The sequence below is a fragment of the Haliotis cracherodii genome, unplaced genomic scaffold (genome assembly GCF_022045235.1).
Source record: "Haliotis cracherodii isolate W230 unplaced genomic scaffold, xgHalCrac1.p SCAF_2, whole genome shotgun sequence".
Lineage (NCBI taxonomy): Eukaryota > Metazoa > Mollusca > Gastropoda > Lepetellida > Haliotidae > Haliotis > Haliotis cracherodii.
Genome location: NW_027266275.1, coordinates 68,905,872 through 69,050,050, shown reverse-complemented (window position 1 = coordinate 69,050,050; position 144,179 = coordinate 68,905,872). Strand labels below are relative to the sequence as shown.

The window sequence follows — 144,179 nt, the reverse complement described above, 5'->3', positions numbered from 1 at the left end:
TCCGGCAACGTCTTATAGTCTGCGTACACCGTCAACTACGACATGTCTGATTCTCTGGCGACCGCGTCAATTACAACGTGTTGGATTGTCTAGCGACGCCGTCAAAAACAACATGTCTGTTTCTCTGGCGACCGCGTCAACTACAATATGTCGGATTGTCTAGCGACGCCGTCAAAAACGACATGTCTGATTCCCTGGCAACGCCGTCAACTACGACACGTCTGATTATTTGGGGACGCCCTCAATTACGACATGTCTGATTCTCTGGCAACGTCCTCAGCTACAACATGCCTGATTATTTGGGAACGCTGTCTGCTACGACATGCCTGATTTTCTAACGAAGTCATCAACTACGACATTTTTTAATTGTCTTACGACGCTGTGAACTACGACATGCCTGATGTTCTGACGACGCCTTCAACTACGACATGTCGGATTTTTTAGAACGCCGTCATCTACGATATCTCAGATTGTCTGCCGACGCTGTTAAATCCAACATGTCTGGATATCTGGCGACTCCGCCCACCACGACATGTCAAAATTGTCTGGTGACGCCGTCAAATTCGACCTGTCTAAATTGTCTGCCGACGCCGTCAACTAAGACACGTCTGATTTTCTGGCGACGCCGTCAACTACGTCACGTCTGATTCTCTGGCGACGCCGTCAATATCATTATATCTGATTGTCTGACGATGCCGTCAACCAAGACATGTATGATTATCTGGCGATGCCGTTAACTACAACATGTCTGATTGTCTGGCGATGCCGTTAATTACGAGATGTCTGATTATCTGGCGACGCCGTCAACTACATGTCTGAATCTCTGGCGACGCCGTCAACTACTACATGCCTGATTGTTTGGGAACGCTATCTGTGTAATCATGTGTCATGTGTAATCATCTGGCGACGCCGTTATCTAATTATCTGCTGACGCCGTCAACTTAGACATAGCTAATTGTCAGCCGACGCCGTCAACTTCGATATGTCTGAATATCTGGCGACGCCGTCAACTACAAGTCTGAATATCTGGCGACGTCGTCACCTACAATATGTTTGATTATCTTGCGACGCCGTCAACTACAACATGTCTGATTGTCTGGCGACGCCGTCAACTACATGTCTGAATATCTGGCGACGTCGTCATCTACAATGTGTTTGATTATCTTGCGACGCCGTCAACTACAACGTGTTTGATTATCTGCGACGCCTAAAACTACGTTATATCTGATTATATGGCGATGCCGTCAACTACGACATGTCTAATTAATTGTCTGCCGACGCCGTCAACTACAACGCGTCTGAATATCTGGCGACGCCGTCATCTACGAAATGTCTTAATATCTGGTGACGCCGTCAACTACAACATGTCTGATTATTTGACGTCATGGAACTATGTTGGATTGTTTACAATGGCATCCTTAGCAGTTACCGACACTCGTTCATTGTATGTATGTCATGTCAGCATGTATTAACTATTTGTCTATTTCAATATTTATGGCTTTCTCAATTCTGATTGGAAGTGAGTAAGCACCAGACCGCCCTCGTGTTGGCGTACGGATAGAGCATCTGCCCGGAGAGCGGAAGGTCGGCGGTTCGATCCCCTGACAGCGTCATACCAAAAGACGTTGAAGGATGGTACCAATGCCGGACTTACGTCGGTATGATTATTAATAGCTCACTGACATACCATACCGCAGTTTAATACACAGAACAGTGTAGTCCGAGCCGAGCAGTACTTATTTGATCACCTTAACGCCGATTGCCAGGCGGGGAAACAACAAGTACCATCTTTTAACGTCTTTTAGTTTGACGCAGCCGGGGATCAAACCACGGACCACTCTGCATGCCGACTGTATCCACTACACCATGGCGGGTGTCCGAACTGCACGCATGCAGTTTTACACAGGTCACTCTATACAGGGAAGGTGGAATGAGGTTTAACGTCTCTTTCAAGATTATGCATTTCTATAACGGCACGCATGCAGGAAAACAAAAAGTACCATATTTTAGCGTCCTTTGGTCACTAATTATAACTTCTTTATGAAATAACGGGCAACAGGTCGTGGCGAATGATCCCTTTAATTGCTTGTTGTTAATGTCGCCATTTAAAAGGATACGTTGAGGTGAAATGGGGTTTAATATCGCGTCCAAAATTATTGCACATATATAGCGACGTGCATGCACGTGTGTGTGTGTGTGTGGCTACTTGTACTAGTCCGGACTGGTGCCGATTTAAAGTGCTAACTCACTGAGATACCATGCCGCAGTTTAACATGAATACCCCAGTATACTGACTCTGAGCCGACCAGTCCTTGTTAGCCCCTTAATGCCGAGCGCCAGACAGGGTAACAACAAGTACCATCTTTTAACGTCTTTTGGTATGACGCGGCCGGGGATCGAACCCCGGACCTTTCGCTCTCCGGGCAGACGCTTTACCACTAGACCACGGAGGCGGTCTAAAGGGATACGACTCAGGCGACTGGCAATCCCAACAAACTGTGGACATTTTGTGGCATCAGATTTATCACAGACGTTTGCCATTGCATATTTCTTTTCACCTGAGAGTTGGACATATCTCATCCAAAAAGTCGCATTGTCATTAAATAATATATTTTTTTAAATATTTATGTTTAAGCTCCCTAAAAGGACATTATCGGACCGCTATACGTTATAGATGATATTACGAACACAAGATGTCGGCCTGGGGATGTTAAACCAGCTACCCCCCCTCCCGATATACTTAATCCCCCCTCCCGATATACTCATACATACTGTCATCAAAGTGTGCACGTGCTTAATGCACATCACGCACGTGCAAATTTCAGCACTTCCGCACTCGGTGCTGGGAAATCATTCTGCACAAAACCTGCATCCTGATGGAAGGTATATTTTTTCTTCTTCTTTCAAGAGCATCATCCATCTGCAGGCTTAAGAAAACATTCATGCAACTTATTACCGGTGCAAGTCCGTGCACAGAGCAGTCTACTCTGCCGGCGTGAATTACACGTGCACGTGGAATGTGCGGTTTTATTACCCCCGGCTTTTGAATGGATTGTTCCACCAGTTAGTGCCATTGACAGTATGGCGGTTTTGTACATGCATGTATGATGAGTGAGTGAGTATTGTTTTACGCCGCTTTTAGCAATATTCCAGCAATATCACGGCAGGGGACACCAGAAATGGGCTTCACACATTGTATCCATGCCGGGAATCGAAGCCGGGTCTTCGGCGTGACGAGCGAACGCTTCAACCACTAGGCTACCCGAAGGCCCGGATGCATGTATGATATTGTGTGAGAAATGTATGATATTGTGTGGTAACGTTTACATATGTGTGGGCCGGATGACGTATTTAGATAACTAAAATACTTTAATTGGTGTCTCAAACGTTATGAAACTGCTCTCGAGTTGTCGACATTTCCTGGGAGAATCTTTATGGTGACATTAAAACTGCTGTGCACTGTCTCAACTGGTTTTAGTAGAGGAGCATGCTTATCGAAGGGTCTAAGTTAGCGATTGCGTGTCTCGCTGGCGTTTACAACTGTATTTGGAATAAGTGAAGAACTATTTAATGGTTACATAGCCTCCGAAGTTCATCCTGACACTGACATCCTCGTTCAGGCTGTAATCTATTGAATTCTCTCCATGGCTTTTATAAACTTTATATATACTGCTTGGACACAAGTATTATATCTGCTGACTAGCAAATACACTACAAACACACGAGAGATCCATATTTATTATGATATAAGCGATCTGTAAACACACAAGCGGCAACCATGTTCATTACCAACATAAGAGCGGTATATATGCTAACTACCAACACAAGAGCGGTATATATGCTAACTACCAACACAAGAGCAGCATATATGCTAACTACCAACACAAGAGCGGTATATATGATAACCACCAACACAAGAGCGGTATATATGCTAACGACCAACACAAGAGCAGTATATATGCTAACTACCAACACAAGAGCGGTATATATGCTAACTACCAACACACGAGCAGTATATATGCTAACTACCAACACAAGAGCGGTATATATGCTAACTACCCACACACGAGCAGTATATATGCTAACTGCCTACACACAAGCGGTATATATGCTAACTACCAACACACGAGCAGTATATATGCTTACTACCAACACACAAGCAGTATATATGCTCACTACCCACACACGAGCAGTATATATGCTAACTACCAACACAAGAGCGGTATATATGCTAACTACCAACACAAGAGCGGTATATATGCTAACTGCCTACACACGAGCAGTATATATGCTAACTGCCTACACACAAGCGGTATATATGCTAACTACCAACACAAGAGCGGTATATATGCTAACTACCCACACACGAGCAGTATATATGCTAACTACCAACACACGAGCAGTATATATGCTAACTACCAACACAAGAGCGGTATATATGCTAACTACCAACACACGAGCGGTATATATGCTCACTACCAACACAAGAGCGGTGTATATGCTAACTACCAACACACGAGCGGTATATATGCTCACTACCAACACAAGAGCGGTATATATGCTCACTACCCACACACGAGCAGTATATATGCTAACTGCCTACACACAAGCGGTATATAAGCTCATAACCAACAGACTTGCGGTATAAATGCTAACTACCAACACAAGAGCGGTATATATGCTAACTACCAACACAAGAGCGGTATATATGCTAACTACCCACACACGAGCAGTATATATGCTAACTGCCTACACACAAGCGATATATATGCTAACTACCAACACAAGAGCGGTATATATGCTAACTACCCACACACGAGCAGTATATATGCTAACTGCCTACACACAAGCGGTATATAAGCTCATAACCAACAGACTTGCGGTATAAATGCTAACTACGAACACACGTGCTAGACATGATCACCACCCAAGTACACACGTATACGTATATACGTTCAGTATCGGGCCATCTTAATTTCGACCGCCTCCGTGGTAGTGGTAGAGCGTTCGCCCGGACAGCGGAAGGTCCGAGGTTCGATCCCTGGCCGCGTTATACCCATAGACTCAAGAGTCAGTATACTGTGTCTGAGTGGCGTATTCATGTTAAACTGCGGCGTGGTATCTCAGTCAGCTAGCACTATAAATCGGCACCATCCCGGACTAGTACAGGCAGCCACACACACACACACACGTACATGCACGTTGCTATATATGTGCAATAATCTTGGACGCGATGTTAAACCCCATTTCACCTCACCTCGCCATCCAGTTTTGCCCTGTCCTGTAATTCGTTACCACTTCCGCAGGTGACGGAAAGGAGCGAATGGTTACGAATGGAAAACAAGACGGTCTCGCCTTTTCCCGTCAGTCTCCGTGTCGTGACATTAGGACAACAGCTTGAATAACCTTTGATGAAACTCGACACAATTAACTGAACATAGGAATAAATGTCCGAGCCTTTATGCGAAATCGGAACAATATCCAAATTCAAAAAGATTCCGACATTAAATTAAAGAGAATAAACACCAAGAAAACACATCAATACCTCCCGCTGATAAATCATTTCTAGAAAACCGAGGGATACACTATCATTATTTCGCTTTTCTAGCATATACAAACAGAACATGATTCACACATGAATACCATATAACGGATGAGCAATTTCCTATTATTATATCCGAGATAATAAGCCGCCATTTCTCAGACACAGAGTGCAGCGAGTGTCTTCAACGCCTCATTCCATAGGAGGTGAACAATATCATACCGCCTCTCCCACGGATACCGAGTGCGGTCAGTGTCTTACCCCAGCCGCCTATAGAGTTTACCAGAAACTAGACGTTTTTCGGTGCAATGGAGCTATTAACAACAAATTGCCATTGTCAACAGTACGGACAAACTGTGAACCAGTAAGCCTTTATTGTGAAAGTTACGTCCATATTTCTCTAATGAACTGTCTAAGGGTTAGGGGCAACATTAAACAAGGCCGAACTCCCAAAACGAGTCGTTTATCTAATCAATAAGTACATATCGTGACCTGTGTTCAAAATTCTCCCCACGTCTCACGCGATATAATCGTTTGTTATTACGCTGTGCCGCAAGGCTCTTCGTGCAATGCATAGGGATTGCTAAGTTGCGTGATTTGAAAATACATTTATGCCTGAACAAGCCAGTGGCAGAAATCCACTAAATTATCCGTTGATAAGATGATTTACCTTAAGTCGCTGATCATTAGTAAATCTACATTGAATGTGGTCTGCCTACGTGACGACATCGAGCTGTGCGCGGTTCTTCACTTCTGTGTTGATGTTACGATTTTGGTTTGTTTGTGTGTTGTTTAACGCCGCACTCACCAATATTCCAGCTATATGACAGCGGTCTGTAAATAATCGAGTCTGGACCAGACAATCCAGTGATTAATATCATGAGCATCGATCCACGCAATTGGGATCGATGACATTTATCAACCAAGTCAGCGAGCATGACCACCCGATCCCGTTAGTTCGCCTTTAGCGACAAGCATAGTCGCCTTTTACGGCAAGCATGGGTTGCTGAAGACCTGTTCTTCCCCGGAATCTTCACGGGTCGTTGATGTTACGAACACTCCAGAAATAGTTTGTATGACCCTTGGTGTAACATAACATAGAAGAAGTGCCGTGGAAGTTATCGCAACAGGGCACTGTACATAAAGTTCGTAGTAAAATCTACAAAATAGCACTGGGCACTGTTCGTGTAGTCATCGCTAAAATGTCCGTGATCAACAATCGTGTCCAGTTTCCATGGACGTATCTGAAACGAGACAGAAAATACGCTACAGCGTCCATGAAAACACATGTTTGTTTGTGTGTTGTTTAACGCCAAACTCAGCAATATTCCAGCTATATGACAGCGGTCTGTAAATAATCGAGTCTGGACCAGACAATCCAGTGATTGACATCACGAGTATCGATCGACGCAATTGGGATACGATGACATGCATCAACCAAGTCAGCGAGCCTGACCACCCGATCCCGTTAGTCGCCTCTTATGTGTATCCGCATCATATTATTGGAGGATCAAATGAACCAACATTAACCACCAAAATAAGAAAAATACAGAAAACAGAACAAAACCACATTTGTCATATGGTTAATGCATCGTTAGCGTGATGTTTATCATGCATAAGTAATATGTTTGTTTGCTGTTTAATGTCGCGTTCAGCAATAAGATAAGACAAAACAAGAGTCGATTCATATTGCACAGTTGTTTACGATATAATATGAAAACAAAAATATGATATTAAAACATGTACAAAAGAAAATATAACTTTCACTAATATAAACCACGGGTAAAAACATGTAGAGAATTGAACGTTATCACAGTGACGTCAAGGAATGACCTTTTAATCCATATAGTATTAAACAGATAGTCATTTAAAAGACTAATTCTGACTGGTATGAATGATTTCCGGCCCCTTTTTGTTTTCAGCAAGCTATTTGACGGCGGCCTGTAAATAATTTGGTCTGGACGAGACAAACTAATGATTGATATTATGAGCCACGTTGTACGCCGTTACAACGGTACGATGACACACCTAGAACCAACTCATCGAGCCTGACCTCCCGATCTATTCAGTCGCCTTTTACCACCTGCGGAGGGTCATGGGGACCAATTCTTACCCACAATCCCCACAGTGCGCATGTGCCATGATGCCCGCTTCCGGCAAAATAATAACCTTGAAGATCCGGGTCAGTAAAGGTCTACAGCAACCCATGTAAGAGGCATGTCGTAAGAGGCGACTAACGGGATCGGGTGGTCAGGCTCGGTGACTTGGTTGATGAATGTCATCGTATTCCAAATGCTCATGATGTCAGTCACGAGATTGTCTGGTCCAGACTCATTTATTTACAGACAGCCGTGATATAGCTGGAATATTGCTGCGTGGGGCGTTAAACAACACACAAAACAAGGGAAATCTGGCAAGATTCGAAATATTACTGTATCACAAACAAGCCAATAAACGCCAACAAATAAACCATGTGTTAATCCAAACAACTGTATTTATCCAACTAACTACACTACAAGCAAACAAACGACATAGCAATCCAACCACCAATATCAATCCATCCACCAATATCAATCCAACCACCAATATCAATCCAACAATCCACCCACACGACTACAAAACGCTATAACAAAGCATGAGTCTGTAATACTCAAACCAACCAACCACACCTCAACAAACGATCCACCAATCCAACCAACAGTCTTAATCAAGCCACTCATCCGCGCAAACTTACAAAATAACATTCCAACCAACTACGCCAAGCCAGTCCAAGCCAACATCCCATCCAACAAACAAACACAACCAACGAGGTGAGGTAAGGTGAACTGCGTTTTTTCGTAGCGTTCAAGATTATTGCAGTTACATAGAGACGTGCATGCACATGTGTATGTGCGCTGTTTATGTTTGCCCGGGCTAACGCCGGTGATACTGAGATACCATGCCGCAGTTCTCGTTGTCACCCACTCGTTGTTTCAGCCCCTTAATGCCGAACGCCAAGCAGTTTCACAACAAGTACCATTTTAACGCCTTTTGGTATGACGCGGCCAGGGAATCGAACCTCTGGCCTTCCGCTCTCCGGGACGGTCTAGCCACTAAACAGAGGTGGTCTCCAAACCAAGTTAAGGTAAATGGATTTCTAACGTATTCTCTTTATCGACGTTCATGTTTTCTGCTGTTGCAACCTTGCTAGCTACATCCGTCAATGTTGTGGCATTGTGATGAACGAAGTAATTTATTATGATGATACCACTGGAAAAATGACAATGTTTTGATTTATAGCGTGAATATTAATTATTTTATTGGAATATTCGGGGAAACGTTCCATTCAGTCTAAATTACAGGGTATGCTTGATTCTCGACGCGCAAACTCAATAATCGTGACGTTATCTCTGTGTGTAAGTTGCGGGTTAACGGTTCCTAAAACTATTGGTCCAAGTACCATGGGCTCCGTGCGGCCCCAGTTGCATCCAGTCATACATCTTGCTGTCGTGCAGTCATGTGTCATGCACGCACACATAGTGCAGTCATGCAAAAATTTCAATTGCAGTCATGGAGGCATTAAAGGTGCAGTCCTGCACGCATTCAAAATGCAGTCATACATACAATCAAATCACATGCATGCGTTACATGCATGCAAGCATTCAAATGTGCGTGCAGTCAGCCTTGAACTCACATTGTATCCGTTCAAGGATATCTTATTTTCAATATGTTTGCTACTATTTTAAATACTCAGTATCCTCGTCAAGAATCAACAACCTAGCGTATATTGGAATAGCATTATTGTTGTGTTTTCCCTATTTGATTGACACTGAAACACAAACGTGAAGATCATTGGTGTCTGCGTGAAAAGGCTGGAAAAGCTTAGATACCGATATGCTAAGAAAACATGTCTATTTCACCTCGATCACACGGTCAGAGCCCTTCTTATCATAATCTCTCGACATTTCCGTGACGACAGTCGATCTTAAAGAGCAGTACCCGGTTTATTAAAATATCAACGCTGTATTCCAGATTAAGCTCTCTTAATAAGATTTGAAACCCCGATACCTTGTCCGTATGCATCCTCACGCCCGCGTAAGCAATACAAACCCTGCTATCGACAAATGTTGTCAATTTCATTTTTTCCGCTATTAACAACCACACGTGTAAGTGCTTGCAACGGTGTTGGCAGCTGTTCTGGTAGGGCCTATTGAAATTCGATGTATTTTGTTTCGCTTGGATCCATGTATACAGCTGTTGTAGAGACATACTCCGCAGAGACGGGCCTAAATAGGTCAAGGCAAGATTCAGAAGCGTGCAGAAAGTAGTTTTAAAAAGACGATTTCTCATCCAGTGCCCGAGATCAACATGTTATATACACGATTTATCGGCTGAATAAATCTCCATTACAAGCATGATCTGACATAAATCGTTGAACTAATCCCGTTCGTTCAAATCCCCCGGTCCAACAACGTACCGTATAACACAACGTCTACACGTGACGACTCCAGCTTATGACACGCAGCTCTGTCTGATAATTGATCAGCGAGATGGGAATTTAACAATCGAAGATCGGGTTCCGCACGACCTCCGTGGTCTGTAAGATAAGCTTTATGGTGAATAACTATGCTTTATCTAATAATCTTAAAACAAATAATATTCCATCGAAAGTACACACAATTTCTATTCAAAACAAACACTGGATTTCGACCACCTATCCTCATTCCTCTACTGAATCACGTATCATAGAGGACATTATTTACCTACTTGTGAACGACTATCCACACCAGACTGAGGTGATATGTGTCTCGTCCTCCGGATCGACGTATTGCCTATAACATTCGTTCTTGTTAGCATCTTTGATCTTTAAATGGATATCCTTTCATTAACATATTGTGAAATGATTTATGTTGTATTCCATACCTCATATTCTGAAATTAATGAAGCTGGTGTTATTGCGTGGAAAGGAGTATTCAAACTGTTTTCAGATCAATGAATTCTTCTCGAGTTGTCTCCTTCGATCTGTACCACATATACATTAATACACGCGGTGCACATCAGACAAGGTCAGAACTGTTGACGTCATCAATGTCCATTTCAGCCCTTTTCCAGATCGAACCAGTACAGCGCGATCCATTCCGGTACTCCAAAATTGGTTGAACTCAGCTGATGTCGGACTGTTCTGGTTTTACCCTGTCTTTTACAGTAAAACAATGTTGGCTGAAGTTACGACCATGTGGTGTTTACGGTCCCGCAGTATTGTGGTTCTACTTGAATATCTACGAATATCTACATTCTACGAACTATTCCCGTGCACGACAAGCGCGGACCTTGGAAGCTTTAGATTATCAAGCTTGACAAAGCGTATAGAGCAGACCGGAGAAAGGGTAGTGACTTCTTTGTATGTCTTCACAGCCACTTTAAATTTGCTTTGTGCATGACATGGTGGAATATCGGGATATTTCGCAAGTTGCTTTACGTACAGACATGTTTATACAACGTCTCGCTGTTTACATATCCGAACTAATTTATAGAAAATATCACTGTAATTTATATGGCCCATCTAACTATGCCTGTATGGCACAGATCTCTCGGAGACTCAAGGTAAATAGAACTCCACGGGTAAAGCATTCATATCAATGTTTATCGCTAGGATGTCAATTACACACTCGCGCATCTGTACACAGACGTGACTGTAGTAACGCGGCCAAGGTGGAAACTAACTAGCGAGATATTGGATAATTCTATTAGCCAAAGCCGTCACGAACACGCTGCGTCTATGGCATTGCCTAAGCTAAAATTATACAATATTGTCACGCAAGGAGTGTTGGAAGAATTCGTTTGATTTCGCCACAATTTCCGCTTGGCTCTGCGGTAAGTTCGCAGTAGGCGGATTAAGCGTAGAGGTCTTGTCGAAGGTGGCCGAAAGGTCCTCTGACTCAAATCCGACTACCACCGAACAACGGGGCAATATTTGGGCGTTGTCGCACCACTCGTATCTCGTTATATAAAACGAGGGGAGGGTTGGTTAATGCACAAATACTGTAGTGGCGTACAGGCACGGAGCTTGAGAGCATTACACAGCGGGACATACACATTGATACGCTGTTGTTTCATGGAGACGTGATAATGAGGGAGCTGAAGTTTAATTTCGCTTTGAACAGTATTTCAGCCATAGCACGGCGTATCAGTTTAATGTGGGAGGACAATCCTAAGTTGTTCAGACCTTGGGCGTTTGCCACCTTGTTGAAACCCAGGAGCAAGGGTATGGTGCTGGCGAAGAAGTATCAAGATCAAGGCGAATGTAGAATTTCAAACCAACGAATCGGGCCAAGGGACGCAACTATACACAACATTGCCTCTCCGTAGACGATAGGGCCACCCTTGCTCTCGCATATGAAAATGAGTATAACGCAATGACGTGGGTCCACTAACACAAAACGATTTTAGTTCTACGTCTTTCACAGGTCAGCCTTTTGGGTTGATTTAAGGGAAGACTGTGACCCCCCCCTTTGATCCGAGGGGGGGGAGTCAAGGGTGGCCCACCGCAGAGTTGCGTCCCTTGGCCATGCCAGAAACCTATGATTGTGGATTCGGATCCCGGTTCGACCCGATTATGTTTCTAGGTTTGTCAGCACCATACCTGTGCTCGTGGGTTTCACCGAAGTGGTAAAATGTTTGAGACCAGCATCACTTCGGGCTTTCTTCACACATTAAGCTGACACGCCGTGATATAACTGGAATGCTGTTAAAAGCGGCGACGTGGTTGTAGTAGTAGTAGTGATGATGGTAGTGGCAATCGTGGTGTGGTAGTAGTAGCAATTGTAGCAGAAGATACAACCTCACACCACCACGTTGTTGTTGATACCAATGTTTCAGACGGCTATAATTACGACATCGCTCACCAGAGACAAGACTTACAGAAACGCGCAGCCCAGCGGCCTAATGCTATCTAAATAAGCATGGCTGAAGGCATCATTAATACTGGGACATCGAGACATATACACGCCGGCAAAATCGTTACAACCGAAAGAACTAGCAGTCGGATGTAATCGGGCATGGGTGCAAGTCATTATACATATCCCTCAACCTGTATAACCATCAATTTCTGATTAGCGCATCAGGCACGGGTAATCAACCCGACATCTCCCTTATATTCAGCAACCCTTTGATGTATACTATTCTGGGGATATGATGCTTAAAACACACCCATAGCGAATACATTTTCGATAACTGCGTCTTTAACGGGGAAAAACGTGTTTATGACGCCGATGGCACTTTCAGGGTGAAATGCACAACGGTTTTAACCTGGTTTTTTAAAGAGATCGACACCGTTAACAGGCTAAAATCAGCTCCGACGCTGGGGCTTTTAAAACTTAATTCTTCTACAAGACTACAAATCAATAGAAATGGCCGAGGCGACGGAATGGTCATCACACAGGCCGCACGGCTTGAAATCGACACTGAAATCTACACGTGTCAATAAACTCCGACATGTCAGCCAGTAACTCGGTACCGTGGCTACGTCATAATGTCAAACGGTTCCATACACAAGTGTAGTATAGGTCTTCAGGATATAGGCCCCGTTGTGTGACGACAACATTCCTATCGATTTCAACACAACAGCGTCACAGACAAAAAGCGTTTCCCTCCTGTCAACCGACAAGCCAGCTGTCTGCGAGGGTATGTTGTCTATTTCAGGAGATGTCGCGCGCGCACATGTGCAGTTGTGTCAGTTGAGTGTCTAAAGCGCTGTACTAACGACGCTCTGATGTCATACCTGGGTCTATATATACCTATCTGATACTAATTTAACCTCGTGTTCCTGAAATAACCATGATTTCCGCTGGTCAGTGAGCTTACGTCAGTGACATCACCGTGTTGTATTTCTTTTCTCAGATCGATCAATTTTATATATGAGAGACACAATCTGAAAGATTTTCTTTCGTAATAACCTATTTCGAAATGTATGTCCGTGCCATAGTGTTATGTGGCTCTGCGGTCACAGATCAAATCTCATATGACTTCTGTTGAAAGGATTCATTTTTTCATTATATGACATTCATCGTTAGTGGGGGCGGTCGGGTAGCCGAAGACGCCGAAGACGCCGAAGACCCGGGTTCGATTCCCGACATGGGTACAATGTGTGAAGCCCATTTCTGGTGTCCCCCGCCGTGATATTGCTGGAATATTGCTAAAAGCGGCGTAAAACCTCACTCACTCACTCACTCATCGTTAGTGGGTGACATACAACGCATATCGAACAATAACAAATATGGCATCAATTATACATGCACACCTGTATGATACCTGTTCTGTGTTAGATGGGTTTACGGATGAAGATAATGATGAGATCGGTTGTTGCAACTGGATGAAATCACTGCCGCTCTCTACATCGTCGCACTGGAACAACTTTGGAGGAATGAGATGTCGTTGCGTCAACGTGTCTGCAGCTGCGATGATATTCTGTGATTCAGAACTACCTTAAATAAAATTCCGCCACTGGATTCGAACCTATGCATCACTCTTTATTGACAGAGCATTTGTATGTTAGATTAGATTAGGTAGATCAGGTAGATTCTTTGTCCCGACGTATATTAGCAGAGGTTTGTCAGGTTTCAAAACGACAATCGGGCCAAGAATATTTTTTTTAGAAATATTCCACCAATATAACGTCGGAGGACACAAGAAATAGGCTTCCCATGTGGCTAACACAGTTCCCATGTGGGGAGGGACGAGCGCACGTTTTAAGCACCATGCTACCCCGCCGCCCTGTTTGTTTAGGGAAATGGACAATAATATTAACAGCTGATGACACATGCCTATATCTCAAACAACACCGTCTTACCCGTGAAGATCCGGGGTAGAATAGGTCTGCAGCAACCCATGCTTGCCGCAAGAAGCAACTAACGGGATCGGGTGGTCAGGCTCGCTGACTTTGTAGATACATGTCATCGTATCCCAATTGCGTGGATCGATGCTCATGATGTCTGTCACTGAATTGTCTGGTCCAGACTCGATAACTTACAGACCGGTGTCATATAGCTGGAATATTGCCGAGTGCGGCGTTAAACAATAAACAAACAAACAAACACAACACCGTCTGTGATGTCATAGTTGGCGAACAGTGTGTTAACACATGGCAGAGCATAGTGATGAAGGTGAATGTTTGGATAACAATGCTGGCGATGTGAACACCGACGACGATGTCGCCGTCACTAAATCCCGACAACTACAACTACGATGGTGACGATCAGCACATGGAGATTGAGATGCTGATGACGATGTCAATATTGATGATGAAATTACCCTGAAGCAAAAAACCTATCTTCGTCCTGACTACAACAATTTAATTCAGACTCAAATCATGATCTTTACTCGTCCACAATGCGGAAATGGTTTCACCCAACAGACAGGAATAGCGCCGCCGCCATTGTTTGGACAAGGAATTTATTTCATAGATTGCATTATATCCGTTTCAATATTGAAACAAGAATTCGGTCAAATTATCCACAAATGTGTCATCACCTTTAAGTGAAAACGCCCTTAACAGCGCATCACAGTTTCACATTGTTCCAGTCATATTGTTTGTCTAAAGGAAATTGAGTCTTAAACTATTTCAACAGCTTTGGATTCCATGGTAGGCTAAGTGTATTGTGCATTTACGTTTGTAAATGTGTAAGAGAAAGCCTATGATTAAATGGTCAGTAACACACATTGATTAATGCTTTATATCACCTTCAGATCTCTTGTTTCCTTCGGTTTAAGTTGAATGTTGAGATGAAGTAGTGGAATGGCGACACTAACTTAACAGTGCAAGATCAAATTTGCATTTTTATCTTTTTCTCTGCGTCGCGTTTACTCTGTGAAATAAAAGTCTATAAATTCACGTCTTTGTTATTGACCGCAAAGTATTTAGAATAAAGCAATAAAGACAGTAACATCGTTCATTGACGTGCGCCATTGTCGTCATGTCGATGTTCTGTCCAGATAAATGTCGCCAACTCCGCGCACTGACATATTGTTTAACTCCTGAGCACGAAACAAATATATCAGGCGCTGTAATGGAGCTTTTCATATAGACAGGACGTCTTCGGTTTGCGTCATCAATATAGTATCATCTATTTCGGTCCGATACCTTTGTACGGATAGAGTGGAGTGATAAATTCCATATTTAGGAATTTCTTTTCCCAAATGAAAAAGCACTCGGGTAAGGATTTGTTTTTAATATTACAAACAGGTATCTGATTTTATAGCGCTATTGAGTGCATTTGTTTACGCGCTGCGTGCACGTTTATATAATCAAACTTTAAAATGTTGATTTAAAGGACCATGTTATATTTGTACAGCCGCTGGGATACCAAGCCTGTTCATGTCTGTGCTGAATGCGAAAGCCGACGGGTCACAATACTAAACTGGTTTAATTGTTGGTACACGTATCTGGCCACACGCCTTTAGTAGACATCTTGCAGACGGGAACTCAGTCAATACCAATAAAATCGCTAGTAAAAGGTAAGAGGAATCGCCTAGATGTTAACGGGTGTTATTTTATTTAGGAACAATGCATAATATAACAGCAACATGTGTGTTTGCATTCCGTTGCCATAGTAACGACATAACTATCGTAATCTAACTAAAATGTGCCGTGCTGCTGACTCTCAACATTTTATGCATAATGTTAACACAGGCAAATGTGTGTGTGTGTGTGTGTGTGTGTGTGTGTGTGTGTGAGAGAAAGAGAGAGAGAGAGAGATACTGTGTGTGTGTGACTGTGACTGTGTGTGTGTGTGTGTGTGTGTGTGTGTGTGTGTGTGTGTGTGTGTGTGGAGGGGGTGGGGGGTGTAAATTAGATACCATTGCTTCAGGCGGTTGAAAACAATTAAATTGCACGCTGTATTTCATAATAAATAAGACCCGTGAAGATTCCGGGTTAGAATAGGTCTGCAGCAACCCATACTTGCCATAAAAGGCGACTAACGGGATCGGGTGGTCAAGTTCGTTGATGCATGTCATCGTATCCCATTTGCGTGGATCGATGCTCATGATGTCTGTCACTGAATTGTCTGGTCCAGACTCGATAACTTACAGACCGGCGTTATATAGCTGGAATATTGCCGAGTGCGGCGTTAAACAATAAACAAACAAACAAACACAACACCGTCTGTGATGTCATAGTTGGCGAACAGTGTGTTAACACATGGCAGAGCATAGTGATGAAGGTGAATGTTTTCATAACAATGCTGGCGATGTGGACACCGACGACGATGTCGCCGTCACTAAATCCCGACAACTACAACTACGATGGTGACGATGGTGACTGGGTTGATGCATGTCATTGTATCCAACTTTCGTGGATCGATGCTCATGATGTCAATCACTGGATTATCTGGTCCAGACTCGATTATTTTACAGACCGCCGTCATAAAGATGGAATATTGCTGAGTGCGGCGTTAAACAAACAATCAAACTTAACAAATAACATACAGGCTCATAGTTTAAATTTGGTTTTTAAAATATCTGGTTTTGTAGCTGTGGTTAAAAAAAAATACCCCCCACCCCCAACCACCCCTCCCACTCCCCGGAATATCAGATGGTTGGTGCCTAAGTCTCATACTCAACTTACGGTAGACCGAGCTCTACGACGCCGTTGCTGACGTCACGGTATGTAACGTGCGTCGTGACATGACTACACTAAGATCGCTTTGTCTAAAGGGAGCCGTGGCCCCGTTACTCTTCTATTCTTAGTCTTCATAATTTCATCCATGACCAGGGGCGGTCGGGTAGCCTAGTGGTTGAAGCGTTCGCTCGTCACGCCGAAGACCCGGGTTCGATTCCGACATGGGTACAATGTGTGAAGCCCATATCTGGTGTCCTCGCCGTGATATTGCTGGAATATTGCTAAAAGCGGCGTAAAACCAAACTCACTCACTCACTCATCCATGACCGTGGGCGGTGGGGTAGTCTAGTGGTTAAAGCGTTCGCTCGTCACGCAGAAGTCGATTCCCCATATGGTAACAATGTGTGAAGCCCATTTCTGGTGTCCCCTGCCCTGATATTGCTGGAATATTGCTAAAAGTGGCGTAAAACCATACTCACTCATCCATGACCGACCGCAGACTAATACATCGCACATAAATACCAAAAGCCCAGACTAGACCGGTTTAGTCTCCCCTGTATGGCCATTCTGTTGAGCTTCCTATTAATATACGTTGAAAAGGAAATGGTCCTGATTTCTAAATTAATCCGTTGATCGTGCGCAAGATAAATAGCCTGCCTATAGGCTGCGGGTTCTTTCTCTGTGTAGTCGAGAAATGATCGTTATTGTAATGATTATCAATAAAATCTATTGACTAATTCATATTTACGTTTGTTCATATTGTCCTGTAATAAATAGGTAATTCTCTGTTCCGCGGTCTGCACCAACCAACACTTATACGATCTAATCTAACGCCTTTAACAACACGTCCACACGGTTCAAACCGTCATCGATTTCACCGGAGTGTACGTTCGATTGGATGAACCGGTCTAAATATATACGGGCCCTGATCATGTCGTGTTAAGGACTAATGGGAAATCAGGCATCGACCGTATGAATAAGTATGTCAACAGATAGTTCTTACGCAGTCTTTAGCTAAGGACAGGTCAATTCAGATACCTTTAGGAGTCTCTAAGGCCCGGAAGCGAGATGTTGATTTCAAAGGTTGAAAGACTACAGGCATGTTTGAAAGTGGTTGATGAATTAGATCAGGTTGTGTAGATCGTCGTCCACGTATTATAGCTTTATAATCCGATTCAAAGTCCTTTGTGGTTCATTTGCTATTTTGGGGTTCTCATTCCCAGCGCGGACGTGGTAATAATCCAATAGATCCTCGCGTCATTCGGATGGACGAAAGTGTGACAAAAGGTCTATTTTTGTAAGCGTCTATTTCCTTCAAACAGTAATTGAACGCTTAGAATTGTGATGTTCAAAACACTACAGCTTGGCCAGTGTTATCGTGGTGGTATTGAATTCGATATGATTGAAGCTTTCTAAATAGACAGATGCTTTCAGTTACTGTTTCCTCGCAATGGAAAGTTTTACGAGTTTGAAAATGTGTTTAAATGAATACCCGGAAAGTACTTTTATCAGTGACTCATATTTATATTTGACAAAATGACTAATATAGAGGCTAACAGCATACTGTGTCAGGAGTACGAAAGGTTTCACTATCTCATGCCCTGTTGTCGAGGAAGTCTCCCTGCGTAAGTTTAGTCTGTGACGCTACTGTCGTGCAGACAAGTTCAACGTAGCTCCAAAACAAATGTCGTCTTGCGGGGAGAATTGTCACGGTATTTGGGACGGACCTGTCTGTATACGACGTCGTTATATTGCTGTACGTCACACTTATGAGATTAGATACGTAATTTGGGAGGGACCTGTCTGTATACGGCGTCGTAATATTGATGGACTATCTGTATACGACGTCGTAATATTGACGGACTATCTGTATACGACGTCGTAATATTGCCGGACCTATCCCTGTACGATGTTGTAAAATTGCCGGACCTATCTGTATACGACGTTGTAAAATTGCCGGACCTATCTACATACGGCGTCGTAAAATTGACGGACTATCTGTATACGACGTTGTAAAATTGCCGGACCTATCTACATACGGCGCCGTAAAATTGACGGACTATCTGTATACGGCTTCGTAATATTGCCCGACCATCTGTATACGACGTCGTAATATTGCCTGACCTATCTGTATACGACGTCGTAATATTGCCTGACCTATCTTAATACAGCGTCGTAATATTGACGGACCTATTTGTATACGGGCGTCGTAATATTGACGGACCTTTCAACATACGGCGTCGTAATATGACGGACTATTTGTATACGGCGTCGTAATATTGCCGGACCTATCTGTATACGACGTCGTAATATTGACGGACTATCTGTATACGACGTCGTAATATTGCCGGACCTATCTGTATACGACGTTGTAATATTGCCGAACCTATCTGTATACGACGTTGTAAAATTGCCGGACCTATCTACATACGGCGTCGTAAAATTGACGGACTATCTGTATACGACGTTGTAAAATTGACGGACCTATCTACATACGGCGTCGTAAAATTGACGGACTATCTGTATACGGCGTCGTAATATTGCCTGACCATCTGTATACGACGTCGTAATATTGCCGGACCTATCTGTATACGACGTCGTAATATTGCCGGACCTATATTAATACAGCGTCGTAATATTGACGGGCTTATTTGTATACGGCGTCGTAATATTGACGGAGTATCTGTATACGGTGTCGTAATATTGACGGACCATTCTACATACGGCGTCGAAATATGACGGACTATCTGTATACGGCGTCGTAATATTGCCGGACCTATCTGTATACGGCGTCGTAATATTGCCGGACCTATCTTGATACGGCGTCGTAATATTGACGGACCTATTTGTATACGGCGTCGTAATATTGACGGACTATCTGTATACGGCGTCGTAATATTGACGACCTATCTACATACGGCGTCGTAATATGACGGACTATCTGTATACGGCGTCGTAATGTTGCCGGACCTATCTGTATACGACGTCGTAATATTGCCGTCCTTACCCCTACCGGTACCTCTACCGATACCCAACCACGCCTCAACACCATCCCAACAATAACCGTCTTCCTCCAGGTAAACCAGGCGCAATGACAATGTTTCTCTGAAAATGTTTGGAATATAGCTAAACCGACGTAAAACCCATACTCTCGTCAACTACATCAACTTCATCAACCTCTACAACGTTCACGTTATCACGTAAACATTATCGTTCGTCTTCGTGACGTAGTGGATAGAGCGTCTGTCCGGATCACCGACTGCGTCGTACCAAAAGACCTTAATAAATTGTACATAATGTTACCCTGCCTAGCGCTCGGCATTTATGGGACAAAACAAGGACTGGCCGGTTCGTAGTCAGCATACTGTTTCTGAATGGGATATCCATGTTAAACTGCAGCCTCAACTCACACGTGCATGCACGTCGCTGTGAGCAATAATTTTGAACGCGACGTTAAACACTATTTCATCTAACCCCACGCCAAAAGCGTTATACTGCACTGGATTTTATTAATTCTGCTCACAAACAGTAATAAAACATTCTGCATGCAGATCGAATCCCAAACCGAAGTAATGTCGCCATAATATCCTATTCTTAAAACACAAATTGCATCCAATATCCTAATAAAACCAGCGGCCATTTTGTATGTGGTCTCGCATACGTGTCCGCCGTTCGTGAACTGTGACACTATTTAAAGTCGGGTCAGTTTCTGTCTAAAACCTGTTGCGCCTGCTCTAATTATACCTTCTGTGGATACATTACAGCCCGGGGGTTATACACGGGGTCAGAAAGTACATGTTTCCTCCAACAAAGGGGTTGCTTTCAGCTTAAATTTAAAACGGCATATTATGGGATTTAAAGGCTGCGAGTAAATCACTTTCGTAATATTTTCGAACACGCCATGCTAAACTTAAGGTAGAATTTGACACCCGAACAAAGCCATATGTCGCCGAAAAGCAAAACGAGAATGAGCATTACTTTAGCATTGCATCCTATCGTCCCTGCATCAGCAGCTTAACCGAGAGATGGCGTTTGTTCACGTAAGCCCATGGTAATTCAGCAGACTTTTCCACCGTTACTTTGATTTGAAATAGCCCGAAACAAAGAATTACTTCTGTGACTCTGAGCGTTTCAGACTGATAACAAATTACTTGATTGTAACTCTTTTTCAAAATCGTTAAAATTATTACGCCATGTATTGCACTTCACGGCCCTTTTATGTTCATGGACAGGAAATAATTTGTTATAATTTCCTCTTTTATTTGATATCATAAAAATCACGATAGGGAAATAATATCTGTTTTTTAATTGGATGTTTTTTATTAGAAACCTGCAACCAAACCGTATGAGAGATTTATACAATTAATATTTATATTTTAGTTTTTAGAAATATGCGGTTAAACCTTTTATAACGGTGGTGTGTTATATATTTTTTATTCTTGTGTATCCATTATAGTCGCCCTTTAGTATATTTTATCATCACTGCAAAAATGACAAAATTGATTCAACTAATCAATAAAATATAATTAAAAACCAAAACTTTATAGCTCAGCTATTGAGACAAATATTAGTTTTGGATTAGCCAATATATAGTGTAGAACTAATACACTATCCAAACGGCCTTTTTATCGACGTTAACGTGGATGGGTGTTAAAACGTATGTGTTCAAGCCTTGTTATTTCTGGTATGTTATAAATAATCAGAAATAGTTCTCGCCACTGTCACTGTCGATGTAGTTATTCTTGCCAACAAAGCGGACGCGTTATCCCGCGCAGTCTGATGCTAATTCGTTATAAATACGGGGCCGTATGCTCTGCACGGGCTGACCCAGTGAATACAACCGTATTGTGCCGTTTAAATTTACGGGGGACAAAGGAATTCTTTTTAGCTAGCGGTCCCGCTCAGCTATCGCGTGTCGCGCGAATAGACCCAACTTCTTCAGTAAATCGATCCTCTTTCCTTGACAAAAACTGCTCCGCGGGGCTTTAAAACCCAATAAGAAATATTGACGAATAGGCCCGAGCACACTACTTTCTCATTTAAGTTCTGCGTTTCCGCTGCTACCCAGCTCTTTCATGAGACTGCCACACGGCACTATAAAGATGACCTCCATTTTGTGATAGCGTAGCTTGATTTATGTACGTGTGTATGTTGAGCTGGCGATATTATGCTGTGTGTTACGGCGCCGTAACTGGGTCAAATCTCGGGCCCGTAGATGAACGAGGAAATCAAGCCGTTTAGAGTTACCTCCCTTTGCCCATTCTATGGCGCACAGACGCGACCACCGTTGCAACGAGGTTAACTTGAGTTTATTCAAGTGATTGCTGTGGAAACGATCGACATTATTTATTTTGGGACAGTTCCTGACTAATTCACAATGAAGTAGTTTTAACTTAAAACAGTGATGGGTGATTCAGAAAATATATGCAATTAAACATCAGTTGTTGACGTGTTCGTATACGATAGCAAGCTAAACCACGGTTCAAAGAATAAAGCTAATACCACACTAATAGTACTTAACAGAGTAAACACCAATAATTAAGTTCATGGTTCGTGGTCCTTCAACAAGGACAAATTAAACAAAGCTTACAATTTATTCTTAATATTCTGACAGTATAATAGAGTATAATATATATTCGCTGTTGAAATAGAAACTTAATTTTACTTGAATTTAAAACTTAATTCAAACGGACGAATGGATATGCACTTTGTGAACTACGAGACGGCAAGATAATTCTATTACATATGCAACAGTATAGTGTTTACATTGTTGTTTTTGTGTAGCAATGGTGGGCGGAGGTGGTGCATCCCAGTCGTCTACGGCGCCGCAAACGCTGCAGAATTACGTGCCTTTGGGCTACCAGGATCCTATGACTGAAACGCTGAACAAAGACACTCACTCACTGAATTTCAAATGCGTTTATCTCTTTTGCTTCAGCACAACCGGTCCCTTATCTAAGATCTACTAAGACCGCCAAAGACTTCACATTAGCGGGTGATTTCAGTATTATCGCTCACCTTTACCGCGTTTTCAACTTGCGATTGACGTCAATCTGAAGCTGTCTTCCAAATGACGCACCGCCTCGGGAACGGAAATATTTCCCCGTTCTAAAGAGGGTTAGATAACTGCGTTACCTGTCACACTATCGTCTTTAAGCGTCGGTAGCACGTTTGATTGACACGCTGAGTGACAAACGAGACAAAACACTGATATGAATTTCAAGCAACGTGTTCGCGTTCGTCTGGGTTCGGTAACGTGATCGCTGCACGTGTGTCATGAACGTGACCTACAGCACACACGTTAGGGAAGGTTATTCGACATGAAAATACATTTGTTTCACGGCTGACAAAAAAAAGAGAATATACGATATTGTAGTTGGAATTTCTTGATTTTACAAATACGAATACATTTCCTGAATATTGTCATATTGGATAAGATTTTACCGGCGCATCTTAATTGCGCGGCGGCGTATGTCGCCTTCAGTCAGTAGACGTGTTCGGCACCTGGTGTGCTCTGTATGGGGTTTTGTATGTGGAAGATTTTAAAAATTTCAGCGAATGCTATAATTAATTTATGTGCATATATATCCTAATATTTATGTATTTGTTTCAGGTGTTTTAGTCTGTTTCGTGAAATCTTTTTGTCAGAATTTTCCAGAGGGCAAAAATAAATTTAAATTCCGTTCTTAGGACCAACATTTGGACCCCATTATGGCTGCCAACAGCTGCTGATAAAAATCCTCTCAACCGTCCAGCGAGTCAATCCCATCCGAATTCGCTAAGAGGAAGTCCCAGCACGTGCGTATCGATCTCGTCGCGTGCACGAAACAATTTCGTCACGTACCATCATCAGGAATTGATGAAGATTGACTGCAATCGAAAACACTCCCTGGAAATCGTATCACAAGAACTCAGAGGCACGACTTTGAACTAAGAGATGGCCCACACCACATTACTGTGATGTAATCGATAAATTAAGAGAAAACTACCTGATTACGGAATCTGTTTCCGAGGACGACGTCGGCCCGACTTGGCACCGTCTTCGTCTATAACTCGATTTAGCGCTCATTTGGGACACGCGCTGTGAAGGCACAGAATTTCTAATTCAACCCTATCAGAGTGGACTGGGATACGATATGGCGTAGTGATGTTTTTGATTGCATTATTTGATAGGTTTAGTGTAATTACAGATATGATCTAAATTACGTTGACTCACACACGAACAGGAAGACGTTATGTAACGGTTGTAATTATCAAAACGGTAGACGGAGGACTGGAGGTCGGACTTGCCAAGATTTACTGTTATACGGACGTGAGGGTTCTCGGGGTCAAATGACTAATGGATTGGGTCAGGTTTATGAATTGGGAGCTGTCGGGGACCATAACGTTTAAGCCGTAATCGTTTAAGATATGCATCCCTTGCATGCGTTGAGGATGCACGTTTTGAAGATTTTATATTTTCAGGGATGATTACTCTATATTGGAATATTTAAATTATTGTACCGGGCTTGGTGGGTGACCTCGGTTAATTGTATGATTTATAGACGCCTGGTGTCTGCGTGGTTGGGTATAATTTCAAATGAGTGCCTAGGAATATTGGAACATCCATTTTATTTGTTAAATGGGTACGCCAAAGTTGTTTCAATAATTTTGAAGAGACAAGTTTTTCGGTGCATTTCTGAATATCCCAGTGAATTCATGAAGGTGGATTCTGAGAATGAGCTTCATGTTTTGTACAGATGTGCAGAATCGAACCGGCTCTTCTGTAGGACGAACCAATGCTTGAGCCACAAGGCCACCGCATCTCCCTTAACAATGAGTGAGTGAGTTTGGTTTTACGCCGCTTTTAGCAATTTTCCAGCAATATCACGGCGGGGGACACCACAAATGGGCTTCACACATTGTACCCATGTCTGGAATCGAACCCGGGTCTTCGGCGTGACGAGCGAACGCTTTAACCACTAGGCTACCCGACCGCCCCCTTAACAATGAGAAATATGATTGATCTCTTAAATGTGTCGAAATGTATAGGTCTGCGTAAAAGAGTATAGCCATCTATGCTAAGAAAACCATCTATCTGAGCCAGACAAACCAGTGACTGATAGCATGAGGGCACAATGACCTTTGCCAGGTCCCCATATAGGGACCTACTAAATCTCACTTTGATCGGTCCGTACGACAGCTGTGAGGTACTGGGGGCGGATTTTATTTCGTGGTCCCCAAGACATCCTCTTCAAAAACAGACTATATTAACTTCAGAAACACGGTTATTGTGTTAAAGGCAGACACTTAAGTCTTCATCACTATAATTATGTTTTGGCTGCAAAGACGCCAAGATTATTTCTGATTCATCAAATTTCAATTGATCAGACGCTATTTGCATATATTACATCTCTTTCCGAATATTTATGTTTGGTGGAAAAAAATCGCTCTCTTTCAAATTTTATCGACTTCTCTCCGGATGTGTGGGAGCACCAATACATTCCTATTTATACTGCCTTCAAACTAAAGTTAGGTCGCCATTAGCTGGTGATATATCTCTGGCTAAAGTATAAATCAATCTACTGCCGTCAATAATAAGTAAATAGAAGCATTTTATTGTATGACCTGTCGCACAATCCGCAAAGATTTCATAATATTAAGTGCGTTTGCTTCAGGGGAGCAACGACTGTATCAATGAAATACTGGCAGATTCGAGAGTACCTTCAAATGATTAATCACGCAAGCGTGATACAATTGCCGAAGCGATTCGAATATCGCAATGAAATTATTTTATGTATTTCTATCGAATCTGTATAGTTTCCTTTTTATTCAAAATGCAGAAAGTTTAGCTGTTTAGTTATTCAGCTTTTGGATGATGATGTAAGACGAATCTGCTGTCATATATTAAATGAGTTTCAGTGTATTTGACCAAATCAGTGTAGTTGTATACAGCCTTTGAATAACGAACCCGGTGCTGGCTTGTTTTTCGAAAAACGAATAACGAACCCGCTACCCCTACTTCATGCCCCTACAGTGGGTTCGAATCACGGTTCGCCCCGATTATGTTTCTAGGTTTGTCAGCACCATACCCGTGCTCGTGGGTTTCACGGAAGTGGTTAACGTCTGAGACCTGCATCACTTCGGGCTTTCCTCCCACATTAAGCTGACACGCCGTAATATAACTGGAATACTGTTAAAAGCGGCGCTAAACCCAACTCACTCACTCACTCATGCCACTACAGATTCATGGGAAGATGGGTGTTCGTGGTTGTGTTTACAGCGGAAGTAACCGACTAGGGGGTCTAGGATTATTTTAAATAAAACTAATTTGTACCAGAAAATACAAGAAAAAATCATGTTTTGTCCTTCCTTGGGGTCGAAAAGAATTGTTTCGCTCCTCCTCTCAGAGAAATTAAGTGTATTCCTTCAAGTAGAGGACGGAATGATATACCGTTTCCAACAAAACTAGCTGGGACTGGGTTTATCCGGGCCAGGTTGTGGGTTCGAATCCCAAACTATTAGGTTCAACTGTATTCACTGTATTCATAAACATATTAACCTCTTCTCACCCCCCACCCCCACCCCCCGATACAATCATGAGACTGTTTATTTTGTATATAGTTGGATATGACCTGTGAAGGTCCGGGTTAGAATTGATGCCCAGCAAACCATGCTTGTCGTGAGAGGCGACCGAGTCAGACTCGCTCACTCGGTTGATGCAAATTATCATATCCCAATTGCGTAGATCGATGCTCATGTCAAGCACTAGATTGTCTAATCCAAACAACAAACAAACAAACAAACAAATAAATGTCAAGCACCAGAATTAGATGGTATTCGGGATTCATGCAAGGGGATGGCGCCCTTATTAAAAGGACAGGCCTTCATATAACCGACATACGTTTAAAGCCCAACTCACTCACTCACTCACTCACTCACTCAGTATCTTCACATTAACGGTTGCAAGTTGTACATCTATAGTATATTTTAATCCCAGCCTAACTGTAACCAACAACAGTTCAGTAGTATACATGTACATTACATATAACATATCACGAAGCAATTATCAAATATATTAGACGACAAAATCTTTATCAAAGAGTTTGTTTTTTGTCTGTGTTATCTACACTTGTTTCTATGATGGCCTGTTGCAGGAAAATAATACACTTGTTTGCAAGAAAAATCACAGGTCGAGAACACAGCATTGTCTACGTAAGGCAAATGGCCTCCATTATATTGTCTTGGGCGTGGTCCATTCCTACGCACATGCTTACAGGGAGATGTAAAGATAATAAAATCACTATAAGCTTTTGCTATGGGACTAATAAACCTGGGTAATTAGTGTTACCGATTTTATACCGAGGAAACGATCGGAGACGAATAGCACTGGCAAGCCATCTCATAACGTGATGCAGCATCGTAAATGTAGATTAAAGGATTAGGCTTATTTTCAAAGATAATACTGAGGATGATTTACGTATTATTAAGCTTTAATATTCGAACTGGCCACATCTTGAATCTGGAACAATTACTGTCGGTTATTTCCCCTCGCAGATGGCATAACACACGCTATCAAAGACTACACTTCGGCGGAATTCTCAAGCAACTCGATAAGCGCCAAATTAACCCGTATGGCTGGCGAGCACAATACAGCCCAAGTGAAATAATCACTTAAAATCACAGCCATCTCCGTTAAGCCTTTCTGCCGCTGTTTATTTAGCATACCCTCCCATAAAATCGACCCTCTATCACAGCACGTGAAAACATGGCCGTTTTGCCCTTCAAGCCTCATTCTGAGAGTTGATAGCACACGCACAGCACGTTCAAGCACAGCTGAACAGGGTCGCGTTTCAAAACGAGTTTCCTCTGCGGGTCTGGTAAACGTGTCTTTTTCTACCGGCTGGTATTTGCCTGGGGTCTTTGTCAGCTTTCTATAAGCTGGGAGATGTTCGCACATTTACCATTCTCTCCTCTTTAATCAATAAAGCCCGTGCTTTGGAAAATAAATACGTATTTTGCTGATCCCAATGGGCAATCAAGGGGTTGGGCTGGTGTCCCTGTGTCCCCCGCAATTACACGCACTCGGGTTGAACTGTCGGTCTGTTTGAAGTTGGTGTGTTAGATAAAAAGAACGTAATGGTGTTTTACCAAGGTGATAAAACATCTGAAGGTCAAGATGATTAACCTGCCTCAAACCGCCGCGTCTGACCGCACCGTTTGTAGACAATGACGTGTTGATAATCTCATCAAGCCTCGGTCTGGAATAGTTAATGCCCTACAACACTGTTACACTTTACATGGACCTACGAACACATGTACACACATAAAGCCACATGCCATGTTTGTTTTCTGGGCAAGATAACTACATGTTGTTCACTCTTTTATCGGGTTTCTGTTTCGAAAGGGGCGAGGCAACACGATTTATTTCGAAAACGTTTATATATATGTTCTTTACAGACCTCATAAACTGGTGGTTTCTTAGTTATGAATTAAATATTTTAGATGCCAAGTATAGTCATATTTTGACCCGGTAATATTTATTTTTAAAATGCTTAACAACGTTAAATGTTATGTTTTTTTATGAACAAAACAAGGACTTGTCGGCTCGGAGTCAGGATACTGTTTCTGAGTGGGGTATTCATGTTAAACTGCGGCATGGTATCTCAGTGGGCTAGCACTATAAATCGGCATCAGTCCGGACTAGTACATTCAGCCACACACACATACACACGCATAGACACACACACGTGCATGGACGTCGCTATATAAGTGCAATAATCTTGGACGCGGCGTCAAACCCCATTTCACATCACCTTATGAACAAAATGTCTTGGAAGTTTATGAAATGGTCTTAATGTGAAGCATGGCAGACACAGAGGCTGAACACACCGCATAATCAGCATTGTCCTCCACAGCAGTGCAACATCTTCATTAAACGAGTGTTTCTCAATACCCTGTGACATTTTCTTCGCGGGAGTTGTAAAATAAACATCTTTAGTTTCATTGAAAAAATCCGTCTTCTACGTGTATTTATCAATCTTTGGAAATGGACGTATGTAACTGTAATATGAAGAGCTTGTGTGTGGTCACTTTTTTATCCACCCGTCACCGTGTTAGTGTCACTGTTATATCCCCGTCACCGGGTTAGTGTCATTGTTATATCCACCAGTCACTGTTAGTGTCACTGATATATCGCCAGTCACGGTATTAGTGTGTGGTGACTCTTATATGCACCAGTCACCGTGGTAGTGTGTGGAAATTGTTGTTACGCAGTACAGATATACATGAATACAAGTAGAACCCTCAGTAGTAGTGATACCAGCTTCGATGTGTGTAGCTGAAACGCTGCTTCATCCTAAATTTATGTTTGTTTGCTGTTTAACGCTGCACTCGGCAATATTACAGCCATATGACGGGTTTCCGTAATTAATCGACTCTGCACCAGACAATCCAGTGATTGACATCGCAATCGGAATACAACGACATGCATCAACCAAGTCAGCGAGCCTGCCCAACGATCCCGTTACTCTCTTCTTACAATAATCATGGGTATCTGAAGACCAAATCTAACCCGGACCTTCACGGTCGCGTAGATATATGAATGTCCGCATGCCATGCAAGCCTTGAGAAGACGTGATCATTCCAGACATGTCCGCTCAAAGGATACTTTTCTTGTTATTTCCTCATTTATAAATATTCATATTATCAAGTACTGCAAATCATAAATGCCTTTGGGAATTAATGCGAGTACCAAGTCGAACCCTATCTAAACCTGTTTCATGACATTAAAGCGATTAGTGCTACATAAGGTTCCTTTTTTTAATGTCACGAATCTGCAAAAAACACAAAGACTGTAGACTCAGTTGTTGCATCAACTTCATGATATATACAACAGCTGTTCGTCTTGTGTGCACGTTTCCGCCACTCGAGTCTGTTATGGAGGAAGGGAGGCAACTCCAGCTTACTTTGGTCTCCATACAAGCCTCAATGAAGTTCACGTCGTGGACTTTTGTTTCAACAAATTCACACATGAAATCAATTAATAGCTATAAGCTTACCTTTGATAGCAGGAAAGACATAAACGATACAGATCCCTGATTAACGTACATTTGTCATCCGTCAACTTCAAAGGCGCGCCGTCCCGTGAAGATTCCGGGTTAGAATTGGTCTTCAGCAACCCATGCTTGTCGTAAGAGGCGACTAACGGTGTCGGGTGGTCAGGCTCGCTGACTTGGTTGGTGCATGTCATCGAATCCCAATTGTGTAAATCGATGCGCATGATGTCAATCACCTGAGTACGCTCTACAGTAGGTACTAAATATGTACATGTAACGCCAAAAACAAGTGTTCAGGAATTGAAAGAAAACACAAAAGAAAGATCACGTTCACATTGGAATCAGCACAATTTAGCTAAATGTGAAATTGTGAAATACATAGACTGCGTGGGGGGGATATGAGAGAAGGCGTCCCCGGAGGTTGCTTTAAAGCCTTAAATCAACACTTCTTAGGTATTAAGTCCCACAGCTGACAAGTTGGTCTTGACAACGACAGGCGAATTGAAATTGTTGAAGCGGTAGTAAAATATACACTTGCACCCAATGTGCGGGTTTAAAACATCAGTGGGATAGTGTTTTGATGGGTGGCGCTTGGGAAGTGACACTTTAACACGTAACCTCGTCAGTTGTGGGGGCGGTCGGGTAGCCTAATGGTTAAAGCGTTCGCTCGTCACGCCGAGGACCCGGGTTCGATTCCCGACATGGGTACAATGTGTGAAGCCCATTTCTGGTGTCCCCCGCCGTGATATTGCTTGAATATTGCTAAAAGCGGCGTAAAACCATACTCACTCACTCACTCACTCGTCAGTTGTGTATTCCATAAGTGTTCTCACTATTCACTATTGGTTTGCGTGTCACAGGCTCAACTATTCGACGAGCCATCTTGGAATCGTCATATTGCCGGCTGGGGAATCGTGTTGCAAGTAAAGAGGTACATAATATGAACAGTATGTATGTGTGTCATCCGTGCGGTGACATTACGCGAAGTGTGGTCATATTCGTACATTCTGAAATAGAGTCCATGCTTTTGACACAGCCTCTTTTACATCTTTACGTCTGGTCTCCGAAATAATAATGTTAAGTATATGGTTAGATACAATAAGTGTATATAAGGATCCCTCGAGTATTAAGGAACCTTCAAGTCTCTTGAGCTGACAAGGGGACAGACACAGACTGCTAGAGCTGAGAAGGGGACAGACACAGACTGCTAGAGCTGAGAGGGGGACGGACACAGGCTGCTAGAGCTGAGCAGGGGACGGACACAGGCTGCTAGAGCTGAGAAGGGGACGGACACAGGCTGCTAGAGCTGAGAAGGGGACGGACACAGGCTGCTAGAGCTGAGAAGGGGACGGACACAGGCTGCTAGAGCTGAGAAGGGGACGGACACAGACTGCTAGAGCTGAGCAGGGGACGGACACAGACTGCTAGAGCTGAGAAGACGGCGGACACAGGCTGCTAGAGCTGAGAAGGGGACGGACACAGGCTGCTAGAGCTGAGAAGGGGGCGGACACAGGCTGCTAGAGCTGAGAAGGGGACGGACACAGGCTGCTAGAGCTGAGAAGGGGACGGATACAGGCTGCTAGAGCTGAGAAGGGGCGGACACAGGCTATTAGAGCTGAGAAGGGGACGGACACAGACTGCTAGAGCTGAGAAGGGGACGGACACAGACTGCTAGAGCTGAGAAGGGGACGGACACAGACTGCTAGAGCTGAGAAGGGGACGGACACAGACTGCTAGAGCTGAGAAGGGGACGGACACAGGCTGCTAGAGCTGAGAAGGGGACGGACACAGACTGCTAGAGTTGAGAAGACGGCGGACACAGGCTGCTAGAGCTGAGAAGGGGACGGACACAGACTGCTAGAGTTGAGAAGACGGCGGACACAGGCTGCTAGAGCTGAGAAGGGGACGGACACAGACTGCTAGAGTTGAGAAGACGGCGGACACAGGCTGCTAGAGCTGAGAAGGGGACGGACACAGACTGCTAGAGCCGAGAAGGGGCGGACACAGACTGCTAGAGCTGAGAAGGGGACGGACACAGACTGCTAGAGTTGAGAAGACGGCGGACACAGACTGCTAGAGCTGAGCAGGGGACGGACACAGACTGCTAGAGCTGAGAAGACGGCGGACACAGGCTGCTAGAGCTGAGAAGGGGACGGACACAGGCTGCTAGAGCTGAGAAGGGGACGGACACAGACTGCTAGAGTTGAGAAGACGGCGGACACAGGCTGCTAGAGCTGAGAAGGGGACGGACACAGACTGCTAGAGTTGAGAAGACGGCGGACACAGGCTGCTAGAGCTGAGAAGGGGACGGACACAGACTGCTAGAGCTGAGAAGGGGGCGGACACAGACTGCTAGAGCTGAGAAGACGGCGGACACAGACTGCTAGAGCTGAGAAGGGGACGGACACAGACTGCTAGAGTTGAGAAGACGGCGGACACAGACTGCTAGAGCTGAGAAGGGGACGGACACAGACTGCTAGAGTTGAGAAGACGGCGGACACAGGCTGCTAGAGCTGAGAAGGGGACGGACACAGACTGCTAGAGCTGAGAAGGGGACGGACACAGACTGCTAGAGCTGAGAAGGGGACGGACACAGACTGCTAGAGCTGAGAAGGGGACGGACACAGGCTGCTAGAGCTGAGAAGGGGGCGGACACAGACTGCTAGAGCTGAGAAGGGGACGGACACAGACTGCTAGAGCTGAGAAGGGGACGGACACAGACTGCTAGAGCTGAGAAGGGGACGGACACAGACTGCTAGAGCTGAGAAGGGGACGGACACAGACTGCTAGAGCTGAGAAGGGGACGGACACAGACTGCTAGAGCTGAGAAGGGGACGGACACAGACTGCTAGAGCTGAGAAGGGGACGGACACAGACTGCTAGAGCTGAGAAGGGGACGGACACAGGCTGCTAGAGCTGAGAAGGGGACGGACACAGACTGCTAGAGCTGAGAAGGGGACGGACACAGACTGCTAGAGCTGAGAAGGGGGCGGACACAGACTGCTAGAGCTGAGAAGACGGCGGACACAGGCTGCTAGAGCTGAGCAGGGGACGGACACAGGCTGCTAGAGCTGAGAAGGGGACGGACACAGGCTGCTAGAGCTGAGAAGGGGACGGACACAGACTGCTAGAGCTGAGAAGGGGCGGACACAGACTGCTAGAGCTGAGAAGGGGATGGACACAGACTGCTAGAGCTGAGAAGGGGCGGACACAGGCTGCTAGAGCTGAGAAGGGGATGGACACAGACTGCTAGAGCTGAGAAGGGGACGGACACAGGCTGCTAGAGCTGAGAAGGGGGACGGACACAGACTGCTAGAGCTGAGAAGGGGCGGACACAGGCTATTAGAGCTGAGAAGGGGCGGACACAGACTGCTAGAGCTGAGAAGGGGCGGACACAGGCTGCTAGAGCTGAGAAGGGGACGGACACAGGCTGCTAGAGCTGAGAAGGGGCGGACACAGGCTATTAGAGCTGAGAAGGGGCGGACACAGGCTGCTAGAGCTGAGAAGGGGACGGACACAGACTGCTAGAGCTGAGAAGGGGACGGACACAGACTGCTAGAGCTGAGAAGGGGACGGACACAGACTGCTAGAGCTGAGAAGGGGACGGACACAGGCTGCTAGAGCTGAGAAGGGGGCGGACACAGACTGCTAGAGCTGAGAAGGGGACGGACACAGACTGCTAGAGCTGAGAAGGGGACGGACACAGGCTGCTAGAGCTGAGTAGGGGACGGACACAGACTGCTAGAGCTGAGTAGGGGACGGACACAGACTGCTAGAGCTGAGTAGGGGACGGACACAGACTGCTAGAGCTGAGTAGGGGACGGACACAGACTGCTAGAGCTGAGAAGGGGGCGGACACGGGCTGCTAGAGCTGAGAAGGGGACGGACACAGACTGCTAGAGCTGAGAAGGGGACGGACACAGGCTGCTAGAGCTGAGAAGGGGATGGACACAGGCTGCTAGAGCTGAGTAGGGGACGGACACAGACTGCTAGAGCTGAGAAGGGGACGGACACAGGCTGCTAGAGCTGAGTAGGGGACGGACACAGACTGCTAGAGCTGAGTAGGGGACGGACACAGACTGCTAGAGCTGAGTAGGGGACGGACACAGACTGCTAGAGCTGAGTAGGGGACGGACACAGACTGCTAGAGCTGAGTAGGGGACGGACACAGACTGCTAGAGCTGAGTAGGGGACGGACACAGACTGCTAGAGCTGAGTAGGGGACGGACACAGACTGCTAGAGCTGAGTAGGGGACGGACACAGACTGCTAGAGCTGAGTAGGGGACGGACACAGACTGCTAGAGCTGAGAAGGGGGCGGACACAGGCTGCTAGAGCTGAGAAGGGGATGGACACAGACTGCTAGAGCTGAGAAGGGGACGGACACAGGCTGCTAGAGCTGAGAAGGGGACGGACAGAGACTGCTAGAGCTGAGAAGGGGGCGGACACAGACTGCTAGAGCTGAGAAGGGGACGGACAGAGGCTGCTAGAGCTGAGAAGGGGACGGACACAGACTGCAAGAGCTGAGAAGGGGACGGACACAGACTGCTAGAGCTGAGAAGGGGACGGACACAGACTGCAAGAGCTGAGAAGGGGGCGGACACGGGCTGCTAAAGTTGAGAAGACGGCGGACACAGACTGCTAGAGCTGAGAAGACGGCGGACACAGGCTGCTAGAGCTGAGAAGGGGACGGACACAGACTGCTAGAGCTGAGAAGGGGGCGGACACGGGCTGCTAAAGTTGAGAAGACGGCGGACACAGGCTGCTAGAGCTGAGAAGACGGCGGACACAGGCTGCTAGAGCTGAGAAGGGGACGGACACAGACTGCTAGAGCTGAGAAGGGGACGGACACAGACTGCAAGAGCTGAGAAGGGGACGGACACAGACTGCAAGAGCTGAGAAGGGGATGGACACAGACTGCTAGAGCTGAGAAGGGGACGGACACAGACTGCTAGAGCTGAGAAGGGGACGGACACAGGCTGCTAGAGCTGAGAAGGGGGCGGACACAGACTGCAAGAGCTGAGAAGGGGGCGGACACAGACTGCTAGAGCTGAGAAGACGGCGGACACAGGCTGCTAGAGCTGAGAAGGGGACGGACACAGACTGCTAGAGCTGAGAAGGGGACGGACACAGACTGCTAGAGCTGAGAAGGGGACGGACACAGACTGCTAGAGCTGAGAAGGGGACGGACACAGACTGCTAGAGCTGAGAAGGGGACGGACACAGGCTGCTAGAGCTGAGAAGGGGGCGGACACAGACTGCTAGAGCTGAGAAGGGGACGGACACAGACTGCTAGAGCTGAGAAGGGGACGGACACAGGCTGCTAGAGCTGAGTAGGGGACGGACACAGACTGCTAGAGCTGAGTAGGGGACGGACACAGACTGCTAGAGCTGAGTAGGGGACGGACACAGACTGCTAGAGCTGAGTAGGGGACGGACACAGACTGCTAGAGCTGAGAAGGGGGCGGACACGGGCTGCTAGAGCTGAGAAGGGGACGGACACAGACTGCTAGAGCTGAGAAGGGGACGGACACAGGCTGCTAGAGCTGAGAAGGGGATGGACACAGGCTGCTAGAGCTGAGAAGGGGGCGGACACAGACTGCTAGAGCTGAGAAGGGGACGGACACAGGCTGCTAGAGCTGAGTAGGGGACGGACACAGACTGCTAGAGCTGAGTAGGGGACGGACACAGACTGCTAGAGCTGAGTAGGGGACGGACACAGACTGCTAGAGCTGAGTAGGGGACGGACACAGACTGCTAGAGCTGAGTAGGGGACGGACACAGACTGCTAGAGCTGAGTAGGGGACGGACACAGACTGCTAGAGCTGAGTAGGGGACGGACACAGACTGCTAGAGCTGAGTAGGGGACGGACACAGACTGCTAGAGCTGAGTAGGGGACGGACACAGACTGCTAGAGCTGAGAAGGGGGCGGACACAGGCTGCTAGAGCTGAGAAGGGGACGGACACAGACTGCTAGAGCTGAGAAGGGGATGGACACAGACTGCTAGAGCTGAGAAGGGGACGGACACAGGCTGCTAGAGCTGAGAAGGGGACGGACAGAGACTGCTAGAGCTGAGAAGGGGGCGGACACAGACTGCTAGAGCTGAGAAGGGGACGGACAGAGGCTGCTAGAGCTGAGAAGGGGACGGACACAGACTGCAAGAGCTGAGAAGGGGACGGACACAGACTGCTAGAGCTGAGAAGGGGACGGACACAGACTGCAAGAGCTGAGAAGGGGGCGGACACGGGCTGCTAAAGTTGAGAAGACGGCGGACACAGACTGCTAGAGCTGAGAAGACGGCGGACACAGGCTGCTAGAGCTGAGAAGGGGACGGACACAGACTGCTAGAGCTGAGAAGGGGGCGGACACGGGCTGCTAAAGTTGAGAAGACGGCGGACACAGGCTGCTAGAGCTGAGAAGACGGCGGACACAGGCTGCTAGAGCTGAGAAGGGGACGGACACAGACTGCTAGAGCTGAGAAGGGGACGGACACAGACTGCAAGAGCTGAGAAGGGGACGGACACAGACTGCAAGAGCTGAGAAGGGGATGGACACAGACTGCTAGAGCTGAGAAGGGGACGGACACAGACTGCTAGAGCTGAGAAGGGGACGGACACAGGCTGCTAGAGCTGAGAAGGGGGCGGACACAGACTGCAAGAGCTGAGAAGGGGGCGGACACAGACTGCTAGAGCTGAGAAGACGGCGGACACAGGCTGCTAGAGCTGAGAAGGGGACGGACACAGACTGCTAGAGCTGAGAAGGGGACGGACACAGACTGCAAGAGCTGAGAAGGGGACGGACAGAGACTGCTAGAGCTGAGAAGGGGGCGGACACAGGCTGCTAGAGCTGAGAAGGGGACGGACACAGGCTGCTAGAGCTGAGAAGGGGACGGACACAGGCTGCTAGAGCTGAGAAGGGGACGGACACAGACTGCTAGAGCTGAGAAGGGGGCGGACACAGACTGCTAGAGCTGAGAAGGGGACGGACACAGGCTGCTAGAGCTGAGAAGGGGACGGACACAGGCTGCTAGAGCTGAGAAGGGGACGGACACAGACTGCTAGAGCTGAGAAGGGGACGGACACAGACTGCTAGAGCTGAGAAGGGGACGGACACAGGCTGCTAGAGCTGAGAAGGGGACGGACACAGGCTGCTAGAGCTGAGAAGGGGACGGACACAGACTGCTAGAGCTGAGAAGGGGGCGGACACAGGCTGCTAGAGCTGAGAAGGGGACGGACACAGACTGCTAGAGCTGAGAAGGGGATGGACACAGGCTGCTAGAGCTGAGAAGGGGGCGGACACGGGCTGCTAAAGTTGAGAAGACGGCGGACACAGGCTGCTAGAGCTGAGAAGGGGACGGACACAGACTGCTAGAGCTGAGAAGGGGACGGACACAGACTGCTAGAGCTGAGAAGGGGACGGACACAGGCTGCTAGAGCTGAGAAGGGGACGGACACAGACTGCTAGAGCTGAGAAGGGGACGGACACAGGCTGCAAGAGCTGAGAAGGGGGCGGACACGGGCTGCTAAAGTTGAGAAGACGGCGGACACAGGCTGCTAGAGCTGAGAAGACGGCGGACACAGGCTGCTAGAGCTGAGAAGGGGACGGACACAGACTGCTAGAGCTGAGAAGGGGACGGACACAGACTGCTAGAGCTGAGAAGGGGACGGACACAGACTGCTAGAGCTGAGAAGGGGACGGACACAGACTGCTAGAGCTGAGAAGGGGACGGACACAGGCTGATAGAGCTGAGAAGGGGATGCGTTTATGCCGCTAGAGGCAGAATTATTGCAGAAACATTTCAAAGAACGCTTGAAACACGGACTCTTTTCGAGACAAGCTTCTATTCAAAACGTTTCGACTAATCGGGTAATTACGGTACATGTTATGACATGTTATGACATGTTTTCAGTACTAGCTACAGTCACAGATGTATAACAATGAACAGAGGAGGGAAAATATCATTTATCAGATATGAGGCCCTATTATCATCGATTTGTTATGCCCTTTCAAACAACCAAATCAATTGTCAAGTAATTTTGAACAAATTCTTTCTCTGCGAATTCGAAGATACACCTATTCCAACTTCTTCAATATGTCACGCCATTGCATCACGACGAAGGGTAAATCGTTTTCTCGTCAAATCGAAGATTGAGTTGGGTTTTAACGCCGCTTTTAGCATTATTCCAGTCATATCACGGCGTGTCAGCTTAATATGGGAGAAAAGCCCGAAGTAATGCATGTCTCAGACGTTTACCACTTTGGTGGAACCAACGAGCACGGGTATGGTGCTGACAAACCTAGAAACATAATCGGGGCGAACCGGGATTCGAACCAACAATCATAGGTTTCTGGCATGCCAAGGGACGCAACTGTGCACAGCAAATCGCGGCGCCTCAGACGACCTGGCCACCCGTGCCCCCTCAGATCGATGACCCAGGAACGGTTCCTCATATGGGTAAAACATGTGGAGACAACCTTTGTTGTCCCCTGACGTTATATCGCTGGAGTATTGCTAAAAGCGGCGTCGGGTAGCCTAGAGGTAAAAACGTTCGCTCGTCACGCCGAAGACCCGGGTTCGATTCTGGTGTCCCACGCCGTGATATTGCTGGAATATTGCTAAAATACGCGTAAAACCATACTCACTCACTCAATAGAAGGTTAGAAGCGCCTTTGAAGATGTTGCAAACGTTTCTCGTCGTGTGTTACACTCGATTATCTGAACAAAGCATAATACATAATGATGCTGTGTTCGGGACAACGAGTTTATTTCACAATGTGGCTACCCAGTCGAATTGGACACAATAGCAAGCGATTGAAAAAAAGTTTCTGTTAAAGTTCATGTGTTTCGAAAACAGGGCAAAACTGCACCAACTAAAGAAAAAGCACGTCCTGCCAATTGAATCCGCGTATCTGCATGATCCGTGCAGTCTATTATGGCAGCAGGGGTGGAAGGTTCTCACGTCGGCCGGGAGGTAACATGAACTCCACGTGCATCACGGGACACTCCACAACCGACCCGTGTTGAGTGAAAATTGATTCTCGCCCACTGTCCCAAAACGCGGTGTTCACATTTGTTTGGCAGTGTAATAATTAGGGGTTATTAAATGGCATGTTTTATATCATACGCCACATCAAAGGCCACCGAGCGTATGTCCGTAAAACATGTTCACCTTATTTGGAAGACAGTGTGACGGGGAAGCTAGCCGAGCAGACGACGCACCAAGGGACGTAACTCTAATTTCTTACCACCCAGGCCGATGTCGATCGCTCATTCAAAATCCATCGACTAGACATATCAGCCCGACAGAAGGTATAATACGGGTCTGGTTATTACACCCCTGTGATATGACCGTCTCCATGTTGGCTTTATCGCACATGATGGGTATATGATAATTTGCAATATATCCTTAGACCACATGGGCGATAAGCAATTCTAACAAGGATAAACACACTGAATGATTTTCAACAGGCGTAAACGGAATTACGAAAATTTCAAAAAAAGCTGTCCAACGATTCATATGTAAGGTACGTTAAACTTCGTGGTACCGTTATATTCAAGAAAACATTAAATTCGACATGTATTTAGATACCAGGAGTGAGTGAGTGAGTTTAGTTTAACGCCGCTTTTAACAGTATTCCAGTTATATCGCGGCGTGTCAGCTTAATGTGGGAGGAAAGCCCGAAGTGATGCATGTCTCAGACGTTTAGCACTTCTGTGAAACCCACGAACACGTGTATGGTGCTGACAAACCTAGAAACATAATCGGGATGAACCGGGATTCGAACCCACAATCATAGGTTTCTGGCGTGCCCAAGGGACGCAACTCTGCACAGCAAATCGCGGCGCCTTAGACGACTGGGCCACCCGTGCCCCCATACCAGGAGTGAAAATAACACCGTGCAATAACAACACTGACAACAACTGGAATGAGCTACTTCATCAACAGAACTATATTATTTCTTCTCAGCATCGGTTTTATTAACTGTCAAATTTAGTTCACTTTCAAATATACATCGTCATTCGCTAAACCAGAATATAACCAAATCCTCAAACTATGACAATTAAAATCTGAAAGAAACTCAGAGTGACCTTTGATAACACATCTGTCATGATCTTAACATTTGATGTCTCGGATCTTTATTTGGTTGCCTTTCAATAAACACGTTGCTGAACAGGTGCGGCCCTTGTATACCATCTTATAATGCTTGGTCTCCCCGTCCTTGACCGTCAAACATTCGTTGTCCTTGGTCTTGCACACTGAAACATGTATGACAGATCACTGCAGTTGATACTCAGTCTGGATGATATATACTCAAGTCAAAAGAAACTAGTGTCATCACAGATTGAATAAGTGTAAGTTGGTCTCAACGCCGCCTTGTATAGCATTTCAGTTATATCACAGCGTGTCAGCTTCTAGTCTCAGTCCCAGACCTGAGAGAATACAACTCAAGCCTGGAATGATTTGGCAAATCGAGTAAGGATTGTCCTGGGCTCCATTTGGATTTCTTTTTAATTTTGTAGATATATATTTTTAAATAAAATACAGTAAACAACGGTTATAACGAACACGCATATAACGAACTGACCGATATAAGAAACTTATTTTTTAGTCCCGGCCATTTATTGTATATATGCTGTATATATGCTTACAACGAACTACGGCTATAACGAACCAAAATTAGTGGTCCCTTTTAGTTCGTTATAACCGTAGCTTACTGTAAGTTTGTTTCTGGGACTAAATGTCAGTCAAGTCAGCTTGATGTGGACGTGATAAAGTCTCCACGTTTACCGCTTTGGTGAAACCCACGAGCATGGGTATGGTGCTGACAAACCTAGAAATATAATCGGGGCGAGCCGGGATTCGAACATATAGTCATAGGTTTCTGGCATGCCCAAAATGAACGTGATCAACGTGAGAACATATGAGAAGAAAGCCAACTCACGAATGCCCACACGGTCGTATATCTTCCCGTAGTGACACATAGACTTGTAGCAGTAGTAGGGACTGGCGGTCTTGTCCCAACTCCCTTCTCCCTGGCCAATGCACTTCCCGTCCTTCTCGCAGCCTGCCCCCAGAAACCAACAGAGGTACCGCTTTGAATATCATTTCAGTTTATCATATGTGTCAGATCGAAGTGACGTTTAACCCTTGGATAAAAAGAGTGTTCTTAAGTAGTTTGTTGACAGACCAAGGTTCATAATCGAGGCGAATTGTTATTTTCGAAACCACGACCAGCGGATCCCGGAACAAATAAGGGACGTAAGTCTATGCTCAATTCAAAATATTTTAGATGGGATTTTTTCTCTCCCAAATACGCATTTAATCAATCCTACATGGCAAATGGTTTCTTATGTTAGAAAATTGGTAAATTAGACAAGCCATGCATATCGTTCCGTTTTTGTCTAAATCAATCTGAACACAGTCACTTTTCTTTGAGTACATAAATATTCGATGACGCGGATTTGACCTTTAGATGTACTGATGACCAGTCCAGACGAAGGGTCATCCTTCTTCTTGTATTGGCACGTCGCAGTGCCACAGTTGTCGGTGGACATAGGCTTGCCTAACTTGTAGCACTTGTTGTTATAATTGCAATCTAAAAAAACACATTCATTAATGTTAGTATCCAACATAAAAAAAAGTGTCGAACGGTTTCATGTCAGTAAGGTTGCGCCATGTTGACATACTATGTGATGTACGGCTATCTTTAAGCTGAGACAGCCTCCGTGGTCTAGTGGTAAAACCTCCGCCCGGAGAGCGGAAGGTCCGGGGTTCGATCATACCAAAAGACGTTGAAAAGATTTACTTGTTGTTACCCTGTCTGGCGCTCGGGAGGGTCATGTGGTTCCAGATTAATTTCTTACCCAAGTCTTCATTAAACCAGTTTGGTTTTACACAAATTTACCCAGCCACAGATAACCTTTTTTCAAACTGTTGCAGGAGTGATGACTAAATTGACAAAAGCAAATTTAACAAAAGTTACATAAAAAACAAACTTGGCATTCTTTCTTTTGACCCTCATTTTACAAACGTAATTGCTCAACCTACTTCTAAGGTGTTATTTGCCTCAAAATGTATTTCTTTTATAACCAAAAGTCCCATATTCCCCTGACGGCGTGATGACAATGAACCATTAATTCGTACATTAATATCGCCAATTCCAAATATTATATACTCAGATTGCTTTGACTGTCATTTAAACAGTCATTTTTATGCTTGATTACCATATCTTGTGAGATATGTTTAATCTTAATACAGTAAAATACGTTTATAACGAACACGCTTATAACGAGCTGACGGATATTGCGAACTTAATTTTTGGTCCCGGCCATTTGCTGTATAGATGTTGTATATATGGTTATAACGAACTACGGTTATAACGAACTAAAATTAGTGGTCCATTGAGTTCGTTATAACCGTAGTTTACTGTATAGAGTTTCCTACCCCCAGATTTGAACTTGAAGGGGTTGTTTTTCCCGTTGGGTTGACATACAAAGTCTGAGCAGCCGTGTCGCATGATATCCCCCTTCTCCAAACACTTCCCCGTATCTTTGTCTTTGCAGCCTGTAAACAAACAATCATTGAGTGAGTGAGAACGTGAGGGAGGGAGGGCGTGAGGGAGGGAGGGAGGGAGGGAGGGAGGAAAGCCAAGCGTGACGTTGGGTCAAACTCACGTGCATCGAAAGGATGCTGACTGACAAAGGATGAAAGTCGGAGCCACTTCGAGCCAAGGATCCAAATAAGAAGAAAGTGTATTTATTCAATAATGGGACATCATTTGAGAATAGACATGTTGGTTACAGTTTCACGTAAATCAAGACGCACAAAATCGGTTACAAACTTAATGTCCGGGAGATATAGGAGTGAGCGAGTGAATGTTGTTTAACGCCACTCACCGAGATTCAAGATTGAAAATCACTCTAAACTGTCTTTGCCTGACAAGCCAGTGATTGATAGTATAAGCAATGATTCGCGCCATCCAGATACGATCAGATTGGTCACACCCGATTCCTATTTCTATTTATAGCCAGGGGTGCCATGTTTTGATGACAAACATCAATGTTTATACTAATGTTGAAAAATAAGGTAACAAGTAGCATTGGGACCGAAAGAAGTTCACTTTTGTGAGAATTCAATCTTTGGGGTCGCGCGTCGTGATTTGACTGATATTGCAAAGAGCGGCGTAAAAGTCTACTCACTCACTTTGTATTCAATGTATATCTTACATATTGTTTATTAATTGCCTTGGTGAAAAATGCCTGTTATCACGAGGAAGTCTCGTGATATAGCTTGCTTTTCTTTAATTGATAATAGGGGCGGTCGGGTAGCCTAGTGGTTAAAGCGTTCGCTCGTCACACCGAAGGCCCGGGTTTGATTCCCCACATGGGTACACTGTTTGAAACCCATTTCTTGTGTCCCCTGACATGATATTGCTGGAATATTGCTGAAAGCGGCGTAAAACCATAATCAATCATTCATAATATATGATCCCTTAGTTTATTCCATGAGTATATTAAAACTTCAAAGAATTAGTATACAATATCTAACACACAGTATGGACATATCTTCCTAAAATTTTGAAAAAAACGAACATCCAAGAGGATCTCTGAAACGGGGTCGGTGAGAAAGTATAATGGTGAAAGTGTTCGCCCGTGACGCTGAAGACTTCGATTCACCATTAGGCGTTATCAAATCAAAGGTAGTCTTGTCGCTATATGTCACAGTGCAACCCAGAGAAGTACGTTCTACCTACCAACTTCTATAAGGTAGGAGTTGCAAGACGTCTTGTCCTCGCTGCACTTGTAGGTGTTGCAGTTGCGCTTGTACACGACGCCAGGGTCGATACATTTATCGTCCACCTTGCAGGCTGGCAACGTAAGACGTAATGTTGTACACAGTGAAACCACGTGAACTTAAAAGAACTTAAACTCTATATGGCATTTAAATGGACAATCATCATTAACGTCATCACAATCACCATCATCATCATCATTTTAGCATCATCATCATCGTCGTCGTCGTTATTATAATTATCACCATCATCATATCGCCATTATGCATTTATTATTATGATTATTATTATTCAATATCGTTACCTTGAACGCTTACAATGAGATACCAGATGAACGAAACAAATATCCCTAAAACATCATCTCACAAACTGGATTGCCGGAATGACGTCGTTCGGCTTAACGTATTCCCCAGCACTGACAATCTGCCACACTCTGGTCGACCTACCTAGCTGGACGTGTTGAATCACTCGATGGGTTGCGTTCACACTGCACCTGTATGTGTTGCAGCCATCTTTAAACTCCTTGTTTGGTGGATAGCATTTCTTCTGCCATGGACATTCTGAAGTGCAATAAAACATTGAAGTCAGTGGAATGCATAAGCCTTCTTCTATCAATATACATTATGGGTATGTTAATTTGCCTTTTTAGAGGGGAGACCGAATGTTGATATAAATTGTCAATGCAAGAAAATAACCATCCTAGATTTTCTGCCGGAACAGATTCCATTTAAAGGGCAAATTAGTGTGGAAATTATATGAATGGACCTCTAAAAATCAGTGATGACACCAGGTGTTCGCGAAAAGGGGAAACATGTCCTGCCATGGGGTAGCACCCACCACTCATACAATTTGCATTAAAAAGTAAGTCATGTCTTTTCAGAGGGGGGACCGGGGTCATGCTTGTCACGAGGGGCTACTAGTGCTCTCTTGGTCCGTGTTTCATAGGGGTGACCGGGAGTATGTTATGTTTTCCGTGTACAGAGTTTTTTATGTACTCACCCAGCGATCTGCTCAGCTTCCCACCCAGAGTACAGGTGTACGTTATACACTGCTTGGCATCAGTGATGTTAGACCCGACGTCGTAACACTTCTCTTTGTATGTGCAGCCTGAACAGACAGACATGAATTGCATTGGCTCATATAGAAACAAAGGACACGAACGATCCTGAATACAATCATCAGATGTACTGCAGGAAATAGATTTGTTAATAAACTGCTTGACAATTGCGTGTTCCACAAATCATTCGTTGCTTCGACAATCGGAAGTCTACTTCAAAGCAGGGGAGACATGTAGCTCTACGAGCGCGTGGATCTAAGGAAATGTCAACAGCTTTCTATCATGATGTTAACAACTCACGTCACCATTAAGTGAGTGAATGTGGTTTTACGCCGCTTTTAGCAATATTCCAGCAATATCATGGCGGGGGACACCAGAAATGGGCTTCACTCATTGTAGCCATGTCGGGAATCGAACCCGGGTCTTCGGCGTGACGAGCGAACGCTTTAACCACTAGGCTACCCGACCGCCCCCTTACACCATTAAAGATGAGCTTTTGTGAACAAAATATGTTTGAAACAAACAATAAACTATCTGTTTTAAAGAAGGTCATGGGAAAAACCGAGCCATTTATGATAAATAATATTTGTTATATTTATAAGATATTTTTATATATTTGTGAGGACCACTTAAAATGAGTTGTATGGAACGTTCCATGCAGATGTATAGGGACGTTCGACAGATGTACTCATGTCAGATCGAGAAGCACAATCTTTTATAGGTAGAGAGCCTTATGGTCTTCGAGTACCTTTGCTTTCCAGGAACAGTTTCCGTGTGCCATTTTCAAACTGGGTGCAGTTGTAAGTAGAACAGCCATGCTTCAGTTTCTCGTTGGGTGGAACACAGCCCAGGTTGGTGTTGCATCCTGACAATATGGATCATGGATATGAATACAGAACATTAGCATCCGCCATGAAATGGGAGAGTGAGTGTGTTACGTTTAATGCTGCTTTGAACAGTATTTCAGATATATCACAAGGTGTCAGCTTGATGTGGGGTGAAACCCACGAGCACGAGTCTGGTGCAGACAAACCTAGAAACAATCAAAATCAGGGCGAATCTGGGATTCGAACCATCGTAATAGGTTTCTGGCACGTCTTCAGGACGTAACTCTGCACAGTGAACTGGGGCGTCTTATATGACATAGCCAGGTGGAAGAATATCTTGGATGTGTGGATGTGGGTGTGAGTGCTGGTGTGGATGTGCATGTGGATGTGGATTTTGTTGTGAGTGTGGGTGTTGATGTGGATATTGGTGAGTATATGGGTGTGGGGTGGGTTCTGGAGTGGGTGTGAGTGTCGGTGTTGGGGTGGGGAGGTGAGAGTGGATGGGTGTTGTGGTTGTTCAGTGAGTGGTGTTGGTGATCAAACAGGGTTTATAATAAATCTATTATTCGCAGACATCTATAAGGAACAACTCTCTAGTCGTTGGTAACGTACCCGCCCACACTGGGTAGAAGCCAGGCCGGTCACCGAAGATGCACTCGTACGTACAACAGCTGGCGTTAATCCTGTCTCCCGCGTTGTAGCATTTACGCTTACTGTCAATACACCCTGAAATAGAAACAAAACAATATTATTTCTCCTACCGCATACGTCGTCACCATATTCATAACGGATGTGATGCTGGGGTAGAATTAATCCCCAGTTATGCTCTACGTGAGTCTCAATGCGGCTTAAAGGACCGGGCATAGCTTTATCATTTATCATATAATATTAACTTGTATATCGTAATAATTAACATATCAGCTGAAAGTAATATACTCAATAAAGTGTTCATACATTATACACGGGTCCATAGCTTTATTAAGAAAAACGACCGCTCAAATATATACACTCTTATAACACAACAATCAGCACACAGACATAGGTATCATGTTAAGCTCTTGTTCTTGCATGATGATTGGAACACACGAATACTCGTAACACATCTGAAAGCCTGACCTGCTTGAGTGACTTCTAGCTTCCACTTGATGGACTTCGAGGTCCTGTACTCTTTGCAGGAGTAGTGCATACAGTTCTGTGTGATGTTCGCACCCACATCGAAACACTTGCCACCTCGCGCAGAGCACCCTGCATCACGGAGAGGGATTGAGTGAGTGAGTGAGTGAGTGCGGTGTTTGTTTTGTCCTTCGTGACAAGCTTCTAACAAGTGTGGGCATCAAGAATTGGATTCTCACATTGGATACACATGGGGATCTAATAAGGGTCTTGTGTCGGCTTTGGGATGTAGGATTAAACCACAAGGCTGCCTAGACAAGCGACACTATATACAGGGTTGTAGAGACTTCTTGTGAAACACAATATCCCTTTTTTTATGAAGAACACAACGTTTCGGAGTATATACTTATTCCTTCACCTGCTGAAGGAGTAAGTATATCCTCCGAAATGTTGTTTTCCTCATAATAAAAAAGTTGACATCCATAAATTCTCTTCCTTATTTCTAAATGCTTTTTAAAGACTTGACAACATCCCTATCTGTACGAGTTTCAAAAAACAATTTGCTTTGATATCAGTCGGACCATCCTGAATGTCCAGGTGAGCCGAAATCAGATTTCGACCTTTGGTTAACAGACGTGTGTATTTTGGGGGGAGTTTAAAAACAAAATGGTATATCCCAGATAATACTGGAAAAAGATAATTGGGCTTCTGGTTTGAAAATTACACACAAAAAACAATTGTTCGGCTGTTTTTTCCGAGCAAAGTAGTTTAGTGTTGAAGAATGAATTTGCCTATAAAGCTAACAAAATTCACAGGGACGGTCCCTCAAACAATATTTGAGTTTAGCTGGAGTGTGCGTGCCAATACGAATATAATGCAGTGCCTATATACATGTAACGTACAGCAGTTCATGTCGTTATTTGTCAATAACAAAAGCATTGTCTACGATGAATCCTACTCACCTCCTTTGACGACACTGAGTCCGCAGGCAGACCTGGTTCTGTCGCAGTTGAGAGTGATGCACCCCTGGGTGACGTTCTGGCCCTGGGGGATGCAGTGCCCGTGACCATCGGAACACCCTGGAACAAACACAACCAGTCTCAGCAACAGTTTACAACAGCATGTTACAAATTGAGAGAATGTGTGAATGAGTATTGTTTTAGGCCGCTGTTATCAATATCAAAATCACTGTCGAGGGACACCAGAAACGGGCTTCACTCATTATTCCCATGTTGGGAATCGAACCCGCCTCTTCGGCGAGACGAATGAACGCTTTAACCACTAGGCTACCCCACCGCCCCTGTGTACAATGTCTGGATATAACAGGTTCTGTAGAATAGCAACTGCAACAGTTCCATAAGCAAGGTAATAGGACAAGTACAAAGACATGCATGACATTCAAAACGAGGACATGACATATCATGACAAGGACACAAAATTTTAACATAAAGGACATGGGGACCGTCTGAACAAACTGTAACAATGTTGACATCAGGGAGCGTTTCAATACAAATATCAGCAGAGCCATAAGGGGCCATCAAAACAAAGGGTAACAGTGGCGGGGATTTCAGTGACCTGGACAAATAAAAAACAAGTGACCGTCTGGTCAACAGACATAACTACATGGGGAGTTCCCCGTAACGGAACCATACCATACGACAGACGGGACTGAATTATACGTTAACACAGACCCTGACAATCTGAATCATACATACCAACAGTTTTATATAATGTCTGCTGTAGGAGTGAGTGAGTGAGTATGGCTTTACGCCGCTTTTAGCAATATTCCAGCAACATCACTGCGGGGGATACCAGAAATTTGCTTCGCCCTTGTATTCATGGAATCGAACCCGGGCTTTCGGCGTGACGAGCTAACGCTTTAACCACGAGGCTCCCCCAACGACCCTCTGCTATAGGAAACAGGGCGTCCAGTATACTAGAACCACTTTATACTAGGGCCTGAAAGATAATTGGGACCTTCTTCTCCCAAACCTTGTTGCAGCGTTGTGTACAGGCGCACTTAAACAGTCAATATTTCCATGAAATTGACATTCCGGCGTAGTGTAGGTGGTTTTCGTGACAATAACTCTAAGGCGACCAACCATGACAGTACAAGCTTGAATAATAATTTGAGCAATAAAAACTGTGGGATGTTCTCCCCAATATCGAAAAACGCCGCAATACCGAGGTCACAGCGAGAAACACATTGACTATTCTATACATGGCAGCTTGAACAATATAACACAGCGTCACCACGTATCATGCACAGGAACAATATATCACTATTTCCACCACACATTGGTTTTTTTAAAACTGAAGAGGGAGCGTCATCGAGTATCATGTTTAGAATTCCGACCAATAAAACCAGTATTGTGTATTTTTACCTGCTTTTATAACCTCAAAGCCGGCAAGTCCTGTGACCTTGTCCTCCTGGCATTGGGATTGATAACACCCTTTCACCTTGGTGTAGTTCAAGGGCACGCACTGATCCTTGTCTCGACAACCTTAAAATAAATAGAAACAACGCCGGCTTTTATGTTTGTGAAGTCAATAACAGTCAATTCTATAGCGTCCATGTTTGTTTTCTTCATTAAGCTTGTACGTCGTCATGGCCTTCTGACAAATTAACTGAGAGCGATACCGGAAAATGTACACGACATGCTAAGTGGTACATAAGAACTACGTTTTTACGAACACTCTTGTAACGAACTTAAAGGATATAACGAACTATGGGGTTTTTTTTATGTCTAAGCCATTTGCTGTGTATATGGTGTATGTATGCTTATAAGGAACGGTTATAACGAACTAAAATTAGTGGTCCCTTTGAGTTCGTTATAACCGTAGTTTACTGTATCGTTTTACAAATAAAGCAATAAGTCGTCAATTTTCAGACAGAAAAACCTTGGGAAGTATAAATGTTAATCAATTCCCGTATTGCGAGAGTGAGTGAGTGAGAGAGTATGGTTTTACGCCGCTTTTAACAATATTGCAGCAATATTGCAGCAATATCACGGCGAGGGACACCAGTAATGGGCTTCACACATTGTACCCATGTCGGGAATCGAACTCGGGTCTTCGGCGTGTCGAGCGAACACTTTAACCACTAGGCTACCCGACCGCCCCTGTACAGCGAGAGAATCAGATCAGAGTGACCATGATTATGATTCTTGATCATAAGGTTAGATTTTGGTAAACGACATTTCGAGTTCAAGATAACGTGGTTTCTTTAAAACATTCAACATCAAAAGAAACAGCTTGGGATAATTCACAGACACGCCTTTGAAACATGGGCCAGTAACACAGATACTTCATACCCAAACCCATGTCGGCGATCTCGAAGAAGGCAGTTTGCGTTTTGTTGTCGTATTTCCTGACACACAACTTCATCTTGCACGTCTCCCCGACCATGTCCGTCCACGACTCGTTCTCAAGCCGACACTTCAGGCTCACGTCGTCCATACAGCCTGCAACCACAACGACGGGGAGATATTGAACGATAGAATTTGGTATTTAGTCGAGTAGGAAATAGTTTATAGTTTGATGGCAACCGGTGATAACCTAGGTTAAATGATTTCCGTATAAGATTAACTGTCAGAATGTTAAATATCATAATGTGCTGACTGGGAGATCTACTGTGTGGCCATGTCAAGGACAAAACAGGTTTCAAGGGAAGTAAGTATGTTTGAAAAGAACATACTGTTTTATGGGAGTGCTGCCATACGGCGCTAACGGTGCGTTCTTGGTATTCACCCCTAACCATCCTAACAACCTCGCCCTCCTGGATCCTTACGTCATCCTAACACCCTCTCCATCCTCAAATTGCATCCATCCTAACACCCATAGCAATCATACACTCTCTCTCCATCCTACCCTCCTACCATCCTAACACCCATAGTAATCATACACCCTCTCCATCCTACTCTCCTACCACCCTAACACTCATAGCAATCATACACCCTCCCAATCCTACCCTCTTACCATCCTAACACCCATAGCAAGCATACACCCTCTCCATCCTACCCTCCTACCATCCTAACATCCATAGCAATCATACACCCTCTCCATCCTACTCTCCTACCACCCTAACACTCATAGCAATCATACACCCTCTCCATCCTACCCTCCTACCATCCTAACACCCATAGCAATCATACACCCTCTCCATCCTACTCTCCTACCATCCTAACATCCATAGCAATCATACACCCCCTCCATCCTACCCTTCTACCATCCTAACACCCATAGCAATCATACATCCTCTCCATCCTACACTCCCACCATCCTAACACCCATAGCAATCATACACCCTCTCCATCCTACCCTCCTACCATCCTAACACCCATGGTAATCATACACCCTCTCCATCCTACACTCCCACCATCCTAACACCCATAGCAATCATACACCCTCTCCATCCTACACTCCCACCATCCTAACATCCATAGCAATCATACACCCTCTCCATCCTACCCTTCTACCATCCTAACACCCATGGTAATCATACACCCTCTCCATCCTACCCTCCCACCATCCTAACACCCATAGCAATCATACACCCCCTCCATCCTACCCTCCTACCATCCTAACACCCATAGCAATCATACACCCTATCCATCCTACACTCCCACCATCCTAACACCCATAGCAATCATACACCCTCTCCATCCTACCCTCCTACCACCCTAACACCCATAGCAATCATACACCCTCTCCATCCTACCCTCCCACCATCCTAACACTCATAGCAATCATACACCCCCTCCATCCTACCCTCCTACCATCCTAACACCCATAGCAATCATACACCCCCTCCATCCTACCCTCCCACCATCCTAACATCAATAGCAATCATACACCCTCTCCATCCTACACTCCCACCATCCTAACATCCATAGCAATCATACACCTCTCCATCCTACACTCCCACCATCCTAACATCCATAGCAATCATACACCTCTCCATCCTACCCTCCCACCATCCTAACACCCATAGCAATCATACACCCCCTCCATCCTACCCTCCCACCATCCTAACATCCATAGCAATCATACACCCTCTCCATCCTACACTCCCACCATCCTAACATCCATAGCAATCATACACCCTCTCCATCCTACACTCCCACCATCCTAACACCCATAGCAATCATACACCCTCTCCATCCTACCCTTCTACCATCCTAACACCCATGGTAATCATACACCCTCTCCATCCTACACTCCCACCATCCTAACACCCATAGCAATCATACACCCTCTCCATCCTACCCTCCTACCATCCTAACACCCATAGCAATTATACACCATCTCCATCCTACCCTCCTACCATCCTAACACCCATAGTAATCATACACCCTCTCCATCCTACCCTCCTACCACCCTAACACCCATAGCAATCATACACCCTCTCCATCCTACCCCCCTACCACCCTAACACCCATAGCAACCATACACCCTCTCCATCCTACCCTCCCACCCATCCTAACACCCACAACAATCATACACTCTCTCGATCCTACTCTCCTACCATCCTACCCCTTCCCATTTTTCGTTTCGAGCGTTCATATATGTATAAATAATAGCATTGCTTTTGAATGTATCTATTCATTGCACGTTCGCTAAACCTCAACAAGATAATATTTGACGGAATGGCGTCCGTTTGTAAAACGATATGGGTGCTTCAAGATTCTCTTTTTTGACATTTTATGGTGGTCAGGGTACTGAAGGGAACATATTAATATATGTGAAGCAGTGATGGGAAGTTTTGTCTGACAACGTGATGGATATAAAAACCTTCTAGCGCCCTTAGGCAGCATGGTTTGTATACTCCCCAGGGAGTTGAGAATGATAACTGGCATGCGAACGGATCCACTGGTCGGGGAACAAATAAAACCGCATTTGAGAAAAAACTAGTTCCTGGATACCTGCGATATATAAATGTATGATATAATAATAATCTTAATATAAGAACATAGATTCCTTGTGACATAATCTGTGGCTATATTTCTGTGCTGTCTGACATGACAAGCCAGCCCTCACCTCCCTCCACCACCACCAGGATGTTGTGGTTGAAGACGTCCCGACACTCCTTCGTCACACACTTCTTAGTGACCCTCTCGCCGACTGCAACAACCTCCTCATCTACATCGGTGCAGCCTGGAACACACATGAACATCGATGAACATCCGTACCATAGACAGCCTCTAACTGTCATGTATCCAATATCAAACGGCCACTCGTCCTAAGTACAATGAGGGAATAGAATCTACATTTGATTGAGTATGGTTTTACGCCGCTTTTAGCAATATTCAAGCAATATCACGGCGTGGGACATCATAAATGGGCTTCACACATTGCACCCATGTCGGGAATCGAACCTAGATCTTCGGTGTGACGAGCGAACGCTTTAACCACAAGGCTACCCGACCGGCCCATCTATATTTGATTAAGAATCAAATTGTGGATGGCCGTATACATGTGTATGTGCATACAATTTGCATACCTGCCACATAATACCGCTGTTTCATTCCTTCGGATACTGTGGAACCAATATCATCTATTCTTTAAGGAAGGCCCGACGACCACAATTCTCTCAGCATTTTAATATAGGATTCATTTTGTTTGTCAGCATCAAAGGGGTGTTTTTGCCAGATTGGTAAATGTCACTGTGGTCGTGTCACCTACCGCAGCCGATGGGGCTGTAGAAGCAGGAGTTGATGAGGGTGTTGTTGTCCCCGGTCTTGATGAAGGGTAAAGATCCATTCATCTCCCGGAGGACGCCATCATTAACGTCACAGAAGCTCCAAAACTGGATCTTGTGGTTCATTCCTGAAAACAATACATGAACACAGCCTTTACCTTCCTAATAGGGGCATGGATTTTGTCCAGCTCGATGTGCACAGTTGCGTCCCTTTGAAGTGACAGGAACAAAAGGTCTGGATTCAATATCCTAATTTCCCCCTGAATTATGCTTCTTTTTTTGTCACCACCATGGTCGTTATCATGCTTTTTACCAAAGTTGTAAACTCCTACGATATACGTCGATGTAAAGTTTCCTCCCACATTAAGCTGATACGCCTATATGAAACTTACTTTTCAAAGCAGCGCTTTTCATCACTCACTGTTTAAAAGATGAACAATGTAACCTTTCCCTTTATGTCGAGCAATACTACAGCAGCTCCTGACTTTGGTGTCTACATTTATGTACAATAGAGCATGCCCTTTCTGCAATCATTTCAAGACTCATACGACTCTTGCTCAAAAGTTGTTTGATCAGGTCTTCAACATTCAAAGCTTTAGTGAAACTTTCAAAACATTTTATAGTAGACATGTGGAGGACATTTCCAAATTTGACGCATCATCTACCAAAATTCCCTATTTTCATTTGTTCGTTAAGGTTTCCATGTTTTTTTCCAAGCGAACAATTGACTTGCCTTTGCATGGATTTTTGACGGGTGCCATCGGTAAGGCAGGTTCCGCTCACCTTTTCGCCAACCCCTCTTAGCTTCACCATATGATAGTGATTCACAAAGACATGCTCATGATATAGTCGGCGGATCTTTACAATGGACTTTCAGAAGTGATTCCTTGTGAATATGGAAATGTTTATTGTCTCTATTGAATAACCATGCCAAGGTCAACCAAGGGAATGGGTTGTATATGTGAGTTTTCTGCTCATTTAACATTGCCTGTATATTTCAACTTGTCTACATTGATTTGTTATTAAAATAGCTAACATGCCTCTAGGGATATGTATGTTCAGTACACAACATTAGTAGGTTTACACGTGTCACTATCAAGAGAAGTAAAACAGACTTTACATAACTACAGCTTCAAATCACTATAAAGAAGGTATATCTACAAGAAGGTCCTAAAATAATCAAGTGACCTTTACCTCTGACTTGTTGACATTCCGACTCATTGTTAGCCATGAACAACACAAACTGGTGTTTGGCCGGCAGCACGATGGGGCGTTCGATTTCACCATCGTATCTGCAGCAGAACTCCATGCGGGTGGTAGTGCAGGTGTAGTTACCGTCGGGGAGGACCCCCACTGTGACGTTGGTGGCGTTGCATTCGTGGTTGTTCATCTCCACGAACCCCTCTTCGAAGCCTGGAATATCAGGAAACAGATCTCATCACCATTAAATTTATTCTGTACATTCTCTTTGATTTCAAAATTTTACGGCTTTCATGCTATTGCTTTTTCGTGCTGGACATCAACAACGAGTCAAACGTCGCTGGAAAGAGTGATGTCCCTTATGTGTGTCAGGCACCTATGCTCGTGAGTTCGAATACAAGATTCGCGCTCATTATGTTTGTTGGTTTATCAGCATCGTACCGTCACCAGGGTTGACTTACATCACTTTAAACTTTCTTTAAACATCAAGATGCTGATGGACCGATGCTGCTGGACAATGTGTATTCGGTTCTTGTGAGCTGCTAGTTTGTTGTTTAACGCCGAACTCAGCAATATTCCAGCTGTATGACGGCGGTCTGTAAATAATCGACTCTGGACCAGAGTCAGTGAATGATATCATGAGCATCGATCCACGCAATTGGGATCGATGACATGCATCAACCAAGTCAGCGAGTCTGACCGCCCGATCCCGTTAGTCGCCTTTTACAACAAGCATAGTCACCTTTTACGGCAAGCATGGGTTGCTGAAGACCTATTCTACCCCAGATCTTCACGGGTCTGTGAGCTACTAACTGTTATATGGCAGTGTAATGTATTGTTAAACAATGAGTGTAACTGTATTACATTGTTACTGTAAAGATTCGGTTGACAGCGATTAGTTGTCAGGAATGTAGTACGTGTTTAATGTAAGCAGTTTTGAGGAAGTTTGAATATTTAGATGCCAGTGTGATGTGTTAATTTCCGGAATAACGTGGTCTGTGATAGTGTTATAGAAACATGTAGAATGTTCTATGTTGTGACGGCACCATGTGGAAATTTCTCGTAGCTAGTTAGACTGTATTTTAGGGTCAAGATTGTGCCTCTCGTATCTCTCACACATTTCATTACATCAAGCCCAGCTTTTTTGTGAAGATCACTCATCACCCCAGATTCCCTACCCAGGCCCGTCTCGGAAGCTTGAACACCGTCGCCTCTGGGTGAATATTATGTATCACTGTATTTAACTGTCACCACTCTATCAGATACTGACCACTGCCATCATAGCATATTTTGTCATTAAATAGTTTACTATTATTCTATTGTGTACTGCCATTGTAATTGATGTAATTTGTATTGATTTGTAAACCTAGAGAATTGTTGTAAAACATTTGTTGATTGTATACCATTTGTTGTTTGTTAGTTGGTTTCACACTAAATTAATTTACGTACAGATTTCTCGGTTAACATACCGTATGAATTTAGGAATCGACACGTAACATTAAAAAATATCCCAAATACATAGCTACAAACATTGAAGTTCGTGTTTCATCTCACAAACGAACAACTCATTTGTGACTACTCCGACGTATGTGAAAGACTACCTACCATCCGGACACGTCCCGTTGAACCTGAGGATGCAGTATCGGCCAGCTTCCCAATACGTCTGGTACAGTGGGATGATGGACGGGTCGTCGACGTCGTGGTGCACGCAGAAGTGGTGGTCCAACTCGAGGGCGGTGTAGTTGCCTTTCAGGAAGAACTCCTGGGACTTGTAGTTGCAGCCGTCCCCGCACTGCTTGTACCAACTCTCACGCCAGAAGTTCTCCCCATAGTTGGGGCATCCTCCCACAGGCTCGGGCAGGGCGTAGTGACCTCGAGGCCACATCATCACATCTGAAGCATCAAGTTTAAGGTGAGATGTCAAGGGCGGATCAAACATTTATAAAACATTTTTAAGTGGTCCAAAATATCAAAATCCTCTCCTCTCAGACAATTTTACTGACTACAACATAGTATATTTGGTTTTTAAAAGGGGGGTGGGGGTCCGGATCCCCTGGACCCTGTGAGTTGGGTTTAACGCCGCTTTTAACAGTATTCCAGTTATATCACGGCGTGTCAGCTTAATGTGGGAGGAAAGCCCGACGTGATACAGGTCTTAGACGTTTACCATTTCGGTGAAACCCATGAGCACGGGTATGGTGCTGACAAACCTAGAAACATAATTGGGTTGAACCTGGACTCGAACCCACAATCATAGGTTTCTGGCGTGCCCAAGGGACGCAACTCTGCACGGCGATTTGCGGCGCCTTAGACGACGTGGCCACCCGTGTCCCCCTTCATTAAAGATCGTAATATGTTAATAATGGACAATGTTGACCTTTAATATTGTTCCCATTCCTTCACCAGCGCAATTACATCCCCTCATCTCACCCATGTCCACCCCATGGTGTATATATCATGACCAACACTACTCTCATACCTATCCCCTATACCCCATTTTCGAAAAACCTCTAAGTATGTTTTTATAATGTGTTCAACACAAAACACTCTGTTCTGATCTTTAGAAGGCTTTTTTTTTATAAACAAAACACACATTATTTGCTCGTTTTAGGTTTGAGCTATTACCATTGACATACAATCTTGTATCAGCATTGAAACATGCATGTGTATTTCACATTCGTGACCAACTCGTGTTATTCCGAGACCAACCGAATAGCGACTCGTGCGCCTCTCATCGCCATTTTAGCGACCGGGTTCCATCTTAGCGCAAACGGGCATACCTAAAACAATTGTCAACTCGTTGCGCTATGGTTCACATATATTTTCCCATATATTTTCTTTATTTCAGATGCAATTTAAAGCACATCGGGACATGCGGAATTATACAGTATGATTGAACATATTTAACTGTGTCTTGGGTATATTGTTAGATGTGGGACATATGTAAAATCAAAAATTATTTCTGAGGGATTCTTTGACGAAGAATTTTGATTCATACGCGCATTCTGATTGGTTTGTCGTATTTACGCACGTAACATTCATCGATAGGGGGACGAATCTTCTTGCAGGTTACGGAAAGGGCCGAGTGGTGACGAATGGTATAATTCACTGCACGTGTCTCTGTCAGAACGCACCATGGGAATGTGTGAGGATCCTGGCCCGCAGCTTGTCCTGCCTTTCACCGGTACACTGGTAGACTGCACACTCGTCCTGCCAGAAGCTCAGCATCGGCTTGCACGGCTTCTCCACGTCATGGGTCAGGCAGCCTGGGGGTAGAAGACAAGTCGCAAGGGGGGCATACTGGATTATACCTTCACGCATCGTCTTCTTGGTTGATAACAATTATATTCGTTTTCGAGTTTTATATATTTATAATTTTTAATATGTTCCTCTGTGTAAGAATATCCATAAAACAAATATCTTGTTTTGCGGATAGTAGTATTATGAGAGCTATATGATAGCGACCTGTAAATAATCGAATCCGGATCAGATAAGACAATTGTGAGCAATAATGCACGCAAGGGTACGTTGGCAAAAAAATCAACCAAATCTCCGAGCATGACTGTCCGATCCATTTAGTCGCATCGTACGACAAAGAGACCTCTTTCGTTTGTCTGTTTGTTTGTTTGTTTGTTTGTTTGTTGTTTAACGCCGCACTCACCAATATCCCAGCTGAGAATAATAGAGTCTGGACCAGACAATCCAGTTATTGACATCACGAGCATGGATACACGCAACTGGGATACGATGACATGCATCAACCAAGTCAGCGAGCCTGAACCCCCGATAACGTTAGCCGCCTCTTACGGCAAGCATGGGTTGCTGAAGACCTATTCCATACCTGATCTTCACGGGTCGAGACCTTGATCGACCCGGAACCTCCACGCATATGTATATAGAATGGAAGAAACAATATGTGTATTTTCATGGTCACTGCTGCTTGTGGTACTTATTGTAGTCAGAACTACATGGACAAGAATGAAAATGGACGTACCTGTCTTGATTTTCTTCATCACATAACAGCCATCATCTATCTGGCATTCAAAGGTGTCACAGTGTTCCACTGCCTTTTGTCCTACCTTGTAGCAGTTGCCGTCCTTCCACACACAGGCTGGGGGACACAACAGAACATTGCAATACATGTAGACGCTTTCATTGTTAAATTGCATTTGATACCTAACTGATGAAATTGCATCCTAATGTACCGATGTCAAAGTGACACCGAAATAGGTTTTGTTTGTTTTGCTTATTTTATTGTTTCTTCTTTAACGTGTAACTCAGCAATATTCCAGCTATATACGGCGGTCTGTAAATAATCCAGTCTTGACCAGACAATCCAGTGATTGACATCATGAGCATCGATCCAGGCAATTGGGATACGATGACATGCATCAACCAAGTCGGCGAGCCTGACCACCCAATCCCGTTAGTCGCCTCTTACGACAAGCATGGGTTGCGGAAGACATTCCAACCCAGATCTTCATGGGTCCCGAAATAGGTAGGGGACATATATGTCCAGTTTATTCACATCACGACAAACCATCAACTATTGGAAACAATTAAGGGGTATTTCCAAGAAGTTTATTTATACGAGTCAGTGGGTTTGATATAAAGCCGCTTTGAACAGTACTTCAGTTATATCGCGGCGTGTCAGCTTAATGTGGGGGAAAAGCCCGAAGTAATGTAGGTGTCTGACGTTTACCACTTTTGGTGAAACCCATGAACACGGATCTGGTGCTGACAAACCAAGAAACATGGGTCTCTGACGTGCCCAAGGGAAGCAACTCTAGAAAGCGAACTGCGGTGCCTTATTCGATTGGGCCGCCCGTGCCTCTATCCCCATACTAGTGAGATGACAGCATGATTAACCTGCGTTCGACGTTAGTTGTCATTGTTGCGTCTATTCAATTCAGATCAACTCAGATCAATTCAAAGCCTGTGACGCACATACAATGATACAAATGAATGAATTTCCAATAGAAGGTTAATGTGTTAAATGTGTTAAAGATTCTCAGCAGAACACGATTTTTATATATGAATGAGTGAGTGAGTGAGTGATTATGGCTTTACGCATCTTTATCACCCAAAACTGGTTCTCACAGGAAATATCCCTTGGGTGAGATCAAGCGATATCTACACTGATTAACATTATGCCACCGGATAGTAATGTAGACATAGTGTCAAGCACATCATCAGTTTCCTCTTTCTTCGTGTTTAGGGCTTGAGTGAGTGAGTTGGGTTTAACGCCGCTTTTTAACATTATTTCAGTTATATCACGGCGTGTCAGCTTAATGTGGGAGGAAAGCCCGAAGTGATGCAGGTCTTAGAGGTTTACCACTTCGGTGAAACCCACGAGCACGGGTATGGTGCTGACAAACCTAGAAACATAATTGGGGTGAACCGGGATTCGAACCCACAATCATAGGTTTCTGGCGTGCCCAAGGGACGCAACTCTGCACAGCGAATCGCGGCGCCTTAGACGACTGGGCCACCCGTGCCCCCTTTTAAGGGCTTGAACAGGGTGACGCTCTTTTACCTGCTTCTTCTAGCTCATATGTAGAGAAGTCGTTTTCCACGTTACATCGGTACCGGAAACACCCCTCGGTCCACGTGCTGTTCCTTTCCCGACACTCACCCTTGAAGGAACAACCTGGAAGTACAAATCAGATGTAAAATACAAGAATCTTATAAGTATGAGTGAGTGACTTGGGTTTTACACCGCTTAATTATCACATCAGCAAGAGGCTACACACATTATATCCATATCGGGAATCCAACACGGGCCTTCAGAGTGACGAGCGAACGTTTTAACCACTACGCTTCCCCATCGCCCTTCAAAGTATGAAGAAATCGAGGAAAGAAATGTATTCTTAAAATATGTATTGAACAAAATTAATGAAATACATTCATGGAATACTTCAAATGTAGCTTACAACCATTTCAAATTTAATGTGGATTTGTTTGCTTTGGAGTATTTCAGACATACTTAAGTGAGTGAGTATGGTTTTACGCCGCTTTTAGCAATATTCCAGCAATATCACGACGGGGGACGCCAGCAATGTCTTCACACATTGTGCCCATGTTGGGAATCGAACCCAGGTCTCCAGCGTTGCGGGCGAACGCTTTAACCACTAGGCTACCCACCGCCTCAAGACATACGTTAAGAAACGAGATCCGCATGTTGGCTTTCATATTTGTGACAGCCATATTTGAAAACCGTTAGCTGAGTTCACTCACCAGCCTTTATAGGGAGGAAGACGCCATTGTCAACACACTGGTACTTGGTGCAGGGGTCACTCTGTGACTCCCACACGTCGCCTTTGTCGTAGTAGACGCCGTAGTAAAAGCAGGAGCAGATCCACGGCACACACCTGTCATCTGTGGGATAACCATAGCAACCGATGAGTGGTCAGTGTAGCATGTAAAAATTGAGAACGAGCTATTGAGTGAGTGGTTTGAATATTAACATATCCTTATTAGTGTGAACAAAACCAGCATCTTCCCGAGGCAAGGGAGTGAACGGACGGTAAAAGTCCAGTTAAAACTGTGGCATGGTATCTCAGTGGGCTAGCACAAGAAATCGACATAAGTCCGGACAAGTGCAAGCAGCCACACCGCACACACACACGCACGCACGCACGCACGCACGCACGCACGCACGCACGCACGCACCGCGCACGTGCAATAACCTTGGACCGCGACGTTTAACCCGATTTGACCTCACCTCAAAAGCATGTGTGTGTTTGTTGGGGGATTGTGGCCCCATTGCCTTCTTGGATACCCACGTCCGCTAGAATTCCTCGGTGAGAGTGAACTATTCCTTGCTCCTCAAACTAAAATGTTTCACAGTTGTGCTTATGTTTCCCAGTAGTGCGACCACCCCTTAATGGTAAAAAATACGTTCGCGGGTTAAAGAAACGAATAAAGAAACTACGAATAAAACGATAATTTCTAGAACGAAATCTCAAGAAAATCTAAAAGAATAAACTGCTAGTCCCTTTGGTAAGCTTATATTAGTAATGTGTACGTGACTTGTGTGTGTGACTATGTAGGTGTAGGAACTATATGGCAATGCGTCACGTGGTGCGTACCGTCACAGGACATTATTTGTAAATCATATCAACTGTTTGTTTGTTGTTTAACGCCGCACTCAGATATATTCCAACTATGTGACGGTGGTCTGTAAATACTCGAGTCTGGACCAGACAACCCAGTGATTGACATCATGAGCACCTATCTACCTGATTGGGATCGAAGACAAGCATTAAACAAGTCAGCGAGCCTGACCACCCGATCCCTCTAGTCTCCTCTTACGACAAGCATAGTCGCCTTCTTACGGCAAGCATGGGTTGCTAAAGACCTATTATACCCCGGATCTTCACGGGTACATACGAACTGAACAAAATCTACATTACACATACTATGCATAACTGTCCTCAGACAACACGTTGAGTTATATAAATCCCTCGTCAACGAGAAAGAAAACGTTCAATGAAATCATTTCGTCAACGCTGCACTCGTTCTTATCATTTCGGACACTTATTAAACCACAAACACATGCCTATTTCCATTTCAATACAACATTTGACAGCACGTCATTCAACAGCAAACAGAAATACATTAAATCAAGACACTTTGATCTGCAGTTTGTATTTATTAAACCTGAGACCCTTTATCCCCTGAGAATATGCAAACACGGCCTTGTGTATACTGTATAGTATATTAGCATGTTCTTTCTCCAGCTAACCGGTCGAATATGTATTTATTTGTATCCAGTAAACGTGCTGTATTTATATTCAATATTTACGCCATTAAGGTCGGTTAGGTACTTAATCAGCTTACATATCAACATGTTGGCGCCAGATGGCGCGTGCACAAGGTCATTGTATGACAGACACCGGTTAAACAAAATTAAGTCAAGTTTTGCCTCTACAAACTCAGAGGTCTCTAAAAATAAAAATCTTTGTCGGGCAGATATCTACAGATATGAGTTCAGCGGAAGCGATAATTAAGTAATAGTCATTGATGAAAACTATCATTTAAGGTAATGAAGAGAAGAGGTGTTACCATTGCTTCATGGGGATGATATCCTCACTTTACAAAAATCATTATTCTGTATATTAAAGACACTATGAGTGTTAACAGATTCAGTAAGGTACTGTCAATGGGGCTATCACAGGACATATATTATCCTGCTAAAGACATGACCATCACCGCTCTATAAGTGTAATTTGAGTGAAAGAACGGCTTACGCCGCTTTTAGCAGGACACCAGACGTGGACTTCACACATTGTACCCATGTGAGGAATCGAACCCGGAATTTATGACCAGCGAATGTTTTCACCATTAGGGTATCCCACCGTCCCCGCACTGCACAGATATTCGTCGGGAAATCTACTGTTTCAAATTGAGGAGGTTTTCAACGTATATTTGAAACCTGAGAATTTCATTTGTAACCGAACTCGTCATGGTGCGGTAGTTAAAATTGCAAAAGGTACAATTTTCTGTAAAATACGTTAGTTTATGCTCCGACAGGATTGTTGTCAGACTGAAACAATCATTCAGGAAGCTAACACGCTCAGGCGAAAACAATTCGGAGATGCTATTTAACATTAAAAAAACTACTGTGTTTTGAAATTTTTGGTAGTCTAACTGTAGATTGGATAACTGATTTTCATTTTATTTTGGCCAATCAGAAACATGCATTCTTCAGTGCCATACCAGGTGTATGTACTCAATGCGCAAACTAAACTTTGTACTGATATCTGATGCTTCGATACTAACACGAAGGGCATGGGTTGGCTAGCTGTCTATGGCGCCACAATGTCCTGTGCGGAGTTGTGGCCCTTAGGCGTACCGGAAACCGTTAATCGTGGGTTCGAATCCCAGATTCGCCCTGATGATTCTAGGTGTTTCAACATCGTATCCTTGCTCGTTGTAAACATCTAAGAGCTGCATCAATTAAGTCTTTCCTCGATCAAGCTGACACGCCGTGATATAGCTGATTTTTATTTTCAAATCGGCCTTAATCCAAACACACTCACTCATTACTAGCATGGTGACAAATCATATTTCTTAAGCACTCTTCAGAAAACTGTGTCAATTTTTAAACAGATAATATAACCAAAAAAAGAAAACGAATTCTAAATTTATTATATTTTAGAATAAGTCTGTGTGTAATGCAAGCGGCACTACAATAATAATGTGGAGCGATGTGTCGGTAACGTCCCTCACTAACAATGACCTCAAATACATTTCGGAGCTGTCGGGTAGCCCAGCAGTAAACGTCTATACTGCATGACGGTGCCACGTCACACCGGGTTTTAATCCTCAAGTTCATGTGCACAATGTGTGAAGTTAAAAAAAAAGTGTCCTTAGTCGTGACATTGCAGGAATAACAGTGGTATGGCTCACAGATAATTGTGACACCTTGACACCTGTAACTGGAATTATGACGGTGTTATTACTAGTAGAGATCACAGGGTTTTGTGACGTGAGTAATTCTTTAAAAAACATTTGACTGATGCTGACTCAAGGTCAAGGTTCTTGTCATGTCCACAACTTCAGAGCATTATTTATTCCCTGTATTGGCAGAGGACCAATCTATTTATTAATTCAAAATACAAACGCAAACAGTCAATACGGCCCAAAGGCCATTCCCAACATGCATTCCAAGCTGTTGATATATATATTTCTGCTATCGGTTTCCGTTATATAATGCAGTCCAGTATTTCATAAATATAAATAGTTTATTTCTCGTAAAATTGCTTAAGTTGTATATTGTTTGGTATTAACATAATATTTTTTATGCCTTACTGATGCTTTATTTTAAGATTGTAGTTTTGTATGTGTTGTTCTTTTTGTCTGTAGTGTATATCTTCATTCATATTTCTTCTCTCAATCATCATCCACAGGACCCCCGTGAAGATCCGTGTCAGAATTGGTCTTCCGCAACACGTGATTGTCGTAAGAGGCTACTAAAGGGACAGGGTGATCAGACGCGTGGACGTTGTTGATGCATGCCATCGTTTCCCAGCTGCGTAGACGATGCTCATGATGTCAATCACTGGATTGTCAGGACCAGACTCGATTATTTACAGACCGCCGTCATATAGCTGGAATATTGCTGAGAGCGGCGTTAAATAACAAACAAACTGTCCATAAGACTAATAATCATTAATCCTTTCGCCTTTAACTCTCTACCTGTTTCCTGTCAGTTAATGCCATTACTCACTGTTAGGCAAGGGCATTAGTGCTTGTATTTCAAGAAGGATGTCATCACAATAAAATATATACACTATACGACAAACATAAGTGAACCTTACCAGTATTTGGGTTTCCGCCATGCGCAGTGACCGTAGTCACATGCGCTGTCACCATGAGGCCCACCAACAGGGGGAGCCACCCCGTCAGACCCCCTCCCCTCGGGGTACGGCTGTCAGCCATAACGGTTCGTCTGACTACTCTCGTTCTGAAACATAAAGGGAAGGATTCAACACATTTCTCTGATCGGTCCCCGTACATGGATCTACGGGGACGTAGGTGGTACCTTCCTGCATTCCCTTACAGAATGGATAGTAGTACATTTTTGTATCCTAATATCAGTCAGCGTGTTCAACTCTGTACCAATATGGAGGCGGTGGGTACGCCTAGCGGTTAAAGTGTTTTTAGTCTCCAACGTGATATTGGAAGAATATTGCTAAAAGTTGTGTAAAAGAATACCAACTCACTATATCAATATAATAAAGCACTAACTGATTTCCTCATATTAAAACACATTCCACAATAGTCAGAGATTCGCTGTACAAAGCAAAATCGTCATTTCGCCAATTTCACCAACATCGTACTCACTGGAATAATCCATTCAGAGGTTCAGGTTTACTGTCTTTTGTGTTTAGTAGCAATCATGGCATGGCACTTATTTTTAGCCTTTCGTAAAAGAAACATCAGTATAAAGCTTTGTATATTGTCTCATTTCTATTGACCATGTGAAAGAGATACGACTTTAACCCAGCGCCACTGTTACTATTGTTTGTTTGTTGTTTTACGCCGCACTCAGCACAATTCCAGTTGGTGGGTAAAAGTAATTAGTAATTAGTGTGGGTTTATAAAGCTTATAATTATGTCCTTCTACACTTTGAGTAAACGAAAACACAATTCGTATGTTTCCTACCCAAACCAGACCCTGAATTATCATGAAAACACTGGATATGCAACAGTGGAAGCATATGCTGGATCAAGTCTTTGAAAGGCATTTAGAAGTGATACACACAAGGATGAGAATTTATGGATATCAACTTCTTCGGAGTATATGCTTACTCCTTCATCCCCTGAAATAGGCATATACTCTGAAACGCTCTGTTCGTCATAATACAGAAGTTGACATCTATAAATTCTCTTCCGCATGTATAGGATGGTCAATTAATGTTTTAACAATGCTACACTATACGGACATTTGTTTCTATTATTTCTGTACTATGTTCGTCGTGTTGGTAAATAATACAATAATTTTAAATCATTTGATTTTCTTTGATTGTTTTACTTACTAAACCTTACTACTGTTCGTTATCCGCATTGTCAGATGACAACTGCAAATGTCCGAATTACTTTCATCGCCCTCGATTCCCCTTGCTGTCACTGAAAGAAGACTTGATGTACAACACCCTCTCTGACATCCCGCACACAGTCCGGACAGCTTTACCTGTATATTTACCTGTACAGTTTATCTGACTGCCTGTTACATGATTTATTTATATCATATAAATATATATATATAGTTAACAAATAACAATTTATATATTGTTTTCTATATTAACCAGTGCCTTGAATAAAGTCTTTAACATGTCGTTGTGTTAGTCGTTAAGGAGTAGCAAGGTGTGGACAGGCTGTAATTACTCAACCATTGTCTGTACCGCTTTATAGACAAACTTTATGAACATTTGTCTACATAGCGGCCCATAACTAAAGTGTAATCATGTGTGCAGGGAAACGTGACAGTCACTGCACAAAAACAAAATACTCTGCAGCTCGTATTCCCCATACGTTTTTATCACTGCAGGCATTTTGTCACTATAGGCATTTATCACTGTAGACCTTAGTCACTGTAGGCATTAGTCACTGTAGGCATTTATCACTGTAGACATTAGTCACTGTAGGCATTAGTCACTGTAGGCATTAGTCACTATAGGCATTTATCACTGTAGACCTTAGTCACTGTAGGCATTTATCACTGTAGACATTAGTCATTGTAGGCATTAGTCACTATAGGCATTTATCACTGTAGATCTTAGTCACTGTAGGCATTAGTCACTGTAGGCATTTATCATTGTAGACATTAGTCACTGTAGGTATTTATCACTGTAGGCATTAGTCACTGTAGGTATTTATCAGGCATTAGTCACTGTAGGCATTTATCACTGTAGGCATTTATCACTGTAGGCATTAGTCACTGTAGACATTAGTCACTGTAGGTATATATCACTGTAGACATTAGTCCCTGTAGGCATTAGCCACTGTAGGCATTTATCACTGTAGGCATAAGCCACTGTAGGCATTTAGTCACTGCAGGCATTTAGCACAGTAGGCATTAGTCACTGTAGGTATTTATCACTGTAGGCATTAGTCACTGTAGGTATTTAGCACTGTGGGCATTTAGCACTGTGAGCATTTAGCACTGAAGATATTAGTCACTGTAGGCATTAGCCACTTTTAGGCATTTAGCACTGTAAGCATTTAGCACTGTTGGCATTAGTCACTGTAGGCATTAGCCACTGTAGGCATTAGTCACTGCAGGCATTAGTCACTGCAGGCATAAGTCACTGTAGGCATTAGCCACTGTGGGCATTTAGCACTGTAAGCATTTAGCACTGTAGGCATTAGCCACTGTAGGAATTTAGCACAGCTTATCTTAAGTTTGGTTACATCTTCTCAACTATTACTCATCCCCATTTAACTTTTTCCAACCAAAACAAATAAAGCATGGCGCCTGGCGCTGTGCAATAACACCGATGTCTGATATCGGAAATAATATCCTATGTAAGCATGTACAGTCGTCACATGTCGAGAGGAACTGATGCATACCGCTCCATCAATCATTTCGAACTCACTGCACAAATCAATAATTGTCTACAATATATTGCTTAGAGATGCAGAGTTGTGCCCTTTGAAGTTATTTTTTACCAAATTTTATTTTCTATTCATCCATGGTTTTGTTATATTCTGCTCAACATGAAATTTATATTTTATGCTTTACTTCATGGTGAGATTGATCAGGTGTTTGAAGGGCGTATTAGAGTACATCTGCTCGTGGGTTTCATCAAAATGGTAAGCGTCCAGGATCAGCATACATTCTGGACTTAAAAAACTAAAACTGAAATATTGTTGAAAGTGGCGTTAAACTCAACTCACTCACTCACGCCGGAGGAAGGCCCACGGTGTAGCAGGTGCGGCTTCTACGGTCGAGGCTGGTACAAGCTGACCCTACCGCAAGTTATGTATTTATTAGTTAGTAGTTATTCTCAGAATGTATCCAGTAACTGACATATCATTTTCCTGAGGAGGGGCGGCCGGGTAGCCTGGTGACTAAACCGTTCGTTCGTCACGCCGAAGACTCGGGTTCGATTCCCGACAATGTGTGAAGCCCATTTCTGGTGTCCCCCGCTGTGATATTTCTGGAATATTGCTAAAAGCGGCGTAAAACCATACTCACTCACTCACTCACCCACTCACTCTTCCTGAGGCAAGCGTGTCCACTAGTCAAGATCAAAGCCACGTTTCTACTTGAAACTAGATTTTGATGGAAAAAGAGTAGTGGACGCTCTTGCCTCCGGAGGATGCTGACTTATAGAATACACCGGGGATACTTTACAGTTGTACACACACTAAATGTTCCATAATAACATTAGAATAACCATGTATACCTATTGTTATAAGTGCGTCAGTACGGTGGCCCAAAAGGGACATGGAGCCTGTTTTTTCCATATTTTGATATTTCACTTACTTTTATCGTAACCTTTTGCAAATTAACACGATGTGTCATACAAATATGTGTTAAATCATATGTAAAGAAAGATATTGAATCTCTGAAAAGAGAAACGAAAATGTCAAGAACAAAAACGAAAATGTCAAAAACTAAAATGAAAATACAGAAAACTATTTCCACCGCGGTAAAAACTACTTACACCGCGGTGGAAATATTATCACCGCGGTGGGAATATTATCACCGCGGTGGAAATAGTTTTCTATGGTTTCAATTTAGTTTTTTACCTTTAATTTCGTTTTGTTTTTTGACATTTCCATTTTAGTTTTTGACATTTTTGCTTCACATTTCAGCGACTCAATAGCTACTTGAAAGTACATTTTCCACGTTTCGGTTGTTTTTGTACATGATTTATAACATATTTGTATGAAAAATTGTGTTAATTTGCTGAAGGTTACGATGAAAGTAAGTGAAACATCAAAATATTGAAAAACAGACTCCGTGTCCCTTATGGGCCACCGTACGTCAGTATGTATAGTTCTTTCAAACACCCGTTGGAATAGAACCCTACAACACTACTGCTTATCATACCAGGCTGTATTGGACCAACAATCACACACTCAGTAGCTCAGCAGCTGTCTTGTCCTAACTTGATGATGTACTCCAGCAGATAAAGTTGCCAACAACGTATGAAACAACCTTTTTTGTTTTCATGTTGTATGTAATTAAACGGCGGTGATGTGGTCACATCGGTTTGTCATCTTTCCCTGAGTGAATCTGCATCACAACACGTCTACCATCTTCATATAAAGGAGACATGTCCAGAGATCGCGTGTGGGAGACATGTCCAGAGATCGCGTGTGGGAGCGTTTAAGTGTGAGAGGACTAAAGACGATTGGACAGATCTCGAAATGACTAAATGCTGTCTTATTTTCATGTTTTAAGTTATATGACAGCCTCCCGTATATGATCGAGCATGGACCAAGCAAACCAGTGGTTGACAGTATGAGCACACTGTCGGGGTTCGATGACACACAATCAGGCAGGGCATACGCTGCGACCACACAATCCTTATGCCAGTCTACTCTAATGACAGTCATGGAGTACTACGGGGCCTATTCCGCCTAGGAAGTGATGTAAACTACCGGGCAGAAGAAAGCATACACTTGAAAATTTGATTTTACCAACACATGACAAACGTTTTCAACCGCCGTCATATAGCGTTAAACAACAAACAAACAAACAAACAAACGTTTTCAAGACGTTACTTGGCTCGAAACAGTCACCGAAACACAGTAAACTTAAGGCCCAAAACTCAACGATGCTCCCCGTATCAAATACATCTTCACTGAAAAAAAATTTCTTGTTTGTTTTTTTTTAGCCACCATCAAAGATGATTGTATACTTTCCTTTCCCCGGCAGTTTAGATAAAATGACAATTTACAGTCCACAACAATATCAATGTTCCGCTGTCATATACGAAGTATTATGGTATATATCCAAAGACGAATTTTATCATACACGCATATTGATAACTGAACTTTTTCCAAATAATTATGATGACGATGTGGTTTTACAGATCGATCAATAATTTAACTGTGTACTCTACAAAGCACTTGTCAAGACGGTCAAGGCTATAGCGGTGCCGTTTACATACGTATTGGTGTCCAAATAATGGCACGTGTCTTCATCGCCAAAGCTGAATGAAAAAAGCATGTCACGATAACATGTCTAAGGCAGCTCTTTTATTTGAAATTTGAATTTGTTTTAATTCAATATTTGAAAAAATTTTTTGTTTAAAACCCAAAGAGTCCATTCCGCCCAGTTGAAGACCAGAGTCTTAGTTTACTTTAGTATATAAATACATTATTAGGGTTAATTTCCGCTTTGAGTATATTTTGATAATTTAATATTATGTCCCACCACAAAGATGTTTAATTAAATTCAGTAGCTTACTTAAATATTTCTTTAAAAAAATAATGATTCATCCTTCTTCGTACAAATTACACTTGAATGACGAGAGCTGTTTTACGAATATACAATATAATATATTTAACACAATCCTGTCACACCACCAGAAAACTGTACGTCGCTGACATTTTGACCGCCGCCATGTTAGTAGTACATATACATATCTACTTGTCACCTACTTGTGATATATACAACCAATGTGATAATCAATGACATTACCTTAATCTGTAACGGAAATATTCTCAAATATCACACAATATAAAGTCAACCTACCTGCTGAGGTGTATAGTTTAGCAGCTCAAAACATTCATTTTAGAGCCTGTTCTCCCGTACACCGAAACCTCAGAATTGAGCCAAAGCCTTTCCGACAAAGTTTGCCGTCTTTTATTTCGCTTCGATCGCTGGAGTATTGTTCGACTCCTGAAGTCGTCACTAGGGCTGGTGACAGCTTGTCTTGTTAATAGATGGCAATGAAGTTGAGATAAATATTAACTGCAGCCAAATCGATGATGTCAGGGCACACCTGAAAACCAGCTCGGCTGTTATTCGACGTGTTGTTCCATAATCGACGGCCCAGGTGGCAATGAATACATTGAACAATTATAGGCTTTAAGATATATGAGAAGTTTTTCTGAGATTTACTGAGGATATGTGTTAGTTTGTGTACGTGAATGTGGAATCTAAACATTTTAAAGTAAATAGGTACGCCAAACAATAATTAAGTAAGAAAGAATTTATGGATGAACAACTTCTTTATTACAATTTGGAGCGACTTTTCGGTGTAGATTCTAACCGTTATCAATCAAGTGATGACAATAATTAGATAAATGATTAAATAACGAATGTAAGGGATAGTGGTTGAATTTGTAATGAAAGCGGACAAAATAACTTAGGGGCAAAAGAAAGTATACCGAGTTTGATGTTTATTTAATTGAAAATTGAAAGAACTGTTGATTATATCTATTTTACCATACAAGTAATCCGATTATATCTATTTTACCATACAAGTAATCTGTAGCTGGGTAATTTTGTGTAAAAATGAATTGCTGCAAAGAAGACTGGGGTGTGAATTTGCAACCATAATACCCCAACCATGTATGAAATGCAAACTGTTGCCAAAATCTTTCAAAGATAAGTGAATGAGTGAGTGAGTGAGTATGGTTTTACACCGCTTTTAGCAATATTCCAGCAATATCACGGAGGTGGACACCAGAAATGGGCTTCACACATTGTACCCATGTCGGGAATCGAACCCGGGTCTTAGGCGTGACGAGCGAACGCTTTAACCACTAGGCTCCCCGACCGCTCCAAATTTCGATTAAAGCAAATGCAAGTGATATGAGTGGTGGAATCTGATTGGTCTGAGGGACATAGAAGGGACATAACTCGTAATAGACACTTGTGGCGCTACGATCGAGCCTAAAGAATTCCAGCCTATTTAGGCACGGGTGAAAACGGGACTTTCACAGACAGTTAACTCCCTTGCCTCGGGAAGATATCTTCGTGCGATCTCGAGGACGTCTCGTGGAAATATTTATTCGATGGGGATGTATTTGATACGGGTGTTGTGTTTTTTCCTTAAGTTTGCAATGTTTCGGCAACTGTTTTCAGCCTAGTAATGTTTTGATTGTTCTTAATTGTTTGATCAAATCCAATTTTCAAGTATATACTTTTTTAGCCTAGCAGTGTATTTGACCCCAGTTGCATTGAGTGGAATGATAGGACCTAGTACCTCATGCTTGTCGTTAGAACACTTTTATGTGGATCACGTGGTCACAGTGTGTGACCTGGCTGGTTGTCATTTTAAACCACGGTTTGATCTGCCGGGCCCAGATTTGATCTCTCCAGGCCGCCGCGATGCAGTGGCGTTGTATGGACCGTATAACCACTTTCACCGTATAATCACTCAGACTGCAGAAACGTAATCGAAATGTTAAACATCTATGTCTCCAGCCATCACGAGCTTTAAAAAAAGAGGAGTTGCCAACGTGGATCATAATGAGATATAGTTCGAGTGGCGAAAACCAAACTCACTAACTCTGCAAGATAGCCAAAATTCATATTACGGCTATAAGTTGATTGTGAGCTCACCTTGGTAAGTATAGGAGAGCAGAGCTCCATTGCTGACCTTGACATACTGGTATATGAGGGATGTCATGTGTATTGCCACACTAGTAAAATGTACCAAACATAGGGACGGGCATCAAGGCCAGTGTATTATACCATGTGTATAGTCAGGAGGACTTCGAGGTATATGGATTATACCATGTGTATAGACAGAAGGACATTAAGGTCTATGAATTATACCATGTGTATAGTCAGGAGGACATTAAGGTCTATGTATTATACCATGTGTATAGTCAGGAGGACAGCACTACTGTCTATGGATAATACCATGTGTATAGTCAAGAGGACATTAATGTCTATGGATTATACCATGCGTATAGTCAGAAGGACATTAAGCTCTATGGATTATACCATGTGTATAGTCTGGAGGACATTAAGGTCTATGAATTATACCATGTGTATAGTCAAGAGGACATTAAGGTCTATGAATTATACCATGTGTATAGTCAGGAGGACAGCACTACTGTCTATGGATAATACCATGTGTATAGTCAAGAGGACATAAATGTCTATGGATTATACCATGCGTATAGTCAGGAGGACATTAAGGTGTATGGATTATACCATGTGTATAGCCAGGAGGACATTAATATCTATGGATTATACCATGTGTATAGTCAGGAGGACATTAAAGTCTATGAATTATACCATGTGTATAGTCAGGAGGACATTAAGGTCTATGGATTATACCATGTGTATAGTCAGGAGGACAGCACTACTGTCTATGGACAATACCATGTGTATAGTCAAGAGGACATTAATGTCTATGGATTATACCATGCGTATAGTCAGGAGGACATTAAGGTCTATGAATTATACCATGTGTATAGTCAGGAGGACATTAAGCTCTATGGATTATACCATGTGTATAGTCAGGAGGACATTAAGGTCTATGAATTATACCATGTGTATAGTCAGGAGGACATTAAGCTCTATGTATTATACCATGTGTATAGTCAAGAGGACATTAAGGTCTATGGATTATACCATGTGTATAGTCAGGAGGACAGCACTACTGTCTATGGATAATACCATGTGTATAGTCAAGAGGACATTAATGTCTATGGATTATACCATGCGTATAGTCAGGAGGACATTAAGGTGTATGGATTATACCATGTATATAGTCAGGAGGACATCAAGGTCTATGTATTATACCATGCGTATAGTCAGGAGGACATTAAGGTGTATGGATTATACCCTGTATATAGTCAGGAGGACATTAAGGTGTATGGATTATACCATGTACATAGTCAGGAGGATATTAAGGTCTATGGATTATACCATATGTATAGTCAGGAGGACATTAAGGTCTATGAATTATACCACGTGTATAGTCAAGAGGACATCAATGTCAAATAATGTTATCATGTGTAAAGCCAAGAGGACATCACTGCGGATTGGCCGAAACTCTGAATACACATTAGATAATATTCCAACAGAACGTCGCTTGTTTAACTAACAAAAGCCGCGAACGTTCCGTAGCAGGCTGTATCCAAGTGCTCAATGTTTGTTGTGAACGAATCACGAGAACTGGGTGTTGACAATTTGTGACCTATCTGATGGTGTGCCATCATGTCTCGGACCCGTGAAGATCCTGCTCAAAATGGGTCTTCAGCAACCCATGCTTGTCGTAAAAGGCGACTGTGCTTGTCTAAAGAGCTAGTTGGTTCGCTCCTATGCATGTTACCTGTGAAGATCCGGGTTATAATAGGTCTTCGGCAACTTGGTTGATGCATGTCATCGTATCCAAATTGCGTAGATTGATGCTCATGATGTCAGTCACAAGATAGTCTGGTCCAAACTTGATTATTTACAGACCGCCGTCATGTAGCTGGAATATTACTGAGTGCGGCGTTAAACAATAAAACAAACATCATTGCTTACGATATCACCCACAGATCTGTCTCCGACCCAGACGCGATTATCAAGAAACCGACGTGATAAGTTTTAACTGTAGTTTTACCCCGCCGTGCGGAATGAAACCCGTGGACTCGGCGTGACGAGCGAACACTTTAACCACGAGGCCCCTCACTATGATACCACCTATCAAAGCATTATACCGTCTCAAATATGTCCCAGCTTGCTATTGACATGAGTGTATATGTCTTCATATTTACAAGCAAATGTCACCAAAACCTGACACCGCGCCAGGCGCTAACTATCGACATGTTTGTTCATATCAGTTTCATGTGTTGCAGGGACAGCTGGGTGATGCTCTCATTACATATGATTAACACTCCACACAGTCACTTTTTTCTATTCTTAACTGATTGTAATAACCTACACCACGTATGTGCGATCTCAGCCGAACACTTGACACGTCTCTACTTCACATGAGAGTACGTGAAGCAATATTGTCTTTACTTCACGAGAGTGAGTGAGGCAATATTGTTTTTACTTCACGTGAGAGTGAGTGAGGCAATATAGTTTTTACTACACGACATGAGAGTGAGTGAGGCAATATTGCTTGTTCTTCACGACATGAGAGTGAGTCAATATTGTTTTTACTTCACGACATGAGAGTGAGTGAGTCTATATTGTTTTTATTTTCCGACATAAGAGTGAGTGAGTCAATATTGTTTTTACTTCACATGAGAGTGAGTGAGCCAATATTGTTTTTACTTCACATGAGAGTGAGTGAGCCAATATTGTTTTTACTTCACATGAGAGTGACTGAGTGAGGCAACATTGTTTAACGCTAAAATCCTCAATACGCCTGCTACATCACTACAGCCTGTCTAGGACATATTTTGGGATGAAAAAGGGAAGAGAAAGGATCTTCCTTTGACTGTTTCTAAAATACACTGTCAATGCACGGTAGCCCACCTAATTATGTGGTCAACGGTTTAAAATGATAAAGACAACAAAGACAGCCCTTAAATAAAGATTGCAGTCAGCATGGGCCTTTTCCGGCATATATACTGGGGACTGCATAAATACTGAAGAACCCACTAAAACCCTAATGATTTGAAGAAAATAGTAGGTCAGCCAAAAATGAAACAAGGTCGAAATATATAATATTGTTAAAAGGCGGAGAGAGAGAATATATGATGAGTCCCATTGATTCCTGTCATTCAACTTTCACAGTATAAATTATTTTAATGTGTCTTGGAAATTTTGGGTTTCTTTCTAGTTGCTACTGAAAAGTGTGAATCGCCAACAGCTGACATATGTGAAAGTCATACATACTATAAACAAATGTTCTTCATTGATTCTAGCTGTATTATGTGCACTTATAATGTAAGTCATGTAAAGGAGTGACATTCAATTTACCTCTGTCGGTACAAATGGGACGAACTCAATTTTAAGTTCATTAAGGATATATCATACATTCTGCATCCTATCCTTTCAGAACAAGGCAGTCATTTTTTAATGCGAGTCTGTGAGTGAGTGAGTGAGTGAGTGAGTGAGTGAGTGAGTGAGTGAACATTTAACATCGACGTTGTCTCAGCCATACAGCGACTATTATATACTATTCAAAAAAAGAAACGCATAACCCGTATTTGCTGAGAAAATATTGTATATTCAAACATGAATAACTTGGTAGGAAATTAAATGGACTTGTGTACATGAATTTTTACATTCGTTTAGGAGAGATCAATGTCTATACAATGATGTCCATAACTTGAGGTAAGGCGTCCCACAGGTGCTCTGTTGGGTTAAGATCCGGGGAGCCGGACGGCCAGAGGAGCACGTTGACATTGTTAGCAGCGAGAAAGGTCATTGTGACGCGTGCCGTGTGGGGCCGGGCGTTGTCCTGCTGGAAAATCTCACGTTGGACGTCAATGGCTGGCAGGAGGTGTGGCAGCAGGATGGTGTCTCTGTAGCGTACAGCCGTCAGGTTTACCTGGACGTGGACAAGATCGGTACGATCAGTTTAGGATATTGCCGCCCACATCATCACCCTCCCTCCACCAAATCTGTCCACTTGACGCACGCAGTTAGGGGCATAACGTTCATGAACACGTCTGTAGACCCGGTTCCTACCATCACGTCTCTGCAACATGAATCTGGACTCATCGCTAAACCAAATGCGTCGCCAGTTGCGAAGGTTCCAGGCAGTCACGTTGTTACACCAACGGAGACGATGAGCACGAAGGTGACGACGTAGCACGTTCCCGACGTAGGGTCTCCTGTCTCTCAGTCCATGTTCTCTCAGCCTGTTCCGTACAGTCTGGCCTGATATCCTCCTAAGTCCTGGCACCCTGGCTGCAGTGCTGTCACCCGTAGCAGTACGGTCACGCAAATGGAGGACCCGGATGTAGCGATCCTGGGCTGGTGTGGTGACTCTAGGTCTTCCTGTACGGGGACGGTCATTTGTTGTGCCTGTTTGGTTGTAGCGAGCTGCAAGCCGAGATATTGTGCTTTGGCTAACATTCAGACGTCGGGCAACAGAAGATTGGGACTCTCCAGCCTGCAGTCTTCCAATGGCGATGTTCCTTGTGGCAGCATCAAGACGTGGCATGTTCATTTGGCTTGGAAACACCTTCTGAACGAATGCCTATTTCCGAAAGCAAGCTTGCTTTTTATTGCCAAACACTGCATGCTTTTCCTGCCCAATTTCAACGTGCAAGATGCCACTTGTTGCGTTGTGGCGATGCATTTCTTATTCATTCTAAAAGAATCACATCAAAGTCAACATTTTCAAGCAAAATCGATTTGTTGCAAACGGAAGTATGTCAATTGATGCTCTTACCAATATTGATACATATTTTGACGATAATATGAATACAATAGGTATTATTTTCGTTTTTACATATCAGTAACACCTATGCGTTTCTTTTTTTGGATAGTATACAAGAAAAATAACTCTTAGGTTTGATCAGAAGTGGCAGCTTTTTATGGGACGGCTAACCCAGTACTATTACGTGCCTTGGCAGTGCCAGATTACAGTTCAAAACCCAGTTTTCCATCCACATGAAGAAGCCACGCCGGAAAAAAACCGGACATATTGCTTAAGGCGGTGTTAAATACTCACTCACGAACCCTTTGAGGCAATGGAGCCACGCGTCACATTCTCACAATAAATACGCCTAAAAACATATGAGTCTTTTCTCATCTACTCCCTCATCCCGACTACACATCTCGCAGTTGCTTCTAAACATCGGACGGATTCCACACAGCTGCAAAGTTCAAGACACCTTCTGACATATAAGAAGAACACGACTGCAATCTAAGATTCCTGGAGGCCGCTTCACGTAGCTCTTGTAGCAGACCATATTTGGAAGCACCATGCCTCTGGTAACGATCGGAGGCAGTGTTCTTAGTTGCCCAAACCGCACTGACATAGGGTTCTTCGTCCAAAGAATAAAACTTGACATAGTGTAGGTCCCGGCATTTCTTCATCTGTCTCTGCTGCTCTACGAGAAACTCCTCAGCTGTTATCTGGAGCCAAGAGACTGTGTCTTGACCTGTGTTTTGTAATATGGACGATACGTAGATATCACCATTTAGGACAGATGCTGACTGGCATGTCACTCTCATACCGTGTGCTTGTTTTTCAGATATCATTTTGAGGTACACCTTCGCAGGCACTATAGGCGATATGATTCGCCCTTGGTTATGGCCTGTACTTTCATGAAATAATATACTATGGAGGATTTTGTCATTTGTCGTATACGATTCTATAAGAACGGGTTGACGGTTTCTATGTTCCTCCTTTTCAAGAATTACAGAAAAACCATCATGTTCAACATCAAAATACACCGACCGACGGGTGATGGATTGTCGAAAAATTAAATTAAAATACACATTCGTGTCAATATTGCATGCATTAATCCACGTTAGCATAAAACCAGCTGACTCAGCATCTGCAATCAGTGCCTTGACGTCTGGAAGAGGAACAAGCAGCAGCACCTTCTCCTGCACATCCTGAGAAATGATCTCATGGATGTTCTTGTCCTTATCTGCTTCATAATAAAGCGGATATCCCTTGGCGGTACTGAGGGCGTATTTAACAAGTCCGTCTAAGTCCATATCTCTTGACCAAGCATTCATCAACATGACCCAGCTGAACCCTGATTTGTGATGCATCATTGTCCCACAAGAACCCTCCATAGCTCCAGTGTGTCCAAAAGAGGTGCCACAATCCTGGACATCTAGTCCAAGACCATACCACTGTTTACCATTGTCACAACCGGGTCCCGCCAACATTTCAGAGACTGTGAGAGGTTTAAGTACACACTCGTGTTGGCTATTATCTGCGGATGTTTTTTCTTTATAGTCTTTCTTTATATTTCCAGCAGTTTCATCACTCATCCAGGTGTTTCTGTGACACTCAAATTCACAAGGATTATTTCGGTGAGAATATTCGTCTTGTATTGGAACTCCGAATGATGTGAATGTGTTACATTCCAGACAGCAGTGTGACACCCCATCTTCATCCCGAGACGTACCCACTTCATCCCACGTGCAAATCTCTACTTCGACATAACCAATTAAAGGATGATGTGGTGTGGAAGGTTCCTGTGTGAAACAGCTTTCTTTGACATATTTGTGACAATATTTCATTCTCTTAACATCAGTCTCGTCAAGCATCCCACCAACATCTCTCTTTGCCCCAATCTGTTCACCGAGAGCCTTCTCTCCAGCCTTAGATGTGGGTTGAGGCCCAGTCTGAAACCTCTCCATACACCCTGGGTGGATCTGGTCGCTCTTTGGGCCTCGGTCTCGGGCCTCTTGGATGCTCTCTTCAGCAACCTCGTCTCCACAGCCACGCTGCAATGAATGCAGTACGGTCAACACATCGGCCACAGATGCCACCCAGCCCCCGTACGCTCCCGTATTCTCCATACTGAAGGAACCGTACTGAGGCAGAACATGACCCTCGTTGGCAAAGAGGGATTTCAGGACAGTTGGCTCTCGATTGTTGAAATATTCAACCTGAAACATAGGTGCAATTGTTACTGCTTTCACTAATACAACGCGTTAGGCTCTTTTGCATATCTCGAACAACATGCATCTACATTTTTTTATAAAATCAATACTAGTTTAATATATGAAATGATTTAATTCATACCGACGAAGGCTAAGCACTTCTACTCATCCAGATTCATACTGGAACTATTCATAGTTCGGAAGGTGAGTTTCCAAATTAACAGATTTTTACTTTATGATAAATACTAGTAATACAATATGGTTCATAAATTCATGGTTGAACGCTATGATTTATCATAAAATACGGAGGGAAGATTCTTTGTTTGTTTGTTTGTTGTTTAACGCCGCATTCGGCAATATTCCAGCTATATGACGGCGGTTTGTATAAATAGTCGAGTCTGGAACAGACAATCCCGTGAATTATATCATGAGCATCGATCCACGCAATTGAGATATGATGACATGCATCAACCAAGTCAGCGAACCTGACACCCGATCGTGTTAGTCGCCTCTTACGACAAGCATGGTCACCTTTTAGGGCAAGAATGGTCACCTTTTAGGGCAAGCATGGGTTGCTGAAGACCTATTCTACCCCAGATCTTCAAGGGGAGACAAGCATGGGTTGCTGAAGACCTATTCTATCTACCCCGGATCTTCAGCGGTCCCGGAGAGAAGATGGCAAATAGATACTTAAGGTCAAACTATATATTAAGGTTTCCAAGGAGTAATTAACAGTTAGTACCTCTTCTGTATCACAGAGGATCCGTTTCGTGAAGCCGACTCGTAGCCGAGGTAGACCCATTTTAAGAAAGATCTCCCTCATGAATGTTTCATATTTCATCTGTGTGATTTTCTCCAACACCAACCCAAGCACCAGGAAGCCGAAGTTGGAATATGCATGGCGCTTACCTAGTGGGACAATACACGGTGTTAGTCGCATGACGTTATAATGTATACATTTCACAGTTGACATGTATGCTCAGTTCATTGAGTGGGTGAGTGAGTTTGGTTTAACACAGCTTGAACATTATTCCAGTTATATCACAGCATATTGTGGGAGACAGCCCGAAGTGATGCAGGTCTCAGACGTTTACCATTTCTGTTAAACCCAGGAGTATGGGTATGGTGCTGACAAACCTAGAAACATAATCGGGGCGAACCATGATTCAAACCCATAATCATAGGTTTCTGGCGTGCGCAAGGGACACAACTCTGCACAGCGAATTACGAAACTTAATACAACGGGGCAACCCCGAAGCCCTTCTGGATTTGAAAAGCCATCACGCTAAGAAACATATTCTTATCGGGAAGAATACAGGTTTTTAAGCCATTGCTTCACCTGGTGCAAACTGCAACTTCCTCGTCATCATAAATTTCACCAGTTTGACATTAAACTGGTCACTGATAGGCGAGACAACCCCGTGTTTTGCGTCTATGGCGTCGAGATTAAAGAAGACTGGGTCTCCCGCTTGATCCCGGTCCCAGCCGGCCGAGTGACGCAGCAGGTGCCGCACTGTTATCTGTAAAACACGCTTATCTCCCTTGGCGCTTGGTTTAAATTCTGTCAGAATTCCTGCAAGAGAAAATGTCATGCTTACCCCACGTTGTTTAGGTATATAAGATATATCAAGGAAGAAAAAAAATAAAGATTAACTTTCAACGCTGACCTTGTCAACATTAATTTAATTAGATATGAATAACAACAACTTGTATACTTAGTGAAGTTGAAGAGGGCTGCCAACTCATTTTTGGTACGCGGGATTCGAGTGTCTATTTAGACGGTATTCGGGACTTAGCAGTGGGCACGCGGGGCGGACATAAGATCGTATTTGATACGCAGATTCAACACTTACAAAATAAATAATGGTGTACGTAAACATTTCCTTTATATATTATACACCCTCCTGAAGTTCCGACAAGTACGAGTCATGTTACACATATCATGGTCGAATTGTGTAGAGATGGTAAAATTCTTATTGTGCTTGACTGCAACAGGACAAATTGAATGATCGCGGCGAGATTGCACATGAGTCTGGGTTTTACGTTGCTTTTAGAAATATTCCAACCACTTCACCGCGGGAGACACCATGGCTCCACCCATGCTCACTAGTGGGTAAACACGGGCCTTCAGAATTACAATGACAAGCGAGCGTTTTAATCACTAGGCTAACCAACCACGCCTACTGTGGTGTCATTAGAGATGACTGATATGAAAATTAAGGATCTCCGAAATTACATGCCCAGGTCATCCTCTTACATCCGGTGTATGTAATCGCCATTCCATTGTGATGACTTCATGCGCTACTACAGCTCGCTATCAAATGACTAATGGCTGAAAATTACCAGCCAATGAAATCACTTTCTAACGTAGCTATGGTAACGAAAAGGTCCAGGGAACACATAATACCCGGAATAAACGAGGATGAGCCCCCAAATGTACTATTTTCTTCCTCTTGAACATATACATACATACGTTCACTGTTGAATGTATAACATTTCTGTTCGAGTTCAACTAAGTTCCGGTTTGTGAAATCCTGAGTGAATGAGTGAGTGAGTTGGGTTTAACGCCGCTTTGAACAGTATTCCAGTTATATCACGGAGAGTCAGCTTCATGTGGGAGGAAAGCCCGACGTGATGCAGGTCTCAGACGTTTACCACTTCGGTGAAACCCACTAGCACGGATGTAGTGCTGACAAACCTGGATATTATCGGGGCGAACCGGAAATACAACCCACAATCATAGATCTATGGCGTGCCCAAGGGACGCAACTCTGCATGGATACCCTACGCAGACAGAATATACTGTCTCCAAGCCGGCATGTCCTAATTGTATCCTCTTAAAGCCAAGCAACATCTTTTAACGTCTTTTTGGTATGTTTGGTTGTTTGTTGTTTATCGCCGCAACCAGCAATATTCCAGCTATATGACGGCGGACTGCAAATAATCGAGTCTGAACCAGACATTGACATCATCCACGCCATTGTGATACGATGACATGCATCAACCAAGTCAGCGAGCCTGACCACCCGATCCCGTTAGTCGCCTCTTACGACAAGCATAGTCGTTTTTTACGGCAAGCATGGGTTGCTGGAGAACTATTCTATCCCGGATTTTCAGGGGTTATCTTTGGTATGACGCGGCCGACGATCATACCATGCACCGGGCTGCCCTCGTGGTCTAGTGGTAGAGCGTCCGCTCGGATACCGGAAGGTCGGTGTTCGATCCAAATCGAAAAGACGTAAATGATGGTACTTGTTATTACCCTGCCTGGCGCACGGCATTAAGGGGCTAAAACAAAGACTAGTCGGCTCGGAGTCAGTATACTGTGTCTGGGTAGCCAATGGGGTATTCATTTTAAACTGGGGCATGGTAGATAGCACTTTAAAAACGTCATTACTCCGAACTCGTGCGTGCATGCCAGGGGCTATATCAGTGCAATTATTTTGGACGCGACGTTAAACCCCATTTCACCTCACCTCACCACCATGCACCGACCTTCCGCACTCCCGGTTGTCGCTCTATATCCACTCGGCCACGGAGGCGGTCGGTTCCTATTCTAAGGACCATACCTTACGGATAACCGTTTCTTCCTTTAAACTTCAAAAGGAGAGGATAAACATCTTGTAAAATTGTAGTTTTAATTGAATAGTTCATGGATGAAAGTGAACAAACGCAAAACACTAAGTACTGTAGCCTTACCCTTAGGGCCAAACACTTTATCCTCCAGGGTCAGCTGACCCTGTTCAACCAATCGCATCACGCCTATGGCCGTGAGCGGTTTGCTCATACTGGCGATACGAAACCGAGAGGATGACGTCACCGGCCTGTTGACTCCTGCCATCCCGTAGCCTGAAATACACAGTGGTAGAGGTGAGGTGAAATGGGGTTTAACGTCGCGTCCAAGATTATTGCACTTATATAGCGATGTGCATGCACGTGTGTGTGTGTGGCTGCTTGTACTAGTCCGGACTGATGCCGATTAAGTGCTAGCTCACTGAGATACCATGCCGCAGTTTAACATGGATACCCCACTCAGACACAGTATACTGACTCCGAGCCGACCAGTCCTTGTTTTAACCCCTTAATGCCGAGCGCCAGACAGGGTAACAACAAGTACCATCTTTTAACGTCTTTTGGTATGACGCGGTCGGGGATCGAACCCCGGACCTTCCGCTCTCCGGGCGGACGCTCTACCACTAGACCACGGAGGCGGTTCACAGTGGCAGACCTCTCATCTGATGTCGTACTCAAGTTACATTCATTTATAATATACTCAAAAATATCTGATAAAACACGAGTCTTTCATAAACTAATCAGGAGATACTGTAATGGTTATTATTTTCTTATTTAATGTCATAATACATGGCTACATTTGTATTTCATATGGACCGGATGCCTTGGACACAAAAAATACTTTGATTATGACTTAAAATAATTTCCTATGTATCATAAAGTTATTTATTACCAACGTGGTGATGAGACAGGTGGGAAATATTACATCTGTACGTCACAAATGTGTTTGTTTATTTGTTTGTTTGTTTGTTTAACGCCGCACTCAACAATATTCCAGCTGTGTGACTGGGGTCTGTAAATAATCAAGTCTGGACCAGACAATCCATTTATTGACATCATGCGCATCGATCTACGCCATTGGATCGCCATTAGTCGCCTTTCACGGCAAGCATGGGTTGCTGAAGACCTGTTCTACCCCGGATATTCACGGATATTCGTACAAGGTTGGTCTCGTTCTGTTGATTATGATTGGATAATCGTGACCCTGTTAAATCACTCACGAAAGGTAACGCCGGAGCGATTTCCTTTCATTCATAAAATCCCCCACTGCTCTAAAGCTTGGAGGGGGCACGGGTGGCCCAGTTGTCTAAGGCGCCGCGATTCGCTGTGCAGAGTTGCGTCCCTTGGGCACGCCATAGATCTATGATTGTGGGTTCGAATCCCTGTTCGCCCCGATTATGTTTCTAGGTTTGTCAGCACCATACCCGTGCTCGTGGGTTTCACCGAAGTGGTAAACATCTGAGGCCTGCATCACTTCGGGCTTTCCTCCCACATTAAGCTGACACGCCGCTATATAACTGGAATATTGTTAAAAGCGGCGTTAAACCCAACTCACTCACTCTAAAGCTTGGATGTGCATGCTCATGGCCTACCTTGTGTATATATGACGTTACCATGGTAACTGACTGTCAACGCGAGACCAGGAATTCCTTGATCCTTCATAAATTCAGAAATGACGTCATCGAATTCCTTGAAATTCCTACTTTTGGCCTCGTTTCCATCCTTTGACGCTACAACGACATTATCACAAAAATAAAGGTTGTCTGTCATGAAGGTGGTAATAAAGAATTAGCATGAGGACAATTATATTTGTAGCTTCAGTAAATAGGTGTGACATATATTAGTATACCAATGTAATGAATAGACTTTTGTCACCAGTCTACTTCTTCCTGGGTAGAGTATGCATTCATTAAGTATCTCCGTTGTATACAATACTCTAAAATAAGACTGCCTTGAAAATAGCTAAGCTTAAATGGGATCTCTATACGTGCACGTTACCGCCTAACATTCTAAGCAAGTCTTGCAAAACTAGAGTTACGTCCCTTTATTAGTACGTCCTGTTGTGTGCACCTTATCAAGATATATTATCAATGTCAAAACTGTCTTCGAATAAGCCCAGCATGAACACTGAGAACAGTGCCGACTAACAATACCTGCTTAAAACACAGGATATTGGAGGTTTTAAATCATGTTGTGCGGAAACAGGTGACATACATGTGAAAACACAACACAAAGATTTCGTTCATCTGATGACAAGTCTATTGAAACTCTCTCATCGTAAATGTTGTTGGATTTTACGTAGCTTCCCCAGTGACACATAAATGAGCTTACCAAACAATACACAGTAGCTATGATCGACAGACATGTTGCCCGACAAGAGACGGTCGCATCGTTGTTTACAATGGCGGAGCTACGTCCGATATGTGGGTCAGCTTATCTCCATGTTATGTGCGCTTCTTTAGGATAACAGTATTTTCTTCGTAGACCTTCAATGTCAACAAGACTTAGGTTAGTACCTGTTTGATAAAGGAGATTGCCTCTCTCTCTCTCTCTCTCTCTCTCTCTCTCTCTCTCTCTCTCTCTCTCTCTCTCTCTCTCTCTCCAAAAAAGATCAAACATTTGCTATTTAATTAGCATTGACATCTTAATTCAAACATAGTTACGTTTCTTCAGTACATTCAAATGGCTAATAACTGATTAACTGATTATACGAGCACGTACACGCATGTCAGTTCTTACATATATTAGAAGAAAAGAAGAAACAAAATAAGAAGAAGAAATTACCAGTGAATATATACAAGCTAAACAGTGAAAATACAAAATATGTCTGACAGTGTGTGTTTCTTCAAAGGAAAGTTGTTGTAAATGAATGCCCGTCTTTTGCAGTTTTTATTCAACACTGTCGTCCTGCCATGTCATTGTTGTTGTTGTTGTTGTTATTTAAATAACACCAGTTTATTCCATGCAATGAATTTCCATGTTTCACCGTCGTGGTCGCCATCTCACGCGAGTTTGTTACCCACAGTCCCAGCTGTGAACTGAGTGAGGGAGTATTGTACGCCGCTTTTATCAATATCCCAGTCATCTCCAGACGGGGGACACCGAGCAACCATGGATGTCACACGTTGTACCGTGTGGGGAACCGAACTCGGATATTCAGCACTACGAGCGAGCACTTAACCACTAGGCTACCCAAACGTCTCTGTATATACTAGAAACTACATGGGTTGATATTATGTGCCTTGTCTACATGCCGAAGATTTTGGTTTGTTTGTTTGTTTGTTTGTTTGTTTGTTGTTTAACGCCGCACTCAACAATATTCCATCTATATGACGGCGGTATGTAAATAATCGAGTCTGGACCAGACAACCAAGTGATTGACTTCATGATCACCGATCCAAGTAATTGGGATATGATGACATGCATCAACCAAGTCAGGGAGCCTGACCACGCAATCCCGTTAGTCCCCTTGTACGACGAGCATAGTGGACTGTAAGGACAAGAATGGCTTGCTGAAGACTTATTCTACCCCGGATCTTCGTGTGACTAAATAATTGACTTGCTGTTTTCCGATTCCTCATTATAGCTGTGAGTAGACCGAAGATGGTTTAACTATGAGTGTACTGAATAAATATGTCTTTCCTCAACTTGTGTTGTCCTCGTCCCATTCGAAGTGAATTGGCGTCAAGAAAATCGCGTTAATATTTTAATATTTGAACAGTATGATGATTATGCATATGTTTGGTAGCCCTCCTAAAAAATACAAATGGTATTCTTCATTTTGTCCTTAGGGTTTGTAACATCCCGATTGTCATTTGTGATGCAGCCCTATATCAATTAACTGGTCTCTTTAAACCTTGCAATATCTACTGTGTCAAAAGTTTGGTAATATGGGTTTAATTTTTACAGTGATGCTGTTACGTATACATTTTTATTAAAAGGTAAATGTAGCTGTGAATGTTTGAAATTGATCATAAATAGTTTGGAAGCATAAAGTACTCTAAATTGTTTTATTTTAGGTTTCTGGTGAAGACACCAGTGGCTTTTTAAAGATATGTTGTAATATCTTTAAAAAATCATATTCCAACTGGGTTTTAAATGTTTGGTTGGGTATCAGTCTTCCTTCCCTATCTTACTATACACAATATCCGCTGCAGGTACATAACACACAGACATTTGACGCATTCATCTGAATATTCACTAGTGGCGAGACAATGGAGAAATTGTATGTTGAGTTACCTCCCTTCGACTGACTTTGAGAAAATGTGGTAAATACTTTTATGTCAAAGAAGTTTGTGTAGAATCATTTATATGCGTGTATGAAACTTAAAATAACAACATGAAACATATGTTTTATTTATCGTATGTACCTTGGAGATTGCATTTCAGAGACAAGCGCGTAACATTGCCTTGCCGCGTCGTGTTCCACTTTTCCACGGGTCATAGTTTTCGTGCACACCGGTCACGCGAGATGAGAAGATGGCGAAATATTGTGCATATTTTACGAAGTAAAAGCCACATGTAATGGCGAGGAAGAAGGTAAATCCGGTAAGTATTAATCACCCCTAGCCCCTCGATGTACCTTACTAACTTGACATTGTTTCGGAAGTGTAGGCGAAATCTGTAAATAATGAGGTCACTGTTTTCGCGCACTTGCATGACAACAGCATTTAGCATTATCATATTCTGTATTTCTACATATATCTAATGTTTTGTACATATTTACGAAGATTAATTCAGGGGGAAAATTCAGGGGAAAAACTCCGCCTGCTTCAAACTGAGACAGGATTAGGCTTTGATACAACGTACAATATAACTTGGCATAAATAATAAAAAAACATGACTGTTTGACATATTATTGCATATGTTTGTCCTTTATTTCAACTTGGTGGTTTTTTCACCGAAAGGCCGCCCATAGTGGTGAAGGGAATTATTTCCCATAGTTTTAATAATGGAGGTATACTCAACACCTTGTCCTCAATTAATTTCAAGCTAGTGGACAATAATGTCAGTATTTTATAAATTGATTTTGGGATGAAACAACTAGGACTAATCCTAATAGATTTTCACTAGTCTTGGACCAACAGACTCATGTCTATTCCGGTGATGGCATGATTTGTATATTTGATCATTTTGTTGAGGTATCCCAATAGGCCTGTTTCTATCCTAATCTACCATCAATGGGCATACATACCAGTCCTACATACACTATGATAGCAAGTAGCCAGTCTCTGGCAGAGTGTAAACACATGACTTCAAGCTCAAGTTTCAAACGCAAGATATAAACCCAACTATCAACACATCATTTGGTAGACATTTGTTTCTCTTTAAATATGTGTTCAAACCTATGATATACAGATTTGGTGTTACTGTTCATTCCACCTTATTGTGCTTATAGTTATATTGAACTTTCATCAATGTATGACCATCATGATAATTAGTGCTTTTTACATCGTCTACTTCAGATGAAAGCATTTCCAAATTACAATGTGATATTGTGTTGTTCACTGAAATTTATTGTGTAAATTACATAAGAACAATGAAGAAAAGCATCAACAAAGTAACCCAAATAGTTGCCTTGTTAAAATAGTTCTGGAGAGCGGGAGATCCGGGGTTCGATCCCCAACAGCGTCATACCAAAAGACGTTAAAAGATGGTACTTCTTGTTACCCTGTCTGGCACTCAGCATTAAGGGGCTAAAACAAGGACTCTGTGTCAGTGTACTGTGTCTGAGTGGGGTATTTATGTTAAACTGAGGCATGGTATCGCAGTGAGCTACCACTATAAATCGGCATCAGTCCGGACTAGTACGAGCAGCCACACACACAGGTGCATGCCAATGCTTTATAAGTGCCATAATCTTGGACGCAACGTTTAACCAAATTTCACCTCACCTCATAAAATAGTTCCAGGTTAGTCAGAAAGCATTCTTCTGTTTTCAGGCCAAAGTTAAGAAGACGTCCGACTCACCAGGGAAGGTGGACAGCAGAACATCCAAGTACAGAAACTACGACCTTCAGGATGTGGAGAACGCCTTCAAGGATGTCATGGAGAACAAGATGTCCATCCGCTCGGCCGCCATCAAGAATGGTGTTCCAGCATCCACCCTCCGAGACCGAGTTCAGGGAAGGATAAAGGTGAACACTGTTCACTCAGGACCACCCCCTTTCATGCCCAAGGAAGATGAAAGGTCTTTTGTGAAACACATGTTGAAGCTTAAGGCAGTTGGATACCGTTATAGGCAGATCGACATTGCTGATGGTGCTGCAGACTATGGACATTACTATGGCAAGAGGGACATTTCTGAAGGACCAATGAGTCGCGGTTGGATAAAGAAGTTTGTGGACAGGCAGAAGAAGAAGATCACTTACATGGAGTATCACTTCCGTGCAAAATGTCCTTTCCCACCGGTAACTGTACAGAAGAAATATTATGAAGAACTGGATTCTATTCTGGTCAAGAACAATCTTAAGGACAGACCACATTTGATATATAATCTGTCTGAAACTGCCCTTACCTTGACCTATGCAGATGAGCCTCACGAGCCTGAAGCTACCATCTTCAGTTGTTTCAACGCCTTAGGACTAAAGCTCCCTCCCTTCTTCATCTTCAAAGGAAAGAAACCAAATGCTAAACTGACCAAAGGGGGGCCTGATGGCCTCGGGGCAGTGATGTCCGAGTCCGGAGCTCCCAACAGTCGAATCATGCAACATTACCTCAAGGACCACTTCCTGAAGAACCTTGAAGCAGATGAAGAAGATGAGAACACCCATGTCCTCCTCCTTTATGATGGACACCGGTCTCGAATCCTCTTCCCTGTCATCCGATGGGCCCTGGAGCATAGGATCATCCTCTTTGTCATCCCACCCCACTGTACATACACAGTGGATCCACACAACCTTGCCAACTTCAACCCCATGGACATATGCTTCCATAAGGAATGTTCCTCCTACCTTCTAAAGCACCAGGATAAGACAGTTGACCGATTCAATATCTGTAAAATTGCCAGCAAGGCCTATGAGAAAGTGTTCACTACTCCTGCAATAATTGCCTCGTATCATGAGGCAGGGATCTATCCCTACAAACCAAAGATTCTTCATCATCTGCCAACAGCACGGCATCAAGAAGGCTCTCTTAGGAGGAGAAAGAGGAAACATGCCAGAGAAGTTAAGAAGGAGCCTAAACGAGCGAAGAGGGCAAAGGTGTCCACGGAGGACTATGATGATGAAGATGAAGACAGCTTGTTTGAAGAAGAGTCTAGTGACTTTGAAATGGAGTCAGATGTGGAGGAAGATGTCTCAGGGCACATCTCAAGGGCTGCAGATCGGGATCACAGCTATGGGACGTGTAGCAATAATCAGGACAATGATCTTGAAATGAATGGGGAACCAGCATTAGGAAACAGTGGAGTCACTGACAGTGTAGACAGACAAACAGTTCTTGTCAAACTCCCTGATGAAAAAGACTCCACTACAGGAGTTAGTGTTGTGCCTGTTGGAGAAGTTGGCGATGTTGTAGAGGAGGTTTGCATCCAGAGTGGCGAAGTTTCTGTTCCCAGTCAGACACCAGAGTCACTTATGAATGTTAAGGGAGAAGGGACTATTGATGGTGCACCTGAATCTGACACGGGGCTGCTATCAGAAGCATCTGTGATGAACGTGGACACTGAGCACAGTGGAGTTCTTGTCACCCCAGCAGGTGGTTCCAAGAAACGGGAATACATGCTCATAAAGCCTAAGGCCAAACATGATAACCAGTTGAACATCTCAACAGAAGTCCATGGATTCATTGATCCAGGGGGACAGTTGATCCCTGTGGTGGACACTCAGCCTGATCAGAAAGCTTCTGTGAATATTGATGGACAGGACATAGTGGTGACAGTTATCGAAGTGAGTCAGACAATGTATGATCAAGTACTTGCTGGGGGAGATGTGGTCCTGACAGAGGACACCGTCAGTGAGGAGGTGCTCAAGGAGGACACAGTTGGAGAGGAGATTATCTCGGAGCAATATGTAGAAGGTCTGGTCAGCAAGGACATCCCCACTGAGGACATAGTGTCCAAAGACATCACCAGTGAGAACATGGTGAGCGAGGATGTCCCAAATGTAGACATAGTCAGCAAGAACACAGAACCCCCCACTGAGGACACAAGCAGGCAGACGGTGCTCAATGTTAAATTTCAGGAAGATGAAAAACAAAATTCTGCCAGTGCTAGCGTGAAGACTGAACCTGAATTGGTGTAAATTGAGAACCTCTTAGTGTTTATTAGCACTGCAGACATGATTGTACAGTCAAGAAGTCAGACATTGTTAATGCAATCTTTGCAGTACTCCGGGGACACTTGGACCGGACCATGTGAACCCTGATATTGTCTTTGGGAGGTTGTTAAAGATAATAGGGATCTTGCCATCTAATTGTTTGGATTTGCATGTTTCATACTACAAAAAGTGTCATGATTTGAAGTATTCTGGGGTAGAGCCTAAATTATCAATTCTCAGTCCTTTACCTATGGCAGTCTGCGACTTTAGCCACTAGTCTTTTCTTGGTTTGGTAAGCTTACATAGAAATAACGGTAAGTCTCTATATTAAATTGGCTGTAAACATTTTAAATGATGGCAAGTGTGTATACGTGTGCTAAAGTTCTTTCCTCTGTAAAGCTGGTAAGTTTCTAAACAGTATTTTTGCTGTATTTTTTTTCTTGGTGAAGTAACCTGTGTTATCCGTTTGTTTGTTTATTGTTTAACACCGGACACAGCAATATTCCAGCTACATGACAAATTTCTGTCAGTCACAAACCAGACAATCTAGTGATTGACATCACGAGCATCGATCTACTCAATTGGGATACGATGACATTATGATGCATCAACAACAGGAACTCGATGATAGTGTGTATAGCATAATATATGCATATAGAAAAAAATCACAAGGTGTGACACAAGGAGAGGGGTGTGATTATTTTTCTATGTGCATATATTATGCTATACACGCTATCATCGAGGTCCGTGGCATCAACCAAGTCAGTGAGTCTGACCACCCAATTCTGTTTGTCGCCTCTTACGACAAGCATAGGTTGCTGAAGACGATTTCTAACACAGATCTTCACCGTGGGTGTTAGCAGCAGCAAATTACTGATGTTATTTGAATCATGCTTGTATCTTATCACATTAATATCAGATCTTTGTTCCCGCTACAGCTACACAGAGATTGGAGAACATCCCATTACAGGTCATGTCAGGACGACCTTTTGCGAAATTTGACTGACCAGTGAAATTACTTACAAGAAGTCGACATTAGCAAGTCAGAAAGCAGCTTTATGGCACCAGTTTCAACTTGGCTACTTCCTTTCAAGACTACACTTTGGCAAATATTTTGGTCTCATTTCAAAATTTGAAAACAGAACAAAAGAAAAATTTGGAATTTTAAATAGCTAGTTGAGATTGAATGGCAATGCTTCCCACTGGCTATAGAAAGTCTCTCTTGCCTATCCCATTGAAGAGAGAGATAGCTGATGAGTTTGATTGAATCACTTGTACAGCCAGTTAGTTTAACTGTCATTAAGAATACCCTGTGTTAACCTATTCGAGGTTGCATGATTAGAAAGCACTTTTATAGCATAAACGATACTCGATATTCTGACTGAACAATATTCTGACTGCCACTTTCCCAATCTGGTAGACAATGTTCTGATTGGTCGGATAAAACGTCGTTCTAACGTGACCCACTATGGGATGTCCTCAGATCATGGTTTAACAGTAGAGAGAGTTAAGATATTTTATTTAATGAGATCGGTTTGTATCACTAGTAACTGATAACAACTTGTGTTATCATCTGGTGCACCAGTGACTGATAACCTGTAGCAACATTCGTCTTTTGGCATGCAACAGTGTCAAGGTCAGAGCACACCTCCTGAGAAGGTCACATGACAGATGAACCCTGAGCGATCATTTACTAGCTAATCTTGTCAGAGGATACATCAGTTCTGGTCCAGTCAGATGTATACTGATTTGGCTTTGTTTCTTTACCACCTCAGGGGCGGTGGGTAGCCTAGTGGTTACAGTGTTCGCTCGTCACACCGAAGACCCGGGTTCGATTTCCGACATGGGTACAATGTGTGAAGCCCATTTCTGGTGTCCCCCTGCTGGAATATTGCTAAAAGCGGCGTAAAACCATACTCACTCACTCACTCTTACCACCTCAAACTCGGAAATTTCAATTTTAACAAAAAACACACATATAATGCTTTGTTCCTTTGATGGTACTCTTTTTGGGTGTGGATGCCATGGTGCTCAGAAACAACAGGGTGTATAACTTATCCACAATATCATCATGGCATGTACGTTCAGTAGGGGGTGGTCAACATTGTTGTCAAGATACAGAAATCAGATGTGCTGGTCTGAATGTTTTGCTCATTCATACACAAAATATGAGGGTAATTAGGAAGTTCACATGGGACCTTCTCTAGACAAATGGACCCGTGAAGAGTCCGGGGTAGAATAGGTCTTCAGCAACCCATACGTGTCAATCACACTTGCTGTAAAGGCGACTATGCTTGCCGTAAAAGGCGACTAACTGGCGACTAACTGGTTGATACATGTCATCGATCCCAATTGCGTAGATCGATGCTCATGATGTCAATCACTGGATTGTCTGGTCCAGACTTGATTATTTTACAGACCGCAGTCATATAGCTGGAATATTGCTGAGTGCGGTGTTAAACAACAAACAAACTAGACAAATGCAGGAGGTGCCCATGCATCGAAGTTTCGTATCAGAGTTGTAATGAGATGACTCTGCAGAGCAATTTTCTTTATCTTTGAATTGTACTACCCATGCCAACCGAGATAAGCTTAGATTTAATTAATCTACCTTATGTATAAACCATGTGTATGCCACTGCCACTATATAAAAACATGTAACAGTGTTTGTTTTCAATGTTGACAGTTTTGTACTTTACAGTTGCATGGTGTTGTACTCAGAGACATGGTGAGGAAAGGAATGGCAAAGTTAATATTTAACATATTTAACATGTTTAACATGTTTATGAACATAATGAAATCGAGTGAACCTTAAAGGTATTTTGAATACAACTGTACAGATATTATTCTGTGATCCAAAATCACCACGTTCATTCCAATAAGGATGCTGAGTACATTGGGTACATGATGTTGAGATGAGATGCCCAAAGTCTGCATGACATGTATGATAAAGGCAAACCGGCTTATCAGCGTATCTGCTCTATGGTGTAGGGTAATAGATACCAATTATTCCATTTCAAAGTAGGCTAACAAGTAGACGAAGTCTTTGACTTTTGAGTTTTTCTCTCTTTTTTTCCATATATGCAGAATATTAGCGTGATTAAGAAAGACCTAGATATTTTTAGCATTTAAGCAATGTCAGTTATCTGTGGTAGTCAAATATAGGGTCCATTGGATAACCAGAGACCATGTTTTTTTTGAAAATACATTTGTTCATGAATTTCTTTCAGTTAGTGTGAGGCTGACAGTAGTCATGAGCAATGCAAGGACACTTATTATAATGCTGCCGGGATGAAGCTCTGCATCAGTCTGTTGTGAATGGTGGTGTAACTGTAAAACAGGAAATCAAAAGAATGTGAAGAAACACACCTGTGATGTACAAATCAATGTGTGAAAGCTAATATGAATAATGTTAAAATATTGTTTATTTGTTCAGGATGTTTTTTACTGTGGTTAATACTTTTGTACTGTGATGATGCTTATCTTCAGTGGCTAAACAGTTTGATGTCGACATTATTCATGAATAAACACTTAAGTTAAATGAAGACTTGATTGTTTTTTATGTGTTTTCTTGGTGTTTTTGTTTAGGTGTTTTCTGGGTCATGTTATGAGGTGCGATTAAGTTTTTGTACAGCATCCCTATGGGTAGTCCCCAGTACCGCGTGCTATTGAAATGTCCAAGTGCTGAAATACCAGGGCAGAATAGGTCCGCAGTGTGATTTGTGAACGTTGTTGCAAATATGCCCCCAAAACTGCTGAAAAGTTTTATAGGTGCTTGCAATGAGAGGAATCAAATTGTGAGGGCAACAAAATATATAAAGTTTTTGTTGTCTGGGAGTTTACATGCTTTAGCCCTGACTTGTCATTATAGCCTTTTAACCTTAACTTACAACTGGGGCACGGGTGGCCCAGACGTCTAAGCGATTCGCTGTGCAGAGTTGCATCCCTTGGGCATGCCAGAAAGCTATGATTGTGGGTTCGAGTCAAGGTTCGACCCGATTATGTTTCTAGGTTTGTCAGCACCATACCCATGCTTGTGGGTTTCATCGAACTGGTAAACGTCTGAGACCTGCATTACTTCAGGCTTACCTCCCACATTAAGCTGACACGCCGCGATATAACTTGAATACTGTTAAAAGCGGCGTTAAACCCAACTCACTCACTCACTCACTCACTCACTCACTCATTTGACTATAGATAACCTTTCAGGTCATGTTAGGCGACTAACAGGATAGGGTGGTCTGCCTTGCTGACATGGTTGATGCATGTCATTGTATCCCAATTGCGTGGATTGATACTTATGATGTCAATCACTGGATTGTCTGGTCCAGACTTGATTATTTACAGACGGCGTCATATAGCTGGAATTTTGCTGAGTGTGGCGTTAAACAACAAAGAAACACTCATTTATTTCTTTATTAGCCTTCATATTCTTACACAATTGTTCCTGTTAATTTCCTTGAACAAAACATCTCAATCAATGTCACTGAACTCCAGGTAAAATGTGAAGACTCTCCTCCAATATGGCGACCTTGGCGCGAAGTGCAAGATGGATGTTCCGGAAGCTGAGTGTCCACCAACAGCATGTCCTGGCCTCTGTCCAGTGCGGGTCACTTCACACATGCTACAGGTCACTGGCCAGAGACGTCCAGACCTACAAGACAGAACAACAGCTTCAGAGCAAAGCAGCAGAACATTTCGATGAAATCGCGAGGCTGAGGGAAACCAACAAGCTGTCGTTCGAGATTGCTGTGGATATGTATGTTGCTAAAGAGAGTGTGTACAGACGAGGGCATGTTGAGTTTCTGTACTCGGCCTTGGGTAGGATGAAGGACTTCAAAGTGGTCAATGACCTTGCCACTTACAAGAAGCTGCTGGAGATATTTCCCCCCGAGAAGATGATCCCGAAAAGTTCCTGGCAGGTCGAGTTGATGCACTACCCTCGTCAGCAGCAGTGTGCCATAGACCTCATGGAACAGATGGAGGATAATGGTGAGTGGGGATTATGTGGAGCAGATGGAGGATAATGGTGAGTGGGGATTATGTGGAGCAGATGGAGGATAATGGTGAGTGGGGATTATGTGGAGCAGATGGAGGATAATGGTGAGTGGGGATTATGTGGAACAGATGGAGGATAATGGTGAGTGGGAATTATGTGGAACAGATGGAGGATAATGGTGAGTGGGGATTATGTGGAGCAGATGGAGGATAATGGTGAGTGGGGATTATGTGGAACAGATGGGGGATAATGGTGAGTGGGGATTATGTGGAACAGATGGAGGATAATGGTGAGTGGGGATTATGTGGAGCAGATGGAGGATAATGGTGAGTGGGGATTATGTGGAGCAGATGGAGGATAATGGTGAGTGGGGATTATGTGGAGCAGATGGAGGATAATGGTGAGTGGGGATTATGTGGAGCAGATGGAGGATAATGGTGAGTGGGGATTATGTGGAACAGATGGAGGATAATGGTGAGTGGGAATTATGTGGAACAGATGGAGGATAATGGTGAGTGGGGATTATGTGGAGCAGATGGAGGATAATGGTGAGTGGGGATTATGTGGAACAGATGGAGGATAATGGTGAGTGGGGATTATGTGGAGCAGATGGAGGATAATGGTGAGTGGGGATTATGTGGAGCAGATGGAGGATAATGGTGAGTGGGGATTATGTGGAACAGATGGAGGATAATGGTGAGTGGGAATTATGTGGAACAGATGGAGGATAATGGTGAGTGGGGATTATGTGGAGCAGATGGAGGATAATGGTAAGTGGGGAATATGTGGAGCAGATGGAGGATAATGGTGAGTGGGGATTATGTGGAACAGATGGAGGATAATGGTAAGTGGGGAATATGTGGAGCAGATGGAGGATAATGGTGAGTGGGGATTATGTGGAGCAGATGGAGGATAATGGTGAGTGGGGATTATGTGGAGCAGATGGAGGATAATGGTGAGTGGGGATTATGTGGAACAGATGGAGGATAATGGTGAGTGGGAATTATGTGGAACAGATGGAGGATAATGGTGAGTGGGGATTATGTGGAGCAGATGGAGGATAATGGTGAGTGGGGATTATGTGGAACAGATGGGGGATAATGGTGAGTGGGGATTATGTGGAACAGATGGAGGATAATGGTGAGTGGGGATTATGTGGAGCAGATGGAGGATAATGGTGAGTGGGGATTATGTGGAGCAGATGGAGGATAATGGTGAGTGGGGATTATGTGGAGCAGATGGAGGATAATGGTGAGTGGGGATTATGTGGAGCAGATGGAGGATAATGGTGAGTGGGGATTATGTGGAACAGATGGAGGATAATGGTGAGTGGGAATTATGTGGAACAGATGGAGGATAATGGTGAGTGGGGATTATGTGGAGCAGATGGAGGATAATGGTGAGTGGGGATTATGTGGAGCAGATGGAGGATAATGGTGAGTGGGGATTATGTGGAACAGATGGAGGATAATGGTGAGTGGGGATTATGTGGAGCAGATGGAGGATGATGTTAAGTGGGGATTATGTGGAGCTGATGGAGGATAATGGTGAGTGGGGATTATGTGGAGGATAATGGTAAGTGGGGATTATGTGGAGCAGATGGAGGATAATGGTAAGTAGGGATTATGTGGAGCAGATGGAGGATAATGGTGAGTGGGGATTATGTGGAGCAGATGGAGGATAATGGTGAGTGGGGATTATGTGGAGCAGATGGAGGATAATGGTGAGTGGGGAGTATGTGGAACCGATGGGGGATAATGGTGAGTGGGGATTATGTGGAACAGATGGAGGATAATGGTGAGTGGGGATTATGTGGAACAGATGGAGGATAATGGTGAGTGGGGATTATGTGGAGCAGATGGAGGATAATGGTGAGTGGGGATTATGTGGAGCAGATGGAGGATAATGGTGAGTGGGGATTATGTGGAACAGATGGAGGATAATGGTGAGTGGGGATTATGTGGAACAGATGGAGGATAATGGGGAGTGGGGATTATGTGGAGCAGATGGAGGATAATGGTAAGTGGGGAATATGTGGAGCAGATGGAGGATAATGGTAAGTGGGGATTATGTGGAGCAGATGGAGGATAATGGTGAGTGGGGATTATGTGGAGCAGATGGAGGATAATGGTAAGTGGGGATTATGTGGAGCAGATGGAGGATAATGGTAAGTGGGGATTATGTGGAGCTGATGGAGGATAATGGTGAGTGGGGATTATGTGGAGCAGATGGAGGATAATGGTAAGTGGGGATTATGTGGAACAGATGGAGGATAATGGTAAGTGGGGATTATGTGGAGCAGATGGAGGGACATTGTGAGCGTGTATGTGTGGAGGTGATGTGGTTGATCATGGGGATGTGTAATGTGGAAGTGATGTGGTTGATGGTGGGGATGTGTAATGTGGAAGTGATGTGGTTGATGGTGGGGATGTGTAACGTGGAAGTGATGCTGGTTGCTGTGGGGATGTGTAATGTGGAAGTGATGTGGTTGATGGTGGGGATGTGTAATGTGGAAGTGATGCTGGTTGATGGTGGGGATGTGTAACGTGGAGGTGATGTGGTTGATGGTGAGGATGTGTTATGTGGAAGTGATGTGGTTGATGGTGAGGATGTGTAATGTGGAAGTGATGCTGGTTGATGGTGGGGATGTGTAATGTGGAAGTGATGTGGTTGATGGTGGGGATGTGTAATGTGGAAGTGATGTGGTTGATGGGGGGGATGTGTAATGTGGAAGTGATGTGGTTGATGGTGGGGATGTGTAATGTGGAAGTGATGTGATTGATGGTGAGGATGTGTTATGTGGAAGTGATGTGGTTGATGGTGAGGATGTGTAATGTGGAAGTGATGCTGGTTGATGGTGGGGATGTGTAATGTGGAAGTGATGTGGTTGATGGTGGGGATGTGTAATGTGGAAGTGATGTGGTTGATGGGGGGGATGTGTAATGTGGAAGTGATGCTGGTTGATGGTGGGGATGTGTAATGTGGAAGTGATGTGGTTGATGGGGGGGATGTGTAATGTGGAAGTGATGTGGTTGATGGTGAGGATGTGTAATGTGGAAGTGATGCTGGTTGATGGTGGGGATGTGTAATGTGGAAGTGATGTGGTTGATGGTGGGGATGTGTAATGTGGAAGTGATGCTGGTTGATGGTGGGGATGTGTAACGTGGAAGTGATGTGGTTGATGGTGGGGATGTGTAATGTGGAAGTGATGTGGTTGATGGTAAGGATGTGTAATGTGGAAGTGATGCTGGTTGATGGTGGGGATGTGTAACGTGGAAGTGATGTGGTTGATGGTAAGGATGTGTAATGTGGAAGTGATGCTGGTTGATGGTGGGGATGTGTAACGTGGAAGTGATGTGGTTGATGGTGGGGATGTGTAATGTGGAAGTGATGTGATTGATGGTGAGGATGTGTTATGTGGAAGTGATGTGGTTGATGGTGAGGATGTGTTACGTGGAAGTGATGCTGGTTGATGGTGGGGATGTGTAATGTGGAGGTGATGTGGTTGATGGTGGGGATGTGTAATGTGGAAGTGATGTGGTTGATGGTGAGGATGTGTAACGTGGAAGTGATGCTTGTTGATGGTGGGGATGTGTAATGTGGAAGTGATGTGGTTGATGGTGGGGATGTGTAATGTGGAAGTGATGTGGTTGATGGTGGGGATGTGTAATGTGGAAGTGATGCTGGTTGATGGTGAGGATGTGTTATGTGGAAGTGATGTGGTTGATGGTAAGGATGTGTAATGTGGAAGTGATGCTGGTTGATGGTGGGGATGTGTAACGTGGAAGTGATGTGGTTGATGGTGGGGATGTGTAATGTGGAAGTGATGCTGGTTGATGGTGAGGATGTGTAATGTGGAAGTGATGTGGTTGATGGTGGGGATGTGTAATGTGGAAGTGATGCTGGTTGATGGTGAGGATGTGTAATGTGGAAGTGATGTGGTTGATGGTGGGGATGTGTAATGTGGAAGTGATGCTGGTTGATGGTGGGGATGTGTAATGTGGAAGTGATGCTGGTTGCTGTGGGGATGTGTAATGTGGAAGTGAAGTGGTTGATGGTGGGGATGTGTAATGTGGAAGTGATGTGGTTGATGGTGGGGATGTGTAACGTGGAAGTGATGTGGTTGATGGTGGGGATGTATAACGTGGAAGTGATGTGGTTGATGGTGGGGATGTGTAATGTGGAAGTGATGTGGTTGACGTGGGGATGTGTAATGTGGAAGTGATGTGGTTGATGGTGGGGATGTGTAATGTGGAAGTGATATGGTTGATGGTGGGGATGTGTAACGTGGAAGTGATGTGGTTGATGGTGGGGATGTGTAATGTTGAGGTGATGTGGTTGATGGTGAGGATGTGTAATGTGGAAGTGATGTGGTTGATGGTGGGGATGTGTGATGTGGAGGTGATGTGGTTGATGGTGGGGATGTGTAATGTGGAGGTGATGTGGTTGATGGTGGGGATGTGTAATGTGGAGGTGATGTGGTTGATGGTGGGGATGTGTAATGTGGAAGTGATGTGGTTGATGGTGAGGATGTGTAATGTGGAAGTGATGTGGTTGATGGTGGGGATGTGTAATGTGGAAGTGATGTGGTTGATGGTGAGGATGTGTAATGTGGAAGTGATGTGGTTGATGGTGGGGATGTGTAATGTGGAGGTGATGTGGTTGATGGTGGGGATGTGTAATGTGGAAGTGATAGGGTTGATGGTGGGGATGTGTAATGTGGAAGTGATGTGGTTGATGGTGGGGATGTGTAAAGTGGAGGTGATGTGGTTGATGGTGAGGATGTGTAACGTGGAAGTGATGTGGTTGATGGTGGGGATGTGTAATGTGGAAGTGATGTGGTTGATGGTGGGGATGTGTAATGTGGAAGTGATAGGGTTGATGGTGGGGATGTGTAATGTGGAAGTGATGTGGTTGATGGTGGGGATGTGTAATGTGGAGGTGATGTGGTTGATGTGGGAATGTGTAATGTGGAGGTGATGTGGTTGATGGTGAGGATGTGTAACGTGGAAGTGATGTGGTTGATGGTGGGGATGTGTAACGGGGAAGTGATGTGGTTGATGGTGAGGATGTGTAACGTGGAAGTGATGCTGGTTGATGGTGGGGATGTGTAATGTGGAAGTGATGTGGTTGATGGTGGGGATGTGTAACTTGGAAGTGATGTGGTTGATGGTGAGGATGTGTTATGTGGAAGTGATGCTGGTTGATGGTGCGGATGTGTAACATGGAAGCGATGCTGGTTGATGGTGGGGATGTGTAACGTGGAAGTGATGCTGGTTGCTGTGGGGATGTGTAATGTGGAAGTGATGTGGTTGATGGTGGGGATGTGTAACGTGGAAGTGATGCTGGTTGCTGTGGGGATGTGTTACGTGGAAGTGATGTGGTTGATGGTGGGGATGTGTAATGTGGAAGTGATGTGGTTGATGGTGGGGATGTGTAATGTGGAAGTGATGCTGGTTGATGGTGAGGATGTGTAATGTGGAAGTGATGCTGGTTGATGGTGGGGATGTGTAATGTGGAAGTGATAGGGTTGATGGTGGGGATGTGTAATGTGGAAGTGATGTGGTTGATAGTGGGGATGTGTAATGTGGAAGTGATGTGGTTGATGGTGGGGATGTGTAATGTGGAAGTGATGTGGTTGATGGTGAGGATGTGTAATGTGGAGGTGATGCTGGTTGATGGTGGGGATGTGTAATGTGGAGGTGATGTGGTTGATGGTGGGGATGTGTAATGTGGAAGTGATGTGGTTGATGGTGGGGATGTGTAATGTGGAAGTGATGTGGTTGATGGTGGGGATGTGTAATGTGGAAGTGATGTGGTTGATGGTGGGGATGTGTAATGTGGAAGTGATGTGGTTGCTGTGGGGATGTGTAATCTCGAGGTGAAGGTGGAGAGTTAAGTTTTTGTTTTTGGGGGGGTATTTATTGATATAATATAATCGAAAACTGGCATAACCCAATGGATGCTTGTTAGAACCATGTGGTTGAATGCAGCCTTTAAATCTTACACGAGTCGGCTAGACCAAGACTACAAAATTTTGCTGAGGACAAGTTAAAATTATATGATGGTAATCCTCATGGATTCGTAGCATTTGATGGTTATAAATCTGAACCAGGTCTCAATGCTTTAATTTTGCTTCAAATTTGAACTGAATAAACCTGACAGAAAATTTCAGGATACCAGATTAGCGTGAATTTCGAAGGCTGTCTACCCAAGTGGACTTTGTTGCAGGTGTAATACCCGACCATGAGTTTGGCAGTATCCTGAAGAAAATATTTGGTCCCGATGCCCACGCATTTAGGAAGTATCGTCGTATGATGTATTGGCTTCCCAAGTTCAAAAATGCAAATCCCTACCCGGTACCGAAGGAGCTCCCGGAGGATCCATGTCTGCTGGCAGCGCTAGCCCTGAAGAGGATGGCCATTGACAAGGAGAATGTCATTGACATGTGGAAGGTACCGAAAGATCGTAACACAGCTCATTACAACACGACTTGTTTATTCAAGATCCAGACTCAAACTGCCATCCCCAAAATCTCCGTTACATCCTCACAAACTAACCAGATATCCTAGGCAGCATGTACCAAACATTCATTCACTTACCATGACTTACCAGTTACTTAGCAATATTAGAACTTCCCCACACTAACAGTGTTTACATTTGTTATTGCTTCCTGCATCTAGAGTAATCTCCCTTTGACCGCAAGCGCTTGTCGCTACTTGTACAGTTTTGACAAATGTCAACAATGTTTGGTATCAAATAAATAATGGTTATTGGAGTAACTCAGATTGAACATCAACATTTCAATAGCTAGCAGACCTGTGGAGATTCCGGGGAGGAATTGAGGTCCCCAGCAACCCATGTTTGCTGAACAGGCGACTACATGGATCTGGTAGCCATAGACTCAGTGGCTTGGTTGATTACATGTCATCATCCCAATGGTGTATATCAATGCTCATAATGTCAATCACTGTATTGTCTGGTCCAGACTCAATAATTTACAGACTACCGTCACACAGCTGAAATATTGCTTAGTCTGGCATTGAACAACTAACAGTAACAACAAACTAACAGCAATGAAGTGGACCAGTCTAGATTGTCAAAGTTTACCCAAACTTAATAATTGCTATATTGTTGTTATGGATCATTAGCCATTAATTCGAAACCCATGTCATTGAGATTACTGACTTTAGCATATGTTTAGTCAACTGCAACAGAAGGACAAGTTCAAGGAATAGATACAAAGGTTTGGGAACAGACTGTGATAGATATTGCCTCTCTTGTCTTGATTGCAAAGGTTGTGCTTGCAGATGGAAATGTATTGCACATACTTGACTTAGAAAATAAACCTCTTGAAGGTTCACAAGTGTCTTCAACAGACTTCACTTACAATCTTTATAGTTTACATGTTTAGTGCTGAAGTTGGAATAAACGCCTCTTCATGTTTGTCATTTGTGACACCATTTTGCAATACCCATCCGATTAAACTGAGACTGTCTCTTGCAGTGTTTGGCAATACTTTTCCTCAAAGGGAGACAACTCATGGTGGACTATTGTTCACCTGACACACCCTGTAAAATGTAGGTTGCTGGTGTTTTGAACTAATTCAGCTGTTTGTTCTGTCCACTTCATCATAATGAGAAACAAGTTTCCTGACAACATAGATTATGTTTAAATAACAAACAGGGTTCACGGTATTGTGCATGGCATCTCTCTTGTCACTTGTTGTCATGGCAACCATCCGTATCTCTGAGGTCTAGTTGACGGGACATCTGTGGTTCGATCCCTGGCCACGTCATACCTAAAGACATTTCCTACTTGCTGCTAAGGGCTTTTGCACATTATTAAATCCATGGCATAGACTAGCTAAATATCCTCAAGTAAAATGTATGTATTCATCACTCAGTCATGTCAGTATCTATAGACTCCAGTACTACAGTATCAAATTATCATACGAGAACTGATAGAACTTTAACATGTTTAACATGTTCGAGGCAACGGTACTTATTGGTGCCAGTCATCTAAGACGCCACGATTAGGTGTGTAGTTGTCCCCCTTAGGCAGGTCAGGATCTGATGATCATGATTTAGAATCCCAGAAAGCATCATAACATTGTACACACACAAAGCTGACATGTTGTGACTTAAATGAAATACTAATCAAAGGGACATTAAACCTAAGTGACTCACTCAATATTACTGTAAATCATCATTTTTTCCCCTTCCACACTAGATCGCCCACCCAGAGAGTGGAAGATCTGGGGTTCGATCGCGGGCCACGTCGTACCTCTTAAGACGTTAAGAGATGGTACTTGTTCTTACCCTGCCTGGTGCTTGGCATTAAGGCGCTAAAACAAGGACTGGTTGGCTAGGTGTCAGTATACTGTGTCTCAGTGAGGTATTCATGTTAAACTGCGGCATGATATTTCAGTGGGTTAGCACTATAAAATCTGTAGAAATTAGTCCAGACTTATACAAGCAGCCACCCACACACACACATCGCTATTCAGGTGCAATAATCCTGTGTACATTTCACATCACCATCTTTCATGCTAATGAAGGTAAAGAAAACAGGATAAAGACATTTCAGATAAATGTATGAACAAGCACGTTGAGCACCACTATTAAGAATTCTTGATCATGATTCATGATTCATGGGATTTGTCTCGTGGACTTCATATTTTTCTCACCCTGCGATCTTTGCATCTTCTGTGTTTGTGCAGACCATTGAAGTGGAGACGGAGCCCCTAGAGGATACATTTGTCGTCTCCGCCCAGAGCCCCGCCCAGCAACAGCACATCAGTGAGCACCCCAGAGACATCCCCTTGTTTGTTGAGGGGGGATACAAGGTGTGGCTGAGGGGACAGTCACTGACCTACTTCATCCTGCGAGCTGACCCCGCCCTGGGGAGGGTGGTCAAGGAGGAGAAGGTAGAAGAGGGTAAGTTCTGTATCTCTCACACGCTGGGGAGGAGAGTTAGGTAGTCCATAGTGGATCACGCAGGTGTTCTTTCTTATCAGCCAGTCAGCATCGAGGCTTCCAAATTCTGGAGCATTCAGACCTGCATATCTCATTGCCGAATCTCGAAAACAAATAAGTCTGAATGCGAATAAATAGTGCCTTGCTATTATGTTTTTTTTATATTTCACCCTACATCCTGGTCTTTGTGAGCGCCATCTACACCAAATATGGTGTACTGTTGAGGGTATGCTTGTGTTCGGAGGCAATTTTATTTACTAAAGATAAAAATTCCGAATGAAGCTGACATATATATCCTCTCTCCATCTCTCCCGTAGACCTGTTAAGCAGGCAGGCTATATATATCCTCTCTCCATCTCTCCCGTAGATGTTTTAAGCAGACAGGCGAAATATACCATCTCCATCCATCTCTCCCGTAGACCTGTTAAGCAGGCAGGCTATATATATCCTCTCTCCATCTCTCCCGTAGATGTTTTAAGCAGACAGGCAAAATATACCATCTCCCTCCATCTCTCCTGTAGACCTGTTAAGCAGGCAGGCTATATATATCCTCTCTCCATCTCTCCCGTAGATGTTTTAAGCAGACAGGCGAAATATACCATCTCCATCCATCTCTCCCGTAGACCTGTTAAGCAGGCAGGCTATATATATCCTCGCTCTCCATTTCTGCCGTAGACATGTTCTCCATTTCTGCTGTAGATGTGTTCGGCAGGCAGGTTACGTATATATACAATCTCTCTCCTGTAGACCTGTTTGGCTGGCAGGCGTATGACAGCGAGGAGCGAGACGACCTGATGCCGGCATGGAGCATGCACCAGCAGGAGGATGGCACAGTGATGGCCATGTGTATCACCGGCTCGGCCAGCAAGGATTCCCTGGTCACGTGGGTGAGGTACCTGCAGAGGAGGAACCCCGTGTTGGAGCACATCCCTGTAGTGTTTAAGCTGAGGACTCCTGATGCAGAACTACAGCCAGTGCCAGGGATGAGGACAGACCTGGCTCAGTCCTAGCTGGATGGTATCTGTATATAGACATATGAGGCAGCTACTACTAGAGTGGAGTGTCAAAGGAAGCTATAATAAATGTATCATATCCATAGGACACGGTGTTGTCTTGTCACTGTGCTGAGTTGCTTCCCTTGTCAGGATCCTCTGAACATGGGTTTGAATCCAGTCTCATAATGATCCTTGGTATGCCAGTACCTTACCCAGGTTAGAAGAAAAATAGTAATTACTTAAGTCTCTTTATTGGTCATTGGACAGCCTCTTTGATCTAGTGGTGGAGCATTCGCCCGAAGAGCAGAAGGTCCGGGTTTCGATCCTGGCTGGATCATACCAGAAGACATTAAAAGATGGTACTTGTTGTTACCCTGCCTGGTGATCAGCATTAAGGGGCTTTAACAAGGACTGGTAATCTCGGAGTCAGTATACTGTGTCTGAATGGGGTATTCATGTTAAACTGAGGCATATCTCAGTGGGCTAGCACTATATAAGCCGCATCAGTCCGGTCTAGTACAAACAGCCACACTCACACACACACGTGCATGTACGTCACTATGTAAGTGTAATAATATTGGACGCGACGTTCAACCCCATTTGACCTTACCTTCTTGGTAATTGTGAGTACTTCTTTCATACTGACTTAAGTCCATCATTTCAAATACGTAACTTATTATTTTTATTATTATTTTACTTGACAAGTAAAACATTAATTAATTTCAATTAACATTCATACAAGTGGTTATTAGTGAATGTTTGATACCCATAGGTGATGAGTGGTATTTCTTTAGCTTGCTGTGTATCTATCATCTGAGTGTGATAATCCTATGAGGTTAATCACAAGAGTATAAACATGAGTATTTGTTCAGAGGTGTCTCCAAAACAAAAGTAGACAAAGTATGAATATTATTCATGTGTAACTATGGTAACTGAACTACTGTATTAAAGGGTTTTGTTTTCTTCACACCCATCCTTGTGGGATAACAAGGTTAGAATAGGTACCAAGCACCTTTTGATGGTCGTAAGGGGCTCCGTAGCTTGGTTGATCGCGTGCCCAATAAACATGCTCATAAAAATTTTCACTGGATTGTCTGGTCTAGACTTGATTTATTTCTTATACAGGTCGCCTTCATACAGCCGCAGTATTGCCATTAAACAACAAACAAATCTTCACAACCACATGTTGCGGATAGATACAATTCCTTTATTATTCCACAGGAGATATATAAATATCCTATCCTGTATAAATCTTTCTGATATCAAGCCCTGCACAGACAAGTCATAATTAATTGTTTATAATCATATGATAATGATCATGTAATTCTCACAACGAACTGAAAGTTAAGTTCAGAGTTTTAGGTGAGCTAAAAACATTAGTAGACAACCAAGTTGTGCAAATAGTAGACCCCTGAAGATCCGGGCTAGAATAGGTCTTCAGCAATCCATGCTGGTCGTAAGAGGCAACTAACGAGATCAGGTGGTCAGGCTCGCTGACTTGGTTGATGTGTATCGATGCTCATGATGCCAATCACTGGATTGTCTGGTCCAGACTTGATTATTTACAGGCCTCCATCATATAGCTGGAATATTGCCCAGTGCAGCATTAAACAACAAACAAACAAAAACATATTCCATAATGTCATTTATTCAATTTCATGGGACACATGTCTCAGGGGTGGCTGTTGTCTTCCGACAAGAGTTTGGCACATCCCTGCTCACAGAAACAAACACATCATCATAAATAAGTTAAAAACTCAGTCTTCGGGTAGCACTGTTTTGCTGTAAAGTGAAGACAAAGTTTATGTAACATCAAAGTAGGGACCATGTCAAATCTCTAATATTTACTATGAATGCAAACATCCAACAGGGGACCATGTCAAATCTCTAATATTTACTATGAATGCAAACATCAAACTAAACACCATGTTAAAGCTCTAATATTTACCATGAAAGCAAACATCAAACTACGGACCGTGTTAAGCTCTAATATTTACCATGAAAGCAAACATCAAACTACGGACCGTGTTAAGCTCTAATATTTACCATGAAAGCAAACATCAAACTACGGACCGTGTTAAGCTCTAATATTTACCATGAAAGCAAACATCAAACTACGGACCGTGTTAAGCTCTAATATTTACCATGAAAGCAAACATCAAACTACGGACTGTGTCATATAAGTTGTAGCAGTATCATGAGGGATACATGTGGTTTATGCGTTTCACGGGGGACCTCATAAAGTTCCATGTACTCCAGGTGATGGTGCAACAATGAACTTATCTTACCTACATGTTTTAAAATGAGATTGAAAAGAATTAAAACAAATTCAAAATTGATAGAAAACAGCTGTTTGAAAGAGCTGTGGTTAACTTGTGCTATTTCACTTGACTTTCATTGATTGGAAAAAGCGTGCAGGTTTTTGCTTTGAAGCGGGCATAAGGGATTTCTTCTTTCTCTCAGAAATCTACGTGCAGCCTGTCTTGTTTGTGGTGGGGTATAAGGGATTTATTCTCCTGCTGAGAAATGTATTTCCCTCCAAAGCGGGATACACAGTATTTTATCAAGATCACGTGGACGAATCAGATCTCATTCTGACATGGAGGTATGATAAAAGCTCTTATACTTATATAGATGTAAACATCATACTCATAGGATATCATCATTCACAAGCTCTGATGTTAATTCTACAGTAAACTTCCTAAAAGAAGCATCTATCTGTAAGTAAATCAAACTAAATGTTTTGACACAATCCCAACATCAAGTATTCATTAGCTAGACAACAGCAAATGGAACCTTGAAGTGTTCAAGGGTTAGATACAAATATCACAGAGTCTAGGTTTCAGCATGTAATATCAGATTCCATTGACACAAATCATGAGGACACAAGTACCTGTCATGTCATGATACAGACATTTTCACAACATGTAAAGCTCACTTATAAATAGGGATGGGTATTTGAGGTTTACCACAATATGTTACGATGCACAAGGGCATATTGTGATACCTGTCATGTTATATTGTATAATTCTAAATTCTGAATTCAGAAGCAATTTGAAACATCGGTGTATGTATTGAAGTTCATAAATGGAACAAAACAAGATGCTGGTACAACATGATGTTTACTTATTCAATATATACACACAGATGTATGCTCTGGGTATTTGGCAAGACGTAGTGTATAACATTGAACGCATGATAAAAAAAAATATTACTATTTGAAATCACCGAGCATTAAAAATGATATTCTGATACATATGGAAAGAGTGAACGTCAATTTACAGATGTGCCAGTAACACGATGCACCCTTACTCATTAGTGATCGTACTTTGATGACGACAATCATAACACTATTGGTCCAGCCATTACAGACACTGCATCAACAGCTGTGACACTATTGGTCCAGCCATTACAGACACTGCATCAACAGCTGCGACACTATTGGTCCAGCTATTACAGACACTGCATCAACAGCTGCGACACTATTGGCCCAGCCATTACAGACACTGCATCAACAGCTGTGACACTATTGGCCCAGACATTACAGACACTGCATCAACAGCTGTGACACTATTGGTCCAGCCATTACAGACACTGCATCAACAGCTGTGACAATATTGACCCAGACATTACAGACACTGCATCAACAGCTGTGACACTATTGGCCCAGACATTACAGACACTGCATCAACAGCTGTGACACTATTGGCCCAGACATTACAGACACTGCATCAACAGCTGTGACACTATTGGCCCAGACATTACAGACACTGCATCAACAGCTGTGACACTATTGGCCCAGACATTACAGACACTGCATCAACAGCTGCGACACTTAGGAGATAGTTCCAATAATCAGAAAGACTTATTTACTTTTTGGTAAATGTTGTAAATACAAAATTCGAAATTCAGGGTGCATTTTGTGATCACAATCCACAATTTGTATTCACCTGATCATATCTAAAGCATCCAATGAAGTGTTTGGTATGCTTAAAACATTTGGTGTGCACACCAGATTTGTTTACCACATCAGGGCACAATCCATTAACACAAAATCAACTGTCACGCCATTTACATGCAAGCTCATTAAAATCAGAGCTAAGTTCTCGTTACCGCTAAACAAAGACCTGAGGACATCCCACAACAGGTCACATCAGAACGACCTTCCATACGACCATTCCGAGCATCGTTACCAGCTCAACCGGAATGTGTTTTCGAATCATCCAACCTCAAAACCATTATCACAAGGTACCCCGAACGACAGTTTTGGGTTGTATGAATGATTCTGTCAATATCATCATCTATCTCTCACTTCAATGGGACAATCATTTGAAACAGGTCAGAATTTCCATAGCACATGGGAATTACTGCCATACAATCTCGACCATCTATTGGACATTGCATATTTTCTTACATTCATATTTCAAATTTTGAATTAAGACCTGAGTCAAAATATTTTCCCAAGCGTAGTCTGGGATCGAAGTTGACAGTTTGAAACTAGTCCCGTAAATATTGATAAAGCACTTTCTTATTGTCATTCTATTGGTCAGTTAAAGATCGCAAGAGATCGTTCTGACATGAACATCATGGGATGTCGTCAGATTTATGTGAACTGTTAGAGAGAACTCAGACTTGATTTTAATGAGATTGATTTACAAGAGATATGGCATTCATCTTTAAAGTCACAACACTATGAAATGTAGACACAAGTATGACTTCCTTGGACAGTCGTGTTTGGCTACCACATGCAGGTAAGAAAAAGTACCCATATTTCAAAACAAAATTACATTCAATTGAAACATAATGTTTTGTTATTCCAAGATAAAACTGCTGTGGAAAGACAACTAGTTCTCCATATTCTCGAAAAGTTCAGAAAACAGTATGGCATTACAGGTCTCCCCAGCCATCAAACTTTCAGATCTGTAATTGTATATGTGCTAAGAAATCATTGTATAAAGATCAGGAGGATGGCAAGATTTTACCAGTTTCACATCATGTTTCAAGCCAAGAGAAACTCTTGCAAGAATTACTGAAACCTTTTTCTCAAAATACCCACTTATTCAGAAACAACATTTGGGCAAAGTACATAGCTATTTAATTTCGATATGTCCACAAATTCTGAAATGAGGGCAATGTTTGTTAAACAACAAAGTATATACATGTATATAAATATGAAATTGTGGACCAGAATTTTCACAAGAATAATTATTCTAGCAACACTATCTGTCTAACTACTCTATGTCGTACTCAGGGTTAGAATGTCACACTAGGCCAAGGAGTGCAAATTCTTACAGGTTAGTACAAATTTCCCCATTATTTTCACATTACAATGGCATTTTCTCTTTACCAAGGGAAGTAAAGCTTTGAGTTTAGTTCTGACCCTGCTACAGAAACAATAAGCACCAGGTTGTATTCAATAACAAGTCTATATAACATGATATAACAACATAAGACATCAGCTCCATGACATCACATCAACATACAGATAACACAGTGCATCACACAGACAGATGCATGCACTTTACCCCAACCCTAGGGTTGCTGCGGTTGCTGCTGTTGTCGCTGATGTTGATGGTTTACTGCTGAATGAGGTAGATGATCCCGATGGGTCGACTACCATCAGCTGACATAGCAGCATGTATAGGCACTGAAACCGTACTCCAGCTTCCAGTACATCAGGTGCGAGATGGACCAACCCGACAGCTCTGTGAGGTTTGAAATTGAAGGCATAGAGCAACCATTCCTATTTTCTCAGTCAGCCCCATGAATGGGAAACGACAACCAACAACGGACACCAAGGTAATGGACGTGTCATATCAGCATGCTCAGCTACCTCCTCCTCCTAGGTTCAAGGATTGTCTGTCTTGACGGCCAGCCGTGTGGACATCTCCAGTGTCTGGCCAGGTATCTTCAGTTGACGCCGTGTGGAAATCTCCAGCGTCTGGCCAGGTATCTTCAGTTGACGCTGAAGGATGGGGAGTGGGTGCTACCGATGGCTGCCAGCAGGGGATGGTCACTGGTATCAAACCTGGAGAAGACACAAGTTCAATATAGGATCACAAAATGGGTTAGGGCACACATTTTTTATTCTATGAGTAACAGATTATTTGCTTAAGCTTGGTTTTGTTAAGGCAATATTGATATACAGATAGATTTGTGAACCTCAAAATGTTTTCTTCGGCTTAAAGTTGTTTTGTGGGGACAACTAAATGCTTAATCTAGTTAAGGCCCAGGATGTTAATTTGTTTATGGTAGCATATATTCTGTCAGCTAGCCAGACTACATGACCCGCATTTGATTACATATACTACTCAAAAGAAGTTAAAGAACACCCAATATTTCCACATGACTTAAGTTAATTTGTCATGACATGACATGACATGATATGCCCTGAAAGGTTATCTATAGTCAAATGAGTGAGTGAGTGAGTGAGTTGGGTTTAACGCCGCTTTTAACAGTATTCCAGTTATAACGCGGCGTGTCAGCTTAATGTGGGAGGAAAGCCTGAAGTGATGCAGGTCTCAGACGTTTACCACTTTGGAGGAACCCACGAGCACGGGTATGGTGCTGACAAACCTAGAAACATAATTGGGGCGAACTGGGATTCGAACCCACAATCATAGGTTTCTTGCGTGCCCCAACTCTGCACAGCGAATCGCGGCGCCTCAGACGACTTGGCCACCTGTGCCCCCTATAGTCAAATGAACTTCAGTTGAGTTGGATCTTTTTCACAAACTTAACACATAGATATTGAAAGACTTGTTCTTGTAGGTTTTTACATTGCAAATTCAAAGATAGAGCACCTTGGCAAATAAAAATAACGGAAAACTGTTTATTTGGATTGCTGGTTATGGCTACTGTCTGTTGTGCACCAATGCTGTGGGGCCTATTTCTGTCCCAGAAACATCAAAGGTATGAAAGAAACCCTTCTTCGTCTCAAACATCAACAATGTATCAGGATGAAGGACATGATAAGTATGCCTACCCCAGCATGTGTGCCAGCTCTTTCATGTTCTTGCGGGACGAACCCTTGACGTACTCTGACAACATCTGGCTCTTGAAGTAGATTTCCTGCAGACGGTCCTCCACATGCATGAGACACTGAACAGAAGGGACACCACATTAACTCAGCTACATAACACATCTAGTTAAACAATAGTGCTGATATAAATAGTCAATCATGCACACAAGTGAGTGTTAGTGGTTCACGCTGCTGTGATTTGTATGTCTGTTGTTTAACATCGCACTCAGCAATATTCCAGCAGTATGACGGCGGTCTGTAAATAATCAAGTCTGGACCAGACAATCAAGTGATTGGCATCATGATGACATGCATCAACCAAGTCAGCGAGCCTGATCACCCGATCCCGTTAGGTGCCTCTTACGACAAGCATTCACCTCTTACGGCACGTATGGGCGGCTGAAGACCTATTCTACCCCGGATCGACATAATGCTATATATAGTATATATAGTATATCAGTCATATTACAACAAGTCAGCTCAACATGCTTATTGTGGGAGAAAAGCCAACAGCTATATATGCAGATCAGGCCTAACCCAGTATGTTACTCTGTCAGTCCATAAATAACCGAGGTGAATCTGGGACGAGAATGAGTGAGATGACTGAAAGCTTCTTCGAACTGTTCTTCTCTAATGTTTCTGTGTTTTCTAGATGAGAGCAAAAAACCCAAAGTGATGTCAACTCTCATGGTGCTGACAGACCAAGTGAGATCAAACTGCAGCCTTTTAGAGCACGAGGCCTTGAGTGGCACCTGGCCTAGAACCCATAACCTGAGGATCCTTGAAGCCAAGGGAGACAACTCTGCAGAGTTTATATTTTCACATACACCATCAATGGAGTAACTCAGTAAACAGTTTTCAAGTATCCTTACATAAGGACAGTGAAAACCATCTCAAACAGGTTGTTTGTTCAAACTAATGCAGCTAGAGGAATATACAGTTTATAAAAACTAATTATGACTTGGTATAGAAATAAATACTTCAAAAACTGTAAAATTCTTAAAATATCTATTATTCTACTTACAAATTCTGGACTCATTTTCAACTTCCAAAGGCTGAGCACCGATTCAATGAGGTTGCAGACGAGTTGGGAGGTCATCCAGGTCATTGTAGCAGATGGTGACTTCTCCAGCAGACGGCTACTAGCGACCTCAACCGTCCTGTGAAGGAGAGATACAACAGGGTATACAGAGAGGGAGTCAACATTGTAAACTGTACATTTAAATACTTAACCCAACTCACACCTTCCTTTGATCCTTATGTTTAGAAACGTGCTTCAACAATTTTTGATAGGTGAGGTAAGGTGAAATTGGGTTTAACGTTGCTTCCAAGTATATTGCACTTATATAGTGACATGCATGCACATGTGTGTGTGGCTGCTTGTACTAGTCCGGACTCATGCCGATATATAGTGCTAGCCCACTGAGATATCATGCTGCAGTTTAACATGAATACCCCACTCAGACACAGTATACTGACTCCAAGCCGACCAGTCCTTGTTTTAGCCCCTTAATGGCGAGCGTCAGACAGGGTAACAACAATTACCATCTTTCAAAGTCTTTTGGCATGACACGGCCAGGGATCGAACCCCAGACCTTCTGCTCTCCGGGCGGACACTCTACCTCTAGACCACGGAGGCAGTAATTTATGATTGGACATTCTTCAATATCATTACCAAATTTGACAAAAACATCTTTAGGACATTTTGGATGACAATCAGTCAATGTCCTTGAAAATGAACTGATCTCAAACCCTGGATTCATATCTTCGTCAGTTCCTACAACAAGAATACGAACTCGACTGCCCATGACGTTTTGTAGAAAATATGGAGTTGTGGGCAAATGAAACCATGAGTCTCGTTCGTCTAACACTGAACCATGCATGCATGGCAGAGTGAAGTCAGACACCAGTTCAAGTATCACCCAGTTTCACCATCAGAGAATGAGAATGAGTCAGTCCGTCATTGTATTTGTAAAAATGAGGAAGGAAGTACATCACTCATGAAACATATCCCCGATCAAGGGCTATAGACCCAGGAAATAGGACTAGTGCTCTCTAAGTCACATGACTACTGAATCAATCAAATAACCCGCAAGACCTTCAACACACGAAGGAACCAATACATTGTTCACAACATCTTGAAACATATTTTCTGAGTGTACATGGAATCTTCTTTCCAATCTACATTACTCACCAGTTGTCTGTGTCGGCCACAATACACACAGCCTCTGCAATGGGTTCGTCAAGCACAGAATTCTGAAATAGGAAGCATTTTTGATAACCCACTGCTCTTTGTGTGAGTGAACTGTGTTGATAATAATTGCGTGAGTTTAATGTGTCTGGAAAGCTCAATGTGACACAGGTCATGTACACTTATTACTCTGGGATAGGGTGCTGACAAGCCAATTAACCCTTGAAGATCCAGGGTAGAGTAGGTCTTCAGCAACCCATGGTTGCCGCAAAGGCGACGAACAGGATTGGGTGGTCAGACTCACTGACTGTAATGCATGTCATCGTATCCCGATTGCGTGGATCGATGCACATGATGCCAATCACTGAATTGTCTGGTCCAGACTTGATTATTAACTGACAGCTGTCATATAGCTGGACTATTGCTGAGGGTAGCATTAAACAACAAATAAACAAACAAACAAACAAAGGATCATAATTAGGGTTAACCTGTTAGAATGGTTAAAAGAGTTGTAAAAGACCAAAGCGATTGGATGGTTCTACTCGGTGACTTAGTTGATAGCGTGTCATCATACCCCAAAAGCGTGGACAGTTGCTCACACTGGATTGTCGGTACAGATTCGATTATTTACACACTGCCATCACACGAATATTGCAGAGTGCAGTATCAAACAACAAACAAACCTTACGGAAAAACAAATCCTTAACCATTAATCTTACCTGTGATGCCAGCTGAAGGTCGTTGAGCATTTTCTGTCGGAAGTTCTGGTCAGAGGTGCCGTGAAGGACGAAGTCTGACATGTAGTGATCGGAGTAGCCAGCCAGGAGTGACCTTCCGAAGTTTCTGTCAAACGTCTTGATGCTCCACGGTGACACATCGGAGGGCAAGCTGAATACAGCAAATATTTCAATGACAGCAGCAGAAGAAGAAAGTTTCACAAATAAAGTGTATTTGAAGCAGTTCTTCAAATAAATCCTTATTTTCTACAACTAATCCCTAGACCTACTTAGCATGGTGAACTGAACAGAACAAATAAATGACACAAATCACTGACAGCAACTGACACATCCATGCTTTTTCTCTTTCATATCTGCAGTCCATGAGAAATAATTATTATACTTTGAGGTTTTTCAAATGTGTCGATATTTTCTTCCATTAATGTAGGTAATATTGATCCCGAGACATACTCAGGCATGGAGAGCTCCTTGCAGTGGCTGATGGGGTCAAAGGGCTCCACCTCGGTGCTGCTGGCGGAGGAGAGATGTCGTCGTCTGCCCAGCTCTGTCGGTGTCACTGATCTGAGGAAAAAAGCATCAGCAATATTAAAATAGATGAAATGAGGTTTAACATTATTGAACTTCTGAACATGTGTGTGAATTTAATAAAATGACTCAATTTTTTTTTATATAACCATAGTTCATCTGTCATGGCCAACAATCATTGACAATAGTCATATGAAAAAAATCATATGTTCTTTAATTTCTTTTGAGTAGTATATATTCATATCCTGTGTGAACAGTCTAACAAACATGATTAACAAAAAGTAAGATGAAAATCCTGGGGCCCAAGTTAACAAATTCTGCCTCTCCAACATGTACTAAATTATCACTTACAATACTGTTATTTGTTAATTTTAATTACAGTAACAACCTTCATCCCCTTAGTAAATTCAGTTTGGTTTGTTGTCTTTTTAACACCAGTCTGGACCAGACAATCCAGTGATTGATAATTTGAGCAACGATCCATGCTGTTGGGTATTGGCTGCTGACATGCAATCAACCAAGTCACTGATCCAACAAGTATCCTCTTGCAACAAGCAGAGGTTGCTTTGGGCCAATTTTAACACGGAATCCCAAAGGGTGCAAACAAGTCAAAAAAGGAAGAGAATTTATGGATGTCAACTTCTTTATTATGAGGAACACAACGTTTCGGAGTACATGCTACATTGTGTTCCACATAATGAAGAAGTTGACATCCATTAATTCTTTCTTTCTTATGTGTATCACTTCTAAATGCCTTTCAAAGACAAGGCAGAAAAGGCCAAATTTTCCAACATGACGTCAAAACCAACTTTGAAACAGACTAACCTGCATCTGCCTGGTAGAGTGGTTGGTCGAGTAGAAAGACCAACTTTGTCCATACTGTTCTGCCTCGACATAGACGTCCTCTGCTGCTTCTGCAGCTCCGGTACTACATCCTCCGCCACCTTGACACCATCGGCCACTCGGGGTCCATCGGTCGGGCTGGCTAGAGGGTGGTTGACCACTCGCTCGTGATCAGCCACATCATCAATAGTCTTTGCCTCTATCCCATCCACGAAATATTCCTCAAACATGCTATTGGAACCTTCCTTCTGATACAAATTTCTCACCTCACTGGTGGTCAGCTTTAGGTCGGACTCCGATCCTGAAGACTGCAATTGCTTGGACAGAACAGACACTACTTTCGCACTAGATCCTTTCGAATCGGACACCCCATCCTTCACAGTCCTGTCACTTATTCCACCATTTTGCAAAACTGAAGCGCTGTCTTTGCGAACATGATTCACATTTTCCACACGAAGACTTTCCATTACTTTGGCTGTGGATAACCTACATTCCCTTGAGTTCATATTTCCTTCTTTGTCCATTCTAAACACAAGATCCTGCCCGTCAATCACATCACCACTGTCAAACACTTTACCACCATCAATCACATCACCGTTGTCAAACACTTTACCACCATCAATCACATCACCGTTGTCAAACACTTTACCACCGTCAATCACATTCCCGCCATCGATCACATTACCTCCATCTATCACATCACCACTGTCAATCACATTGGCAAGGGGTTCGGAACTTCCAATTCCCCTCTCCTTCAGAACAGATCCCACATCATGAGATTTCTTACCACTGATATCAGTCAACTCAATATATCCCCCGACCCTGTGATAGGTCTTATCCTGCACCTCAAGCAGCCACTCCTCGGTCCGACTCCGGACCCGCTTCAACCTGTCCACCTTGTCTCTATCACAGTTACACGCCCCTGACACATGCTTCTCAGTCAGCGCGGAACAGCTGTTGTTAGTACTGCCCCCCTCCTCCTCCCCCGGGACCAAGTCCAGGATGGTCTTCTCGCTCTCGGAGGGGGAGGTATCAAAGAACATGTCGTTGATGAAGTCGTCCAGCTGCCCCTGCTCCTTCCGCTCGTGGACGTCGCTGCAGCGGATGAAGTAGCTGAGGACGTACAGGAATTTCTTGACCAGGTCCTGCTTCCGGCCCACCACCACTGTCCTGGCCAGTTTGAGAGGGAAGCCAATAGCACCATACAGATCCCTGCAACCATACACAGTACTCTGTAGTCAGACACAGGTCTCTCCCTAGCAACTTCAACATTTCACCAACACACATATTTGTGATAATACAACCATTCCCAAGAACAACCCACCACTAAATTATGTTAATAACATCAATGGTTACTGTTCAACAATTCTTGAGGGAACAAAACTCTAACATTCTTCAAATAATCATTATTTACATCCCTATGGCTAAATGTTGCCAACAATTGTATCATAACTATTAATCCATCATGTTCAAACAGTCTTCAATAATCCGAATGCTGAAAAACAGGTTGGCCACAAAACTAGTTACATTTACACATGACACTTCCCGACAGTCTTATGCCCCCATGGGTATTCTGGGTTCAAGGTTGGTCCCGAGGAACATATGCTGGTCAAAAGAGGTAACAAAATGAACATGGTTGATGGAGTGTCATTGAACCCGAAAGCATTGCTTATGAGCTTGATTATTTACAGGCCACCGACACAAAGCCGGAAAATTACTGAGTGTGCCATTAAACAACTAATAAGCACAGTCTAATGTTAAGAACAAACATGACAAAATCAGGCAGCACTCACCCCAACTGAGCCCACAAAGGATTGTAAGGATGTGTCTTTGCCAAAGTGTCCAGCTGCAAATAGAATTAATCATTATTAGTAAAATCTAAATATTTTTTACATTTCTAGTAACATCCTAGATATTTTTTATATTTGTATACTTATCCTGCATTACCCCTTAATGTATTTACTGCTTACTTTTGACAGAAAACAAAGATGCGAGTGTCCAGCTGAGAAAGAAGTGCAGGACCCAGCAGATGAGACCACTTGACCAGGATGTGTACGTCACATAAACTCCACATTTCTGCTTGTAACATGTGTAATGCAGGATATGTAAACACTTTAAACAATTGCTTAACTCCAGAGATAAATATCTTGCAGTTCAAACTGTTCTACAAGTGAACAATGACACAATGGGCCCCGAGTGCCCCAATGGTAACCTAAGATGGGCATAGTGAGGTAGGTGACAGGGTTGGTTGTGTCTTTACCCTGTAAGGGTGTGCGGTTCCCATGGTTACTGGAATGTCAACAAGCTCCGAACATACTTACCCACTTGGCAGAGTGTTTATCCAGGTAAGTTTTGGAGGATGTTCCCCCTGCAGGTGTAACAGTTGGCACCCAGGCCAGGTGGTGGGTGAGGACGGCCGACACCAACGTACTCACAAAACTGCAGCACAGAACATAGATGTTTGTCATCATCACAGAACACTGATTGCATCACGATTTAACAAGTTAACCTCCTAAACATTTAATATCAAGACACAAAATAACGAATCCACATAATTGGGCTAATTCATCATTTATCATGATCCTTCGTCAATCACTGAATGTGGAGGCTAATTATTATAAGGAAATAGAATGGAAAACATCTAAATGGCAACATGTTTGTGTCATTCGCCAACTCATTTACATGTATTATAAATCTATCAAGAGATTAAAATGGTCAAACATTTAAGTCAGAAACACTACAAATCTCATCAATTATACATCCAAAAGCCAAAGCATGACTATGAAGGTTTTCCCAACAATAACTTAATGAATAAATGATTATAATCATGATAATATACAACCAACATAGAACAAATGTCCTTAATTATATTCTCAATTAAAAGCATGAGCCCAACGATGCAAACAATACTATTTGTGCAGTACTTTGAGACCAAGAGTTGTCTCCCTTCCCTTGCATCAATCTAAACCATAAACTTACAAATTGGTCGACTTGTTGTCAAACTTGGCAGCCAATGACATGAATTCATTGATGAATTTTTCACAGAAGACATAGCGATGATTACTGAATGACATCATGTTCAACCACACGGGATCTGCCAGTCTGGGGGCCGTGTACAGATCATGTACATCATCTCGGAATACCTCCAGTGCCTGAAAATGATACAATTTGATGAAACAACTTGAGTTTTCACAAACCAAAACGACAAGGAATTAACCTGCTTCAAACATGGCCACTAGTTTACTTGTAACATGGTGGTCCTAACTGGTATCCATGATAAACCAAGCTTTGTTTGTTGGTTTGTTGTTGAACGCCGCACTTAGCAATATTCCAGCTATATGACGGCGGTCTGTAAATAATAATCATCTAAGGACCTGACAATCCAGTGATTGACATCATGAGGATCGATCTACGCAATAAGGATATGATGACATGCATTAACCAAGTCAGTGAGTCTGACCACCCGATCCCGTTAGTCGCCCCTTATAACAATCAACCCTTCCCTACCTCCATCACCATTGGGATGAATCTCTGTCGATTGAAATAGCATCTCTCCACTAGTGCTGCCAACTTTTCCACATGACCCTCAAACAGAGTGATGTGGGAGAAGAAGAAGTTCTGGAACAACCTAAAATTCAAAACGGCAGTTTGAAACAAGGGATGTAACTCTGCATAACATATATCTTTGACGTGCAAACTCCATCAACATATTCACTCCTTTATGATGTCAGCAAAATTTCATCCTTGAATCCAATTGAGTTTCTTTAGTTGGACAGACGGAAGGAGGGAAGCCAAATCTATATTACGCCCACATCGTCGTGGTCGGTAAAAAGGCCTGCACTCATATAACTCAGAATTCTGTTCCAGATGCATCAGCAAATATATTTTTATCTTTTTGAATAAACATGGTAAAGTAATTTAACTTGTGCTGGGAGCTTCTTTTTCTTTTTTTTGTTATCAAAAGATCAACATCTGCTAGTGGTGCCAAAGTCATGTACGAAAACATATGACGATAAGTCATTTCAACACACTACCCTGTTGCTATGAAACAATCTGCCAAAGAAATCCGAGAAACAGAAAATCTGACAAACCTTAAGAAGTACACTCAAAACCTGTCTCCTCTAGTGAGCCCTTGACTAGGTCAATCATGGTCAAAGCGCATTTGAGCAGCTGTTCATTGGAACATGCCCTATACAAATTCTTAATCTAATTTAATTTTTCCCTTCATGCTAATACTCACTTATCCTCTTCATTTGGACCAAAGAGAATTCCAAGAGCAATCTTGCATTTCCTCTTTCTTGGGAGAGAATTCTGCAATTATAAGTTACAACATATATACATTCCACAGATCCTTATTCATAGCTCTCTTGTCATTTTGGTCCTGGTACATTTTTTATGTGTAAAAACTCCATGCTTATGTCAACTCCTCCATACAATATAAACCAAATGCCTGAAATTCACAGTGTGTGATATTGTGTGTAATTGATTGACCTCAACTCTTTTTACAATATTCATATTTTTTATTTCTTTCCACAAATGTTTTTATTGCTCCCAGTATTAGTCTCCAACCTCTTGTTTCTGTAGCTGGTCCATGGCCGCAGTCTTCCTGCTTAAACTCTGCAGCGATGTTGTCTGCGTCCGCATCCACCGTCGATGCAGGCTGTTGTAGCTGCTGGTGCTGTTTCCACTTGGGGACGGCACCGGGGTGTGGAAACTTCCGCTTGATGTAACTGTACACAGACAACAGACGTTCATTACCTAGATACACAGATAGTCACAGCTAGGCTAGAGGCAACAACCACATTGTCAACAGAATGTCTGGGCTAGAATAAAGCATATGGTTACCATGCCAGACAAATAGGACTCACTGATGTGAATGAGCGAGAAGGTGCTGTCTTGCGTCACAGTCACCAATATTCAAGCTACATCACAACAGCCCGTAAAGCATGCCAAAAACTACAGTAAACTACCATCATAACAAGTGAGTGAGTGAGTGAGTTGGGTTTAACGCCGCTTTCAACAGTATTTCAGTTATATCACGGTGTGTCAGCTTAATGTGGGAGGAAAGCTCGAAGTGATGCAGGTCTCAGACTTTTACAACTTCAGGTATGGCACTGACAAACCTAGAAACATAATTGGGGCGAAGCGGGATTCGAACCCACAATCAAGGGATTGCCAAAGGGACGCAACTCTGCACAGCGAATCGCGGAGCCTTAGACGACTGGGCCACCCGTGCCCCCACAGTCATAACGAACCAAAAGGGGCAACTAATTTAAGTTTGTTAAAACCGTAGTTCGTTATAATCCTATATACAGCAAATGGATGGGACCAAAAAACATTTTGTTATATCCGTCAGTTCAGTATAAGCATGTTCATTATAAACAGAGTTGGCTGCAATAGAACCTGGACCAGGAACACCAGTGATCGATAACATGAGCAACTATTCATGCATTGGGTTCAATTACAGAGCAGATAAGGCTTATTCTGTCCGGACTCTTCACATGGATTGTACAAATGTTTCTCTTCACTTACAAGAAGCAAGGCCACTGTCATCATCCACGGAATCGGTAAAGCTGTCGTGTGGGGACGGAACTGCCATCGGCATACTCATAGCTGAAACAGTACCAACTGTATTGAAAAAAACTAATATTGGCATTGTATGTATAAGAGATCAGGCAATAACGTGTACAAATCTATATCAACATCCAAGTAAAGTAATAATCAGCTTAGCTTACAGTGACACCTCTAATAGCATACAATCTGGAATAACCAATCAATTAATTTCCACTGGTTTACAAGATTTTTCCAACAGTAGTTAAAAGGTTTCAGGATCCGACTACGAGTGTTTTACTTCATTGTAAAACTGATGACCCACAACTTCATACTGGATCCCGAAAAATACCTGCACTGGGTATAAATCAGCATCTTGATTCAGTGATCTCTCACAACATCCATGTAACATTTGGCCCAAATCTACAGCCATGTCATCGTGGTCGTCATCCCCATGTTGACTTACCCATGTTTGTTCCCGAGTTGGTCCGGCTTGAAATACCTCGTGGAAGAGAGAAGTCTCCCGTCTGGCTGTGAAAACTGCTGCACGAGTCGCTGTCCAGCTCACTGGCATAACAGAGTCAGGTTTTGATGTTTAGCACCGTTTTGAGCAGTTTGTTTATTTATTTGTTGTTTAACGCCGCGCTAGGCACTATTCAAGCTATATAACGTCAGTCTGTTAATAAACAAGTCTGTACCAGACAATCAAGTGATTGATATCCACACACTTTGGATATGATGACATGCATCAACCAAGTCAGCAAGCTTGACCACCCAATCTCGTTAATCGCCTCTTTCTGACAAACCAAGAAACACAATCAGGGCAAACTGCAATTCAAAACCATAATAGGTTACTTGCATACCAAAGGGAAGCAACTCTGCACAGCAAATAACAGCACGTAAGGCAACTCAGCCATCCATGCCTCCTGATTCATGACATAATGTAACAGAATACATGCATACGTTCAACAAGTTTACAAACTATTTTTATGAGTTGCCATGTTCGTTTCAGAGAACTGTTGATAAACTCACCACGATTCTCGTTTTGGTTTTTCTGGATAAAACACTTTGCTCAGCATTATTTGTGGAGGAGACCTATAAAACAGAAATTTACAAAATGAATCTAAACAAGCTGAAGATACGAATCATATTTAATGAAACATTCCGTTTCCACAGTTTTTTTATTAATAATATTAATGTTATCCTTTCATGCACTTTCAAACACATAATTCTACACATTTTCAAATACATGCCACCTATATAAAAAGTGGTCTGAATTATGTTTCATCAAGTACGATGCAAATTTTTCATTTGCCCACTCCCATCCAGCCCACTTTTTATCAAATGTCAGGATCTATTCTCATTTAGAAACAGGATGGGAATATATATATGCATACAAACACAAATGAACAAACTTCACCATTACATTTTATGATAAGCATTTAATAAAAAATGAAACATAAACATGATACTTATACAGAAAATAACATCAGTGTTATTATTCTTTATTGCTTTACCTGATAAAATGCACTTTAAGTGTGGAGCCTTTGTAAGCCATTCCCACAGAGCCGAACATCATCTCCTCCAACACCTTGCTGTCACTGCCCAGCTTCGTAAACTGAACACAGAAAACATCCTGTCAAAATGGGCACATGCACTGCCATCTCATCAAGGGCTTTCTACATTTTACAGGCTCAAATGGACATAAAAATATCCGAATAATACAGACTTTCACATTCATCTTTTGAAGATACCTGATGATTCAAATACGAATTCAGGACAGTTGGCAGCCATGTGCACTGAAGTTTACAGCTCAACAACATTTACAAGAAGTGACTTCAGACAATGGTTAAACATGAAGATACCTGATATTTTGGATGACTTTTCTGTGCTGAATGGCTGCTGTCATCTCTCCCGCACAACCTTCTAGACGGCTGCACAAACAGAAAAACACATACAGCTTCTCGGTGTTTTCTTGACCAAATTAACTAAACATTGCTAAGGATGTTATAATTGATTATCAAAAAGACATTTTAGTGGTAAGTCTTTATGACATGTATTATGATACACATGTATGTAAAAAATACTTTCAACTTTAATTTCTCTATCAAACCCATTCAATTGTGTCACCAGCCGTGCATCTGCAGGCAAACACATTTGTTAGGACACCCCGAAATAATAATTTGAACAAGTGTATACCATGTAGGCTTTGCATATCATGGAAATCATTTGTGATATGCATAAATTCTCAGCTTTCTTAAAAAATGAAGCCTCGACTGCTTGAAATTGCCAGTCTGTACCCCACCTAACACTGAAATAAATCCAGCGGGCCGGGTTAGGAAGTGTGCTCGCAATTCTGCAGGCTGAACGTTAACAGAGTTTTCATCACCATATTCACTGGGGATGCCATAATTGCTTATAAAAAAACCTTCAAAATTTATACGATAACAACACGTCCCCAGAGATACCTGACCAATACAATCTTTGTTTTGTCCCATTATATTACTGCCAGTTTCTAATCATGGTATAAGTTTCATAACCATCTCTGTTAGTTTTTTAAATTTCGTAAACTGGAAATGAGAAATACATTTTCAAGAATAAATGTATTACCTGGACAGGAGGATCATCTAGTTTTGTTATGGCATCTGAATCAAACATGGGTGTCCTTCCCTTGTCATGATCAACGTACACCACCAGACGGACCTTGCTACGATCAAGTCTCGGGGCATTCCCCCTGCAATCAGAACAAGAGTGATGAGAAGTGTTGATTCTCTAGCATGTTTCAACACAGTGACAGATTGACAGACAGGAGACATGTTGATTCTCTAGCATGTTTCAACACAGTGATACACTGATAGACAGGAGAAGTGTTGATTCTCTAGCATGTTTCAACACAGTGACAGATTGACAGACAGGAGAATTGTTGATTCTCTAGCATGTTTCAACACAGTGACACACTGATAGACAGGAGAAGTGTTGATTCTCTAGCAAGTTTCAACACAGAGACACATTGATAGACAGGAGAAGTGTTGATTCTCTAGCATGTTTCAACACAGTGACACACTGATAGACAGGAGAATTGTTGATTCTCTAGCAAGTTTCAACACAGTGACACATTGATAGACAGGAGAAGTGTTGATTCTCTAGCATGTTTCAACACAGTGATACATTGACAGACAGGAGAATTGTTGATTCTCTAGCATGTTTCAACACAGTGACACATTGATAGACAGGAGAAGTGTTGATTCTCTAGCATGTTTCAACACAGTGACACATTGATAGACAGGAGAAGTGTTGATTCTCTAGCATGTTTCAACACAGTGACACATTGATAGACAGGAGAATTGTTGATTCTCTAGCATGTTTCAACACAGTGATACACTGATAGACAGGAGAAGTGTTGATTCTCTAGCATGTTTCAACACAGTGATACACTGATAGACAGGAGAAGTGTTGATTCTCTAGCATGTTTCAACACAGTGACAGATTGACAGACAGGAGAAGTGTTGATTCTCTAGCATGTTTCAACACAGTGACACACTGATAGACAGGAGAAGTGTTGATTCTCTAGCAAGTTTCAACACAGTGACACATTGATAGACAGGAGAAGTGTTGATTCTCTAGCATGTTTCAACACAGTGATACATTGACAGACAGGAGAATTGTTGATTCTCTAGCATGTTTCAACACAGTGACACACTGATAGACAGGAGAATTGTTGATTCTCTAGCATGTTTCAACACAGTGATACATTGATAGACAGGAGAAGTGTTGATTCTCTAGCATGTTTCAACACAGTGACACACTGATAGACAGGAGAAGTGTTGATTCTCTAGCAAGTTTCAACACAGTGACACACTGATAGACAGGAGAATTGTTGATTCTCTAGCATGTTTCAACACAGTGATACATTGATAGACAGGAGAATTGTTGATTCTCAAGCAAGTTTCAACACAGTGACACATTGATAGACAGGAGAATTGTTGATTCTCTAGCAGGAGATTGCAGCGGCTTTGCCAGGAAACTCAACAGTTTCAACAGCCATGAAGCAATATGATGGTCAATGAGACCTAATACTCTAACGAACTGACTTCAAAATGTGTCATGGAGGTCTTTGCTATATATATTCTGCACTATGTCCCTCATTCAGTCTTGCCTGACAACGGTATAAGGATCTATACCGAAACGTCGCTTTTTACAGTATTAAAAAAGTTGTTATCCATAAAAATTGTGTCTATCTTTTTCATTCGTGATTACATTTTAGCGTTAGAAACAAACAGTTTTAGTCCACTAGTCCTTATAATGATAACACATGGCAACAGTCTTAAACAGGGCAAATAGGACTATAGGACTAGTGCCAGTTTCTAACGCTGATATTTGCTGCCGACTTGGGGCCGAATATCAGCCTGTCAGCATGCCTAGCCAAATCCTTGTACTGGGTACTAAACTGAATAAAATAGATCATTTCCTAATAGGGCCACTTGTAAATAGGGTTGTATTTCAACAGTATATTATCAGTAATATTATTATGATATAAACATAATCAATACATATTTATTACAGGATTACCATCTAAAGTTTTGATAAATGGTAATCCTGTGATAACTATGTATTGATCATGTTGATTATGTTAATATAACAATAAATATTACTGATAATATACAACTACAATTTACAAACATGACCAGTGACAACAGTTTTATTGGCCACGAAACATTGGCTTGCTCATCCAAAGCTATTACTCGTGCCTTGTTCTGTGGAAACTCAATGTACAGAGCTTTTTGTAGATGAGTTTCGCTAGTACTCACTTCATACAGTGGTGTTAATCACAAATAACTGTTTCATAAAATTAAAATGGTAATTTATAAACAATTATGCCTGAAATTAGTGTCACTGTCGTAAAATATTAGCTTTACCCTTTGATAATATCTAGATGATTAACATAAATCTAAAGATGATTAACATAAATCTAAAGATGAAGATTGCAGTGCTGAGCATGCTAATAGTACCATAAAATGTACCTAAATACTTAATAGTGCCAAGCCATGATGACGATGACACTGATATTGACAGAAAAGGCTACACCCTGGTATCAATTTGATATTTGAAAATGTTGCATCACATAGATCCCTGTTAACCTAAAATGTTCCATTAACCATCTTAAGATAAGTTGTTGCTATTTGTTGTTTAACGCTGCACTCAGCAATATTCCAGTTGTGACGTTGGTCTGTAATTTATCGAGTCTGGACCAGACAATCCAGTGATTGACATCATCATAATTTGGATCTTCATGGGTAATGTTAAGATAAGCACAAAATTTGCACATCAGGATAATGATATATATGTGATGAGTAACAACAGAAAAATACAATACATGCTGATACTCACTTCCATTTATCATACTGAAGGATACACTTGTTCCAAATGTTTAACATCAACACAAAACATTCACTTTCTGCATGTATGTAATAAGAAATCCACCACAAAAGATAACACACATATAGGATGTTTGCGTAAATATTTTAACTTAAACGTAATTTAACAAAACTTTAAAATTATAATAAAGATAAAAGTAAAATAATCCTTACCGAAACTTCCTGCTAAATGTCATATCATTAAGAAAATTATCCTTCAGAGCTGCAGTGGAAGCTAATATTTCTCCCAGATAATTCTTCATTTCTGATCTCATCTCGCATATACTACCGACTGTATGTAATGTCTCATCTAGACTTTGACAGCGTAGTATAAGGTCACATGCTGCGTGCCATCACGTGAAAATTCTCTATACCTGCTGAAGGCGTGAAAGTGTTGTACAACCTGAGCTTATCCTGGCTCGAGCTCTCGCGAGGCCACGGTCACTGCACCCAAGTCAGTCATGTGCCTGTCATATGCTCCCAAACAGACAACTGAGTCACTTTCAAATTTCGTACACCTTTTGAGAACTGGTATGAAGCAGAGACGTGTCATATTTGACCTTACATTCTAAAACGTAGTAAGGCTTTTTATCATCGCATGAAGTTTAATCAGTTGATATTTCAGTCAAATCGTAAATGGGACTTTTGAGTGTTTACAAACAGCATGTGACACAACAACTCGTGACTTCCCACGAGGTTGTTCGAGCGAGTTCGAGCACCTGTTACTACGCAAAAGGATGGTGATCGGGCGTCAGTATAAAAGTAGGATTTCGGGTACTTACGATACATTTGACTCAGATCCTGACCATCTTGAACCGGAATTCCTACAGAATTTTCTGTTTTGAAATAATCGCTGTAAAAGAGCCATATTGACTCCATTTGGCTAACGTCACGCGCTTCTGAGCCGTAGTAACATGTAAACCGTTATCTGATTGGTTGGTTTGTGGGAATTCCCTTGTTATGATTGGATACAGGATACCTGACAATCTCACGAAGATGACACTTATTCCCGCCAGACAGAAGGGGGAATTCTTTGCTTTGTGTATGTAGATTTGCAAGGAATTCTTTGGCATTATTTAACAGAATTGTAATAGCGTAAATGTCCGTAATGCAGTGTCTATACTGATGCCGTTCGTAAACTGAGTTTAAATAAATCCATATTTATGTAGAAAATAACGGAGAAAAATCATGCATGGCGTGTAGTATACTAATTATATAGAATTATTCTACACGTACATATGTATGGATTCACAGACACCGATCAATATATGTCTGTTTGCAAGATACACAGAGTTAGTGTTCTTATTCGAGGACGTACGGCATATAATGATAGGCAGTGTGAAATATATCCTACCATTTTGCCGTATGCAAACTTCTCAACATTTGATGGAGGGGGCGGTCGGGTAGCCTAGTGGTTAAAGCGTTCGCTCGTCACGCTGAAGACGCGGGTTCGATTCCCGACAGATTGGAGATGTAATCACAAGAGTAGGATGGGCAGAATATCCTTATCAAATATTGTATAGTATATAACATCCCCAATAAAGAGCAACACAAGTTATGTCGGACCTAGAATGCACTGCATGCATGTATGGCCTAATGCCTGTTACCTACATTCACTGTTCAATATGTGCAAATGATAGATGAAGACAGGCGATTAAAGTCATTAATAACCGTTAATTGTTTGAATCATTGAGTATATAGGTGTATATATGTCCTTAACTATCAAACACTGATGATATTGCGTAGCATGAAGTATAAACGCTGTACATTGCTAGGGGTTTTATCGGACTGTGTCTCTATATAGATATGACCTTGTAAGTATCTGCAGTTAGTTCCTTGTATGCGTGTGCAACTGAAATATTTATCATGCTGTACAAAATGTCAGTATTGTAATGTAATATCGTCCGTTCGGGGCGAGTGAGTGAAACTTGAAGCCGAGGTCAGAAATACGTACATTATACACTTATATCAAGACATTTTGTAAATTAAGCCTGCGCATTAACATAAGTATAGTGTAAGTCTCACAAATTGATCTACCTTCATTTGATTGAAGAATTAAGCATGCGTACACACACACGTACGCACGCACGCACACACACATGTATGTCCGACTTCAGTTTAAAGGTGATCGGTCGTATAAGAGGTCAAGGTATCCTCTAATTTATTTACCTGTTACTTAATTAACTAGCGTCATTTGATCCAAAAGCAGTTAAACAATTGAACAACATATTTGCTTATTTTACCAATACGGTAAGCGAACACAATTATTGTTTCAAATCCCATCTAAATAGACTTTTCAACCAATTGAGGATTTAAGGGTATTCAAAAAACGTGATATTTAATCATCGTTTAATTATATGACACTCTCAGACTGAATCATCGTATAGCTGTTACAAGTATGCATATATTTAGTGCATGCATGGTGTTATGACGTCACGTACTCACTGAAAGGAGCCGTCCTGTATATCGCGAACTCGCTTCCTTGTTGTATGACTAGCCTGGCTATTTCACCAACAGATGTACCCGCATAGCGTTACAAAGGGTTTGTCACGTATGACAGGGCTCTTTTGGCACATGGATGTAGCGTGAGTAGTGTGATTAGGTACCTTGCTCTGAGTCTGGGTTCGAATCCCGGACTCAACCTAAGAAAGTATACGTACTACAATTAATTTGTACTTTACTAAGAGACTGTAATCCCAAATTATATCATTTGTTACATTTGACCACTTTCTAAAAAACATTGTGTATTCGTACTCATATAGCGTGAATTAACACACAAATGGTGTACTTTTCAAGGGGGGTGTGTGTGTGTGTGCATGTGCGTGCGTGTGTGTGGCCCCTCTCAGGATCCGCCTATGTTATTTTTGTGTGGAAAACAAATCAAGTCCATGAAGCAATAAGGCGGCACGCCAGTATACGTTATGTGTAGATATATATAGCGTTGACATACTGTTCGACCTGACCCAACCGGGATATAGACATGGATACCCACAACTCTGTGTATTTAGAGGTGAGATGGACCTAAACATTTGTCCCTCATTGCGAAATGTATTCCAGGCCATGAAATTAACAGAGCACACGAAACTATTGAAAACAGGACAGACCCGGAAGCAACTATTTGAAACAGAGTTCGGTTGGTTGAACTATCCATTGACAATTGATACCCCCTCTTGTATAATAGTGGACTGAATATGAATAACACTTGATCGCTTCGCGAGACATACTATGATCCCCACCCATATCTACATACATATACATAGGTTTATATGTCCGTCAGTTTAAATCAAGAACATTTTTAGGAACGTGAAATGAGGTACCTTTTGACATCAGGTATTTTCAATTTACTTAATTATCTGCATTTCATGTTGTCTTTAGCGTTACATCAAGTATTGTAAACTTGTCATTTTGAGACCTTGCCACAAGCTGGCATATAGTTAATATACTGTTCAGTGTAGAGTTAAACTCAACCCACTCATTAACCCTTTTATCCATGCATACACACTCTCATTAGAGTTGGTTGGTTGGTTGGTTTGTTTTACGCCGCACTCAGCAATATTCCAGCTATATGACGACGGTCTGTAAATAATCGAGTTTGGACAAGACAATCCAGTGATTAATATCATGAGCATCGATCCACGCAATTGGGATCGATGACATGCATCAACCAAGTCAGTGAGCCTGACCAGGTTGATGCATGTCATTTGAGTAAACGTATGACAAATGTGTAGATTTAAAAATGATTTCGTATGAATTGTATACCATTTAAATATATATACAGTAAACTAAGTTTATAACGAATTCAAAGGGACCACTAATTTTAGTTCGTAATAACCGTAGTTCGTTATAAGGCATATATACAGCATTTATATGGTCGGGACTAAAAAATAAGGTCGTTATATCGGTCAGTTCGTTATAAGCGTGTTCGTTATAAACGTACTTTACTGTATAGCTTCGATATATTTCTCTATATGCGATGGTACGTGTACCTATGCAATACATTTTATACGTTACCTTTTAAAATTTAAATACGGAAAACAATAAACACAAATCATAATACATATGCTGAATTTCTACTGAACACGTTAGATATCTCAATATGCTCTAAATATGAAACGTTATTTTGTTTGCTTTTAATGTCTCGTAAACCGGAAATGTGTAGTCATTGTCCGTTGGACGTGGTACATGTGACACCAGACACGTATGTTTTTTTAAAAGTCATATTTCATATGAATGGAGTACCGAGAACCAGTCGAGGCCTCGCGAAGTTCTATAAGTTGTGATTGAAAGAATAACTTTTAATGACACATATACATCTCTCATATATAGCTGACAATGCTCAGTTAATTATTTGAATCAGGATTCTGCGGATTCCTTGGTAAAGCTGTATAAACCATTGGTAATGTAATCATATAATCTTAGTGAACAGTATAATTTCCTTTAATAATATTTGATTTTTTTTTTAAAACGCCAAACAACATGAATTTTGTCTATACGCGATTGCAAGGAAAAACTAAAACATCGAAAGACATATTCAATTTGGGGACATTTCTTTTAATTTTGGGGACATTAGTTTTGATTTAAACTGAGATGTGCTGATATCGTTCGGAGAATGCGACTTTTTTTTCATTTTATTCCCGTGGTGGAATCAAACAAAGAAATCTTACAAAGAAATATTCTGACACCACACGGTACAGGTCTCTAGCTAACTGTATTAAACTTATGTGGTCGGGCAAAAACAGCTTTGTCGTAGAGCAAATATTACTTTTCGCGTGACCCTTAAGTATATACTAGTTAACCTAATAACAGTTCTCGTGAAAGAGTTAATGGTGAGGTGAGGTGAAATGGGGTTTTAACGTCGCGTCCAAGGTTATTGCACTTATATAGCGACGTGTATGCACGTATGTGTGTCTGCTTGTACTAGCCCGGACTAGGTCACAGAGCCATCATGCCGCAGTTTATCATGAATACCCCACGCAGACATTGTATACTCCGAGCCGACCAGTCCTTGTTTTAACCCCTTAAGCCGAGCGCCAGACAGGGTAACAACAAGTACCTTCTTTTAACATTCTCTTCAAAATCAGATCTAAGTTCGCTGCCGCTAAACAAAATTTAGCGACAGCGAGAACTAAAATCTGATATAAATGAGATTGCATCTTTTAACTTCTTTTGATATGACGAGGCCGGGGATTGAACTCCGGACCTTCCGCTCTTCGGCCGGACTCTCAACCACAAGGCCTGGAGGCGGTCGAGTTCATGGATGTCACTGAATATAAACATATGTAAAACACACATCGCCACACGGTGGAACCAGTTTCATAGGGATAAAACTATTTCTAGATCATTATCCATACTTAGAAATAAACTACATATTGTGCACCCCAATTACCACATTACTTACAGCCTCACAGAAGGGTATCCGATAAAGATTATCAATAACTACTCAGACATTCGGCAGCTCTTTAAATGGAGAGCAAATATTTCACTGGAGAGAGCGATTACACGAGACAAGACAGCAACAGGAGGTCTTCTCCCTACACACGTGACAGTCTCCGTGGTATGGGCGTAGAAAGACCATCATTTTGGTGAGGACTGGGAATAATAACCGATATTTTGCTGATAAATTCCAGTACAAAGATACACACACTTTAAGACACAACAAATAATAAGATGGAAAACAACTAGGGCCTATAAGAAACATAAAGTAGACAAGAGATTGGGAGAGAAGCATTTGGCTCGGGTCTGTAGCGTCGTGTTACAAAATAACTTGATTGTCTGAACCAAGATATATATAACAACTGCCCTCGAAACACGGAAATAATTAACGTATAACATAAGTTTCCAAACATGCATGGACTAATTGCAATGTCTTGACCTTGACCTGGAAACGGAGCACAAGACATTGTTACGACATTGAAAACAGGGTAATATATGCCCCCTGATATACATCTAGCATTCGTCAGTTTGTTGAGCATCATGTACATATCACCAGAACATATAATAATAATAATGATAATAATAATAATAAGAAGAAGAAAAAGAATGGGAGGGCGTTGATCACGAGGAGTCTCTTCATGATAGAATTGTATTATGCACCTTTGCACACATTTATTTGTCTGACGATCCTCTTGTGAAGCATGTCAAGGTTCATAATTAAAACAAGGCATTCCACAGTTTCCTTAAACGAGTTAAGTATGTGGGACATAATCTCAATGTCAGTGTTGATTTTGTTGACTACAGAAATGAGTGTCAACCAATCGAGGATCCATATCAAATCGGCCCAGACTCAGTTTTTCAACTACACGACCACTGCATCGAGTTATGTGCAGTGTGGTGAGAGGGTAGGCAACCCTGCAGAGTCCTTCGCTTGGACGAAGTCGGCTGGCCAGTGAAGGAGAAGGCTTTCTGTTTTCTGTTCTAGACTGCTCACTTCCCACTCGAAACCGTCAATGTATGATTTTGCATCAAAATGAAAATATGAAATGTAGATTATGCAATGAATTTAAGGAGACTGTCAAACACATTGTCAGTGGATGCCCAGCCTTGGCACAAATACAGTATCTTAAGTGCCATGATGGAGTGGCACGATCATTTTATTACTGTCTTCGCCATGCTTGTAGTTTTGACACAGAGGTCCATCCATGGTATGATCTAGAATGTGTTGGGGGCGTCATAGAAAACGATAAATACAAAATTCTTTGGAATAGGCCCATATACAGCCTCAGACCTATCCAGGCCAACGAACCTGGTCTTGTCCTTTTTTGATAAATCCAATGAAATCATTTATATCATTGAATTTTCTATCCCCTTTGACACTAATGTGATTGATAAGATTGAGGAAAAACATCGCAAATATGCGGACCTCGCTTTCGAAATGTCATGCTTTCATCCCAAGTACCAAGTTGTCCGATTCCCCATTGTTCTCGGTGCCTTAGGTTTGGTACCTCCCAATCTGTTGACTGACATTGGGAGAGTACCCGGGTTTGCTTCCAGGAATACAGCCCTTCTGACAATATGGGTAATGTAGAAGGCTGCAGTTTTGGGGAGTCTTCACATTCTCCGAAAAGTTCTGGGTGGGTTTGACTAGGCAGCGCTTCCTGGGAGAAGTCCCATTCGCTGTCTGGGCTGCGTTTAGAGGGGGCAAGGGCCCTGAGCTGATGATGAGCCTAACCAGCCTGACTGTGCCAGGATCACCCAAACCCTCTTTGCTCCTCTCCAGCCTGAGGAGACACCACATTTAACATGTGTTTCAGTGTGGGGCAGGACCGAAGTCCTATAGACTCTCGCCAAATACGGTCACCCATCCATATTGTTGTACCGATCAGTCAGTCTGCTTTGTATATGCATGCGCATATGGTATGGTTATCATATCGACACACACACACATGGATTACAGTGAGTGAGTATGGTTTTACGCCGCTTTTAGCAATATTCCAGCAATATCGCGGCGGGGGACACCAGAAATGGGCTTCACACATTGTACCCATGTCGGGAATCGAACCCGGGTCTTCGGCGTGACGAGCGAACGCTTTAACCACTAGGCTACCCGACCGCCCCATGGATTACAGGAGAAAGTCACATTGAAAAATATATTTGTTGAAGCGTTGAATGCAAATGAGGCAAGCCTTCACACAGATTTCAGTTCGGACAGATTTGTGTACGTTTAACTAAAAGATATGATTGTCGTAAGAGGCGACTAACGGGACCGCATGGTCAGGCTCGCTGACTTGGTTGATGCATGTCATAGTTTCCCAATTCCGTGGATCGATGCTCATGATATCTATCACTGGATAGTCTGATCCAGACTCGATTATTTACAGACCGCCGTCGTATAGCTGGAATATTGCTGAGTGCAACAACAAACCAACCAACTAATCATTATTAGTAAAATCTAAATATTTTTTTACATTTCTAGTAAAATCCGAGATATTTTGTATATTTGTATACTTATCCTGCATTACTCCTTAATATATTTACTGCTTAATTTTGACAGAAAACAAAGCTGCGGCTGTCCAGCTGAGAAAGAAGTGCAGGACCCAGCAGATGAGATCCGAATTATGATGATGTCAATCACTGGATTGTCTGGTCCAGACTCGATTATTTACAGATCCCCGTCATAAAGCTGTAATTTTGCTGAGTGTTAAACAACAAACCAACAAAACAGATACTGCATTGACAGGACTAATGATGCTGCATTGAGTTGGCTACAGATGCCGCCTTGACAGGACTAATGATGCTGCATTGAGTTGGCTACAGATGCCGCCTTGACAGGGCTAATGATGCTGCATTGAGTTGGCTACTGATGTCGCCTTGACAGGGCTAATGGTGACGCAGATGTTGCCACCTCCAACCGGTTGACACCTTGAACACAACAACGTTCTCCTTGTCGGAGGTTGACCCAAATTCTTCTATCTGCTGAGACAAGATTGAATCTGCTCTCTCCTGTGAATATTACTCTTTACCAGTTTCTGTTCTACGTCTCGCAGTGGTCTGCAAGCTCTGACATTGTACCGATGCAATCTTCTGGACACTGTCCAGCCACTGACAGGATGACTGTCTCAGCCGATGACGTCACATTGATGGAGGATACGCATGGAGCGTTTTCCGGATGGTTGTGACAAGACGTCTGTCGCTCCTGGGACTGTCTGAATCAGGCAATGCACCCGGTGACCATCATTCGTCTACAAAACTCCTTACAACGTCATCATGCGGTGCTCCTTGGTGTATCATACCGACAGCTTGTTCTCTCTGTTTTAGGGTTAATCTTGCATGCTGCTGTCCAACGGCTCGGGTGTGAATGTACAGTACATCGTTCCTTTTATACCCATATCTTTGTAGGTTGGTATGATGTAATTGTAGCCAACGTTTCACTTCAAACTCAAGTTCCCTTTCTCTTGGTATGGTAGCAGTTCATTACTCAGCAACTTGTTTTGGTTTTGTTTGGGCGATTGATTCTCAACCATTTTGTAACAGTATTCGGGGTTTCAGTTTGGTAACGTTTCTTCGTCAGTTTTCATCAAAAGTTATGCTATTTGTGTCCATCATCCACCATCTTAGTAATTGAAAAGTACATTCCTCGAGCAGTTGTGAGTACAAACATGTCAAGGTGACAAGTTTTCTGACAAACTAATGAAAACTGCACACTAGGCTTTTGTTTCACATGGTGTTGTAAAACATGATCTATTACATAAAAATGCTTTGTTACGCTGCTATTTCAATGGAAACTGCTATTTCAAGTGGAAACTTAACAAGGGAAGCCTTGGCCTTATTGCTTGGAAGCCTTTGTCAGCGCCAGTTGTCTAGCTGTCTTCCATTTGCCCAGTGCTATTCCTCTACCTATCAGGGCTAATTACCCCCGGTCTCCCGTTTGCCCATTGTCCATTGCCATTTACCTATCAGTGATAATTTAGTCCTGGCTTCCAGTTGTCCATACTATCAGCGCTAATTACTGTAAAGTGTTGGTTCCAGGGTCTATTGCTAATCACCTATCAGCGCCAATTATCTGTTGGCTTTCTTTGTTACGTTTCCACCATTTGTTATCTTATTACTTTTGTTGTTCTTACATGCACATATATATGCTCTCTGCCTCTTATCATTCATTCACCTGATGAAGGAGCAAGCATATACTCCGAAACGTTGTGTTCCTCATAATAAAGAAGTTGACATCCATTATTCTCTTCCTTATGATGTTTGTTGTTATTTTCCTTATTTGTATGTGAAATTGTTTTATCATTAAGGACCTTCGAAACAGTGAAGTTACAGATATTTGTTCTACGTTTATCACTTATACTTCCACCTGTCAAATTGAAGTGGCATTGTGTCAAGTATATAATAGAATATCACTATATAGTGAAAAGTTACTGTTTATGGGAGAGTCTGCTCAACATATGCAGACATTGCTGAATATCTATCATAAAAAATGTATGACTAGCCTCGTTTTCATCGGTGAATCCCTCTGCCCTGTTTGGTATCCATGACGACCACTCAACGCCAGGCGACTGCTCCTGTGCCCGTTCTCCATGTGTCAAGAACACGTTGTCATATTACACGTTGTGTGATTCTATTGACATAGAAATGTTCAGATCAACAATGCAGCGTGATGATAAGTCGTTATCAGCGCGTGCAAAGATAACTTCACCTCAAAGGTTTTAATGTTCTGGCGATAAAGCGTTTGTTTGTGATCATGATAGTCAGCTGACCTTATGGAAGGCAGGGTCAAGTCACTTTAACTCATTGTCATGGCCTCCAGTGTCATCGATGGGAAAGTAGCAAACATTGGACAGGAAGTAGAGAGAGAGAAGGGGGGGGGGGGGGATAAGGAGAGAGAATGAGAGAGAGGGATAGGGAGAGAGAGGAATAGGGAGAGAGGGAAGGAGAGAGGGGGATAGGGAGAGAGAGGTATAGGGAGAGAGGGAAGGAGGGGTGAGAGAGGGAAGGAGGGGGATAGGGAGAGAGAGGAATAAGGAGAGAGAGAGGGAAGGAGAGGGGGATAGGGAGAGAGAGGAATAAGGAGAGAGGGAGAGAGTACAGAAAAGTCTGAAGTGTTCATATGTTCCCAAATTCTTTATTTCAAGGAACAGCATGTGACATAGTATACGAGAACAGAATCATGCCACTTGGAGGATTGAATGGAAACAATGTCACCACGTCTAGCCCGATCATCACAAGGCTCAACAGCAGATATGTCAAGCTAGAATGTCATCTGAGCCGGGAAGTGTCTATAGTCGGAAACTACAGGCCTACACATTACAACGAGCTGCGTGCAGAGGGCTGGGACAACTTTAACATGGGCATGGTGAGGTGAGGTGAAATGGTGTTTAACGTCGCGTCCAATATTATTGCACTTATATAGCGACGTGAATGTGTACGTGTGTGTTTGTGTGGCTGCATGTACTAGTCCGGACTGATGCCGATTTATAGTGCTAGCTCACTGAGATACCATGCCGCAGTTTAACATGAATACCCCACTCAGACACAGTATACTGACTCCGAGCCGACCAGTCCTTGTTTTAGCCCCTTAATGCCGAGCGACAGAGTAACAACAAGTACCATCTTTTAACGTCTTTTGGTATGACGCGATCGGGGATCAAACCCCGGACCTTCCGCTCTCCGGGCGGACGCTCTACCACTAGACCACGGAGGCGGCGGTCAACATGGGCATGGAGTTCTACCAGTCCCAATATCCATTTTGTTCATCGCAAACGAATCCAAAAAGGAGTATGGTGTTTACGCATATGTTGATACATGGAATTTTAGGTAATGCAACATATGAGATCGGTTGGGGTTTCCCATTATATTCCACATGTGTTGGTATTGTAGTTGCAGACTTATCAAAAGTTTCTATTCTGCAAAATATGTGCTGTGACCGATATGCAGTAGTAAAATTCTCTTTACGCTTGGCTCCGTCTCAGTATGTCACAATTAAAAAACATAAAAAGTGCAAGCAGCACACATTTAGCGGGAACCAGCTATCATATACGAAGCGACTGCCTTGGGCTGCCTGTGAAAAAGGTCGCACATACGCCATTGCGTTATCAGTTATATCATCAAAATGGTAGATATGTGAAATATCTGCACGTGGGAAGGTTGTTCTCGCGCACGTGTCATGAAATGTGCGAGGTCCAAAAGCATCCTGCTATACACACTCCACACAGCACGCGACAAGTACGTCAAGTGTAAGATATGTGCTGGCTCTTACTGATTGAGTGAGTATGGTTTTACGCCGCTTTAAACAATATTCCAGCAATATCACGGCGGGGGACACCAGAAATGGGCTTCACACATTGTACCCATGTCGGGAATCGAACCCGGGTCTTCGGCGTGACGAGTGAACGCTTTAACCACAAGGCTACCCGACCGCCCCGGCTCTTATTGAGGGTACATTGATACCATCGTACTGGTGCACTTGTGTCGTTGTCATTGAATTATAACACTTTGATGGTGAGTGACTAACAACGGTCGAAGTACTGATAAGTGTATGATGCATAAAGTGACAAAAGCGCCGCAGCTGCAATCTCATTGAATCTCCTATCTTAGTTCTCACAACGATTTTAATAGTGAGGTGAAGTGAATGGGGTTTAACGTCGCGTCCAAGATTATTGCACTTATATAGCGACGTGCATGCACTTGTTTGTGTGTGGCTCCTTGTACTAGTCCGGACTGATGCCGATTTATAGTGCTAGCTCACTAAGATACCATGCCGCAGTTTAACATGAATACTCCACTCGGACACAGTATACTGACTCCGAGCCGACCAGTCCTTGTTTTAGCCCCTTAATCCCGAGCGCCAAACAGGGTAAGAAAAAGTAGCATATTTTAATGTCTTTTGGTATGACGCGGCCGGGGATCGAACCCCGGACCTTCCGCTCTCCGGGCGGAGGTTTACCACTAGACCACGGAGACGGTCACGATATTAATGGGACTGCTACAACTGTTGCAATGCCTCTGCTATTACACAGTCATTTTGCCCTGATGAACATAAACCCTTTTTCCACGGAAGTCTCCTACTCAGATCCCGAGGCAAAACAATCCCTAGCAAGTGTCTGCATATAAACCTTTGACAAAGTCTTTGTCTCTTCAGTTTCAAGAAAGTGAAGCGAATCGTCGCGCTCCTTTCAACTGTTATTACAATTAAGACAAATTAACACAAACCAAAAAGTCTGACATTATTTTCATTCCAGGAGCTTACTGTCAGTTAACATTGAAGGATGTTGTATTATTTTTCTAGACAAAATACCCTGAACAAAATATTGAGAAATGAAATGCTGATAGGAGAGGATGATATAGGCCATGGGCTACTTAGGTCCTAGGTCCTACGTTTCCCTCCAATCATCACCCAACCGTGATCATCAACAGGAGCTGGAATATGTGGTTCGGCAATGTGTGCTATCTTCCACATGCCAACCTGTTAATTTACTCTTCTTATGTGTTGATCAATACCCTTTCGACAGGGAGGTAGGCTGCCCAATTCACCATTGCCACAAGGGCCAGGTAGATCATCTTTGGCACATAGCTCATTCATACTGAGGGAGCGTAGATCGTTGACACTCAGTATACGAGGTTTCCCATAGCACATGTGAACTGAGCATAACTTGAGTGCATAATGGAGAAGGATAAACAAAATGTCAGTATCTGGCCTCTTTACTATGACGTACTTGTAGTTTTGGAGCCTGGCATATTCACAATAAAGGATGATCCTGGAATCTGTCTCCTCCTGGGAAGACTTGAGGACTGGTATTTCTGTACACTGTGTTCTCAGACTGTCATCCAGAGTCGAGTAAGAGTGACGAACTGTTGCTTGTTGATATCACTAGATATTTTGTCTAGAAAAAACAATACAACATCCTTCAATGTTGACTGACAGTAAGTTCCTGGAATGAAAATAATGTAAGACTTTTTGGTGTTTGTGTGTGTGTGGGGGGGGGGGGGGGGGGGGCGGAGAAGTACTATTCTAAATCCTCCGTTTCAGTGGGAAGGGTTTACTGTGATTTGATACCTCTGACTGACCAATCAAGATCGAGTCTTTTCCAAATTCATGGTACAATAGTATGTATATTGTTCTACGTCTTTATACGTCTATAGTTGCAGAAAACCTTCTTGGAATTTAATTTACCTTTGATAAAATAAAGAACAAATATGACATCTTCTGACATTCTGACATTTTACTGACGGGAGGCTTGATATAAGTCATACAATTTAACACTTGATACATCCATCGCCACCAGATTACAAGTGTGGCGATATCAATAGCTTGTATAAAGGCGTAACCAGGAAAATTAATAACACGTACCGCCGCATGAAGGTCAATGTCAGCGGGTTAAGTGAAAGTAAGGTAACACCGTTATTGTGTCAATCACGTAGCTCTCGACTGGAAGGCTGTAACATAATAGCATATACACAGTCACGTTACCTGTTGGCTGGGTGTTATAAAGTTGCTAAACACACACAGACACAGACACACACAGACACACACACAAGGGTACCCCTGTCGTCTGAACCTTCGCAATTCGCTGGGCAGAGTTGCGTCCCTTAGGCGTGCCAGAAACCAGTGATCGTGTCTTGCAGTCCCGCATTCGCCCCTGTTTAAGTTTTCCAAGTTTGTCAGCACAATATGGTTTGACCAAAGGGTTTGAGCATTCCCCTAAGAATAAAAACTGCCCGCCGTCATATTACTGACAATGCCGTGTTATACTCCTCACTCAACCCAAACAACCGACAGTCCCCACAATGGTTGCATTCGGCACCACTCGCCCTTTTCAGCAACTGCGAAATGGTCACGAATGGCAGTGGCCGATGTTGGCTGCAATCTGACGTAAATACAATTTAATATAGCTTTCCTTTGGCCGCATCATATCTTTTCATTAAACCATGCGGGACACGGGTGGCCCAGTCGTCTAAGGCGCCGCGACTGTGCAGAGTTGCGTCCCTTGGGCACTCCAGAAACCTATGATTGTGGGTTCGAATTCCGGTTCGCCCCAATTATGTGTCTAGGTTTGTCAGCACCATACCCGTGCTCGTTGGTTTCAAAGAAGTGCTAAACGTCCGAGACCTGCATCACTTCGAGCATTCCTCCCACATAAATTTTTTTAAGCTGACACGCCGCGATATAACTGGAATACTGTTAAAAGCGGCGTTAAACCTAACTCACTCACTCATCAAACCATGCGTATTGACCTAACAACACTTAAATATGTATGATTGTCCAACATTTGACAAATAAAAAATCACATCTAGAATCTTGAAGAAATACATTTACCACTACTCCAGTGACGATGACAGTGCAGTAGCTATCACGGTCAAGGTTCAAGGTTCAAGGTCCCTAGTGACGGGTGACGGTCTAGGATGAAGCTGGGTTCACGTTATCATCTGGGTACATGACCAGTACACATCGGTGTATGTAAACCTGGACACTGACATTAACACCAGATATCAATACATGGGTCACATGATGTACCGACACGCGCTGTGACACCGTTATGATGTCACACAAGGTGTGGGTTACACGCGCTGTGACACCGTTATGATGTCACACAAGGTGTGGGTTACACGCGCTGTGACACCGTTATGATGTCACACAAGGTGTGGGTTACACGCGCTGTGACACCGTTATGATGTCACACAAGGTGTGGGTTACACATATGGAAGTACCAGACGGTGAGTGGGGGAGCTGCAACGGGCTAACCTTTCTTTTATATTCGTTTGTTGTTTCAAGCCGCACTCAGCAATATTCCAGCTATATGACAGTGGTCTGTAAATAATCGTGTCTGGACCTAACAT

The 144,179-nt window shown here is 42.9% G+C and overlaps 6 protein-coding genes across 7 annotated transcripts; 2 read left to right on the top strand and 4 right to left on the bottom strand.

The window, feature by feature from the left end:
• Positions 1-40,142: 40,142 nt before the first annotated feature.
• LOC139468422 (uncharacterized) lies at positions 40,143-71,183 on the bottom strand. The gene is made up of 23 exons (XM_071250379.1): positions 71,090-71,183; positions 65,193-65,338; positions 61,105-61,245; positions 60,404-60,517; positions 58,862-58,978; positions 58,002-58,133; positions 56,473-56,760; positions 54,862-55,080; positions 53,652-53,795; positions 53,007-53,123; positions 50,282-50,431; positions 49,352-49,471; positions 47,930-48,046; positions 46,971-47,099; positions 46,467-46,580; positions 45,776-45,892; positions 44,970-45,077; positions 44,417-44,530; positions 43,932-44,045; positions 42,623-42,742; positions 41,646-41,774; positions 41,121-41,243; positions 40,143-40,434 (listed from the first exon to the last, which is right to left on the bottom strand). The coding sequence occupies exons 2-23, from the start codon at positions 65,311-65,313 to the stop codon at positions 40,292-40,294; spliced, it is 2,991 nt and encodes a 996-aa protein (XP_071106480.1). The 5' UTR covers positions 65,314-65,338; positions 71,090-71,183; the 3' UTR covers positions 40,143-40,291.
• Positions 71,184-76,550: 5,367 nt separating this feature from the next.
• On the bottom strand, positions 76,551-77,411 carry LOC139467754 (uncharacterized). Its single transcript, XM_071249261.1, has 2 exons — positions 77,013-77,411; positions 76,551-76,793 (listed from the first exon to the last, which is right to left on the bottom strand). Exons 1-2 carry the CDS (start codon positions 77,409-77,411, stop codon positions 76,551-76,553), a joined length of 642 nt encoding a protein of 213 aa, XP_071105362.1.
• Positions 77,412-77,756: 345 nt separating this feature from the next.
• LOC139469518 (uncharacterized) lies at positions 77,757-85,760 on the bottom strand. Its single transcript, XM_071251709.1, has 6 exons — positions 85,727-85,760; positions 84,988-85,125; positions 83,522-83,671; positions 81,162-81,395; positions 80,565-80,731; positions 77,757-79,828 (listed from the first exon to the last, which is right to left on the bottom strand). The coding sequence occupies exons 1-6, from the start codon at positions 85,758-85,760 to the stop codon at positions 78,044-78,046; spliced, it is 2,508 nt and encodes an 835-aa protein (XP_071107810.1). The 3' UTR covers positions 77,757-78,043.
• Positions 85,761-87,642: 1,882 nt separating this feature from the next.
• Positions 87,643-106,698, top strand: LOC139469515 (evolutionarily conserved signaling intermediate in Toll pathway, mitochondrial-like). Its single transcript, XM_071251706.1, has 5 exons — positions 87,643-87,663; positions 96,151-96,645; positions 102,884-103,107; positions 105,375-105,591; positions 106,378-106,698. The coding sequence occupies exons 2-5, from the start codon at positions 96,177-96,179 to the stop codon at positions 106,638-106,640; spliced, it is 1,173 nt and encodes a 390-aa protein (XP_071107807.1). The 5' UTR covers positions 87,643-87,663; positions 96,151-96,176; the 3' UTR covers positions 106,641-106,698.
• On the top strand, positions 87,861-91,860 carry LOC139469516 (uncharacterized). Its single transcript, XM_071251707.1, has 2 exons — positions 87,861-87,943; positions 89,338-91,860. Exons 1-2 carry the CDS (start codon positions 87,920-87,922, stop codon positions 91,636-91,638), a joined length of 2,325 nt encoding a protein of 774 aa, XP_071107808.1. The 5' UTR covers positions 87,861-87,919; the 3' UTR covers positions 91,639-91,860.
• A 1,557-nt stretch (positions 106,699-108,255) lies between the features above and the next one.
• LOC139468421 (folliculin-interacting protein 1-like) lies at positions 108,256-129,800 on the bottom strand. Of its 2 annotated transcripts, none has more exons than XM_071250377.1 (20): positions 129,689-129,800; positions 126,103-126,226; positions 125,358-125,426; positions 125,010-125,110; positions 124,525-124,587; positions 123,959-124,059; positions 123,475-123,555; positions 122,512-122,672; positions 122,183-122,253; positions 121,450-121,570; positions 120,922-121,094; positions 120,264-120,381; positions 119,736-119,788; positions 117,925-119,154; positions 117,025-117,135; positions 116,557-116,725; positions 115,841-115,902; positions 114,671-114,806; positions 113,611-113,726; positions 108,256-112,653 (listed from the first exon to the last, which is right to left on the bottom strand). In XM_071250377.1, the coding sequence occupies exons 1-20, from the start codon at positions 129,772-129,774 to the stop codon at positions 112,581-112,583; spliced, it is 3,219 nt and encodes a 1,072-aa protein (XP_071106478.1). In that variant the 5' UTR covers positions 129,775-129,800; the 3' UTR covers positions 108,256-112,580. The 2 variants fall into 2 exon arrangements, with proteins under 2 accessions (XP_071106478.1, XP_071106477.1); XM_071250376.1 differs by lacking the exon at positions 129,689-129,800 and adding an exon at positions 129,081-129,483.
• Positions 129,801-144,179: the final 14,379 nt, after the last annotated feature.

Excerpts from the sequence above, each read along its gene's own strand:
- LOC139469518 (XM_071251709.1), bottom strand. The coding sequence starts at position 85,760 with ATGTCTGTCGATCATAGCTACTGTGTATTGTTTG. Across the intron at positions 85,126-85,726 it reads TAGCTACTGTGTATTGTTTG|CGTCAAAGGATGGAAACGAG; the intron begins GTAAGCTCATTT and ends ATGTCGTTGTAG. Across the intron at positions 81,396-83,521 it reads TAAAGTGTTTGGCCCTAAGG|GAATTCTGACAGAATTTAAA; the intron begins GTAAGGCTACAG and ends TTTCTCTTGCAG.
- LOC139468421 (XM_071250376.1), bottom strand. The coding sequence starts at position 129,181 with ATGAGATCAGAAATGAAGAATTATCTGGGAGAAATATTAGCTTCCACT. Across the intron at positions 125,427-126,102 it reads TAGATGATCCTCCTGTCCAG|CCGTCTAGAAGGTTGTGCGG; the intron begins GTAATACATTTA and ends CTGTTTGTGCAG. Across the intron at positions 116,726-117,024 it reads AAGGAGCTCTCCATGCCTGA|CTTGCCCTCCGATGTGTCAC; the intron begins GTATGTCTCGGG and ends TGCTGTATTCAG.
- LOC139467754 (XM_071249261.1), bottom strand. The coding sequence starts at position 77,411 with ATGCCACGTCTTGATGCTGCCACAAGGAACATCGCCATTGGAAGACTG. Across the intron at positions 76,794-77,012 it reads GTCTCCGTTGGTGTAACAAC|GTAAACCTGACGGCTGTACG; the intron begins GTGACTGCCTGG and ends GTCCACGTCCAG.
- LOC139469515 (XM_071251706.1), top strand. The coding sequence starts at position 96,177 with ATGGCGACCTTGGCGCGAAGTGCAAGATGGATGTTCCGGAAGCTGAGT. Across the intron at positions 96,646-102,883 it reads GGAACAGATGGAGGATAATG|GTGTAATACCCGACCATGAG; the intron begins GTGAGTGGGGAT and ends ACTTTGTTGCAG. Across the intron at positions 103,108-105,374 it reads ATGTCATTGACATGTGGAAG|ACCATTGAAGTGGAGACGGA; the intron begins GTACCGAAAGAT and ends GTGTTTGTGCAG.
- LOC139469516 (XM_071251707.1), top strand. The coding sequence starts at position 87,920 with ATGGCGAGGAAGAAGGTAAATCCG. Across the intron at positions 87,944-89,337 it reads CGAGGAAGAAGGTAAATCCG|GCCAAAGTTAAGAAGACGTC; the intron begins GTAAGTATTAAT and ends TTCTGTTTTCAG.
- LOC139468422 (XM_071250379.1), bottom strand. The coding sequence starts at position 65,313 with ATGGCTGACAGCCGTACCCCGAGGGGAGGGGGTCTGACGGGGTGGCTC. Across the intron at positions 55,081-56,472 it reads CAACGGGACGTGTCCGGATG|GCTTCGAAGAGGGGTTCGTG; the intron begins GTAGGTAGTCTT and ends CTGATATTCCAG. Across the intron at positions 48,047-49,351 it reads CTTTGAGGTTATAAAAGCAG|GGTGTTCCGATGGTCACGGG; the intron begins GTAAAAATACAC and ends TGTTTGTTCCAG.